Consider the following 144,179-nt stretch of genomic DNA (forward strand, 5'->3'; position numbering starts at 1 on the left):
CTATCAGATCTAGTCTCTTCAGTCTATTACCTCCACTGTATAATCATAATTGATTTGAATTAAGTCATACTTAAATGGCCTAGTGGTTGTCCTTACTTTCTTCAACTTGAGCCTGAATTTTGCAATAAGGAGCACAATGGTTCATGATCTGAGCCACAGTCATCTCCAGGTCTTGTTATTGCTTACAGTATAGAGTTTCATATTCAGCTGCAAAGAACAGAATCACTCTGATTTAGGTGTTGAACATCTGGTGATGTTCATGTGAATAGTCATCTCTTGTGTTATCGGGAGAGGGTGTTTGCTATGATCACTGTGTTCTCTTGCCAGAACTCTGTTACACGTTGTCCTGCTCATTTTCAAGGCCAAACTTACCTGTTACTCCTGGCATCTCTTGACTTTCTACTTTTGCATTCTAGTCCCCTATGATGAAAAGGACATCTTGTTTTTTTTTTTTTTTTTTCATGTTAATTCTGGAAGTTCTTGTTTCTCTTTATAGAATTGTTCTTCAACTTCAGTTTTTTTTTTGCATTAGTGGTTGGGGCATAGACTTGGATTACTGTTATGTTGAATGGTTTGCCTTGGAAATGAGTTTAAATCATTCTTTCATTTTTGAGATTACATCTGAGAATTGCATTTGGTACTCTTTTATTGACTATGAGTGATACTCCATTTCTTCTAAGGGATTCTTGCCCACAATAGTATATATAATGATCATCTGAATTAAATTGGCCTAAACCCACCCATTTTTGTTCACTGATTCTTGAAAAGTTGATTTCACTCTTGTCATCTGCTTTTTGATCTTGTTCAATTTATCCCAATTCATGGACCTAACATTCCAGGTTCCTGTGCAGTATTGTTCTTTACAGCATTGGACTTTATTTTTACCACCGACATATCCACTACCGAGCAATATTTCCACATTAGTCCAGCCTCTTCATTATTTATGGAACTGTTTCCCCACTGTTACTCAGTAGCATACTGAACACCTACCAACCTTGGGGGCTCACCTTTTAGTGTCATATCTTGTTGCCTTTTCATTGTGTTCATGGGGTTCTCAAGGCAAGAATACTGAAGTTGCTTTCCTTTCCTTTACTTTCTTTTCTCCAGTGGACTACATTTTCTCAGGCCCTGCCTAGGAGGGACATAGACTTCAGCTGCTTCACTTAACCTGATGACATGCGTGGCATGCTAGTTGTCCCACTACTGGTCCTTCTTGAGTGTGAAAACCTTCAGTGGCTGCTTCAGGCCAGGGCAAAGGTTTTGCTGGGATCTCTAGGAAGGGAAACCAGGGAAGGTTAGAGCCAAGGTTGGAGGATATCCAGGAGTTGAAGGCTCTTCTTCTGGCCTTTCTGGGGCTGATCTTTTGCCCTTATGGCTTTTGCTGACTGAGCTCTGGCCCCTGCCTTTCCTCCCTTCCCTGCTCCTCAGTATTATTGTCCAGGCCTGTCCAGCCTGGCTGCCCCAATGGTGTAGCGTAGTGATTTGAGGCCTCCCAACTTGCCAGGGTGGGAACTTAGGGCAATATTCACTACCTTGTTTGCTCCTATGTCCTGCTTTCCACAAGGCCAATTCTTGTGCTACCACTGTCTCTTCAGGCTGCTGCTGCCATTCTATCCTGCCAGCATCTTTTGAATGATTAGGGAAATGCAAATTAGAATAATGTGATATCACTGCACACATACTAGAATGGCTAAAATCTAAATCTCTGACAAAACTAAGTGTGAGCAAGCATGTGGTGCAGAAGAAACTCTCATTGTTTGCAAAAGGGTATAGCCACTTAACAACATATGTTGGCAGTTTCTTAAAAAATAAACATACTCTTACCATATGGTTACACTATGCCACTCCATGAAACTTACTCCAGTGCCTTGAAAAGCTGGAGGCATCAAAAAATGTCCTTCCTTAGGTAAATGAGTAAATTAACTGAGCTTTCTCCAAACAATAAAACAGTTCTAAGTGATAAAAAGAAATAAGCCATCAAACTACCAAAACATATGAAGGAAACTTAGATGTATATTGTTAAGTGAAAAGAGTCAATTCTGAGAAGCCACTTACTGCACAATCTCAACTATACAAATGACATTTTGGGAAAAGCAAAACTACGGATGTAGTAAAAAGAGCAATAGCTGCCAGAGATTGAGGGTGGGAGTACAAAAGAAGAGATAGAACAGCAATATCTTTTACTGCAGTTAAACTCTCCTAAATCATACTTTACCAATGGATACATGCCATTATTCCTTTCTCACACTCATAGAATAGCAACCCATAGTAAACTATGGACTTCAGTTAATAGCGATGTTTCAGTGTTGTCTCATCAACTGTAACAAATGCTAGATATTACCAGACTAATGCAAGATGATAACAAAAAAAGAAATTGGGGTGGAGACAGTGGGGCCTATGAGTGCTTTCTGTACTTTCCATACAGTGCCTTTGTGTATGTAAGAATGCTTTTAAAAGGACTATTAACTTTTCTTGTATTTAAAATGTATTTTTTATGGATTAATTACAAATGAGAGTGACCGGGACTGGTTAAGAACTGTGTTGTCTCCACAGACACTGTGTGGTCCTTTGTGTGGATGACTGTCTCAGTGTAGGGGTCAACCTACAAATTTTCTGCCTCAGCCACACCTTCTTATTCACTTAACTTAAGAATAAGCACCACCCCAGTCCTGCTGTGGGACTTTCCAGGTGACTCAGTGGTAGAGAATCTGCCTGCTAGTTCAGGAGATGCAGGAGACATGGGTTCGATTCCTGGGTGGGAAGATTCTCTGGAGAAGGAAATGGCAACCAACTCTAGCGTTCTTGCCTGGAGAAACCCATGGACAGACGAGTCTGGCTAGCTATAGTTCACAGGGTTGCAAAGATTTGGACATGATTCAATGACGGAGCATGCAGGTCCTGATATCCAGGTCCTTCTGAACATAAATGTCAGGTGTTGATGTTCCCAGGTGAACACTAGCCAAATAAGTAGGTAACCGGAAATCAACATATACTAAATGAAGTAGGTAAGAGGAAATCAACATATGTTAAATGAAGCAGACTTTTAAATCAGAAGGATTAAAAATGTGGGCTCAGTTCAGTTCAGTCGCTCAGTCGTGTCCGACTCTTTGTGACCCCATGAATCACAGCACGCCAGGGCTCCCTGTCCATCACCAACTCCCGGAGTTCACTCAAACTCATGTCCATCGAGTCAGTGATGCCATCCAGCCATCGTTACGTAGCCTTACATATATAACGGAGAATATAAGTAATAAAAGGAAGAAATACGATCTCATTTAAAGTTGGTTTTCTGGCATATGAAAAATACAATAGTTGAAGAAAATAAGATGGTAAAAAGGATTTTTAAACACCAAAATTGTTATGAATGAAGAAAATTCATCCTGAGGAACGTGATGGTTCTATCTGTTCCCAAGATATATATATAAATATGTATTCGCTAGCATGACTGCTGCTCTGTGTGTGAGCAAGGAATTCTGTGTGTTTGTGTTCTGTTGCTTTATGTGAATGTATAAAAGTTGTTTAAATGCTATATAAATAATGTTAGTGATATTCATCTAAAAACATGATTATATTACTTCAAAAATCTTTTAGATATCAAGATCATACTGTATTGTATTATGTTACAAAATCATTTTTATGATGATAAAATAGGTTTGCATTTTTCAGGATATACAGTACAATTAGTAGTACAGCAAAATATGATGTTAGTACATAATACTAAATGCATAATAGTGAAATAAGCAATTATGTCTAAAGAAATTAGACTGGTAGAGAAGAGATAATTTATAAAATTTTTAGGAAGTAAATTTTGTTTACTTTCTTATCAAGATTCAAACATGTTATTTACGAAAGTGATGAATAATAAGGATTATTTACAGTTCATAAAATAATTTTACGGCTCATAAAATACTTTGAAAATTCTAAGTCTTGTTTGTTTGTTTTTTTGTAAATAAAGATTAGTTTCAATTCCCAGTCTTAGGTGTGAATTTATTTAATACATCATGCTTTCCAGAAAAAAAAAAGTATAAAAATCATTAAGAAAACTTTCCACTGCTGTTAAACAAATATATGGGTACAATAGTAATATAGCACTGGAAGAACTATTAGATCCTCCCACAGACCTTTTTGCTTCCTCCCAGTGTTCAGTCAGCAGATTCTGCTATCAAAAATAAGAGCTTCTTTTCAGTTCAGTTCAGTCGCTCAGTTGTGTCCTACTCTTTGTGACCCCATGGACTGTAACATGCCAGGATTTCCTGTCCATCACCAACTACCAGAGAGTCTTTTAATGCTTAATTAATTTCTTCATCTTTTTACTTTTAAACAAAATCAGAAAAACAGCAATGCACTATCTAGACCAGAATAATTTATAGTTTTTTCCCAACTAGCCACCTAAATTATAAATTATCAACAAATTAAAATAGATCATGTTTGACCTTTCCAATGCATTTTATTAACATTATTTTCCTCAGCTTGCCATTTATATTCACTGCCAACTCCTATTTTACAGAACAGGTTACATTAAACTATACTTTCAACTCAATATAATGCCTGGCAGGGGACCTATGATATTTAAGAGTTTCTCTGTCAGTAGCCATAGTAAAGATATTTAGCATTCACACCAACCAAATGATCTAGGCTAGAAATAGTATCTTTGCAAAGTTTCACTTTCCAGAAATTTTGCAGAAAGTGTGTCATGATTTGAAAACCAGATAATTTTCCATTTATTTTAAAAAATGAAAGTTAAATCTGATTTAAATCTTACCTGCATATATAGATCAACTTGTATTCCACATAAAGGGGAATTATTGGAGGATAATGGTTAGGACACATATAATTAATTAAATACTTTGCAGAAATTAATTTGGTTCAAATTAAAGTACAGTTGGGATTCTAAGGTGGCTGATTCATAAAGAACCAAAAATATGTATGTTCAATTCTTGGGTCAGTAAGATCCCCTAGAGGAAGAAATGGCACTGCACTCCAGTATTCTTGCCTAGAGAATCCCGTGGGCAGAAGAGCCTGGCAGACTACATTCCATTGGGTCAAAAAGAGACACAATTGAGCAACTGAGCACACATGTAAGTTACAGTTAGTTTTACTGCTCAGACTCACTCTAAGTAATTCTCAGTACTCTAGTTTAGGACTATAAGGTCAGGATAAATCTAGACCTTACTTTTTGCACCAGTTAAGATGCTAATTTAATGTAATATGTTATTATCAAAACAAACTAATAGTAAAAATCATGGTTCAGCAACTTATGACATTTATGCAAAAGACTGAGAGAAACTTCTGACTTTTGATCATTTTGACATGTCTCTTGATTGTCACACAATATCCCTTCTTTCATGTAGGTTCCAGGTTTCTTCTCTATACTACTTAGGCTAGAGGCTGGTCTTCAGTGATCAATATTTTTCTTCTAGAAGGTATCTCAGAGAAGTTTTCAGAGCATACAATGGTATTTTTTATGTTACTAAAGTCTAAATCACACAATATAATTATGGAATGAGAAATTAATGTGGTTCATACATGGGCACATGTGCGAACTTTTGAAACAATTCAGAAGTATGTACCTTTAGAGAGTTTTTTCTCATCCCTTCAATACCTTAACTGAGTATAAAGTCAATCAGTGGCAATAATATTTTATTCCAAACATATACTAAAACCAATACGGATTATCATTTTTTAAATTATTTTTCTTTTTTAAAAAATCTTAGCGACTAGAGGGTACATCATCAAGAAATATATAATTCAAATAAATGAAATGCAGATTTGGCTAAATAACATGATATGAATATGGTCAAAACAAACTGTTAAATCAGTTGACAAGAAGATTTCTTGTGACCTCCTTTCACATTTTAAATCAGATATTGCCAAATTTAAGTAGCTTGAAGAAAACCAACTCTTATACTCAGTTTCAAAATTTTTTTTTTAATTAATTGAATGTGGGTTTCAATTTAAAAACATTGCTATCATTATTAGATAAAAACAACCAATATAAATAATTAGTTATTATTAAGTAAAATTTTTAAGAGAATACATATTTGTCAGCAATAACTTTCCCCAGCTGATTTCCAAAAGCAGATTTGCCATTTCAAGAATTCTTACTTTCTATAGAGTTTATATTCTGAACAGGCTGACATAAATTTATAGAAATTTATTGATATATAGTTAACATTATAACAAATTTCTGAGGAATTCGCCACCATACAAGTATTCTTTTGAGACTGTTTCCATAGATTTCCATGTATTCTAGAAAGTGCACAATGGTTTTACTGAAGTCTTAACCCAATAATGGGGAAAGATACTCTATATAGCCATTTTAGGTATGGAACACTTTCAGTTTGAAGAAATTAACAGATTCTTGCTTGCTGCTTGCAATTTGGTCATAGAGAATTTAGAACTTCTATAGAACAATTGAGTACCCTGTTGGAACAGGGAGGGTAGCTGTTGGAATAGAGATATCTAGAATAATAAGGAAATTTGCCTTGTGTAAAAAATGAAGCAGGGCACAGGAAAACAGAGTTTTGCCAAGAGAATGCACTGGTCACAGCAAACGCCCTCTTACAACAACACAAGAGAAGACTCTACACATGGACACACCAAATGGTCAATACCAGAATCAGATTGATTTTACTCTTTGCAGCCAAAATAGAGAAGTTCTATACAATCAGAAAAAACAAGACTGGGAGTTGCATGTGGCTCAGATCATGAACTACTTATTGTTAAAATTCAGACACATATTAAAGAAATTAGGGAAAACCACTAGAACATTCAGGTATGGCATAAATCAAATCCCTTACAATTATACAGTGGAAGTGAGAAATAGATTTGATGGATTTTATCTGATAGAGTGCGTGAAGAATTATGGACGGAGGTTCATGACATTGTACAGGAGGCAGTGATCAAGACCATACCCAAGAAAAAGAAATGCAAAAATACAAAATGCTTGTTTGAAGATGTCTTACAAATAGCTGAGAAAAGAAGAGAAGTGAAAGGAAAGGGAGAAAAGGAGAAACATACCAATTTGAATTCAGAGATCCAAAAAATGGAACAGAGACATACAAAAGCCTTCCTCAGAGATCAATGCAAAGAACTAGAGAAAAACAATAGAATGGAAAAGACTAGAGATCTCTTAGAGAAAATTAGTGACACCAAGGGAATATTTCATGCAAAGAGGGGCACAATAAAGGTTAGAAATTGTATGGACCTAACAGAGAAGCAGGAAATATTAAGAAGAGGTGGCAAGAATACAAAGAAGAACTATACAAAAAAGATCTACACCACCAAGATAATCATGATGGTGTGATCACTCACCTTGAGCCAGACATCCTGGAATGCAAAATCAAGTGAAACTTAGGAATCATCACTATGAACAAAACTCGTGGAGGTGATGGAAGTCCAGTTGAGCTATTTCAAATCATAAAAGATGATGCTGTTAAAGTGTTGCACTGAGTATGCCAGTAATTTTGGAAAACGCAACAATGGCCATGGGCTGGAAAAGGTTAGTTTTCATTTCAATCCCAAATGAAGGAAATGCAAAAGAATGTTCAAACTACACAATGGCACTCATCTCACACTCTAACAAAATAATGCTCAAAATTCTCCAAACCAGGCTTCAACAGTACATAAATCATGAACTTCCATATGTTCAAGCAGAATTTAGAAAAGGCAGAGGAATCAGAGATCAAATTTTCAACATCTGTTGGATCATCTAAAAAGCAAGAGAATTCCAGAAAAGCATGTACTTCTGCTTTTTTGATGATGCCAAAGTCTTTTACTGTATTGATCACAAGAAACTGCGAAAACTTCTTAAAGCAATGGGAATACAAGACCACTTACCTGCCTCTTGAAAAATCTGTATGCAGGTCAAGAAGCAACAGTTAGACCTGTACATGGAACAACAGACTGGTTCCAAATAGGGAAAGGAGCCCTTCAAGGTTGTAAATTGTCACCCTGCTTTTTTAACTTATATGCAGAGTGCATCATGTAAAATGCCAGGATGAATGAAGCACAAGCTGGAATCAAGATTGCCAGGTGAATTATCAATAAACTCAGATATGCAGATGACACCACTCTTATGGCAGAAAGCTGAAGAACTAAAGAACCTCTTGATGCAAGTGAAAGAGGAAAGTGAAAAATCTAGCTTAAAAGTCAATATTCAGAAAATGAAGATGATGGCATCTGGTCCCATCACTTCATGGCAAATAGATAAGGATACAATGGAAAAAGTGACAGAATTTGCTTTAGTGGGTTTCAAAATCACTGCAGAGGGTGACTGCAGCAATGAAATTAAAAGACATTGCTCCTTGGAAGAAAAGCTATGACCAACCTCGGCAGCATATTAAAAATCAGAGACATTGCTTTTCCAGCAGAGGTCCATCTAGTCAAAGCTGTGGCTTTTCCAGTAGTCATGTATGGATGTGAGGGTTGGAGTATAAGAAAGCTTAGTACAAAAGAATTTATTCTTTTAAACTGTGGTGTTGACAAAGACTCTAGAGCTTTGGACTGAAAGGAGATCAAGCCAGTCAATCCTAAATGAATTTGTCCTGAATATTCATTGGAAGGACTGATGCTGATGCTGAAATTCCAATACTTGTGCCACCTTATGCAAAGTACTAGCTTACTGGAAAAAACCCTGATGCTGGGAAAGATTGAAGGCAGGAGGAGAAGGGGATGCCAGTGGATGAGATGGTTGGATGGCAACACTAACTCGATGGACATGAGTTTGAGCAAGTTTCAGGAGCTGGTGATAGACAGAGAAACCTGGCCTGCTGCAGTCCATGTGGTTGCAAAGAGTTGGACATGACTGAGAGACTGAACTGAGCTGAACTGAACTGAACCGAACTTCATGATACGGAAAGCTCATAATTCATTTTTTACAACTAACATGAAACTTAAAGCCAAATTTTATTTGGCTTTTCCTATTTTTTTTAACTGTAAATGTTAAAGGGATATCTGGAATTATAACGTTCAGATGAAGACTATGAAATATATTATAAAAAATTCTGATCAAAAATGCTCCTTTAAAACAAATTACAGAGGGGAATTAAAGTTTTTGTTCTTCTTTCACCAAAGTTCTGGAGTTACCCAAGGACGAATTTCTGGGCAAAGAAATAAGCATGTGTTTACTTCTCAAATAACAGTTTAATTTGAGAAATTAAGAAAGAAAGAAAACAAGGGAATAAAATATTTTTCACTTTGCATTTCTTTAAGCCATAGTTGATCTGTAAAATCAATATATGTTTCATTAATCTAACTTGTGGATTCTCAGATGAAAGTGGTACTAAAGTAGCAAGGTGTTGGAATGCTTGTAACATAATTACAATTTCTCACAAAGAAAGGATGGAAGTGCTTCAAAAGTACTAGATTTAACAAATAAAAGTACAAGATGTCAAGTTAAATTGGTATTTCAAATAAATAATTGATAAATTGTATAGGCCTGAGCTTTTCGTATTAATATTCCAGTCCTAATCTAAATCTGTTAAATCACAACTAATGAAGAAGGGGACTAAGGCCTCTGCTTGGTTTAAAATTTCCTCAGTGATTTAATATGAAGTCAAGTTTGAGAATCACTGTGATTATCAGTCATTTATTAGTGAAATCGTCTATGTGATACATTCAATGACAGCCACAGCCACACAGCAAATCCAGGAGTAGATTAACCTGAGCCCTTATGCATTCTGTGAGTCACGATGCTCTCTATTGGCTGAGGGTTAGCATCAAGTTTTCAACCTGAACTTGATCTCCACTCTGGCTCCTTTGTTCCTACGTTGGAGAACAAGCAGGAGTCCCACCACTCAGTTCATTTCCTCATGTTCAAGGTCACCAGGGAATACGTACAGAAATAAAAATAATGTCTATTATAAAACTGTCTAACCATTGTGTGAAGAATTTAATGACCAGTACAATGGATATTATGTTTCATCTCAAAACATATGAGATGATTGATGATGCTAAAAATGGTAGAGCGGATAGGAAATTGATTACATCAGAAAATCCAGTCATGTGCTTCCTGAGTATGACATTAACTTCTTTAAGCCACAGTTACCTCATTGATAAAATAGACGGTATGACTTGATGACTGTCAAATTATAAAAATATGTCTTGTAGAAAAACTAATATTGGCACATGAAAGTTACTAGATGATTAATATCGCCAGACTACTGTTATAAGAGGCATGTATTTTAAGTAAAATGATGAGGTGATAAAATACAGTAAAAATGATATTTATGCTCCATACTTGTTATCTGGGAGAGGTATTAGATATTAAATGTAGATGACAGATTTGAAGTCTACCTTGATAGTAATCCTATGAACCTTTCAGAAAATTGAAATTCAGTTTTACAGGAAATAAATGTGTCTTGCTTTCACCTCACCTGCAAAATAACCAACGGCCTATTTAGAATTATGAAGTAGGAAAAACAATGCTTTCATGAATTTTAATTAAAATTTATCTTGCCCAATGAACACAGAAGTGGCTTTCAAGTACTATACATCTGTTAGGGACTAACACTGCTTTCTTAAGTGGCAAAAAAAAAAATGGTATTTCTTCTAAATTTAATAGACTAATAAGCATTAATTTTTCCTCTATCCCCAGCCTGGGATATGTCCATTTATTTTATTTTTTCCTTTATAATATTACTACGAAAAATAGGGATGGATGATTATTATCCTCAATTTTAAAGTTTTTGGTTTGTCTCATAGTTTAAGAATGCAAAACCAGAGAAAATGGCAGAGGAATAGGATAGGACACCACTTTCTACCCCACAAATTCATCAAAAGAACATTTGAACGCTGAGTAAATTCCACAAAACAACTTCTGGATGGTGGCAGAGGACATCAGGCACCCAGAAAAACAGTTAATTGTCTTCAAAAGGAGGTAAAAAAAAACATAAAAGACAAAAAGAGAGGCAAAAGAGGTAGGGACGGAGCTCCATCCCGGGAAGGGAGGCTTCAAAAAGAGAGAAGTTTCCAAACACCAGGAAACACTCACTGGCAAGTCTGTGGCGAGCCTTGGAACATCAGAGGGCCACATAGCCGGGAGGAAAAAGAAAGAAATAATTAAAACCCACAGATTACACACCCAACGGTAACCCCCAGTAGAGAAGCAGCTCTGACGCCCACATCTGCCATTAGTAAGTGGGGGCTGGGCAGGGAGAAGCCGACTGCACTGCTCAGAGTGAGGACCGGGCCTGAATGCCACAAGGGCAATCTGAGAGAGCTAATTGGAGATAGCAAAGCAGACTGTGGGATAGCTACCCCTCGAAAAGGTGAAAAGCCCTAACCTAAGATTCCACCAGACTCACTCACAGAACAAAGGACTGAGCAGATCTAGCCGGCTCCGGACAGCCCAACCCTGACAAGACAGGCAGGGGAGGGAAGCCAAAGCTGGAAGGGGGCAATCACAGCCCCAGAGAGGCATCTGATACCAAAATGCAAGCAGGCTTCATTGCTAATCAAGACTTCTTGGGTTTCTGGCCGGTCGACATTTGTCTGAGAAGATGCGTCGGTTGTACACCCAGAAAACCAAGCAGCAGGGACTGGGGATGCAAAAAGTTGCAACAACCGTGCTCACCAAACACCTGGTAACTGAGCTGCTTAGACCGGGGAAGGGCACAAAACGCAGGCTCAACCAAGTCTGCACCTTTGTGGAGTACCTGAGTACCTGAACCTGAGCGTCTTAGACCTGGGATGTGCATGCAACCAAGCACCAGCCTCAGACAGTTCCCGGCAGAGCAACCTAGTGCCTGTGCAGTGTAGAATGGGACCCACACACGCCATGAACGGGGGCAAACCGAGTGTGGCAGAGACACTGCGAGCACTCGCCACAGACACCAGTGGTATTTGTCTGCAGAGTTCCTCCCTCCCCACAGCATGACGGAACAAGAGAGTCTTAAAAAGTGTCCACCACAGCCCCCTAGTGTAAGGGTGGAAATTAGACACTGAAGAGACCAGCAAACTGAAGAAGCTAAAACAGAGGGAACCACCTTGGAAGTGACAGATGGAGAAATCTTGAGGCTACTGCAAGAATAAGACTGAAAATCAGAGGCAGGAAGCTTAAGTCCAAATCCAGAGAACTCCTGACTCCAGGGAACATTAATTGATAGTAGCTCATCAAATGCCTCCATACCTACACTAAAACCAAGCATCATCCAAGTGTCAACAAGTTCCAGAGCAAGACATACCATGCAAATTCTCCAGCAACACAGCAAAATAGCCCTGAGTTTCAATATACAGGCTGCCCAAAGTCACTCCAAACCCATTGACATCTCATAACTCATTAGTGGACACTATATTGCACTCCAGAGAGAAGAAATCCAGTTCCACCCACCAGAACACCGACACAAGCTTCCCTAACCAGGGAACCTTGACAAGCCACCCGTCCAACCCCACACACAGTGAGGAAACACCACAATAAAGAGAACTCCACAAACTGCCAGAAGACAGAAAGGCCACCCCAAACATAGCAATATAAGAAGAGGCAGATAATACCCAGCTAATAAAGGAAGAGGATAAATGCCAAACAACCCAAACAAAAGGGGAAGAGATAGGGAACCTACCTGATAAAGAATTCCGAATAATGATAGTGAAAATGACCCAAAATCTTGAAAACAAATTGGAGTTACAGATAAATAACTTGGAGACAACAATTGAGAAAATGAAAGAAAGGTTTAACAAGGATCTAGAAGAAATAAAAAAGACTCACTATACAATGAATAATGCAATCAGTTCACTCAGTTCAGTTCAGCCGCTCAGTCGTGTCCGACTCTTTTCAACCCCATGAATCACAGCACTCCAGGCCTCCCTGTCCATCACCAACTCCCGGAGTTAACTCAAACTCATGTCCATTGAGTCGGTGATGACATCCAGCCATCTCTTTCTCTGTCGTCCCCTTCTCCTCCCGCCCCCAATCCTTCCCAGCATCAGAGTATTTTCCAAGGAGTCAACTCGTCGCATGAGGTGGCCAAAGTATCGTATAGATGAGATAAAAAACACTCTGGAGGGAACCAACAGTAGAATAACGGAGGCAGAAGATAGAATCACTGAGTTAGAAGATAGAATGGTAGAAATAAATGAAGCAGAGAGGAAAAAAGGAAAAGTAAAAGAAATGAGGACAATCTCAGAGACCTTTGGGACAATGTTAAACGCCCCAACATCCGAATCATATGAGTCCCAGAAGAAGAAGACAAGAAGAAAGACCATGAGAAAATACTTGAGGAGATAATAGTTGAAAAATTCCCTAAAATGGGGAAAGAAATAATTAACCAAGTCCAAGAATCCCAGAGAGCCCCAAACAGGATAAACCCAAGGCGAAATACCCCAAGACACATAATAATCAAATTAAAAAAGATCAAACACAAAGAACAAATATTAAAAGCAGCAAGGGAAAAGTAACAAATAACACACAAGGGGATCCCCATAAGGATAACACCTGATCTTTCAATAGAAACTCTTCAGACCAGGAGGGAATGACAGAGCGTACTTAAAGTGTTGAAAGAAAACAACCTACAGCCCAGATTATTGTACCCAGCAAGGATCTCATTCAGATATGAAAGAGAAATCAAAAGGTTTACAGACAAGCAAAGGCTGAGAGAATTCAGCATCACCAAATGGGCTATACAACAAATGCTAAAAGACATTCTCTAGACAGGAAACACAGAAAGATTGTATAAACTCGAACTCAAAACAATAAATTAAATTTCAACGGGATCATCAGTTCAGTTCAGTTCAGTTCAGTCGGTCAGTGGTGTCCGAGTCAGCACGACCCCATGAATTACAGCACGCCAGGCCTCCCTGTCCATCACCAACTCCCAGACTTCACTCAAACTCATGTCCACAGAGTCGGTGATGCCATCCAGCCATCTCATTCTCCGTCGTCCCCTTCTCCTCCCGCCCCCAACCTTTCCCAGCATCACAGTTTTTCCAGTGAGTCAACTCGTCACATGAGGTGGCCAAAGTATTGCAGCTTCACCTTTAGCATCAGTCCCTCCAATGAACATCCAGGATTGATCTCCTTTAGAATGGAATGGTTGGATCTCCTTGCAATATAAGGGACTCTCAAGAGTCTTCTCCAACACCACAGTTCAAAAGCATCGATTCTTCGGCGATCAACTTTCTTCAGAGTCCAACTCTCACATCCATACATGACCACGGGAAAAACCATTGCCTTGACTAGACGGACCTTTGTTGACAAAGTAATATCTCTGCTTTTTAATATACTATCAAGTTGGTCATAACTTTCCTTCCAAGGAGCAAGCGTCTTTTAATTTCATGGCTGAATCAGAATCTGCAGTGATTTTGTAACCCCAAAAAATAAAGTCTGAAACTGTTTCCACTGTTTTGCCATCTATTTCCCATGAAGTGATGGGACCAGATGCTATGATCTTCGTTTTCTGAATGTTGAGCTTCAAGCCAACCTTTTCACTCACCTCTTTCACTTTCATCAAGAGGCTTTTGAGTTCCTCTTCACTTTTTGCCATAAGGATAGTGTCATCTGCATATCTGAGGTTATTGATATTTCTCCTGGCAATCTTGATTTCAGCTTGTGATTTTTTCCAGCCCAGCGTTCCTCATGATGTATTCTGCATATAAGTTAAATAAGCAAGGTGACAATATACAACCTTAACGTACACGTTTTCCTATTTGGAACCAGTCTGTTGTTCCATGTAAAGTTCTGACTGTTGCTTCCTGACCTGCATACAGGTTTCTCAAGAGGCAGGTCAGGTGGTCTGGGATTCCCATCTCTTTCAGAATGTTCCACAGTGTATTGTGATCTACACAGTCAAAGGCTTTGGCAAAGTCAATGAAGCAGAAATAGATGTTTTTCTGGAACTCTCTTGCTTTCTCCATGATCCAGCGGATGTTGGCAATTTGATATCTGGTGCCTCTGCCTTTTCTAAAACCTGCTTGAACATCTGGGAGTTCACGGTTTACATACTGCTGAAGCCTGGCTTGGAGACTTTTGAGCATGACTTTACTAGCGTGTGAGATGAGTACAATTGTGCGGTAGTTTGAGCATTCTTTGGCATTGCCTTTCTTTGGGAATGGAATGAAGACTGACTTCTTCTAGTCTTGTGGCCACTGCTGAGTTTTCCAAATCTGCTGGCATATTGAGTGCAGCACTTTCATAGCATCATCTTTCAAGGCTTGAAATAGCTCAATTGGAATTCCATCACCTCCACTAGCTTTGTTTGTAGTGATGCTTTCTAAGGCCCACTTGACTTCACATTACAAGATGTCTGGCTCTAGGTCAGTGATCACTTTATCGTGACTATCTTGGTCGTGAAGATCTTTTTTGTACAGTTCTTCTGTGTATTCTTGCCACCTCTTCTTAATATCTTCTGCTTCTGTTAGGTCCATACCATTTCTGTCCTTTATCGAGCCCATCTTTGCATGAAATGTTCCCTTGGAATCTCTAATTTTCTTGAAGAGATCTCTTGTTTTTCCTATTCTGTTGTTTTCCTCTATTTCTTTGCATTGATCACTGAGGAAGGCTTTCTTATCTCTCCTTGCTATTGTTTGGAACTCTGCATTCAGATGCTTATATCTTTCCTTTTCTCCTTTGCCTTTCACCTCTCTTCTTTTTCACAGCTATTTGTAAGGCCTCCTCAGACAGCCATTTCGCTGTTTTGCACTTCTTTTCCATGGGGATGGTCTTGGTCCCTGTCTCCTGTACAATGTCACGAACCTCCGTCCAGAGTTCATCAGGCACTCTATCTATCAGATCTAGTCCCTTAAATCTATTTCTCACTTCCACTGCATAATCATAAGGGATTTGATTGAGGTCATATCTGAATGGTCTAGTGGTTTTCCCTACTTTCTTCAATTTAAGTCTGAATTTCGCAATAAGGACTTCATGATCTGAGCCACAGTCAGCTCCTGGTCTTGTTTTCGCTAACTGTATACAGCTTCTCCATCTTTGGCTGCAAAGAATATAATCAATCTGATTTCGGTGTTGACCATCTGGTGATGTCCATTTGTAGAGTCTTCTCTTGTGTTGTTGGAAGAGGGTGTTTGCTATGACCAGTGCATTCCCTTGACAAAACTCTATTAGTCTTTGCCGTGTTTCATTCCGTGCTCCAAGGCCAAATTTGCCTGTTACTCCAGGTGTTTCTTGACTTCCTACAATTGCATTCCAGTCCCATATAATGAAAAGGACATCTTTTTGGGTGTTAGTTCTAAAAGGTCTTGTAGGTCTTCATAGCACCGTTCAACTTCGGCTTCTTCAGCGTTATTGGTGGGGCATAGGCCTGGATTACTCTAATATTGAATGGTTTGCCTTGGAAAAGAACAGAAATCATTCTGTCGTTTTTAAGATTGCATCCAAGTACTGCATTTCGGACTCTTTTGTTGGCCATGATGGCTACTTCATTTCTTCTAAGGGATTCCTGCCCACAGTAGTAGATATAATGGTCATCCGAGTTAAATTCACCCTTTCCAGACCATTTTAATTCACTGATTCCTAGAATGTCTATGTTCACTCCTGCCATCTCCTGTTTGACCCCTTCCAATTTGCCTTGATTCATGGACCTAACATCCAGGTTCCTATGCAATATTGCTCTTTACAGCACCGGACCTTGCTTCTATCACCGGTCACATCCACAACTGGATACTGGTTTTGCTTTTGCTCCATCCCTTTATTCCTTCTATAGTTATTTCTCCACTGAGCTCCAGTAGCATACTGGGCACCTATCGACCTGGGGAATTCCTCATTCAGTATCCTATCATTTTGCCCTTTGTTACTGTTCATGGGGTTCTCAAGGCAAGTATACTGAAGTGGTTTGCCATTCCCTTCTCCAGTGGACCACATTCGGCTGTGGTCCATGTGATCAGATCAGCTAGTTTCCTGTGATTATAATTTCAGTTTTTCTGCCCTCTGATGCCCCCTCGCAATACCTACCGTCTTATTTGGGTTTCTCTTACCTTGGTCGTGGAAAATCTCTTCACAGCCGCTCCAGCAAAGTGCAGTCACTGTACCTTACCTTGGACTAGGGGTATCTCCTCAAGGCCCTCCTGACCTTGAACGTGGAGTAGCTCCTCTCAGCCCTCCTGTGCCCACACAGCCACCGCCTGTTGGACGTGGGGTAGCTCCTCTTGGACGCCGGCCCTGACCTCAGGAGTGGGGTAGCTCCTCACAGCCGCACCTCTTTGCATGGTTCGTTGCGCCAGGGCCGGAGGGTCTCGCATATGCGCCCCTGGGGCTGGCGTCTCTCCTGTCTGCGCCGCTGGGGCCAGCATCTCTCCCGTCTGCGCCACCGGGGTCGGAGTCTCTCGCGTCTACTTATCAATAAGTACCTTAAGTGTAAATGGGTTGAATGCACCAACCAAAAGACAAAGACTGGCTGAACGGATACTAAAACAAGACCCCTATATATGTCGTCTACAAGAAACCCACCTCGAAATGAGGGATACATACAGACTGAAAGTGAAGGGCTGGAAAAAGATATTCCACCCAAATAGAGACCAAAAGAAAACAGGAGTAGCAATATAGATAAAATATCATATCAGATAAAATAGACTTTAAAATAAAGGCTGTGAAAAGAGACAAAGAAAGACACTACATAATGATCAAAGGATCAATCCAAGAAGCAGACATAATAATTATAAATATATATGCACCTAACATAGGAGCACCACAATATGTAAGACAAATGCTAACAAGTATGAAAGGAGAAATTAACAATAACACAATAATAATGGGAGACTTTAACTCTCCACTCACAACTATGGATGGATCAACTAAATGGAAAATTAACAATGAAACACAAATGTTAAATGATACAATAGACCAATCATAACTAATTAATATCTACAGGACATTTCACCCCCAAACAATGAATTTCACCTTCTTCTCAAGCACACACGGAACCTTCTCCAGGAGAGATCACATCCTGGGCCATAAATCTAGCCTTGGTAAATTCAAAAAAATTGAAATCATTCCAAACATCTTTTCTGACCACAATGCAGTAAGACTAGATCTCAATTACAGGGGAAAAACTATTAAAAATTCCAACATATGGAGGTTGAGCAACACGCTGCTGAATAACCAACAAACCATAGAAGAAATAAAAAAAGAAATCAAAATATGCATAGAAACGAATGAAAATGAAAACACAACAAGCCAAAACCTGTGGGACACTGTAAAAGCAGTGCTAAGGGGAAGGTTCATAACAATGCAGGCACACCTGAAGAAACAAGAAAAAAGTCAACTAAATAGCATAACTTTACACCTAAAGCAATTAGAAAAGGAAGAAATGAAAAACCTCAGGGTTAGTAGAAAGAAAGAAATCTTAAAACTTAGGGCAGAAATAAATGCAAAAGAAACAAAAGACACCATAGCAAAAATCAACAAAGCCAAAAGCTGGTTCTTTGAGAGGGTAAATAAAATTGACAAACCACTATCCAGACTCATCAAGTAACAAAGGGAGAAAAACCAAATCAATAAAATCAGAAAAAAAAAAAAAATGGAGAGATCACAACAGACAACAGAAATACAAAGGATCAGAAGAGACTACTATCAGCAATTATATGACAATAAAATGGACAGCTTGGAACAAATGGGCAAATTCTTAGAAAAGCACAACTTTCCAAAACTGAACCATAAAGAAATAGAAAATCGTAACAGACCCATCACAAGCATGGAAATTGAAACTGTAATCAGAAATCTTTCAGCAAACAATAGCCCAGGTCCAGTCGGCTTCACAGCTGAATTCTACCAAAAATTTAGAGAAGAGCTAACACCTATCCTACTCAAACTCTTCCAGGAAATTGCAGAGGAAGGTAAACTTCCAAACTCATTCTATGAGGCCACCATCACCCTAACACCAAAACCTGACAAAGATGCCACAAAAAAAGAGAACTACAGGCCAATATCACTGATGAACATAGATGCAAAAATCCTTAACAAAATTCTAGCAATCAGAATCCAACAACACATCAAAAAGATCATACATCATGACCAAGGGGACTTTATCCCAGGGATGCAAGGATTCTTCAATATCTGCAAATCAATCAATGTAATACACCACATTAACAAAATGAAAAATAAAAACCATATGATTATCTCAATAGATACAGAGAAAGCCTTTGATGAAATTCAACATCCATTTGTGGTAAAAACCGTCCAGAAGGTGCGAATAGAAGGAACATTCCTCAACATAATAAAAGCTCTATATGACAAACTCACAGCAAACTTTATCCCCAATGGTAAAAAAATGAAAGCGTTTCCCCTAAAGTCAGAAACAAGGCAAGGGTGCCCACTCTCACCACTACTATTCAACATAGTTCAGGAAGTTTTGGCCACAGCATTTAGAGCAGAAAAAGACATAAAAGGAATCCAAATTGGAAAAGAAGAAGTAAAACTCTCACTGTTTGCAGATGACATACTCCTCTGCACAGAAAACCCTAAAGACTATTCAATGAATATAGTAAATTTTCAGGTTATAAAATCAACACTCAGAAATCCCTTGAATTTCTATACACTAATAAGGAGAAAATAGAAAGAGAAATTAAGGAAACAATTCCATTCACCATTGCAATGAAAAGAACAAAATAGGAATATATCTACCTAAAACAAAAGGTCTATATATAGAAACAAAAGGCCTATATATAGAAAACTATAAAACACTGGTGAAACAAATCAGAGAGGACACTAATATATGTAGAAGTATACCGTGTTTGTGGATTGGAAGAATAAATATTGTGAAAATGAATATATTACCAAAGAAATTTGTAGGTTCGAAGAAATCCCTATCAAGTTATCAACGGTATTTTCCACAGAGCTAGAACAAATAATCCCACAATTTGTATCAGTTCAGTCACTCAGTCGTGTCCGACTCTCTGCGATCCCAGGAATCACAACAGGCCAGGCCTCACTCTCCATCACCAACACCCGGAGTTCGCTCAAACTCATGTCCGGAGAGTTGGTGATGCCATCCAGCCATCTCATTCTCCGTTGTCCCCTTCTCCTCCCGCCCCCAAACTTTCCAAGGATCAGAGTCTTTTCCAGTGAGTCAACTCTTCGCATGAGGTGGCCAAAGTATTGGAGTTTCAGCTTTAGCATCAGTCCTTCCAATGAACACCCAGGATTGATCTCGTTTAGAATGGACTGGTTGGATCTCCTTGCAGTCAAAGGGACTCTCAAGAGTCTTCCCCAACACCACATTCCAAAAGCATCAATTCTTCGGCGGTCAGCTTTCTTCAGAGTACAAATCTCACATCCATACATGAGCACGGGAAAAACCATAGCCTTGACTAGATGGACATTGGATGGCAAAGTAGTGTCTTGCTTTTTAATATACTATCAAGTTTGGTCATAACTTTCCTTCCAAGGAGTAAGCGTCTTTAAATTTCATGGCTGTAATCAGTATCTGCAGTGATTTTGGAGCCCACAAAAATAAAGTCTGACACTGTTTCCACTGTTTTTCCATCTATTTCCCATGAAGTGATGGGACCAGATGCCATGATATTTGTTTTCTGAATGTTGAGCTTCAAGCCAAAATTTCACTCTCCTCTTTCACTTTCATCAAGAGGCTTTTTGGTTCCTCTTCACTTTCTGCCATAAGGGTAGTGTCATCTGCATATCTGAGATTACTGATATTTCTCCTGGCAATCTTCATTCCAGCTTGTGCTTCTTCCACCCCAGCGTTCCTCATGATGTATTCTCCATATAAGTTAAATAAGCAAGGTGACAATATACAGCCTTGACGTACTCCTTTTTCTATTTGGAACCAGTCTATTGGTCCATGTACAGTTCTGACTGTTGCTTCCTGACCTGTATACAGGTTTCTCAAGAGGCAGGTCAGGTGGTCTGGGATTCCCATCTCTTTCAGAATTTTCCACAGTGTATTGAGATCTACACAGTCAAAGGCTTTGGCATAGTCAATGAAGCAGAAATTGATATTTTTCTGGAACTCTCTTGCTTTCTCCATGATCCAGCGGATATTGGCAATTTGATATCTGGTGCCTCTGCCTTTTCTAAAACCTGCTTGAACATCTGGGAGTTCACGGTTCACATATTGCTGAAGCCTGGCTTGGAAAATTTTGAGCATGACTTTACTAGAGTGGGAGATGAGTACAATTGTGCAGTAGTTTGAGCATTCTTTGGCATTGCCTTTCTATGGGAATGGAATGAAGACTGACCTTTTTCAGTCCTGTGGCCAGTGCTGAGTTTTCCAAATTTGCTGGCATATTGAGTGCAGCACTTTCACAGCATCATCTTTCAAGGCTTGAAATAGCTCAATTGGAATTCCATCACCTCCACTAGCTTTATTCGTAGTGTTGCTTTCTAAGGCCCACTTGACTTCACATTCCAAGATGTCTGGCTCTAGGTCAGTGATCACGTTAACGTGACTATCCTGGTCGTGAATATGTTTTTTGTGCAGTTCTTCTGTGTATTCTTGCCACCTCTTCTTAATATCTTCTGCTTCTGCTAGGTCCATACGATTTCTGTCCTTTATCGAGCCCATCTTTGCATGAAATGTTCCCTTGGAATCTCTAATTTTCTTGAAGAGATCTCTTGTTTGTCCTATTCTGTTGTTTTCCTCTATTTCTTTGAATTGATGGCTAAGGAAGGCTTTCTTATCTCTCCTTGCTATTCTTTGGACCTCTGCATCCAGATGCTTATATCTTTTCTTTTCTCCTTTGCTTTTGCTTCTCTTCTTTTCACGCTATTTTTAAGGCCTCCTCAAACAGCCATTTTGCTTTTTTGCATTTCTTTTCCATTGGGATGGTCTTGGTCACTGTCTCCTGTACAATGTCACAAACCTCCGTCGAGAGTTCATCAGGCACTCTATATATCAGATATAGTCCCTTAAATCTATTTCTCACTTCCACTGTATAATCATAAAGGATTTGATTTAGGTCATATCTGAATGGTCTAGTGGTTTTGCCTACTTTCTTCAATTTAAGTTTGAATTTGGCAATAAGCAGTTCATGATCTGAGCCATAGTCAGCTCCTGGTTTTGTTTTTGCTAACTGTATACAGCTTTTGCATCTTTGGCTGCAAAGAATATAATCAATCTAGTTTTGGTGTTGACCATCTGGTGCTGTCCATGTGTAAAGTCTTCTCTTCTGTTGTTGGAAGAGGGTGTTTGCTATGACCAGTGCGTTCTTTTGGCAAAACTCTATTTGCCTTTGCCCTGCTTCATTCCATGTTCCAAGGCCAAGTTTGCCTGTTACTCCAGGTGTTTCTTGACTTCCTACTTTTGCTTTCCAGTCCCCTATAATGAAAAGGACATCTTTTTGGGGTATTAGTTCTAAAAGGTCTTGTAGGTCTTCATAGCACCGTTCAACTTCGGCTTCTTCAGTGTTACTGGTTGGTGCATAGGCCTGGATTACTCTAATATTGAGTGGTTTGCCTTGGAAACGAACAGAGATCTTTCTGTCATTTTTAAGATTGCATCCAAGTACTGCATTTTGGACTCTTTTGTTGACCATGATGGCTACTCCATTTCTTCTAAGGGATTCCTGTCCACAGTAGTAGATATAATGGTCATCTGAGTTAAATTCACCCATTCTAGTTCATTTTAATTCACTGATTCCTAGAATGTCTATGTTCACTCTTGCCATCTCCTGTTTGACCACTTCCAATTTGCCTTGATTCATGGACCTAACATTCCAGGTTCTTATGCAATATTGCTCTTTACAGCACTGGACCTTGCTTCTATCACCGGTCACATCCACAACTGGGTATTGGTTTTGCTTTTGCTCCACCCCTTCATTCCTTCTATAGTTATTTCTCCACTGAGCTCCAGTAGCATACTGGGCACCTACCGACCTAAGGAATTCCTCATTCAGTATCCTATCATTTTGCCCTTTGTTACTGTTCATGGGGTTCTCAAGGCAAGTATACTGAGGTGGTTTGCCATTCCCTTCTCCAGTGGACCACATTCGGCTGTGGTCCGTGTGATCAGATCGACTAGTTTCCTGTGGTTATGATTTCAGTGTGTCCGACCTCTGATGCCCCCTCGCAATACCTACCATCTTATTTGGGTTTCTCTTACCTTTGGCGTGGGATATCTCTTCACAGCTGCTCGAAGAAAGCACAGCCGCTGCACCTTACCTTTGATGAGGGGTATCTCCTCAAGGCTGCCCCTCCTGACCTTGAAAGTGGAGTAGCTCCTCTCGGCCCTCCTGCGCCTGCAACCACCGCCTATTGAACATGGGGTAGCTCCTCTCAGCCTCCGGCTCTGGTCTCAGGCGTGGGGTAGCTCCTCACGGCTGCACTTCTTTGCATGGTCGGTTGAGCCGGAGCAGGCGTCTCTCGCGTCTGCATCACCGGGGCCGGCGTCTCTTGCGTCTGCGCAGCTTTGGCAACCTTTAATAGCCAAAGCAATCTTGAGAAAGAAGAACGAAACTCGGGGATTCAACCTGCCGGACTTCAGGCTCTACTACAAAGCCACAGTCATCAAGACAGTATGGTACTGGCAGAAAGACAGAAATATAGATCAACGGAACAAAATAGAAAGCCCAGAGATAAATCTATGCACCTATTAACACTTTATCTTTGACAAAGGAGGCAAGAATATTCAATGGCGAAAAGACAATCTCTTTAACAAGTCGTGCTGGGAAAACTGGTCAACCACTTGTAAAAGAAAGAAACTAGAACACTCCCTAACACCATACACAAAAATAAACTCAAAATGGATTAAAGATCTAAATGTAAGACAAGAAACTATAAAACTCCTAGAGGAGAACATAGGCAAAACTCTCTCCGACATAAATCACTGCAGGATCCTCCAAGACCCACCTCCCAGAATATTGGAAATAAAAGTAAAAATAAACAACTGGGATCTAATTAAAATCAAAAGCTTCTGAACAGCAAAGGAAACTCTAAGCAAGGTGAAAAGACAGCCTTCAGAATGGGAGAAAATATTAGCAAATGAAGCAACTGACAAAGGATTAATCTCAAATATATACAAGCAACTCCTGCAGCTCAATTCCAGAAAATTAAATGACCCAATCAAAAAATGGGCCAAAGAACTTAACAGACATTTCTCCAAAGAAGACATACAGATGGCTAACAAACACATGAAAAGATCCTCAACATCATTCATAATCAGAGAAATGCAAATCAAAACCACAATGAGGTACCATTTCATGCCAGTCAGAATGGCTGTTATTCAAAAATCTCCAAGCAATACATGCTGGAGAGGGTGTGGAGAAAAGGGAACCCTCTTACGCTGTTGATGGGAATGCAATCTAGTACAACCACTATGGAGAACAGTGTGGAGATTCCTTAAAAACCTGGAAAAAGAGCTGCCATATAATCCAGCAATCGCACTCCTGGTCATACACACCGAGGAAACCAGAATTGAAAGAGACACATGTACTCCGATGTTCATCTTAGCACTGTTTATAATAGCCAGGACATGGAATCAACCTATATGTCCATCTGCAGACGAATGGATAAGAAAGCTTTGGTACATACACACAATGGAATATTACTTAGCAATTAAAACGCATACATTTGAATCAGTTCTAATGAGGTGGATGAAACTGGAGCCTATTATACAGAGTGAAGAAAGCCAGAAAGAAAGACACCAATACAGTATACTAACACATATATATGGAATTTAGAAAGATGATAATGATAACCCTGTATACGAGACAGCAATTGAGACACAGATGTAGAGAACATTCTTTTGGACTCTGGGAGAAGGCGAGTGTGGGATGATTTGGGATAATGGCATTGAAACATGTATATTATCATATGTGAAACAAATATGTCCACGTCCGATGTATATGTGGGATGTATATCTGTGGGAGAGGGTGAGTGTGGGATGATTTGTGAGAATGGCATTGAAACATATATAGTATCATATGTGAAACGAATATGTCCACGTCCGTTGTATGATACAGGATGCTTGGGGCTGGTGTACTGGGATGAACCAGAGGGATGGGATATGGAGGGATGTGGAAGGGGGGTTCAAGATGGGGAACACATGTACACCTTGGGCAGATTCATTTCAATGTATGGTAAAACCAATACAATAATGTAAAGTAAAAAGCCTCCAATTAAAATAAATATATTAAAAATAAAAAACAATATATTTTATCAAATGAATCTAAATTTATAAGTTCTCAAGATAAAATAAATATGTCATTAAACATTATATATAAGAGAGTAATTGAGAAGAGTAAAGTATAAGAATGAGACAGTTGTCAATTTTAAGTTATATGTTCATCATTCAAAAACATAAGAAACTAATAAGTTCATTGCAGTTCACTAGTATCTTTAGTATTTATGACTCAAGTACATTATTCAGTTTATCTCTTCACTATGCACTAAAAAATCAGTATTAAAAAGTTATACAAAGCTATCTTCATATACTCTTGTGTGTACATTGTTTATCTAAAGTTGTTAAACACATTTTGCTGTTACACAAACATAGATTGTGAAATGTGTCCTATGTTGATGAAGGAGGTCAGAATTCAGCCTCATTTTAAGCCTCTGCCACTTAGAACATGTGTGTAATCAAGGTCTGTAGCAGAACCATAAATGAAATAATTTGCCATCTACCAAGGTCTTTATGTTACATTAGGGCCATCAAAGGCTGCCAGGAATTTTTAAATCTTTAAGAATTAATTCCAGTCTCTTAAATGTTCCAACGATAGGTTTGAACTTTCTATATCTTCTCCATTTTAAGAACCCAAGTTCAGCCAGTATTTCCCCAAATGACAACTCTGTTAAAAACAAAATACAAACAACAACAACAACAAAAACTATTATTTGAATAAACAGATTTTTTGTGTGTGTCAGAAATTTAAATACATCATTAAAAAAAATATTCCCTGCAGGATAATAGGTTTATTAGATTATTGAATTCAGGTGCATATTTTTATCATTACATGAAGTTTGGTTTAATTTGTTTATTTTCAAATGTGTGCGTGCATGTTCAGTCACTTCAGTCGTGTCCAACTTTTTGTGACCCCATGGACCATAGCCCACCAGGCTCCTCTGTCCATGGGATTCTCTAGGCAAGAATACTGGAGTGGGTTGTTATGCCCCTCTCCAGGCGATCTTCCCAGACTGGGGATTCAAGCCTTGCCTCTTATGTCTCCTGCATAGGCCAGCGGGTTCTATACCACTAGTGACACCTGGGAAGAACTTTTAAATTTGTCTTTAATATTAATTGCAATACTAAGGTGGCTCTTAACATTTTAAAAATTATTTGTGATAGCTTCTTAATCAGTTTCCAACTTTGTCCTATTGCATTTTCTTTCAGTTCTTTGCTTTATTTATGATTAATTTCCCCTCTAATGTTTATTATTTGTATTTCCTTCCTTACAGTCTCTTTAAAGTTATTTTTCCCCTTCGTTTTTGAGTTAATCCTTAGTTTTCTAGTTGCATATACTTTGTGTTTTCCAATGTGTACATTAAAGAATAAAAATTACATTTTATCTCTATATAATTATTAATGTATGTATAATCTATATATTGCATATATGTTAGCTTCCTTTTTAAGTCACAGGCTCTAATGTTGTTCTGCAGTGAAAAACTGTGGTCTGCTTCACCTACTTGTCATGCTGATTGTCTTTCTGTGTCACTAGAACCTAAGTCCCTTATAACAAGACAGTTTGTCTGCTCTGTTCATTTTCATAGTCCCTGAGTCAGAAGAGAGTTTGGCATGCAATAAACCTCACTAATTACTTGTTGAATAAATGATTTGAGTTCTAAAGGTTTCAGCTGCCTTAGGTCAATTTTTGCATTATCCATTTCTCTTCTTGTGTTTCTATAAATATGTAATTATATAGTCTTTTCATACAGACTTGGTGTTTCAATTTATGAGGTTTTTTTTTTTTTTTTTGGTTTGTTTGCTTTGTTTTTAGTTTTTCCTATCTCTTGTGTTGAAAAGGAAATTTCTTAATAATCATATTGTTCTAATTTTTAAAAATTCAAAAGGGTCTTATGTTGAAGTTAATTTCTCCAGGTCCTTGTTCAGTTTAGTTGAATTCAATTGCTCAGTCGTGTCCTACTGTTTGCGACCCCATGGACTGCAGCACGCCACCCCTCCCTGTCCATCACCAACTGCCAGAGTTACTCAAACTCATGTCCATTGAGTCGGTGATGCCATCCAACTATCTCATTCTCCTTCTACCGTTATCTTTCCCACCATCAGGGTCTTTTCCAATGAGTCAGCTCTTCACATCAGGTAGCCAAAGTATTGGAGTTTCAGCTTCAGCGTCAGTCTTTCCAATGAATATTCAGGACTGATTTCCTTTTAGGATAGACTGGTTGGATGTCCTAACTATCCAACGTACTGTCAAGAGTCTTATTCAACACCACAATTTAAAAACATCAATTCTTCAGTGCTCAGCTTTCTTTATATTCCAACTCTCACATCCATACAAGACTACTGGAAAAACCATATCTTTGACTAGGCGGACCTTTATTGGCAAAGTAATGTCTCTGCTTTGTAATATGTTGTCTAGATTAATCATAACTTTTCTTCGAAGTAAAAGGTGTCTTTTAATTTCATGGCTGCAGTTACCATCTGCAGTGATTTAGGAGCCCCTCAAAATAGTCTGCCACTGTTTCCCCATCTGTTTGCCATGAAGTGATGGTACCAGATGTCATGATCTTACTTTTCTAAATGTTGAGTTTTAAGCCAACTTTTTCACTCTCCTCTTTCACTTTCATCAAGAGGCTCTTTAGTTCTTCACTTTCTGCCATGAGGATGGTGTCATATCCATATCTGAGGTTATTGATATTTCTTCCAGGAATCTTGATTCCAGCTTGTGCTTTATCCAGTCCATCATGTCTCATGATGTATTCTGCATATAAGTTAAGTAAGCAGGGTGATGATGTACAATCTTGACATAATCCTTTCCCAATTTGGAAGCAGTCTGTTGTTCCAAGTCCTGTTCTAACTGTTGCTTCTTGACCTGCATACAGATTTCTAATCTATAAACATATGAACTTCAGTACTAAGAAAACATATTGAAATTTTTTCTTTGTTAATTTCTTCTTCCCATTTATCTCTTTATAGGAATACTAAGAATCATCTGAGTTGGATCATCTGGTTTTATATTTTTGTTTGTTTGTTTGTTTTATTTTCTCTTCTTATGCTTTCATTTTTTATCTGTAGCTATCTATCCATATATAAATATATATGCTTTTTGCAGCGGGTCTGTTTTCTTGAAACTTCTTTTATCTTTTCTTTCAAAATTTGTCATTTTTTAAATTTCTTCTCTCATTCTTTATTTTCCAAAAGCTCTAATTATGTTCTTTGCATTTATTCTTTATATCACGCTATTTTGGTGTGGTTATTTAAATATTTTAAAGATATGTATTCTCTCTGAGGGTATTAATTATATTCTTGAAGCATTTTATCCCTGCTTCCACACTGACTCCTATCCCCTTGTGTTCCTCCTCAAAGTCTCTTTGTCTGATCCCTTTTATGTTAGATTTTTCTAGATGTCTAGTGTCTCTATCTATCTGGTGCTATTTAAGTATAAGGTCCTAAATATCAGACTGAAAAACTGTTGTGCACTTGCAGAACTTTAAGTGTCAAATATAGGTGAAGATGACCAAGGAGAAATTTAGTATCCCCAGAAGTCACCATCTACTTCCCCAGGAAGGACAATGGATGCTCTCTGTAGCCCAAGTGTCTGTTACCTGAAAGTTCAGTGGGGTTCAGACTCTTAACATTTAGTGTGTAGAATTCCACAACCAGTTTAAACATGATGCTCTGAGCTTTAATAGAGCTTATTGTTTACAGTTCCAAATTCTTCAATTTTAAACTCTCTAGAGAATAAATTTTCAATATTTTTCTTGGTGTTCATATGTATACATATAGTGTAGACAGGGTTCCAAGGAATGACAGAGGATTGGAAAGGGAGTGTATCCAAGTGACGGGATGCTTTCAATGGTGATGTTCTAGAACCTTCATTCTTCAGTCATATTCAAACATGACTTTCGCAGGAAGAAAGGCCTCCAACTCTTCATCTTTTTAAGCATTTCACTGCTTCTTAGTTTCTCCCCCTATAGTATTTTCTGCTAAGTTAACAATGAATTGGCAGTTTTCATTTTTCAATTAACATATTTTCTCTTGTGATGTCCTGTCCTCATCTCTCAGCTTTATGAGATCATATATTTTAAAAAAAAACATTCATATAACTATTTTAGTAGTGTTTGTGAAATTTACAGAGGTAAAGTTCATAAATCATCTCAAAAAATCTCTGCAGTTTTCAATCTCACATTCAATTCTCAATCAGTTATTCGACAACTTCAATTAAAGCACAGGAATGTATCTTCCATAAGTCCACTCATTTCCAGTCCCTGTGTTACTATATAATTTCAAGACATAATATTTGACCAGAGATACATTTCCAGTCTTGCCCTAAACAATTCCATTTTTCAACTGCAACAGATATATTTTTCTTTCTAAAGTATAAGCATGACTATGTCATACTGCTCCTGAAAAGCTTTTCAACAGTTTAATTCCTAAGAATAACCCCTAAAGTTCTTAGTTATTTACAAAAAACATGTAATAACTGAATCAGCTGTCTATCTCTTTCCCATCTTGAAGATTATGAAAATAGGGGTGCATACAACCCCCCCCCCCACACACACATGCCGTCCATATGTATGGAGCTATTTTAAGTTCTCTAAATGTTCCAAAATTTCTTTCACATTGGACTAACTACTTACAATTCCTCTATCAAAATTGCATCCTTTTTATATTATTTATATTGTGGCTTAGATATATTTCTTGACTCTGTATTACAGATATGCCCTCATGAGAAGGCATATGTCCCTGATTAGAACAGTGTCATTTACCACATTGATATGATTTCTCTATTTTCTGATTTCCCTTCAGACCACTGACTGAGCTTTACTCCCAAGAGGATGAACTCGCCAGTTCAGGGTCAATGCATGTTACAGGATGTTCGGGGCTAATATGCGGGAATGACCCAGAGGGAGGATAAAGGGAGGAGGGAGGTGGGAGGGGGGTTCGGGAGGGGGAACTCACGTACATCCCGGGCGGATTCATATCAATGTATGGCAAAACCAACCAATATAATATTGTAAAATAATTAGTCTCTAGTCTCTAATAAAAATAAAAAATTTAAAAAAAAATTAAAAAGAAAAATAAAAAGCAGAGACATTACTTTGCCAACCAAGGTCCATCTAGTCAAGGCTATGGTTTTTCCAGTGGTCATGTATGGATGTGAGAGTTGGACTGTCAAGAAAGCTGATCGCCAAAGAATTGAAGGCTGGAGAAGATTCTTGAAAGTCCCTTGGACTGCAAGGAGATCCAACCAGTCCATTGTAAAGGAGATCAATCCTGGGTGTTTATTGGAAGGCCTGATGCTGAAGCTGAAACCCCAATACTTTGGCCACCTCATGTGACGAGTTGACTCACTGGAAAAGACTCTGATGCTTTGAGGGATTGGGGGCGGAAGGAGAAGGGGATGACAGAGAATGAGATGGCTGAATGGCATCACCGACTGGATGGACGTGAGTTTGAGTGAACTCCGGTTGTTGGTGATGGACAGGAAGGCCTGGCGTGCTGTGATTCATGGGGTCGTGGAGAGTCGGACACGACTGAGCGACTGAGCTGAACTGACTGAAAATGTATGGAAAGCTTAAGAAAAATAAAAAGTGAAATTGAAAGTGAAGTCACACAGTCATGTTTGACATTTTGAGACCCTATGAATTGCAGACCGTCAGACTCCCCCCATCCTTGGGACTTTACAGGTAAGAATATTGAAGTGAATTGCCATTTCTTTCTCCAGGGGAGCTTTCCAATCCAAGGATTAAGTCTGGGTCTCCCACATTGCAGGGAGACTCTTTACAGTCTGAGCCACCAGAGAATCCCTTATCATCTAAAAGGTGATCTCAACTAAATATGAATTATAAATTCACAATAAGTTTGATCAAAAGACACGAATAGGAAATATATGGGTACACCTAATTAGCAATCTCCTGATAAGTTACTAGAAAGAATACATATTTCTCATGACTATTTTTCACGTCAAATAAGTGTGCTAGAAAAGAATATATTTAGAGAAATTTTCTAATGAAGGTTTATGGCACTGAAATCAAGGTAAATTGCAATATATCCTTCATTAAGAGTTTTAATAATAAAGTAAATATTTCCTACTTCAGTATCACTATAGCAAAATGTTGGTAAAAGAAATAACGTGACTGCATTATTTCTCAACTGCTTCTTACCACAGTGTAAGAACTTGAAATAAAAAGGCATTATTTCAGATACAACTGCTGGTGTTTTGGTGAAATGCAAGTGAATTTCTATGATTACAGTCTCCCTTCATCATAGTTTGTTTCTGCATAAGGTGCACAAAAGAAATATAATGTATACCTATTCATGTCAAACTAAAGAAATCCGCTTCATACTATAAGAAGTATATAAACTATATATGCCCTGTATAAACCACCTGAAAGTTCTCTCTGGGAGAAAAATAACCTGTTCTATGGTTTTTAAGTTGATAAATAAATGCTAATGAGATAATAATAATAAAATCCCCACATTAGGCATTCATTTACTAGGACCTAAACTTTTCTGTTCATGTACTTCGTGACTCCTATGAATGAATGAATGAATGCCAAGCACTATATAACATATAAAAGCTGAAAAGTAAAAGGGCTGGCTTAAAACTCAACATTTGAAAAACAAAGATCATGGCATCCAATCCCATCACATCATAGAAAATAGATATGGAAAAAGTGGAAACAGTGCAAACTGTATTTTCTTGGGGTCCAAAACCACTATCAATAGTGATTGCAGCCATGGAATTAAAAGATTCTTTCCTTCTTGGAAAGAAAACTATGACAAACTAGACAGTGTATTAGAAAACAGAGATATCACTTTGCCAATAATTGGCCATATACTCAAAGCTATGGTCTCTCCAGTAGTCATATATGGATGTGAGAGTTGATCCATAAAGAAGGCTGATCACTGAAGAATTGAAAATTTTGAAATTATAATGCTAAAAAACTCTTGAGAATCTCTTGGGCAGCAAGGAGATCAAATCAGGCAATCCTAAAGGAAATCACCTCTGAATATTCACTGGAAGGACTGATACTGAAGTTCCAATATTCTGGCCATCTGATGCAAAGCAACGACTTTGGAAAAGAACTTGATGCTGGCAATGATTGAGGGCAGGAGGATAAGGGGGAGACAGAGAATGAGTTGGTTGAATGGTATCATCTACACAATGCACATGAGTTTGAACAAACTCTAGGAGATGGTGAAGGACAGGGAAGCCTGGTGTTTTGCAGTTCACAGAGTCACAAAGAATCACACATAGAGATTGAAAAAACAGCAATAGTCCACTATAAAGTTTTCCTGCTTCTTGTTAATTGAAGAAAGTAAATTTAAAAACTTTATGACAGAATAGGAATGGTAGAAATGAAGCAATATTTTCATGAATGATTTAAAATTAGCAGTTAGTTGGATGTGTAAGCAAATAAAAATCTTCAAAAAAGAAAATCTGCAACTTTGAAATAGTGATGGATTCATTGTTACCTGCAACTATAACACTCTTTCATCTTATTTTGTGTTAATTCTCTTAAATCTGTATACTAGTATAAATTAGCAACTACATTAGTTGACTAAAACACTAAAGTCAAAGGCTGCCAAGCTTAGGACCTATTTTAAAGAAAACGCTATTATTTCATTCCCCCATGTTGCATTAAATTTCTTTTATACATCATTTTAAAATGAAACATAAAACATAAGCTTACACAAAACAAATTAAAAAATTATGCTTACATAGTGTTTTATAGTTTTTATATGACTATATGATTAGAGCAAAAAATAATACAGTATTCTCAGGATCATACAAGTAATAAAGTTTCAGTTAAATTCAGTTCAGCCACTCAGTCTTGTCCAACTCTTTTCGACCCCATGGACTGCAGCATGCCAGACTTCCCTGCCCATCATCAACTCCCAGGGTTTACTCAAACTCAGGTCCGTCGAGTCACTGATGCTATCCAACCATCTCATCCTCTGTCGTCCCCTTCTGCCCTCAATCTTTCCCATCATTAGGGTCTTTTCCAATGAGTCAGTTCTTTGCATCAGGTGGCCAATGAATATATCCAGGGTTGCTTTCTTTAGGATTTTCTGGATCAATCTCTTGCTGCCCAAGGGACTCCCAAGAACCCTCTCTAGCACTAGTTTGAAAGTGTCAACCCCATGAATAACATGGCTTTTGGTAGGGGGACACATTAAGTGTTCTTTCATGGATACCCTGTCCTACTGTGCTAGAGTTTTGGAGCTGAGTTGAGTTTTTTTTTTTTTTAAGAATCTTTCTTTTCTTGCTGTGGATCATTTTAATCTCCACTGAGTTTATTATTGGTTCTGCTTTATGCTTTTATTGTTTGCTTGTTTTGACAATGAAGCATATGAGATATTATCTCCCTGAAAGTGAAAGTTGCTCAGTCCTGTCTGTCTCTTTGGGACCCCATGGACTATAAAGTCCATGGAATTCTCCAGGCTAGAATACTGGAAGGGGTAAACGTTCCCTTCTGCAGGGATCTTCCCAACACAGTGATCAAATCCAGGTCTCCCACATTGCAGGAGAATTCTTTACCAGTGGAGCCACAAGGGAAGCCCTTTTCTCCCTGACCAAGGTTCAAACCCATATCCCCTGCTTTCGAAGGCAGTCTTAACCACTGGACCACCAGCAAAGTCCCTGGAGTACAGTTGATTTGATTAAAAGAAAAATAGAGGTTGTGGCATTTTTCACAAAGACACACACATCTAGATGTGCTATATGTGCACATTTCCTCCAGGACTGCTAAGAAACTTCAATCTTTGCACAACAAAATGATAGCAATTTATAGAAATGAAGCAAATTATTTTCAGACAAGAGTTAGCCCCAAGTGCAGAACTGGCACATAGGGCTGAGTCTTCATTCTTGGGAATAATTGATAATTCTGAATATATCCCTAGTAAATGGATTTTCTGGTAGCTCAGACAGTAAAGAATCTGCCTGTAATGCAGGATACCTGGGTTTGATCCCTGGGTCAGGAAGATACCGTTGAGAAGGGAGTGGCTACCCACTCCAGTATTCTTACCTGGAAAATTCCATGGACCGAGGAGTCTGGTGGGTGAGTCTATTGGGTCGCAAAGGGTTGGACACCACTGAAACACTTTAGAACTTATGCACAGTTTCAGCACACTATGCTGAAGGTTGATTTGAAAACTGATTACATAATAAACAAAATAAAACAAAAAGCAAACACGCACAAATCTAGATGGTAGACAATCAGTACTAAATAAAGGAGACTAAAATATGCTTCTGAAAATTCATTCTGTATCCACGTCATATAATCGGTTATTAATATTTGACCTCATAATGGAAGATAGTGCTTTTTATGTGGAAGCAATTATCCCAGGGATCCACTTAATGCCTCAAATTTATGTAAGGGTACAGGTATGGAACTTTCATTAAGGACACATAGGCTTACTGGTGGGAGGGATTATAGAATAAATAGTGAGGAAAGAACCATCTGATGGGTTACTTGCCCACCATTACTCTCAGGAAGGACAAACAAGCATCCTGTTTCTAAAACACCATTGAAGGCAGATAGTCTGAAACAGTCCAGTAGAGGTAGAAGTTAGAGCTATTATAGGACAATCAACCACTTAAAAAGAGATTTAGTGTGACCCTCAAATTATTGGGGCCTCCCAGGTACCTCAGTGGGTAACAAATCTTCCTGCAATGAGGGAGATGCAGGACAATTGCATTCTATCCCTGAGTCAGGAAGATCCCCTGGAGGATGAAATGCAACCCACTCCAGTATTCTTGGCTGGAGAATCTGATGGACAGAGGATCCTGGTGTCCAAGGAGCTGCAAAGAATCGAACATGACTGAAGTGACTGAGCACACTCTAGCTATTGTGTACAAAACTGAGTTTAGGTTCTGAAAATAATAAGGACCAACTCACACCTCCAAGTTCCCTCAAGAAGTGGCAGTCTATGGAGGCAAATATACTGCCACGTAGAGAGGCTGTGTTCCAAAATATACAAGCTTCCAGGTCTGGCCAAGTTCTCCACAGTCCAGTTGAGTCAGAAAGAGAATTGTCTCTTTTCAACTTAATGATGTAGACTTGACTTTGAGTATTTGTACTGAAAAGAAGACTCCTTCATCTGCATATCTTAGATAGCATTTAATTCCAAGATATATTTTTTTGTGTGTGTGTGTGACCCATGGTTATTCTAGAGATGACAAAATGTATAAATGAAATTCAATCTTACACCATTCTTGTAACTCAGAGCTTGGTGGTCATTGGTTTTGATATAGAGATTAAGTAGTTAGCATTTATTGTCCTGGGGTACCATTCACAGTTGTATTGTCAATGCTTTTCATGAGAGTCTCAAACATAACTGCTTCTCCAAAGCATTGTAGAATTTCAAATAAGGAGACAAATCTGATGGACTTCCCTTCCTACCCAGCAAATTATTATTAGTTCAGTCAATATCAACCAGTTGTAGCATCCAAATAGCAAATGTTGTAATATATATTGTAAAAGTTCTGGAAGCAAAGAATTGGTTAAAAAAGCAGAACACAAGGATTAGATGCAAGAATAGAATGCAAAGTGAACATGATGATAAGAACAGCCTTATTCTTTAAAGGTTCAGGGTAGTAGGAGATGGAACACTGAAGTTATAGTCAGAATAGACCAAATAAATTACATAAATGGCTTCTAGTTCAAAGATCTTAATGTTGAAAGATGCTTCATGCTCCCACAGTTTATGTAAATATATGTTCATGATCTTATAGGTTTGAAATTAAATAGGTGATTTTTCAGAAAAATTTATGACTGGAAAAGGAAAATACCATTGTCAGTGACATATAGTGGTATTGCTGTTTTACCAAAGTAAACTAATATTACGCCCCAATAGTAAAAAAAAAAAAAAAAGTGATGAAAATGGTATATTTAACATTTATATGTTAATATTGACATCTTACCTGGTTGATCAGTTGTAAGACATAGTTACTTACATTTTTTTTTTCTGATCATAAACTTATGCTAAAAAATAATATGAATCTTCAGTTCAGCTCAGTTCAGTTCAGTTCAGTCACTCAGTCGTATCTGACTCTTTGCGACCCCATGAATCACAGCATGCCAGGCCACCCTGTCCATCACCAAGTCCCAGAGTTCACTCAAACTCATGTCCACAGACTCGGTGATGCCATCCAGCCATCTCATTCTCTGTCGTCCCCTTCTCCACCTGCCCCCAATCCCTCCCAGCATCAGAGTCTTTTCCAGTGAGTCAATTCTTTGCATGAGGTGGCCAAAGTATAGGAGTTTCAGCTTCAGCATTAATTCTTCCAGTGAACACCCAGGACTGATCTCCTTTAGAGTGGATCTTACAAATCATAAAATGTAAATTATGAAATATGTATTTACTTTCTATCAACTATTCTGAAAGCATTGTTTTGAATGAGCTTTGAGGACAGTGATTGGATGTAAGTGATTGTCCTTCTTAATACTCCCTGTAAAATTTAAACAAGCAATAGACCCATGAGATCTCTAAACTTACACAAACTGTTTATTAATGTTGCCAACAAGCCAGATGGCACTCAAACAAAAAGAAAGAGATAACTTTTCCAGTACTTATATAACGTTTGCCTATCTCGATTATTATACACCCAAAAGAGAGACTAAATAAAGGGTGGGCTTAATATCTTATACATTATAGAATAATTATTAATAAATCAATGATATATATGCATATAATTAAGATTTTTCTTTCATTCTTTATAATTCTAATATTTTGTAACATGCAATAAACATCAGAAAATTCCCAAATTAAAAAGTAGATCACTTCTTGTATATTAATTTCCTAAATGGGACAAAGAAATCTTGCCACAGTACATATACCTACCTGATGATGAACAGTGAGTATTTAACTTCAAGTAGGATATGGGGTCACAAAGAGTTGGACTCAACTGAGTGACTGAACTGAACTGAAATGAGGACAAAGTGCTTTAGCTCATCCACTGCTTCATCGGTTTTAAGAATTCTGAAGTTATGAACTTAGATATCTCTAGGGATTTGTAAGCATCCTTATGTTTTTGTTCACAGAGATGTTAAGACATAATAAATGGCACGATGACAACTTTCAATCCATAGAGATTTTAGAAAGTCTTGAGAAACCAAAGAAAAAGTAAATTATTTACAGCCTGAGTCCTTTCCATATGTTTTTGTTACATTAATTTTTATTTTTCTTGAATAATGATTAGATTATTCTAATTAAATAGAAGAAGAAAGCATATGTAAGAGAAACTATCCATCTATATAATTCAGTGCATCCCAACTCTAAAATTAATTATGTCCCTGGGACATCAGGACTGGAAGGAAGATTCACTCTGACTGGCTCTTCAGCACCTTTTAAGTTAAAAGACTTTGGGCTTAACAGTTCATTCCAACTGAATCATAGATTTGCATAAAGGTTGGAGACCGGCAACCGGTTCCTCCTTGGACAGGAGACAGTGATCATTGAATACACTTTCAGGATATTTTTTACATTTGAGTCCATCCTCACCAAAGCCTAAAACGGAGCACCATTCTGTCTCTCACTCTGCTCCCACATTCGGTCAGCGTTGAAATCTGCAAGGTTTACCTTCCAAATCTTCCTCAACTCTACCCATCATCTCTCTTTTCACTGTTTCTTCTGGATTCACCTTCCCATTTCCCCATGAAGGTCGTCTCAGTATTTCATATAATGTTTCCTTTACCAGAAAAATTGCCCCAGTAATTATTGTTTAATGTAAATTCATTTATTTGACTCTTCTTCTTACAAGCCCTAAGAGAACTGCTCTCGTAATTTACAGGATTAAGTACAAAATCCAGGAAACATTTTTTACAAGTCTCTTGAAGGACTGGTTCCTTAGTCTCACGTTTCCTGCCTTCACTTTTTTCTTTTGCTTTTGCTATCAAATATATCAGGGTCATGAGTTCATCCTTTAAAACTGAAGTCAAAGGACATTTCTTTTTGAAGCCTCATAGGAACCTTCACAACAGAGTAGGTTACTTTCTATATTATTCCTCCACTGAAACTTTGTATATTTGCAGCATGTAGCTGTTACACACTATGTTACATTTTGTTGATGATAATATTAATCAGTCCATTGAAGAAAGAAATAGAAAATGTTATTCCAGTTAAACTGAACTTTGTAAACCAGGGACAGCTACTTGGAAAATTCTGAGGACTGTTCAGACCATTAGAGGTCAAAGTACAGTTATGTAAGTTTTTTGAAATAAAATACTATACATTAAATGACTTATTGATAGTTTATACATTTCAATTCTACACATGGAAAATGAGTAATAACTAGGTCAAAAGTCATCATAGTCCCTTACAAAATTAACAAGGGAAGTTATCTCCTAAGGAGTTTTGACTCTTGATGTGGTTTAGAATGGATGTTATCTCCGAAGGAGGTCTGGTTTACACGGATGCACGACACACACTAAGGGGAGAAAAGAGGTCCAAATAGGAAAAGAACAATTTATGTATGAAATATAAATTGTATTTCATCAATATCCTACAGATTTCCTTAATAAATAGCAAGTTTATTCATTTAAGATATGTATTTATTTTATTTGTCTGACTTTATTATATGCCAGATAGTCAATGAATGCTTGCAGTATAGACAAGTTAATCAGTTTTAAAAACATGTTTATGTAGCATGAGTAGGTCATGTATAATGCAATGCATATCTGTTGCATTATGAATATATGTGCTCTCTTAAGTATGTGTGTATACACACACACATATATACATATAAACAACATGAATGTCTTTTATTTCTAAAGAAGTGGGAGATACTATTATCCTTCTCATTGTCATCCTATCTGTCTCAAACACACACATACACACACAAAAACATACACACACACTGATACTACAGTCTAAACTACTTTCAAGATTATCTTAAAATTTTTCATTTCGAGTTTATATTTATGGAGATAACACATTTGGAAGAATTTTGGAAAAATTTAAGTACAAAGAAAAATCAAGATCATGTTTTTAAAATTGGAATGCAAGAAGAATATTCAGCTGTATAAACGGATCTACAAAAGGTATTGCTAAAGAACTAAAGTAAGCTCTAAGTTGCTGGTGCCCTGACCTGTGCAGATGCAGTGGTTCCACTGACAGTAAGAAGTATGATTGCTTCCTTCTCTTCTCACTGCCCAGTGTCTGCGATGGAAAAGTACTATCGACCTGGACTGCAGAGTATAACATTAACTATCCAACCAGGTGGGCAGAGATAGAAATTATGACCTTTAATTTTTTTTTTTTTTTGATAAAAGAATTGGAACTTTCCGAAAATTCTTATAAACCATTGTAGGAAGTCAAAATGTTATCAGAGCTAAAAGGAAACTTCCCAGCTTTAATTTTATTTTATTAATCAAATATATGTATAACTATACTATAAAGTATAATTGAACAGCTTATTCTGCATTTGCAGAGCAAGCATTTTATTTAGCTTAAAGTTTACTCTTTCCCCCTTTTTAATCCTTTAGGTTCCTGGCCAATTATCATTTTTTGAATTAGTACTGTTATATAGTCCCTGATAGCTCAGTTGGTAAAGAATCTGCCTGTGAAGCAGGAGACCCTGGTTAGATTCCTGGGTCAGGAAGATCTGCTGAAGAAGGGATAGGCTACCCACTCCAGTGTCCTTGGGCTTCCCTTGTGGTTCAACTGGTTAAAGAATCTGCCTGCAATGCAGGAGACCTGGGTTCAGTCTCTGGATTGGAAAGATCCTCTGGAGAAGGGAAAGGCTACCCAATCCAGTATTCTGGCCTGGAGAATTCCATGGGCTGTATAGTCCATGAGGTCACAAAGTGTCAGACAACTGAGCAACTTTCAGTTCACTGTTATATAACTGGGTTAAAAACGTGTATATTAATTGATAAAAAAGTAATATCAAATAATTGGTATTAGAACATTAGAATTTTATCTTTTTCACTTAAATAATGTTGACAGAATTATTTTCTTTTCAATTCAAGAGAATCCAACAATGAAGTAGAGCTCAAATTTGAGAACCTAACTGCAAAAATGTGTTATACTTTTAAAAATAATAAAGAAAAAGATATAGCATTAAAACAGCTAATTTCAGCAACTGCAAAAGTCAGATTAATCTGCTTTAACAGAGGTGAACAGCAAGGTTAGCACTGTTCAAAATCACTATTTCTATGATTCTCTGTAAAATTGACTAAACTATTAAACACATTTAATGTGACCGTTATAACTTTAAAGCTCTGGAAAATGAATCCTTACTTTTTGAAGGGTATTACTTGCAGAAAACATTAAAATATATATAAACATAACGATTTTAGGACCAGCAATTAACAGAAAGGATTGTATAATTGCATATTTCACACAGTTATATTTTACACAAGCAAAGCATTGAGAATTACAAGCAATTTAGCAAAATTATACTGTTGAAGAAAAATAAGCATTAAACTGTTATTCTCTCTGCTGATAACCCAAACAAATTAAAACCATGAGGAATTGCTAAATTACATACACTAAAAATGCATTTCTTATTCAAAGATATTCTTTCCCAATCATGAGAGGAATGAACTGCCTCAAGTCTAAGTGACTTTCACGCATTTAAATATTTTTTGTATGTATTAAACTTTAAAAAGAAAGAGCTGCTGAAATGGCTGTATTTCTGGGTTACAATTGACTTCAAATTTCCTTTTTTTTTAACACTAAAGATTTTTGTTTGTTTATTTAGAATAATATTAATAACCCCTTAATTTAACATGAATGACTGTTTACCAAAATAAACAGGGTAGTGGGAAGTATAGAGCTTTTTACATTTTTTCTAAGTATCTTTCTTGTCTCTTTCACTAGAAGACCACTGGATTTTCAGGTTTGCATGTGCATTGAATCTGTTATTTTGATTGTAGTCTGTGAAAGTGAAAAAGCCCTCACATACATATGAGTAGTATTTTTTAATAATCTTTTCAGATAATTGTGGATGTTCATCTTGGATACAAAGTTAAAACTATACAAATTGTAGTTTCTCAAGGGTTATTTCTGCAGTGGACCTGAAACAATATCATTGACTATTTTCTATTCTGTTACATTAAAATCCATAAGCCTGTTTTGCTCTTTGCAGATCTCTTGTACTAATACAATATTTTTGCAAATTAATACATTGTTTCACTAAATTATACAGATATTTCTGCTAACTCATTCTTTCAAGAACAGTTGTTTTCCATGAAAAAGAGGGTAGTTCAGATCACACAGTTTTTCCTTCCTTTGTGGATTAATTAAATATATTTTTTTAGCAATTTAGCCATAGTCATTGTTTCAATTCCATATATATATATATATAAATTATTTTTGTTTAAAATGCCGTGACTAATAGCTAACACCAAAGTTTGAAATGGATATATGTAAAGGTGAGTGTGATGCATTAATTTTTATTCTAATTATTTTACTACACATTTTCTAATTATTTTACAACACATATTGGAAAAGGGAGTTGTATGAAGTAGTAGGAGTAGAAAGAAACATATCCTACTTCCTTTAACTAATCATTGAATAGAAATTTCCAGTATAAATTTTGTTTATCCCATGAAGTCCTTGCCACAGTCTGATTAGGTTTAATTTTCTAGCTATTTAATAAATGAAGAAGCTAAGTTTCAGTGAGGTTTACTGACTTGTTCTAAGTTATGTAAGCATTCATTGACTATGGGCTCCTAGAATAACACTTTGACCTCATAGGCCTTGCTCTTGCCTTAGGTAATGCTTTCTTATCAGATGAAGCTGCTGCTGCTGCTGCTAAGTCGCTTCAGTCGTGTCTGACTCTGTGCAACACTATAGATGTCAGCCCACCAGGCTCCCCTGTCCCTGGGATTCTCCAGGCAAAAACACTGTAGTGGGTTGCCATTTCCTTCTCCAATGCATGAACCAGGTCCTTCTAAGTCCTGGAAGATGGCTCACTACTTGCCATGATGACAAAAACAAGACAAGAAACTTGATTTTATATTATCTCAATTTATAAAATTCATATTAATTCTTACTTATTCATTCACATTTAATCATTTTCAATTACTGAGTTATCTTAACTACTGAAACATGCAGCTAAATTACTTTTTAACATCATTTATGTGCCAGTTTTCTACACTTCTGTATGTGTATACCTAGCTAGCTGTGGAAAAATGCTGAGACTAGACAGACTCACCAAGATTATTTGGCTGAATTTCTGAGGTATATATCATTTGTTATTTATGAAAGCCATTGAAAAATTGTGGTAATTTTCATGGAAACAGCCATTTGATATCTGTCAATTAAATTATTTTAAATTCTTCCTCTAGAAAAAATTATTCTACTTGGAATAACTTGTTCAGTATTATGGGTAAGGGAGATCCCATGGAGGAGAGGATGGCAACCCACTCCAGTATTCTTGCCTGGAGAATCCAATGGGCAGAGATGCCTGGCAGGCTACAGTCCATAGGGTCGCAAATAGTTGGATCCAACTGAAGAGACTTACCATGCACACATATTATTAAAGACTAACTTATATAAGAATTAATTCCACTTGATCAAGATGGTGGTACAAGAGAATGCTGAACTCACCCCCTTCTACAAACATATAAAAATACTACATATGGAACAATTCTCATTGAAAACTAATTAGAAACTGGGAGAAGAACTCTTGTACAATCAAGGTTCAAAAAAAAAAAGAAAAAAAAAGCCCATAAATCTGCTAGTAAGGAAAGCTTAGGAATCATGTTGGGATCTACACCCCTGGGCCAGACTCAGAGGGAAAAGGAAATTACACGGGTAGAAACCCTCCTTGGGGAGGGAGTGATTCAAACCACATATTGTGTGTCCCAGCTCTGTGGTCTGACACAAGGAAGACAAGCTCCCTTAACTAGTTGCGGAACCCCTGAGACTAACAAGAGACCTGTGGAAAGCCTGGACTCCTTTCATAAGGAGCACAAACACTTGCTCCTGAAGCAGATAGAAAGCACATGCTGGCTGACTCATTTCACTGACCACCTTATGAGCCCCATCCTGAGCCAAATAAATGTTTCAGTACCCCGGCACCATTTGCCTCTAGTCACAGCTCCATACCAGAGTGAGGGCAGCTATGACAGAGGAAAACTCCTGCTCATGAGGCGCTGCGGTGGCTTAAACCTGAAATACCGTCTGAGCAAGGTGGGGCAGCATGGCCAACAGTTTGCACACGTGGAGCTTCAGATGCGGACCAGACTGGATGTCTCACGGTGGCCACATGGTCACAGCATGTGCCTGACACTTATAGAATACCCACGCCAGTCTGGATTGCTCCAGCACTGCTCCTCTCTAAGGCCGAAGTTGCTGTGCCCTCAATTAAAGGGAACTGAGCCAACCGGAACCCAAATCTCTAGGGTCTGCTTCAACACCTTGGGGCCTGACTCCATCACTAAAAGACAGAGCAGTGAAGGCTGCTGAGCTTTGAAGAAGCTGGTTCACCTTGTCTCTGGCTCTAGCCCCTCAGACTCCAGTCCCACACCCTACCTAGCTGATATCAACCAGCACAGTTTGGAGAAAGACGTGACTTTTGCTCAGGTCAAATTTAGCTCTCTCAACAACCCAGCTGGTCATGTACAGTTTGTATAGGGTTGCTCCCTATAAGACAATTTTTTAAATGAAAACAAAGCAATAACAACAACAAAAAATGTCTTTCTTGCAATTCAGTTAAAAAAATAGTTCTTCGTTGATGAAGGAAATTGAAGATGACACGAAAGAAATGAAAAGATATCCCATGCTCTTTGATTTGAAGGATTAATATTGTTAAAATGGCCTTTCTACCCCAAGCAGTCCACAAATTTAATGAAATCACTATCAAAATATCTATGACATTTTTCACAGAACTACAATAAACAACCTTAAAGACCACAAATTGCCAAAGCAATCTTCAGAAAAAAAGAGTAAGGCTGGAGGATTACACTCAAAGACTACAGACTTAACTCAAAGCTAGTAGAAGTGATTGTTAATATTTACTTACTTTCATGATTTATTTGTTAAGTAAATTGAGTTATAACAATTCCTTTTTACTTGTGTCAAATTTTTAATAGTGAACTTTTCTTTACACTATTTCTCGCATCTTGCTGCTTCTGCTAAGTCACTTCAGTCGTGTCCGACTCTGTGTGACCCCATAGATGGCAGCCTACCAGGCTCCCCCATCCCTGGGATTCTCCAGGTAAGAACACTGGAGTGGGTTGCCATTTCCTTCTCCAATGTGTGAAAGTGAAAAGTGAAAGTGAAGTTGCTCAGTCATGTCCGACTCATAGCGATCCCATGGACTGCAGCCTACCAGGCTCCTCCATCCATGGGATTTTCTAGGCAACAGTACTGGAGTGGCTTGCCATTGCCTTCTCCAACATAGCTCCTGCAAAAAATCACCAAACTCATTCAATGTGTAGGCATAATGACCAACTGACCATTATTAATGCAGAATTATTACTGTCACAAATCTGTTTGATGCAATTAAATTGTCTAATTTCTCCTTCCTTTATTCCTCTGGTGCCAAGAAATAATGAATTTCACTATGTTCAGATTAGATATACTCCTCTCCAATTCTTTTGAACTTGATAGTCATGCCAAAGATATATATGTGTTTGTATGTATGTGCTTCATCACTCAGTCATTTCCAACACTTTGCAACCCCATGGCCCACCAGGATCCTGTGTTCATGGAATTCTCCCTGCAAGAATACTGGATTGGGTTGCCATTTCCTTCTTCACATATATGTATACCTACATGTATTAACCAATTTAGGACTATCTCTACTTCAACTTAAGGAGATTTGCTTATATTCTGTGTTTATCAATTCTGTTGTACATCCTCAAAGATATTTCAAGATGAGCAAAGAAGTCAAACATATGTGAAATGAGATTAAAACTAATTTTCAGTTTTGAAATGGCACAGTAATCCTCCAAAATTTTATCACACAGACATTAGCTTCTGCTAAAATCTTTATCATTTACACTAATTTCTGTAAGGAAATATAAATTAGGCTTTGTTTTAAACTTGAATATACTAACCTGAATGATATTTTTTACACACAATGGTTTTCAAAGAAATATTTGTTGAATTAAATTATATAATTAGATTTTATAATGCAATTCATGTTTTTGCTAATTCTAATATTATTTTAATTAACTGAATATTTGCCTGAAAAATGAAGCAATCACTAAATTTCATAATTCTGAGAATAGCATATAAATGTTATTTAATAATTAGTAGATTAAATAAGAGTGACCTTATTTCATTTTCTACATGTGTTAACAAAGTGGCAATAATTGTGTCCCCAAGTGGAATCAGTTCCGTTCAGTTCCGTTCAGTTGCTCAGTCGTGTCTGACTCTTTCGACCCCATGAATCACAGCACACCAGGTCTCCCTGTCCATTACCAACTCATGGAGTTCACTCAAACTCATGTCCATCAAGTCAGTGATGCCATCCAACCATCTCATTCTCTGTCGTTCCCTTCTCCTCCTGCTGCCAATCCCTCCTAGCATCAGAGTCTTTTCCAGTGAGTCAACTCTTCACATGAGGTGGCCAAAGTATTGGAGTTTCAGCTTTAGCATCAGTCCAAGTGGAACACAAATTCATGTATTTAAATTTTAAGTTGGTGAAACAGGACAAACTCTCCGTGTATTTTTTAGAATCATATATATCATATTGAATAAATAGGTTTTCTCCATCACTAATTTAAATTGTCTGTTTAAGGAATAAATCTCACTTTTCTTTGGATTTTTACCATCACATTTGATTAATTTGACATTGTTTTGTGTTTAAAATAATCTATGTCCATTTTTTAAAAGTAATGATTTGGTCATGAATTATTGCCACAGGTTGTGAAAGGTAAACTACAATACATACGCTCACTGTTGATAATAGAGTTTTAATTATTTGCCTATTTACTTATTTGGTTGTGGATTGACAAAGAAAAATATATATTATAACAACTCTAAACTGAGTTGCACTAAAATGCAACATACTATGTTTAAATTCAATTACAGAGGTTATGCATATTATAATGTAATTTTGCTTTAATATTTTGTCATGGTTGTTTTTAGTAATTTTTTTTTTTATTTTAGAGCTACTTATTAATACTGTTTTGAAAAATCTATAATCAGTTGTTAAAGAATAGTGGCTCATTTCATTTGGAGAAAATTGTGAAATGTACAATTTACCAATCATCCCAAAAAATTCGAAAGGTCAAATGCAAATCAAAACCACAATGAGGTACCATATCACGCCAGTCAGAGAATAAATTGGAAGAAATGGACAAATTCCTAGAAAAGTAAACCTTGCCAAAACTAAACCAGGAAGAAATAGAAAATCTGAACAGACCCATCACAAGCACGGAACTAGAGGAAGAAATCAGAAATATTCCAGCAAACAAAAGCCCAGGTCCAGATGGCTTCACAACTGAATTCTACCAAAATTTGAAAGAAGAGCTAACACCTATTCTACTCAAACTCTTCCAGAAAATTGCTGAGGAAGGGGAACTTTCAAACTCATTCTATGAGACCACCATCACCCTAATCCCAAAACCTGGTAAAGATCCAACAAAACAAGAAAACTACAGGACAATATCACTGATGAACATAGATGCAAAAATCCTTAACAAAATTCTAGTGTGGAGATTCCTCAAAAAACTGGAAATAGAACTGCCATACGATCCAGCAATTGCACTCCTAGGCATACACACCAAGGAAACCGGAATTGAAAGAGACACATGTACTCCAATGTTCATTGCAGCACTGTTTATAATAGCCAGGACATGGAAGTAACCTAGATGTCCATCTGCAGATGAATGGATAAGAAAGCTTTGGTACATATACACAATGAAGTATTTTTCAGCCATCAGAAAGAATGCATTTGAATCAATTTTAATGAGGTGGACGAAATTGGAGCCTATTATACAGAGTGAAGTAAGCCAGAAAGAAAAACATCAATACTGTATACTAACGCATATATATGGAATTTAGAAAGATGGTAATCTTAACCCTGTATACCAGACTTCAAAAGAGACATAGGTATATAGAACAGTTTTGGGGATTCTGTGGGAGAGGGTTATGGTGGGATGATTGGGGGGAACGACATTGTAGCATGTATATTATCATATGGGAAATGAATCACCAGTCCAGGTTCAACGCATGATACAGGATGCTTGGGGCTGGTGAACGGGGATGACCTGGAGGGAGGATATGGGGAAGAGGGAGGTGGGAGGGGGGTTCAAGAAAGGGAACACATGTACACCCGGGTTGGATTCGTGTCAATGTATGGCAAAACCAACCAATATATTAATGTAAGGTTATTTGCCTCCAATAGAATAAATTTTTAAAAAATGGCTGCTATCCCAAAGTCTACAAGCAATAATGCTGGAGAAGGTGTGGAAAGAAGGGAACCCTCTTACACTGTTGGTGGGAATGCAAACTAGTACAGCCACTATGGAGAACAGTTTGGAGATTCCTTAAAAAACTGGAAATAGAAGTGCCATACCACCCAGAAATCACACTCCTGGGCATACACACCGAGGAAACCAGAATTGAAAGAGACACATGTACCCCAATGTTCACTGTAGCACTGTTTATAATAGCGAGGACATGGATGCAACCTAGATGTCCATCAGCAGACGAATGGACAAGAAAGCTGTGGTACATATACACAATGGAGTATTACTCAGCAATTAAAAAGAATACATTTGAATCAGTTCTAATGAGGTGGATGATTAGAGTGAAGCAAGCCAGAAAGAAAAACACCAATACAGTGTACTAATGCATATATATGGAATTTATAAAGATGGTAATGATAACCTTGTATACGAGACAGTAAAAGAAACAGAGATGTATAGAACAGTCTTTTGCACTCTGTGGGAGAGTGCGAGGGTAGGAAGATTTGGGAGAATGGCATTGAAACATGTATATTATCATATGTGAAATGAATCTCCAGTCCAGGTTTGATGCATGATACAGGATGCTCGGGGTTGGTGTACTGGGATGAACCAGAGGGGTAGAATGGGGAGGGAGGTGGGAGGGGGGTTCAAGATGGGGAACACATGTACACCCGGGCATATTCATGTCAATGTATGGCAAAACCAATGCAATAATGTAAAGTAATTAGCCTCCAATTAAAATAAATAAATTAAAAATAATTAGAAAAGCCAGTGACTGTCATCAAAGCATGGGCATAGAAAAATATTTTGTGATTGCTGTAAGTGTTGTGTGATGGTTTACAGGGTCATCAAAAGGAATCAGATTTATTTCATCAAATAAAATTGAATATAAATGTTGAAAAATTATAGCTTAAATTTCAATACAACAAAAGATTTACTAATTTTATAAATCAACTATATATTTTAAAGTAAAATTGAATTGTAATGATTAAAACACCTCATCTATAACAATCAATGGAATCAAATTTTTAAAATTGTTTCTTCATGTTCTGAAGTTGTGTGCTAAAATAGGAAATGTAATATCCATTATGGAATGTGTGTCCTATTATAGAATATAAAGTCCTATTAATATTAATATATGTGGATTCAGCTTATTATACTATCCCTTGCAACATTTTGTAAAATGCTAAACATGCAATTTATTTTTCTTATAAATGGATTTTTCCTGTTTTTAATTCAGTTTTTGATTCTACAGTGAAAGCTTATTATTTTTTTTGAGTTTGAGACTAAAATACGTTTAAATTTAAAGTATTACATGGCTCAGATGGTAAAAAAATTGCCGACAATGCAAGAAACTTGGATTCAATCACTGGATTGGGAAGATTCAGTGAAGAAGGGTGTGGCGTGGCTAACCACGGCAGTATTTTTGCCTGGAGAATTCCAGGGAAGAGGAGAATGGCGATCATCTGTCCATGTGGTCACAAAGAGTCACATACAGCTAAGCGATTAGCACTTTCATTTTTTTCCCTTTCATGGACCATTTAATATTTTTGAAAACATAATAGCTATATAATGGAAAGTCACCAAACTTTAACTGTTAAAATACAGATATTTTATCCCAAGTTATAAATTTAATTAGCTTGCAACAAAAAAGTGATTGATGATTGTTAACAATGGGCTATTGTGTATCAGTTATACCTGGTATATATAATATATATATATATATACTGATCAATACCCTTACCCAGTAAATTTCATAAGTTACCTACCATCTCTGAGCCTACATTTCTTAATTTTCTATCCCAGCATATAAAGACATAGCATCCATTCTTCCTTAAGAATGATACAAGGTCATTCAAGAGGGCCTGCTTATCTCAGATGCTTCATTTAACAGTATGTTATGGTTGCTGAAATCTTATAATAAAAATTTCGTTAGCTTTTACTGATTTTATTGATTTTTTTTTTTTTGTAAAAGGAGAGATTCTAATGTGAAAAATGAAACTTAACAATGCTTGCCTTTAATGTTACTACACCCAGTAGTATGAATTGAATATGCTCATTTCATGGCAGAAAATGAAATGAAGTTTAGGTAAATGAGAAAGGCCAGAATGTGAAACACTTCAAGAATGTGGAGGTAGTGATCAGGGAGAGCTGGATTTGGAAGAAAGCATCAGAGTTAGGAACACTTGCAGCTGGAGTGTGGGAAGTCAAGGGGGAAGTAGTTCAGTTCAGTTCAGTTGCTCAGACATGTCTGAATTTTTGTGACCCCATGGACTTCAGCGCGCCAGGCTTCCCTGTCCATCACCAACTACTGGAGCTTACTCAAACTCATGTCGATCAAGTCAAAATTGCTATCCAACCATTTCATTCTTTGTCATCCCCTTCTCCTCCTGTCTTCAATCCTTCCCAGCCTCAGGGTCTTTTAAAATGAATCAACTCTTTGCATCATGTGGCCAAAGTATTGGAGTTTCAGCTTCAGCATCAGTCCTTCCAATGAATATTCAGGACAAATTTCCTTAAAGATTGACTGGTTTGATCTCTTTGCACTACAAGGGACTCTCAAGCGTCTTCTCCAACCCCACAGTTCAAAAGCATCAGTTCTTCAGTGCTCAGCCTTTTTTATGGTTCAACTCTCATATCCATACATGATACTGAAAAACAATAGTTTTGACTAGATGGACATTAATCGGCAAAGTAATGTCTCTGCTATTTAATATGCTGTCTAGGTTTGGTCATATCTTTTCTTCAAAGGAGCAAGCATCTTTTAATTTTATGACTGCACCATTAGCAGTGATTTTGGAGACAAAGAAAATAAAGTCTGTCACAGTTTCCATTGATTCTGAATCTGTTTGCCATGAAGTGATGGTACTGGATGCCATGATCTTCATTTTTTGAATGTTGAGTTTTAAGCCATCATTTTCACTCCCTTCTTTCAGAATCATCAGAGGCTCTTCAGTTCTTTGCTTTCTGCCATAAGGTTTGTGTCATCTGCATATCTGAGGTTATTGCTATTTCTCCCAGAAATCTTGATTCCAGCTTGTGCTTCATCCAGCCTGGAATTTTACATGAGGCATTCTGCATATAAGCTAATTAAGCAGGGTGACAATATGCAGCTTGTTGTACTCCTTCCTTAATTTGGGGGATGAAGGGAACTCTGCAAAACCAGAGGCAGAAAACTCAAAGGAAAAAGCTGTCTGCAATAGGATTTAACATATTAAAAATAAAACCAAGTATTGTTGTGTCTCAGTGCTTTGTTTTATAAATTATTTGTGATGTTATTTATAATACACATGGTGCCAGAGGAAAAAAGGTATGTGTGACGTTTTCACTTCTTTCTCTAGTCCTCTGCTATGTGATTCTAATTTGGATTTTAGTGTAATTTCAACATACTTTTTATATTTTAATAAAACTTGAACGCATTAAAATGCTATTAAACTGTTACACATGGTTAATAATATTTAAGGACTTCTGAAACCTGCTATTATTAAACTGAACAAAGTCATTAATGTTTTAAATTTTGCACCAGGGTATAGAATATAAAACAGATGTCTAACCGCATTTAGATAATAGTCATGATATGTGATTATATATATTTTTTTCTTTTTTTAACCATGTATTTTTACTATGTCTTTTATATTTTGCATTTTAAATAAAACATACTCTAATAAAAAGAAAGGAGCAATGCATTAGATTCTAATATTGACTTTCTCAGTGATCCTGAATTTGTAGGCAGTGGACAAAGTATAAACCTCCTCAGAACTTTGCACATTTATCTATGCAATAACTAGATTACCAGAAGTAATTATAATCTTCAGCCCTAAAAATCATTGAGCCAATAAGAAACATCCATTTGCATTTAAGGCTAGAAATGTAATAATTAGATATTGTATTCTCTGAGCAAAAGATATTTTATTTACTTTAGATAATAAATATAGTTTGTGAATGGAAAAATTTTTAAAAACCTTATCAGTTGTCAATCATGTTTTTTGTTCTGCATTTTAAACATTCATGTTGTTAATTTGATTTCTTCTTTTAACAGTATAAATTGTCTTACTTAGGAGTCTATTTGCAGGGCAGGAATAGAGAGAAGCATAAAGAAGGGGCATGTGGACATGGGGTGGGGGAGAAGGGGGAGTGAGATGAATTGGGAGATTGTGAATGACATATATACTGTGTCATGTGTAAAAAACAGAAGTAATGGGAACCTGTTTTATAGTGTAAGGAGTTCAGCTCAGTGCTCTGAAGTGACCTAAAGGGTAGAATTGTGGGTAATGTGGGAGAGAGAACAAAGAGCTAGTGAATATGTGTAAACATATAGCAGACTTACTTCCTTGTACAGCAGAAACTAACATGACATTGTAAAGCAATTCTACTTCAATACAAATAAATTTTTTATAAAAAATAAAACTACGAGTCTGAAATTCCTAACATGTAGATTAGTAAAAATAAGTTTAGGTGTTTGAAGCCCCTTGACTTCCCCAGAATTTTGCTGGCTATTGAATTCGAGGTTGAGGTTGAAGGTTTTTATTTGTTTTCCTACAGCATTTTAAGGATACTGAACCACTGATGTCTTCTGGCCTCCACAGATTTTTATGATTTCACCAATCATTAAAATTGCTTTTATCACATAAATATATGTGTTGCTGCTGCTAAGTCACTTCAGTCGTGTCCGACTCTGTGCGACCCCATAGACGGCAGCCCACCAGGCTCCCCCGTCCCTGGGATTCTCCAGGCAAGAACACTGGAGTGGGTTGCCATTTCCTTCTCCAATGTGTGAAAGTAAAAAGTGAAAGTGAAGTCACTCAGTCGTGTCCGACTAATAGTGACCCCATGGACTGCAGCCTACCAGGCTCCTCCGTCCATGTGATTTTCTAGGCAAGAGTACTAGAGTGGCTTGCCATTGCCTTCTCCGAAATATATGTGTGTGTGTGTGTGTATATATATATATATATATATATATATATATATATATATATATAGCGAGAGAGAGAGAGAGAACGTTTTTTCTTACTGTGTATTCAACAACCCAGTAACTGTTTATCTAAAACTGATATTAACTTATTTTGCTTGAAATGGTTACCTTATAATGTATTCAAAGCACTATTACCTATGCTCTTTGTTCATAGTGGTGAGAAAACTAGCTATGTATCACTGGCTTATTCATTTTCATATCCTCAGGTCTAAGTAATCTTTTCTACGTTTTTTCTAATTAAGGCTATCTATGCTTTTCAAAATATAATTACTACTTCAGGAAAAATAAAAGGCTAAACTTGCTACTTATTATATATCACTGTTGCAATCATAAAATAATCTAAAGTAACCAAATGTCTTTTTTATTTATTTATTTATTTATTTGTGACTTTCTCAAAATTTATTTATTTATTTTTTATAATTTTTTTTTCTTTACAGTTAAAAGTATTTTTATTAAAAAAGCACAAATGCAAAGAAATGAACAGAGGAAAAATTATGCGTCGAACCTGGACTGGTCACTTATGATAATATACATGCTACAATTCCATTCTCCCCAATCATTCCACCTTCACCCTCTCCCACAGAGTCCCAAAGACTGTTCTAAATGCCTATGTCTCTTTTGCAGTCTCTTATACAGGGTTCAGGTTACCATTTTTCTAAATTCCATATATATGCGTTAATATACAGTATTGATGTTCTTCTTTCTGGCTTACTTCACTCTGTATAATTGGCTCCAATTTCATCCACCTCATTAAAACTGATTCAAATGCATTCTTTTTGATGGCTGAGAAATACTCCATTGTGTATATGTACCAAAGCTTTCTTATCCATTCATCTGCAGATGGACATCTAGGTTGCTTCCATGTCCTGGCTATTATAAACAGTGCTGCAATGAACATTGGAGTACATGTGTCTCTTTCAATTCTGGTTTCCTCGGTGTGTATGCCCAGGAGTGCGATCGCTGGATCATATGGCAGTTCTAGTTCCAGTTTTCTGAGCTCCACCTACCAGAACACTGACACATGCTTCCCTAACCAGGGAACCCGGACAAGTCACCTGTCCAACCCCACACACAGCGAAGAAACTACATAATAAAGAGAACTCCACAAACTGCAAGAAGAGGGAAAGGACACCCCAAGCAAAGCAATATAAGCAAGATGAAGAGGCAGAGAAATACCCAGCAAGTAAAGGAACAAGATAATTGCCCACCAACACAAACAAAAGAAGAAGATATAGGGAATCTACCTGATAAAGAATTTCAAATTTTGATGGTGAAAATGATTCAAAATCTTGAAAGTAAAATGGAGTTACAGATAAATAACCTGGAGAAAAGGATTGAGAAGATGGAAGAAAGATTTAATAAGGACTTAGAGGAAATAAAAAAGAGTCAATATACAATGAATAATGCAATAGATGAGATCAGAAACACTCTGGAGGGAACAAACAGTAGAATAACAGAGGCAGAAGACAGGATAAGCGAACTAGAAGATAGAATTGTAGAAATAAATGAAACAGAGAGGAAAAAAGAAAAACGAATTAAAAGAAATGAGGACAAAATTAGAGACCTCTGGGACAATGTTAAACGCTCCAACATTCGAATCATAGGAGTCCCAGAATAAGAAGACAGAAAGAAAGACCATGAGAGAATACTTGAGGAGATAATAGTTGAAAACTTCCCTAAAATAGGGAAAGAAATAATCACCCAAGTCCAAGAAATCCAGAGAGTCCCCAACAGGATAAACCCAAGGCGAAATACTCCAAGACACATATTAATCAAATTAACAAAGATCAAACACAAAGAACAAATATTAAAAGCAGCAAGGGAAAAGCAGCAAATAACACTCAAGGGGATTCCCATATGGATAACAGCTGATCTTTCAACAGAAACTCTTCAGGCCAGAAGGGAGTGGCAAGACATACTTAAAGTGATGAAAGAAAATACCCTACAGCCTAGATTACTATACCCAGCAAGGATCTCATTCAAATATGAAGGAGAAATCAAAAGCTTTACAGACAAGCAAAAGCTGAGGGAATTCAGCATCACCAAACCAGCTCTCCAACAAATGCTAAAGGATCTTCTATAGACAGGAATCACAGAAAGAGTGAATAAACTTGAACCCAAAGCAATAAAGAAAATGGCTACGGGATCGTACTTTTCAATAATAACCTTAAACGTAAATGGGTTGAATGCCCCAACCAAAAGACAAAGGCTGGCTGAATGGATACAAAAACAAGACCCCCATATATGTTGTCTGCAAGAGACCCACCTCAAAACGTGGGATGCATACAGACTGAAAGTGAAGGGCTGGAAAAAGATAGTCCATGCAAATAGAGACCAAAAGAAAGCAGGAGTAGCAATACTCATATCAGATAAAATAGACTTTAAAACAAAGGCTGTGAAACGAGACAAAGAAGGAAACTACATAATGATCAAAGGATCAATCCAAGAAAAAGATATAACAATTATAAATATTTATGCACCTAACTTAGGAGCACCGCAATATGTAAGACAATTACTAACAAGTATGAAAGGGGAAATTAACAATAACACAATAATAGTGGGAGATTTTAACACCCCACTTACATCTATGGATAGATCAACTAAACAGAAAATTAACAAGGAAACACAATCTTTAAATGATATAATAGAACAGTTAGACCTAATAGATATCTATAGGACATTTCACCCCAAAACAATGAATTTCACCTTTTTCTCAAGCGCACACGGAACCTTTTCCAGGATAGATCACATCCTGGGACATAAATCTAGCCTAGGTAAATCCAAATGTCTTGAGAAAAAAGACATCTGACATACCACAAGCCTAAATAAACCAATAATTTAAATCGGAATGTAAAGTGGAGATGTTTAAGGGGATCCTCACATGATCAGCAATTTCACCCCAGAATAGGATTCCTCAGGTGTGCCTCTGCTCAATGCTTGCTTGCCAGGCCTTAAACGGTTAGACCTCTCACTTATAACTGTGACACAGGAGTAATTCAATATAAAGAATCTGGCCATTACAGTTGGGATATAAAAGTAGTATCACAAGACATCTGGATGACACCAATAAAGCAGGCATAAAAATATTAGTAACTGAGACTGTGAGTCAATTTAAAAAATTTTGTAACAGTGACTGAGAAATTGAACACTTAAAAGAAGTTACCTTATAAATGGGCATTATATTTACAATGGAATAAAATATCAATTTAGGAATTAATGTGTGTTGAAAATTAAAAAAAATAATATTATCATAAGAAAAAAGTTCAGAAAAACATATATAAACTTGAAAAGACCATAGAGAATTAAGAAGAAAAAAAAAATTGAAGGATATAAATAGAGTGAAATGCATGAGAATTGGAGTTTTAAATTTGTGCTATAAAATACGTAAGCAATGTTAGTACTCAAAGAAGCATTAGTGAACCAATATTTATTTACAAAAGAATGATAAAAGAATAATACAAGAAAACTTTCAAGACAAGAAGAAATAAATAAGATAAATATATAACATCAGGTACCCTGATTGAATGCTTGGACTTCGAAGATGAAAGGGAAAGGAATTAAATTAAGTTCTCAACATGACAGTCATTGCAATAAATATTCCATACAGCTTTTTTAATTAAAGAAATAAAAAAATTATGTCAAATTCTATGAAGGAAGTGAATCAATTCATGAAGCATAATGTTCATGAAAGCAGGGAATTCATTCTCTGATGTATTTTCTGCAATGATAGAGATGAAAGCCAAATTAGAGCATCAACTGTGTAATCCTCAGTGAACATAAAATCTAAGAAATGTGAACTTTGCTAAGTTCTGATTCATATGAAGTCAAAAAAACCAACATATTTTAGGTTGACATTTCCAGATTTTCCAGGAAATTTGAAGCAGTACTGTACTCTATCTCTATTTCTTTTTTTTTTCAATTGTGATTGCGGCATAAGTTTTCTTTTTCTTTTTTTTTGAGAATTGTCACTGATGCTTAATGTTAATGATAAATTACAACATCTTTCTTTTTTTATTTTAAACTTTTTCCAGATGCGAGAGACGCCCGGCTCCGGCGCAACCGACCACATGCAGAATCGTGGCTGAGAGGAGCTACCCCGCGCCTAGGGTGAGGGCGGTGGCCAAGAGGAGCGGTACCACGTCCAGGAGGCGGTGGCTGCTTGGGCACTGGAGGGCCGAGAGGAGCTGCTCCACATTCAAAGCAGGAGGGGCGGTCTTGAGGAGATACCCCTCATCCAAGGTAAGGTACAGCAGCTGCACCTTGCTGGAGCAGCTGGGAAGAGATACTCCACGACCAAGTGGAATATAAGAATCCAGTGTTCTGGGGAGGAAGGAACAAGATGGCGGAGGGATAAGATGACGAGACCACTTTCTCCCCCACAAATTCATCAAAAGAACATTTGAACCTGGAGTAAAGTCCACAAAACAACTTCTGAATACTGGCAGAGGACATCAGGCCAGAAAAGTAGCCCATTGTCTTCTAAAGGAGAGAGAAGAAATCCAGCTCCACCCACCAGAACACCGACACATGCTTCCCTAACCAGGGAACCCGGACAAGTCACCCGTCCATCCCCACACACAGCGAAGAAACGACATAATAAAGAGAACTCCACAAACTGCAAGAAGAGGGAAAGGACACCCCAAGCAAAGCAATATAAGCAAGATGAAGAGGCAGAGAAATACCCAGCAAGTAAAGGAACAAGATAATTGCCCACCAACACAAACAAAAGAAGAAGATATAGGGAATTTACCTGATAAAGAATTTCAAATTTTGATGGTGAAAATGATTCAAAATCTTGAAAGCAAAATGGAGTTACAGATAAATAACCTGGAGAAAAGGATTGAGAAGATGGAAGAAAGATTTAATAAGGACTTAGAAGAAATAAAAAAGAGTCAATATACAATGAATAATGCAATAGATGAGATCAGAAACACTCTGGAGGGAACAAACAGTAGAATAACAGAGGCAGAAGACAGGATAAGCGAACTAGAAGATAGAATTGTAGAAATAAATGAAACAGAGAGGAAAAAAGAAAAACGAATTAAAAGAAATGAGGACAAAATTAGAGACCTCTGGGACAATGTTAAACGCTCCAACATTCGAATCATAGGAGTCCCAGAAGAAGAAGACAAAAAGAAAGACCATGAGAGAATACTTGAGGAGATAATAGTTGAAAACTTCCCTAAAATAGGGAAAGAAATAATCACCCAAGTCCAAGAAACCCAGAGAGTCCCCAACAGGATAAACCCAAGGCGAAATACTCCAAGACACATATTAATCAAATTAACAAAGAACAAACACAAAGAACAAATATTAAAAGCAGCAAGGGAAAAGCAGCAAATAACACTCAAGGGGATTCCCATAAGGATAACAGCTGATCTTTCAACAGAAACTCTTCAGGCCAGAAGGGAGTGGCAAGACATACTTAAAGTGATGAAAGAAAATACCCTACAGCCCAGATTACTATACCCAGCAAGGATCTCATTCAAATATGAAGGAGAAATCAAAAGCTTTACAGACAAGCAAAAGCTGAGGGAATTCAGCATCACCAAACCAGCTCTCCAACAAATGCTAAAGGATCTTCTATAGACAGGAAACACAGAAAGAGTGTATAAACTTGAACCCAAAGCAATAAAGAAAATGGCTACGGGATCGTACTTATCAATAATTACCTTAAACGTAAATGGGTTGAAATTTTCAAAAAGGTTAGGAAACAATTCTCATAGCCATCAATAGTTCAGTGTTGAGTTCATGAATAGTTTTTAAAGTTTGGGACAAACTGTAGTATTTGCTATTTGAAGTACTATTTGTAATTGGCATATTAGAATGTAACATTGGTCTTCATTTCCAACTTAAAACTCCTAAAAATGCCTAACAGGTTTTTAGATTTGTGAATTTTAGTTGAAATGTATTTTATGATGTTACTAAACCTACAGAAATATTGAAATATTTCAGAGAACTTATTCACTGTACATTTAATTTATTTTATTTATAAAAGTTATGAACTGTAGAAAGTTTTACTTGTTGGGTCAAATGCTTGTTGCTTCAAATGCTTGTTGCATTTGAAGTGCTAGTTACAAGAAAATCAAATACCTTCAGTGTATAAATGCTATTAAGTTTTTAAAGGACTCTGGAGTATAAGTAAGTTTGTTTAAAGAAATTTATTCTGTTCAACTTGAATCAGCTCTGTCAAACATTAATTAAAAGCCTCATTTAAAAAATAAATAAATAAATAATAAACTTTTTCCTGTCAATAAAAAATATCAAACTAAAACTTTAAAGTTATAGCCACCTTTAAAATCTATACATAATAAAATTTTTGACATATATTACATTTATGCACATGTTGTAGATGAATGAAGATGGGGTTCACATATCAATTTGAATATATGAAAGAAACTTAACAAGAAAGCGAAAATTGTTCATGATAATACTGCCCAGAGGTGAAAGATGGCTGAATTATTTTTTCCCAGTTCAATATCTCAGAGATTGACATGGAAGAAGCACAATGATAAAGCCTTACTCTTCAGAGCTATGAAGAATAAGAAGCTCAGAATAGTCAAGTGTTCTGGTTAATATGTTTACCATGATATCATATATAGAATGCTAGTTTTAAAAGAATTAAGATATGATAGAAGCTAATTTTCATTTGAATAATGTAAAATAATTTTATATTTCTTTGATGATTCAGAAAGCACTTGAGGATCTCACAGAATCCACATAATACACACTGGTCATTATTCTGAAGATTTAAATAAATACTCGTTGACAGATCAACTCTTATTAACAAAAGGTATTGATTTGCAAGTAATATAGGCTATAGTGCTCATGAAAATCCTGTCTTTCATTCAGCCTGTATTCTTTTATTTTTTCTTTACGTGATCATTTCTACATTTATTTTTTTTCTCTCTTTTTTTTTCTTTTTTTAATTGGAGGCTAATTGTTTTACAATATTATATTGGTTGGTTTTGCCATACATTGACATGAATCCACCCCAGGTGTACATGAGTTCCCCTTCATGAACTCCCCCTCCCACCTCCCTCCTCCCTTTAGCCACCCTCTGGGTCATCCCTGCACACCAGCCCTGAGCATCCTGTAACATGCATCGACCCTGAACTGGTGATTCGTTTCATATATGACAACATACACGTTTCAATGACATTCTCCCAAATCATCCCACCCTCACCCTCTCCCATAGAGTCCCAAAGACTATTCTATACATCTGTGTCTCTTTTGCTGCCTCGTATACAGGGTTATCATTTGCATCTTCTTAAATTCCATATATATGCGTTAGTATACTGTATTGGCATTTTTCTTTCTGGCTTACTACACACTCTATAATAGGCTCTTGTTTCATCCACCTCATTAGAACTGGTTCAAATGCATTCTTTTTAATGGCTGAGTAATACTCCATTGTGTATATGTACCAAAGCTTTCTTATCCATTCGTCTGCAGATGGACATCTAGGTTGCTTCCATGTCCTGGCTATTATAAACAGTGCTGCAATGAACATTGGAGTACATGTGTCTCTTTCAATTCTGGTTTAATCTGTGTGTATGCCCAGGAGTGCGATTGCTGGATCGTATGGCAGTTCTATTTCCAGTTTTTGAGGAATCTCCACACACCATAGTGGCTCTACTAGTTTGCATTCTCGCCAACAGTGTAAGAGGGTTCCCTTCTCTCCACACCCTCACCAGCACTTATTGCATGTAGACTTTTGGATAGCAGCCATTCTGACTGGTGTGAAATGGTATCTCATTATGGTTTTGATTTGCATTTCTCTGATTATGAGGGATGTTGAGCATTTTTTCATGTGTTTGTTAGCCATCTTTATGTCTTCTTTGGAGAAATGTCTGTTTAGTTCTTTGGCCCATTTTTTGATTGGGTCGCTTATTTTTCTGGAATCGAGCTGCACGAGCTGCTTGTATATTTTGGAGATTAATCCTTTATCAGTTGCTTCATTTGCTATTATTTTCTCCGATTCTGAAGGCTGTCTTTTCACCTTGCTTAGAGTTTCCTTTGCTGTGCAGAAGCTTTTGATTTTAATTAGGTCCCATTTGCTTATTTTTGCTTTTATTTCCAATATTCTGGGAGGTGGGTCTTGGAGGATCCTGCTGTGATTTATGTTACAGAGTGTTTTGCCTACGTTCTCCTCTAGGAGTTTTATAGAATCTGGTCTTATATTGAGCTCTCTAATCCATTTTGAGTTTATTTTGGTGTATGGTGTTAGGAAGTGTTCTAGTTTCATTCTTTTACAAGTGGCTGACCAGTTTTCCCAGCTCCATTTGTTAAAGAGACTGTTTTTTCTCCATTTTATATTCTTGCCTTCTTTGTCAAAAATAAGGTGTCCATAGGTGCGTGGATTTATCTCTGGGCTTTTTATTTTGTTCCATTGATCTATATTTCTGCCTTTCTGCCAGTACCATACTGTCTTGATGACTGTGGCTTTGTAGTAGAGCCTGAAGTCTGGCAGATTAATTCCTCCAGTTCCATTCTTCTTCACGATTGCTTTGGCTATTCGAGGTTTTTTGTATTTCCATACAAATTGTGAGATTATTTGTTCTAGTTCTGTGAAAAATCTAGTTGGTAGCTTGATAGGGATTGCATTGAATGTATAAATTACTTTGGGTAGCATACTCATTTTTACAATATTTTTTCTTCCAATCCACGAACATGGTATTTTCTCCATCTATTAGTGTCCTCTTTGATTACTTTCACTAGTGTTTTATAGTTTTCTATGTACAAGTCTTTTGTTTCCTTAGGTAGATATATTCCTAAGTATTTAATTATTTTCGTTGCAACTGTGAATGAAATAGTTTCCTTATTTTCTCTTTCTATTTTCTCCTTATTAGTGTATAGGAATGCAAGGGATTTCTGTGTGTTTATTTTATATCCTGCAACTTTACTGTATTCATTGATTAGCTCTAATAGTTTTCTGGTAGAGTCTTTAGGGTTTTCTGTGTAGAGGATCAATAAAAGGAATACAAATTAGAAAAGAAGAAGTAAAACTTTCACTGTTCGCTGATGACATAAGTGTTCAATTGTAAGAAAATTACTTCTCTAAAATCATTAGGGAACCAATAGTATAGAATATTCTGCAAATCATTGAGAGTTAAAATATTTTAATATTGAAGCTTACATTCAAAATAAAACTTCAGGATATTCTTAAGGCAGAAATGTATAGTTTGGGATAATTATTTTCCCAGTTAAAGTCAAATGCAATTTTGAAGCTGATTAACAAACCAGCAATGAAAAGCAAAACTTTAACTGATTTATAGAAATGTTGAAGGAAAATGAGCATAAAGAAGAGAAGAAAAAAGTTATTCATTCTTTTAAGAATAGGATTTTCAAATTATATTTGAAGAATGTCAAATAAGAATCAAGCAATAAACAATTTATTTTTGATTAAAATAATTATTTTATAATCTTTTTGAAGTTTTTTATTGGAGTATGAATTTTGTAATTAATTTGTTTTAATTGGAGGATACTTACTTTACAATATTGTGATGGTTTTGCCGTACATCAACATGAATTGGCCACAGGTATAAATGTGTCCTCCCCATTCTTGAAACCCTCTTTCACCTCCTTCCCCTCCCTATTCCTCTGGGTTGTCCCAGTGCACCGGCTTTCTGTGCCCTTCTTCTGCATTGAATTTGTTCTGGTCATCTATTTTACGTGTGGTAATGTACATGTTTCAGTGCTATTCTTTCAAATCATCCTATATTCGCTTTTTCCCACTGAGTCTGAAAGTCTGTTCTTTATATATCTGTCTTCTTGCTGCCCTCATGTAGAATTGTCAGTATAGTCTTTCTAAATTCCACACATATGTGTTAATACACAGTATTTATCTTTCTCTTTCTGACTTACTGAACTATGTATAATAAGCTCAGGTTCATCGACCTCATTAGAACTGACTCAAACGTGTTCCTTTTTATAGTTGAGTATTTTTCTACTGTGTTTATATACCACAACTTCCTTATCCATTCATCTGTCAATGGACATCTGGTTGCATCCATGTTCTAGCTATTTTAAATAGTGCTGAAATGAATATTAGGGTACATGTGCTCTTTCAGTACTGGTTTCCTCGGGTGTATGCCCAGGAGTGGGATATCTTGGTCATATGACAGTTCTTTCTCAGTTTTTTAAAAGAAATAGCCACACTCTTCTCCATAGTGGTGATATCAGCTTTCATTCCCATGATGAATATGAGAGGGCTCCCTTTTATACACGCCCTCTCCAGCATTTATTGCTTGTAGACATTTTGATAATGGTCATTCTGACCAGTGTGATTTGCTTTACTCTAATAATAAGTGATATATAACATTTAATTATTATGATTTAATTAAATATGTAATAGGCTAATCTGTAACCAACATACAAATCTGATGAGTTAACATGCAAAACTCCCCCTCCCATAATATGAGTTTCAATAGACAGTCTAAAGACTGGTATAACCTGGAAACAACTCTGATTGTTTTTCTGAGCCACTGAGCAAGTCTCTTAGAATCTGCACCTCCACAGGTTTTTACCATTCAGACTTTCAGGGGCTTTGGGGAAGCATGAATCAGCAATGAAAAATTTGAACACAATAACTCAAATTAAATGTACCATGTAACCATGCAACAACATTGAATGTCTACACTTGCTTTACTAACTACGCCAAATCATTGAATGTGTAGATCATAGCAAACTGTGGAAAATTCTTTAAGAGATGGGAATACCATACAACCTGATCTGCCTCCTGAGAAATCTGTGTGCTGGTCAAGAAGCAACAGTTAGAACTGGACATGGAAAAACAGACTAGTTTCAAATCAGTAAAGAATTTAAGGCTGTATATTGTCATCCTGCTTATTTAACTTATATGCAGAGTCCACCATGTGAAATGCCTGGCTGGATGAAGAAAAAGCTGGAATGAAGATTGTTGGGAGAAATATTAATAATTTCAGATATGTAGATGACACCACCCTTATGGTAGAAAGTGAAGAACTAAAAAGTCTCCTGATGAAAGTGGCAGAGGAGAGTGAAAAAGTTTGCTTAAAGCTCAACATTCAGAAAACTAAGATCATGGCATCTGTTCCAATCCATTTGATGGCAAGTAGATTCGGAGACCATGAAACAGTGAGAGATTTTATGTGGGGGTGAGGGCTCCAAAATCACTGCAGATTGTGACTGCAGCCATGAAATTAAAAGACACTTGCTCCTGGGAAGAAAAGCTATGACCAAACCTAGAAAGCATATTAAAAAGCAGAGACATTACTTTGTCAACAAAGGTCAGTCTACTCAAATCTATGGTTTTTCCAGTAGTCATGTAGGGATGTGACCGGGGATGAAGACAAGGTCCGGTGCTGTAAAGAGCAATATTGCATAAGAACCTGGAATGTTAGGTCCTTGAATCAAGGGAAATTGGAAGTGGTCAAACAGGAGATGGAAAGAGTGAACATAGACATTTTAGGAAGCAGTGAATTAAAATAGACTGGAATGGGTGAATTTAACTCAGATGACCATTATATCTACTACTGTGGGCAGGAAACCCTTAGAAGAAATGGAGTAGCCATCATGGTCAACAAAAGAGTCTGAAATACAGTACTTGGATGCAATCTTAAAAACGACAGAATGATTTCTGTTCGTTTCCAAGGCAAACCATTCAATATTAGAGTAATACAGGCCTATGCCCCAACCAGTAATGCTGAAGAAGCTGAAGTTGAACGGTGCTATGAAGACCGACAAGACCTTTTAAAACTAACACCCAAAAAAGATGTCCTTTTCATTATAGGGGACTGGAATGCAAAAGTAGGAAGTCAAGAAACACCTGGAGTAACAGGCGAATTTGGCCTTGAAGCAGGGAATGAAGCACGGCAAAGGCTAATAGAGTTTTACCAAGAGAACGCACTGGTCATAGCAAACACCCTCTTCCAACAACACAAGAGAAGAATTTACACATGGACATCACCAGATGGTCAACACCAAAATCAGATTGATTATATTCCTTGCAGCCAAAGAGGGAGAAGTTGTATACAGATAGCAAAAAGAAGACCAGGAGCTGAATGTGGCTCAGATAATGAACAGCTTATTGCCAAATTCAGACTTAAATTGAAGAAAGTAGGGAAAACCACTAGACCATTCAGATATGACCTAAATCAAATCCCTTATGATTATACAGTGGAAGTGAGAAATAGATTTAAGGGACTAGATCTGATAGAGTGCCTGATGAACTCTGGACGGAGGTTCGTGACATTGTACAGGAGACAGGGACCAAGACCATCCCCATGGAAAAGAAATGCAAAAAAGCAAAATGGCTGTCTGAGGAGGCCTTATAAATAGCTGTGAAAAGAAGAGAAGCAAAGAGCAAAGGAGAAAAGGAAAGATATAAGCATCTGGATGCAGAGTTCCAAAGAATAGCAAGGAGAGATAAGAAAGCCTTCCTTAGCCATCAATTCAAAGAAATAGAGGAAAACAACAGAATAGGAAAAACAGGAGATCTCTTCAAGAAAATTAGAGATTCCAAGGGAATATTTCATGCAAAGATGGGCTCGATAAAGGACAGAAATGATATGGACCTAGCAGAAGCAGAAGATATTAAGAAGAGGTGGCAAGAATACACAGAAGAACTGTACAAAAAAGATGTTCATGATCAAGATAGTCACGGTCACGATAACGTGATCACTGACCTAGAGCCAGATATCTTGGAATGTGAAGTCAAGTGGACCTTAGAAAACATCACTACGAACAAAGCTATTGGTGGTGATGGAATTCCAGTTGAGCTATTTAAAATCTTGAAAGATGATGCTGTGAAAGTGCTGCACTCAATATGCCAGTAAATTTGGAAAACTCAGCAGTAGCCACAGAACTGGAAGAGGGCAGTCTTCATTTCAATCCCAAAGAAAGGGAATGCCAAAGAATGCTCAAACTACCGCACAATTGAACTCATCTCACACGCTAGTAAAGTTATGCTCAAAATTCTCCAAGCCAGGCTTCAGCAATATGTGAATCGTGAACTCCCAGATGTTCAAGCAGGTTTTAGAAAAGGCAGAGGCACCAGATATCAAATTGCCAACATCCGCTGGATCATGGAGAAAGCAAGAGAGTTCCAGAAAAATATCAATTTCTGCTTCCTTGACTATGCCAAAGCCTTTGACTGTGTGGATCACAAGAAACTGTGGAACATTCTGAAAGAGATAGGAATACCAGACCACCTGGCCTGCCTCTTGAAAAACCTGTGTGCAGGTCAGGAAGCAACAGTCAGCACTGTACATGGAACAACAGACTGGTTCCAAATAGGAAAAGGAGTAGGTCAAGGCTGTATATTTTCACCTTGCTTATTTAACTTATATACAGAGTACATCATGAGGAACGCTGGGCTGGAAGAAGCACAAGCTGGAATGAAGATTGCCGGGAGAAATATCAATAACAACAGATACGCAGATGACACTAACCTTATGGCAGAAAGTGAAGAGGAACTCAAAAGCCTGTGATGAAAGTGAAAGAGGAGAGTGAAAAGTTTGGCTTGAAACTCAACATTCAGAAAACAAAGATCATGGCATCTGGTCCCATCACTTCATGGGAAATAGATGGAAAAACAGTGGAAACAGTGTCAGACTTTATTTTTTTGGGCTCCAAAATCACTGCAGATGCTGATTGCAGCCATGAAATTAAAAGACGCTTACTCCTTGGAAGGAAAGTTATGACCAACCTAGATAGTATATTAAAAAGCAGACACATTACTTTGCCAACCAAGGTCCGTCTAGTCAAGGCTCTGGTTTTTCCCCTGATCATGTATGGATGTGAGAGTTGGACTGTGAAGAAAGCTGATTGCCGAAGAATTGATGCTTTTGAACTGTGGTGTTGGAGAAGACTCATGAAAGTCCCTTGTACTGCAAGGAGATCCAACCAGTCCATTCTAAAGGAGATCAATCCTGGGTGTTCATTGGAAGGACTGATGCTAAAGCTGAAACTGCAATACTCTGGCCGCCTCATGTGACGAGTTGACTTACTGGAAAAGACTGTGATGCTAGGAAAGGTTGGGGGCGGGAGGAGACGGAGACGACCGAGAATGAGATGGCTGGATGGCATCACCGACTCAGTGGACATGAGTTTGAGTGAACTCAGGGAGTTGGTGATGGACAGGGAGTTCTGGAGCGCTGTGATTCATGGGGTCGCGGAGATTCGGTCACGACTGAGCGACTGAACTGAAGTAGGGATGTGACAGTTGGATTCTAAAGAAAACTGAGCACCAAAGAATTGATGCTTTTGAACTGTGGTTTTGGACAAGACTCTTGGGAGTCCCTTGGACTGCAAGAAGTTTTAACACATCAATCCTAAGGGAACTCAATCTTGAGTATTCATTGGAAGGACTGATTCTAAAGCTGAACCTCCAATACTTTGGCCACCTGATGCGAAGAGTTGACTCATTGGGAAAGAACCTGATGCTCTGAAAGACTGAAGGTAGGAGAAGAAGGGGACTGCAGAGGATGAGATGGTTGGATGACATCATTGGCTTGATGGACATGAGTTTGAGTGAACTCTGGGAGTTGGTGATTGACAAGGAAGCCTAGTGTCCAGGGGATCACAAAAGAGTCAGACATGACTGAACAACTGAACTGAACTAAACTGAACTGAATCCTTGCCCTTGGGAGATACACAGGAGAAGAAGCAAGTGTTTTCATTCTGAATTCTGTCAACTTTACACTTTAAGAAAGTTCAGCCTAACCAGCCACATACAACATCCCCCCAAAGGAACAATGATAGCACAGCATTTATAGAACTTTATTTAACAAATAATATGCAAATGTAGGTTGTACAAGCATATGTTTTAGTTTCAGGTTCACGTATTTCTAGTTTTTTGATTTAACATAAAGAGTTTTCCTGAAAGGAACTTTGATTTGTAACATCATATCCATTGAGAATAAGCATTCAACCTATTGTTACTAACTTAATCCAGCTACGTATTAGATTATAACCTGTAATTTACTCCTGTGACCAAGTGATCATTTATATAATTTCATTATATAAAATTAGTATTGATATAGAAATATATTTACTGTCTGTATTTATAAACATCTAGAGTGAAATAAGCAAAATCCATGTTCAAAAATACAAAATGTGAGGCAACACACACATATACAAAATTACTAATGAAAATCACCGATTTGGAAATGTGTAACAAAAACAATCTGTATCATAGAAATAAATACTACCTACATACGTCAAATGAAAGATAATAATCTTAGGCTTATGTGATTTCACATAAACATCTTGTTAACCATGATAGTGCGATCAGTCACCTAGAGCCAGACATCCTGGAATGTGATGTTAAGTGGGCCTTGGAAAGCATCACTACGAACAAAGCTAGTGATGGAATTCCACCTGAGCTATTTCAAATTCTAAAAGATGATACTGTTAAAATGCTGCACTTGATATGCCCAGAAACTTGGAAATTAACATATATGTATGCCTTATTAGAAAAATGGCCCAGGACCTCCCTGGTGGTCCAGTGGTTAAAACACTGTGCTTTCACTTTCATATGCATATATGTTATTGTTTAGTAACCAAGTCATATCCAACTCTTTTGCAGCTCCATGGACTGAAACCCATTAGTTTCCTCTGTCCATAGAATTTCCCAGGCAAGAATACTGGAGTGGATTGCCAATTTCTTCATATATATGGCCAATAAATTTATATATTATATCATCATAAATAACAAAAAATAATGAGAATTAATATCCTAAGAATTTTAAAGTGAAGTCACTCTGTCATGTCCGACTCTTTGAGACCCCATGGACTGTAGCCACCAGGCTTCTCTGCCCATTGGATTTTCCAGGCAAGAATTTTAAAAAGATATCTTAAATAATAATTAGTTTAAAAATACAGCATATGTTCTGCGAGTGTATAACTAGTGAGATTTTTATAAACCTTCATAATTTCATATGTAATTATTTGTGTATAACATATTCTGACCTGCAGCAAATAGTGTGCCCAGGTGCTTCAGCACAAATAGTTCCATTAAGGCAGAAGGCCACACTCAGTTCAGGCTCAGCACAACTGCTAATATTTACTCCACAATATGTACTATTTAGAAAGATGAAAGTAAAGCCATGTGCTACCTTCCTGCAGAAACCTTCATTCATACAAAGGTTGGATATTCAGACCTAAATCACAAAACAGAGAATCAAATTGATTATTAGGGTTAAGACTAGAAATTGTATTAAAGTTATAGTTTATTTAAACATGCTTAAGAAACCAATATTCAAACTTATCTGATAGTCACTTGCTCTAAAATACAAATTTCTAGTAATAAGTGATTTTTAACTTTTATCACTAGAAATAATTGTCAAATGTTTCATTGTTGATTGTTCAGAAAAAAGAAACTTTATTAGATTTTATTAAATTATGTACTATGTATACAATGTCAGGAATTCACTGACCCTTACTATCTACCATGCATCTCCACTTGCCTGGGCAGTCTCAGGTTAACTCTGCTGTCTTAAGGTAATGATTAGTTGTGTTTGTTAAGTTTCAAAGGACTCTTTGGTTTGATCACACACATAGAATAGGTAATTGATTTAAATTCTTCTAGATCCTGGGTGTTCATTGGAAGGACTGATGCTAAAGCTGAAACTCCAATACTTTGGCCACCTCATGCGACGAGTTGACTCACTGGAAAAGACTCTGATACTGGGAAAGGTTGGGGGCAGGAGGAGAAGGGGACGACTGAGAATGAGATGGCTGGATGGCATCACCGACTCTGTGGACGTGAGTTTGAGTGAACTCCGGGAGTTGGTGATGGACAGGGAGGCCTGGCGTGCTGTGATTCATGGGGTCACGGAGAGTCGGACACGACTGAGCGACTGAACTGAACTGAACTGAAAAATCATCTATTGACATAATATTTGAGTTTTTATTCCACTCAGTCTTTTTTATCAGAATTAATGTGCATATATATTTTTTCAGCTTTCAGTTCAGTTCAGTTCAGTTCAGTCGCTCAGTCGTGTCTGACTTTTTGCCACACCATGAATCACAGCACGCCAGGCCTCCCTGTCCATCACCAGCTCCCAGAGTTCACTTACACTCATGTCCATCGAGTCAGTGATGCCATCCAGCCATCTCATTTTCTGTCGTCCCAGTCTCCTCCCACCCCCAATCCCTCCCAGCATCAGAGTCTTTTCCAGTGAGTCAACTCGTCGCATGAGGTGGCCAAAATATTGAAGTTTCAGCTTTAGCATCAGTCCTTCCAATGAACACCCAGGACTGATCTCCTTTAGAATGGACTGGTTGGATATCCTTGCAGTCTAAGGGACTCTCAAGAGTCTTCTCCAGCCTTTCCTGAGGTATGATTGACAAAACACCTGTAATATATTTAGAGTGTAAATGGATGAATTGATATACGTTTTAAAAAGATTCCCACTATGTCACTGATCCTGTTCACAATGCCAACTACCTTGCTGTGCACACTGCTGAACCCAGGGTAGGCAAGGCGTGAACTAAGAGTCTGTAAGGAGACTCCAGGAGCTGTATGAACTGCAGACAGGATTATTCTCTTTTGGCTGTCAGGGCAGCCATAACAGTAGACAAGCTGTATTCTCTCCTCTCCTCTACTCTGTCTCCTCACAAACTCAGTGGACACAGTCATGATGCCGCAGTAATGCCGCCACTTTCTAGGTGGAGCTCACATATCCCTATAGAACAAAGTAGCTCGTGAGCAAGCGGTACCCCATGATGTGCATGCACAGTGCTATAAACATTCTCCGTTGTTACATAGTCATTATTTACAAAACGTGGCTAGAGAGAACCTGAACACACCATCTGGCTAATTTGCTCTCTCCCCACACTCCACCCCTCTAGGGTCTCTGTTCTAACAATGTACAAACAAGCCATCTTCTGTGATAGTCGAGTAACACTTGGCGAGTAACACTGACCCTTGGATTTACATCTTGCAGCAGCAGTAACTATAACAACAGTTACATACCCAATGCATAGCAAAACCCTAAGCTAGGTATCACCTGGAAATCATATTGCAGTCCTTGCCCTTATGGGATACAACAGACAACAAATGCATGTGGAGTGCCTTTATCTTCCATGTGAAAATGAAAGTCAATCAGTCCTGTCCAACTCTTCACGACCCCATGTACTATACAGTTCATAGAATTCTCCAGGCCAGAATAATGGATTTGGTAGCCTTTCCCTTCACCAGGGGATCTGTCCTACCCAGGAATCCAACCAGGGTCTTCTGCATTGCAGGTGGATTATTTACCAACTGATCTATCAGGTAAGCCTTATCTTCCATGGCCAAGTCTAGTTATTACATCTTCAGAGAAAATTGCGTATATAAGCATGAGATGGCTTTTTAACATTTTATCTTGAAAAGTAATATTTTTCTAGAGCTGTCATTAGTTGCCACTCACACTTTCAAACATTTCCTGCCTTTTATCAAGTGTTAATATAACGATAAATACTCAAACTGACAAGGCTAAAGTGGGAACTGTTTTTTTCACGTTATGTGCCAAATGGAAAAATTAAAAGTTTGTCAAAATTATCAGAGAGTTTAATTGGTGTCATTTTCAATAAGAAATTGACTGTGCACTTGAATATAAAACTCAGGTCATATTTGGAATCCACATGGTGATTTTTTACATTTACTCAAGTGATAGAGTTAAATAAATGTTTTTATAAATGAGTACCATTCTGATATTTGTTATACTTCTGTTGAAAATGTGAACTCCTTAGGGATAACCAAGAGCTCTTAGATTTGGGCAGATACTCTAGCTATTTTTATGGAATGTAAATGCAGGATTCCAAGGGGAATGATATGGAAATGGCATATATCCCACTTAGCCCAACAGCAAGGTATATTTAGAATGACTTATTAGAAAGCATTACATAAACTAATTGAGTTATATCTAAAATGGTAAGAAAGAGAAAGGTTTTAGACTGACAAAAGTTTTGCCTCTAGGGATTCTATGAATTTTGTACTAAATTAATTAGAAGACTTAATGGGAAATGAAAACTATTTCTTTTCAGAAAAAAATCATCATTTAAAGTTCTCGATCTTTCCTCATTCAAAATTAAGACAGCCTTTTCTTTTGTTCACCATTATTTGCATTACTTTCTATACTCTATTTAATATAATAAAGTGATTCCCAAGAAGAGTCCATTACATTTAATTTAGAAAATGACAGGAACAAAGGTTGGTAAGTTTACAAAAAGGGGAGTAAATTGGGAGAAATGTTGCAGATCAGGGCAACCTAGGCATTTGAGCTAGTCTCCAATGTTCACTCAACTGTATTCAAACCCCTAAGCCAGTCCATATACAGGAGTGTAAGAGCAACAGAGTAGTGACATGTTCATTGTGGACAGCTAATGCTAGTAAGCATGAAGTTAACTCTCGGACAGTTCTGATGTATCCTGAGGGAAAGATGGCTTAGGTCCAAAACTCTGTTCTGTGATCTCTGAACTTCCCTGAAGGATATAAAATTATTGTCCAAGATCATATTCACCATAATATTTCCCTCATCAAATCATGTTTTCTTTTCAGATCTGATGCTTTTTAAAAATTGGGGTACTTTCTTCAGATAAGATCATAGAGAAACAAAGCATGTTAAACAAGAAATCATGCAATTATCTATCTGAAGATTGGAAAAAGAACATGGTAGCCATTAGAGCCCTACCTCATCCACTGCAAAGACTTATTTTTATTTTATTTTTTATTTATTTTTTACTTTTTATCGGAGGCTAATTATTTTACAATATTATATTGGTTGGTTTTGCAATACATTGACATGAATCCGCCCCGGGTGTACATGAGTTCCCCCTCCTGAAGCTCCTCCCACCTCCCTCCTCCTCTTATCCTCCCTCTGGGTCATCCCCGCATACCAGCCCTGAGCATCCTGTAACATGCATCGACCCTGAAGTAGCGATTCGTTTCACATATGATAATATACATGTTTCAATGCCATTCTCCCAAACCATCCCACCCTCACCCTCTCCCACAGAGTCCCAAAGACTATTTTATACATCTGTGTCTTTTTTGCTGTCTCGTATATAGGGTTATAATTTGCATTATTCTAAATTTCACATATATGTATTAATATATTGTATTCGTGTTTTTGTTTCTGGCTTAATTCACTCTGTATAATAGGCTCTAGTTTCATCCACCTCATTAGAACTGATTCAAATGCATTCTTTTTAATGGCTGAGTAATACTCCATTGTGTATATGTACCAAAGCTTTCTTATCCATTTGTCTGCATATGGACATCTAGGTGGCTTCCATATCCTAGCTATTATAAACAATGCTGCAATAAACATTGGAGTACATGTGTCTCTTTCAATTCTGGTTTCCTCATTGTGTATGCCCAATAGTACGACTGCTGGATCATATGGCAGTTCTATTTCCAGTTTTTTGAGGAATCTCCACACTGTTCTCCATAGTGGCTGTACTAGTTTGCATTCCCACCAACAGTGTAAGAGGGTTCCCTTCTCTCCACACCCTCTCCAGCATTTATTGCATGTAGACTTTTGGATAGCAGCTATTCTGACTGGTGTGAAATGGTATCTCATGTGGTTTTGATTTGTATTTCTCTGATTATGAGGGATGTTGAGCATTTTCTCATGTGTTTGTTAGCCATCTTTATGTCTTCTTTGGAGACATGTGTGTTTAGTACTTTGGCCCATTTTTGGATTCGGTTTATTTTTCTGGAATTGAGCTGCAGGAGCTGCTTCTATATTTTTGAGATTAGTTCTTTGTCAGTTGCTTCATTTGCTATTATTTTCTCCCATTCTGAAGGCTGCCTTTTCACATTGTTAATAGTTTCCTCTGCTGTGCAGAAGCTTTTGATTTTAATTATGTCCCATTTGTTTATTTTTGCTTTTATTTCCAATATTCTGGGAGGTGGGTCTTGGAGGATCCTGCTGTGATTTATGTCGGAGAGTGTTTTGCCTACGTTCTCCTCTAGGAGTTTTATACTTTCAGGTCTTACATTTAGCTCTCTAATCCATTTTGAGTTTATTTTGGTGTATGGTGTTAGGAAGTGTTCTAATTTCATTGTTTTACAAGTGGCTGACCAGTTTTCACAGCACCACTTGTTAAAGAGACTGTCTTTTCTCCGTTTTATATTCTTACCTCCTTTGTCAAAGATAAGGTGTCCATAGGTGCATGGATTTATCTCTGGGCTTTCTATCTTGTTACATTGATCTATATTTCTGTCTTTATGCCACTACCATACTGTCTTGATGACTGTAGCTTTGTAGTAGAGCCTGAAGTCCGGCAGGATAATTCCACCAGTTCCATTCTTCTTCCTCAAGATTGCTTTGACTATTAGAGGTTTTTTGTATTTCCATAGAAAGTGTGAGATTATTTGTTCTAGTTCTGTGAAAAATATCATTGGTAGCTTGATAGGGATTGCATTGAATGTATAAATTATTTTGGGTAGTATACTCATTTTTACAATAGTTATTCTTCCAATCCATGAACACGGTATATTTCCCATCTATTAGTGTCCCCTTTGATTACTTTCACCAGTGTTTTATAGTTTTCTATGTACAAGTCTTTTGTTTCCTTAGGTAGATATTCTCCTAAGTATTTAATTCTTTTCGTTGCATCAGTGAATGTAGTAGTTTCTTTAATTTCTCTTTCTATTTTCTCTTTATTAGCATATAGGAATGCAAGGGATTTCTGTGTGTTGATTTTATTTCCTGCAACTTTACTGTACTTATTGATTACCTCTAGTAGTTTACTGGTAGAGTCTTTAGGGTTTTTTGTGTAGAGGATCATGTCAGCAGTGAACAGTGAAAATTTTACTTCTTCTTTTCCTATTTGTATTCCTTTTATGTATTTTTCTGCTCTTATTGCTGTAGTCAAATCTTCCAGAGCTATGTTGAATAGTAGTGGTGAGAGTGGGCACCCTTGTCTTGTTCCTGACTTTATGGAAAATGCTTTCAGTTTTTCACCATTGAGGATAATGTTTGCTGTGGTTTTGTCATATATAGCTTTTATCATGTTGAGATATGTCCCTTCTATTCCCACTTTCTGGAGGGTTTTTATCATAAATTGATGTTGAATTTTGTCGAAGGCTTTCTCTGCATCTATTGAGATAATCATATGATTTTTATTTTTCAGTTTGTTAATGTGGTGTATTATTTTGATTGATTTGAGGATATTGAAGACTCCTTGCATTCCTAGGATAAAGCCCACTTGGTCATGATGTATGATCTTCTTAATGTGTTGTTGGATTCTGATTACTAGAATTTTGTTAAGGATTTTTGCATCTATGTTCATCAGTGATATTGGCCTGTAGTTTTCTTTTTTTGTGGGATCTTTACCAGGTTTTGGGATTAGGGTGATGGTGGCCTCATAGAATGAGTTTGGAAGTTTCCCTTCCTCAGCAATTTTCTGGAAGAGTTTGAGTAGAGTAGGTGTTAGCTCTTCTCTCAATCTTTAGTAGAATTCAACTGTGAAGCTGTCTGGACCTGGGCTTTTGTTTGCTGGAAGATCTCTGATTACATCCTCTAGTTCTGTGCTTGTGATGGGTCTGTTCAGATTTTCTATTTCTTCCTGGTTCAGTTTTGGAAAGGTGTACTTTTCTAGGAATTTGTCCATTTCTTCCAGGTTATTCATTTTATTGCCATATAATTACTGATAGTATTCTCTAATAATCCTTTGTATTTCTGTGCTGTTGGTTGTGATCTCTCCATTTTCATTTCTAATTTTATTGATTTGGTTCTTCTCCCTTTGTTTCTTGATGAGTCTGGCTAGTGGTTTGTCAATTTTATTTACCTTCTTAAAGAACCAGCTTTTGGCTTTCTTGATTTTGCTATGGTCTCTTTTGTTTCTTTTGCATTTACTTCTGCCCTAATATTTACTATTTCTGTCCTTCTACTAACCCTGAGGTTCTTCATTTCTTTCTTTTCTAGTTTCTTTAGATGTATGGTTAGGTTATTTAGTTGACTTTTTTTCTTTTTTCTTGAGGTGTGCCTGTATTGCTATGAACTTCTCCCTTAGCACTGCTTTTACAGTGTCCCAGAGGTTTTGGGTTGTTGTGTTTTCATTTTCATTCATTTCTATGCATATTTTGATTTCTCCTATGATTTATTCGTTATTTAGCAGCGTGTTGTTCAGCCTCCATATGTTGGCATTTTTAATAGATTTTCTCCTTTAATTGAGATCTAACCTTACTGCATTGTGGTCAGAAAAGATGCTTGGAATTATTTCAATTGAATTTACCAAGGGTAGATTTATGGCCCAGGATGTGATCTATCCTGGAAAACGTTCCGTGTGCACTTCAGAAAAAGGTGAAATTTATTGTTTGGGTGAAATGTCCTATAGATATCTATTAGGTCTAACTGGTCTATTTTATCATTTAAAGTTTGTGTATCCTTGTTAATTTTCTGTTTAGTTGATCTATCCATAGATGTAGGTGGGGTATTAAAATCTCCCATTATTATTGCATTGTTTTTAATTTCCCCTTTCATACTTGTTAGTAATTTTCTTACATATTGCTGTGCTCCTATGTTGGGTGCATAAATATTTGTAATTGTTATATCTTCTTCTTGGATTGATCCTTTGATCATTATGTAGTTTCCTTCATTGTCTCTTTTCACAGCCTTTGTTTTAAAGTCTATTTTATCTGATATGAGTATTGCTACTCCTGTTTTCTTTTGGTCTCTATTTGCGTGGAATACCTTTTTCCAGCCCTTTACTTTCAGTCTTTATGTGTCCCTCGTTTTGAGATGGGTCTCTTGTAGACCACATATATGGGGTTCTTGTTTTTGTATTCGTGCAGCCAGCCTTTGTCTTTTGGTTGGGGCATTCAACCCACTTATGTTTAAGGTAATTATTGATAAGTATGATCCCGTAGCCATTTTCTTTATTGCTTTGGGTTCAAGTTTATACACCTTTTCTGTGTTTCCTGTCTAAAGAAGATCCTTTAGCATTTGTTGAAGAGCTCGTTTTGTGATGCTGAATTCTCTCAGCTTTTGCTTGTCTATAAAGCTTTTGATTTCTCCTTCATATTTGAATGAGATCCTTGCTGGGTACAGTAACCTGGGCTGTATGTTATTTTCTTTCATCACTTTTAGTATGTCTTGCTATTCCCTCCTGGCCTGAAGAGTTTCTGTTGAAAGATCAGCTGTTATCCTTATGGGAATCCCCTTGTGTGTTATTTGCTGCTTTTCCCTTGCTGCTTTTAATATTTGTTCTTTGTGTTTGTTCTTTGTTAATTTGATTAATATGTGTCTTGGAGTATTTTGCCTTTGGTTTATCCTGTTGGGGACTCCCTGGGTTTCTTGGAATTAGGTGATTATTTCTTTCCCCATTTTAGGGAAGTTTTCAACTATTATCTCCTCAAGTATTCTCTCATGGCCTTTCTTTTTGTCTTCTTATTCTGGGACTCCTATGGTTCAAATGTTGGAGCGTTTAACATTGTCCCAGAGGTCTCTAATATTGTCCTCATTTCTTCTAATTCTTTTTAATTTTTTCCTCTCTGTTTCATTTATTTCTACAATTCTATCTTCTAGCTCGCTTATCCTGTCTTCTGCCTCTGTTATTATACTGTTTGTTCCCTACAGAGTGTTTCTGATCTCATCTATTGAATTATTCATATTATACTGACTCTTTCTTATTTCCTCTAAGTCCTTATTAAACCTTTCTTCCATCGTCTCAATCTTTTTCAACAGGTTATTTATCTGTAACTTCATTTTGCTTTCAAGACTTTGAATCATTTTCACCATCAAAATTCGAAATTGTTTATCAGGTAGATTCCCTATATCTTCCTCTTTTGTTTGTGTTGGTGGGCATTTATCTTGTTCCTTTACTTGCTGGGTATTTCTCTGCCTCTTCATCTTGCTTATATTGCTTTGTTTGGGGGTGGTTTTTCCCTCTTCTGGCCGTTTGTGGAGTTCTCTTTATTATGTAGTTTCCTCGCTTTGTGTGGGGTTGGACGGGTGATTTGTCAAGGTTCCCTGGTTAGGGAAGCTTGTGTCGGGTGTTCTGGTGGATGGAGCTGGATTTCTTCTCTCTGGAGTGCAATGTTGTCCAGTAATAAGTTATGAGATATCAGTGGGTTTGGAGTGACTTTGGGCAGCCTGTATATTGAAATTCAGGACTATTTTCCTCTGTTGCTGGAGAATTTGTGTGGTATGTCTTGCTCTGGAACTTGTTGACCCTTGGGTGGTGCTTGGTTTTAGTGTAAGCATGGAGGCGTTTGATGAGCTCCTATCGATTAATGTTCCCTGGAGTCAGGAGTTCTCTGGTGTTCTCAGGATTCGGGCTTAAGCCTCTTGCCTCTGGCTTTTGATCTTATTCATGGAGTAGTCTTTAGACTTCTCTATCTGTCATTCCCAAGGTGGTTCCCTCTGTTTTAGCTTTTGTTTGCTGGTCTCTTCAGTGTCTAATTTCCGCCCTGATACTAGGGGGCGGGTGGAAACATTTTAAGGCTCAGTTGTTCAGTCCTGTTCTGGGAAGGGAGGAACACTTCAGACAAATATCTCTGGCGTTTGTGGGGAGTGCTCACAGCGTCTTGGCCACACTGTGTTTGCCCCCGCTCTCAGCGCATGTGTTGTCCCAGTCTACACTGCACAGGCTCTAGGTTGCTCTGCCGGGAACTGTCCGAGGCTGGTGCTGGGTTGTATGCACTTCCCAGGTCTGAGTGTCTCAAGTTCAGTTTCTCGGGTACTCCACAAAGGCGCAGACTTGTCTGGGTCTGCGTTTTGTGCCTTCTCTGTTCTAAGCAGCTCAGGTGACCAGGTGGTTGGCAAGCGCGGAAGCTGCGACTTATCGCCTCCCCAGTCCCTGCCACTCGGTTTTCTGGGTGTTCAACCGGCGCACCTTCTCAGGTTGATATAGACTGGCCCAAGCCCAAGAAGTCTTGATTAGCAGCAAGCCTGCCTGCAGTTTGGTATCGGATGCCTTTCTGGGGCCGCGGTTGCCCCCTCCAGCTCTGGCTGACCTCCCTGCCTGTCTTGGCAGGGGATGGGGAATGGGCCAACCGCAGCCAGCTCACTCTGCTCAGCCCTTTTTTCTGTGAGCAGGGCTGGTGAACTCTTAGGTTAGAACTTTCCACCTTTTCGTGGGGAAGCTATCCCAGTCTGCTTTGCTATTCCCTGTTAGATCTCTCAGATTCTATTCACAGCATTCAAGCCCAGTCCTCTCTCTAAGCAGTTCAGCTGGCTCCTCCCTACCCAGCCCCTACTTGCTAATGGCTTATGCAGGCATCTGTGCTGTTTCTCCGCTGGGAGTTACCGTTTGGCGGGTAATCTGTGGGCTTTCTTTCTTTTTTTCCTCCCAGTTATGTGGCCCTCTGAGGATCCAAGGCTCACCACAGACTAGCCAGTGAGAGTGTTTCCTAGAGTTTGGAAACGTCTCTTTTTTTAAAGCCTCCCTTCCCGGGACAGAGCTCCGTCCTTACCACTTTTGTCTCTATTTTTTTTATCTTTTATGTTTTTCCTTCCTCCTTTCCAAGACAATGGGCTGCTTTTCTGGGTGCCTGATATCCTCTGCCAACATTCAGAAGTTGTCTTCTGGACTTTACTCCGTGTTCAAATGTCCTTTTCATGAATTTGTGGGGGAGAGTGGTCTCGCCACCCTATTCCTCCGCTATCTTGTACCTTCTCCTATTTTATTTTTTAAAAGAATTTATTTTTACTTGAAAAAGTAAATAAAATAAAGTAAAAATAAATACTTTAAAAAATAAAATAAAAATAAGTATTTGAATGTGGTCCACTGGAGAAGGGAATGGCAAACAACTTCCGTATACTTGGCTTGAGAACCCCATGAACATTATTAAAAAGCACAATGATAGAATACTGAATGAGGAATTCCCCAGGTTGGTAGGTGCCCACTATGCTACTGGAGATCGGTAGAGAAATAACTAAAGAAATAATGAAGGGATGGAGCTGAAGCAAAACCAGTACCCAGTTGTAGATGTGATTGGTGATAGAAGCAACGTCTGATGCTGTAAAGAGCAATACTGCATAAGAACCTGGAATATTAGGTCCATGAATCAAGGCAAATTGGAAGTGGTCAAACAGGAGATGGCAAGAGTGAAGGTAGACATTCTAGGAATCAGTGAACTAAAACAGACTGGAATGGGTGAATTTAACTCAGACAGCCATTATATCAACTACTGTGGGCAGGAAGCCCTTAGAAGATATGGAGTAGCCATCAGGGTTAACAAAAGAGTCCGAAATGCAGTACTTGGTTGCAATCTTAAAAATGACAGAATGATCTCTGTTCGTTTCCAAGGCAAACCATTCAATATTACAGTAATCCAAGCCTATGTCCCAACCAGCAACACGGAAGAAGCCGAAGTTGAAAGGTTCTATGAAGACCTACAAGACCTTTTAGAACTAACACCCAAAAAAGATGTCCTTTTCATTATAGGAGACTGGAATGCAAAAGTAGGAAGTCAAGAAACACTTGGAGTAACAGGCAAATTTGGTCTTGGAGTAAGAAATGAAGCAGGGCAAAGGCTAATAGAGTTTTGCCAAGAGAACGCACTGTTTATAGCAAACACCCTTTCCAACAACACAAGAGATGACTCTAAACATGGACATCACCAGATGGTCAACACCAAAATCAGATTGATTATATTCTTTGCAGCCACAGATGGAGAAACTCTATACAGCTAGCAAAAACAAGACCAGGAGCTGACTGTGGCTCAGATCATGAACTCCCTATTGCCAAATTCAGACTTACATAGAAGAAAGTAAGGAAAACCACTAGACCATTCAGATATGACCTGAATCAAATCCCTTATGATTATACAGTGCAAGTGAGAAATAGATTTAAGGGACTAGATCTGATAGATAGTGTTCCTCACGAACTCTGGATGGAGGTTCATGACAATGTACAGGAGACAGGAACCAAGAACATCCCAATGGAAAAGAAATGCAAAAAAGCAAAACGGCTGTCTGAGGAGGCATTACAAATAGCTGTGAAAAGAAGAGAAGTGAAAAGTAAAGGAGAAAAGGAAAGATATAAGCAATTGAATGCAAAGTTCCAAAGAATAGCAAGGAGAGATAAGAAAGCCTTCCTCAGTCTTCAATGCAAAGAAATAGAGGAAAACAACAGAATAGGAAAGACAAGAGATCTCTTTAAGAAAATTAGAGATACCAAGGGAATATTTCATTCAAAGATGGGCTCGATAAAGGACAGAAATGGTATGGACCTAACAGAAGAGGAAGATATTAAGAGGTGGCAATAATACACAGAAGAACTGTACAAAAAAGATCCTCACGACCAAGATAATCACTATGGTGTGATCACTCCCCTAGAGCCAGACAGCTTGGAATGTGAATTCAAGTGGGCCGTAGAAAGCATCACTACCAACAAAGCTAGTGGTGGTGATGGAATTCCAGTTGAGCTATTTCAAATCCTGAAAGGTGATGCTGTGAAAGTGCTGCACTCAATATGCCAACAAATTTGGAAAACTCAGCAGTGGCCACAGGACTGGAAAAGGTCAGTTTTCGTCTCAATCCCAAAGAAAGCCAATGCCAAAGAATGCTCAAACTACTGCACATTGCAGTCATCTCACACGCTTGTAAAGTCATGCTCAAAATTCTCCAAACCAGGCTTCAGCAATATGTGTACCGTGAACTTCCAGATGTTCAAGCAGGTGTTAGAAAAGGCAGAGGAACCAGAGATCAAATTGCCAACATCTGCTGGATCATGGAGAAATCAAGAGAGTTCCAGAAAAACATCTATTTCTGCTTCATTGACTATGCCAAAACCTTTGACTGTGTGGATCACAAGAAACTGGGAAATTCTGAAAGAGATGGAATACCAGACCACCTGACCTGCCTCTTGAGAAACCTGTATGCAGGTCAGGAAGCAACAGTTAGAACTGGACATGGAACAACGGACTGTTTCCAAATAGGAAAAGGAGTGCGTCAAGGTTGTATATTGTCACCCTGCTTATTTAACTTCTATGCAGAGTATATCATGAGGAATGTTGGGCTGGAAGAAGCACAAGCTGGAATGAAGATTGCCAGGAGAAATATTAATAACCTCAGATATGCAGATGACACCACCCTTATGGCAGAAAGTGAAGAGGAACTAAAAAGCCTCTTGATGAAAGTGAAAGAGGAGAGTGAAAAAGTTGGCTTGAAGCTCAACATTCCGAAAACTAAGATCATGGCATCTGGTCCCATTGCTTCAAGGTAAATAGATAGGGAAACAGTGGCAACAGTGTCAGACTTTATTTTTTTGGGCTCCAAAATCACTTCAGATGGTGATTGCAGCCATGAAATTAAAAAAATGCTTACTCTTTGGAAGGAAAGTTATGACCAATGTAGATAGTATATTAAAAAGCAGAGACATTACTTTGTCAACAAATTCTGTCTTGTCAAGGGTTTGTTTTTTCCAGTGGTCATGTATGGTTGTGAGAAGTGGACTGTCAAGAAAGCTGATTGCTGAAGAATTGATGCTTTTGAACTGTGGTGCTGGAGAGTACTCTTGATAATCCCTTAGACTGCAAGGAGATCCAACCTGTCCATTCTAAAGGAGGTAGATCTTGGGTTTTCATTGGAACGACTAATGCTAAAGCTGAAAGTCCAATACTTTGGCTACCTCATGTGAAGAGTTGACTCACTGGAAAAGACTCTGATGCTGGGAGGTATTGGGGGTGGGAGGAAAAGGGGACAACAGAGAATGAGATGGCTGGATGGCATCACTAACTCGATGGACATGAGTTTGAGTGAACTGCGGGAGTTGGTGATAGACAGGGAGGCCTGGCCTGCTGTGAGTCATGGGGTCACAAACAGTCGGACACTACTGAGTGACTTAACTGATTTTTACTTGAAGGATAATTGCTTTCCAGAACTTTGTTGTTTTCTGTCAAATCTCAAGATGAATCAGCCATATGTAGATATCCTCTCCATTTTGAACCTCCCTCCCATGTCCTTCCCCATGACCCCTCTAGGTTGATACAGAGCCCCCGTTTGCGTTTCCTGAGTCATACAGCAACTTCCTATTGTCTCTCTATTTTACATATGGTAATGTAAGTTTCTGTGTTACACTTTTCATACATCTCACCCTCTCCTCCCCTCTCCCCATGTCCATTAGCCTATTCTCTATGTCTGTTTGTCTGTTTCTCATTACTGCCCTGTAAATAAATTCTTCATTACCAATTTTCTAGGTTTCATATATATATGTTGCTGCTGCTGCTGCTAAGTCACTTCAGTCGTGTCCGACTCTGTGTGACCCCATAGACGGAAGCCCACCAGGCTCCCCTGTCCCTGGGATTCTCCAGGCAAGAACACTGGAGTGGGTTGCCATTTCCTTCTCCATATATGTTAGTATACGATATTTATGTTTATCTTTCTGACTTACTTCACTCAGTATAATAGGCTCTAGGATCATCCACCTAGTTAGAACTGACTCAAATGTGTTCTTTCTTATGGCTGAGTAAGTACCACTACTTCTTTATCCATTCATCTGTCTGTGGACAACTAGGTTGCTTCCATATTCTAGCTATTGTAAATAGTGCTGTAATGAACATTGGGGTACATGTGACTTTTTCAGCACTGGTTTACTTGGGGTATATGCCTAGGAGTGGGGTTGCTATGTCATATGGTGCTTTTATTCCTGATTTCTTAAGGAATCTCCATATCATCTTCCATAGTGGCTGTATCAATTTACAGTCCCACCAACAGTGCAAGAGCATTCCCTTTTCTCGACACCCTCTCCAGCATTTATTGTTTGTAGACTTTTTGATGATGGCCATTCTGACCAGTGTGAGGTGTTATCTTATTACAGCTTTGATTTGCATTTCTTTAATAATGAGCAATACTGAGCATCTTTTCATGTGTTTGTTAGCCATCTGTCTGTCTTCTTTGGAGAAATGTCTATTTAGGTTTTTTTATCACTTTTTGATTGGGTGGGTTGCTTGTTTCTCTGGTACTGAGTTGTATGAGCTGCTTGTATATTATGGAATTTAATCCTTTGTCAGTTGTTTCACTTGCTAGTATTTTCTCCCATTCTGAGGGTTGTCTATTCACCTTTCTTATAGTTTCCTTTGCTGTGCAAAAGCTTTTAAGTTTAATCAGGTCCCACTTGTTTACTTTTGTACCTCCATTACTCTAGGAGGTGGGTTGCAGAGGATCTTACTTTGATTTATGTCATCGAGTGTTTTGCCTATGTTTACCTCTAACAGTTTTTAAGTTTCTGGTCTTATATATAGGTCTTTAATCCATTTTGATATCTTTGTGTATGGTGTTAGGAGGTGTTTTAATTTCATTCTTTTATATGCAGCTGTCCAGTTTTCCCGACATCATTTATGGAAGAGGCTGTCTTTGCCGCATTGTAAATTCTTGCCTCTTTTGTCAAAAATAACGTACCCATAGGTGCATGGAATTATTTCTGGACTTTCTATCTTGTTCCATTGATCTGTATTTCAGTTTTTATGCCAGTACCATACTGTCTTGATGACTGTAGCTTTGTAGTATAATCTGAAGTCAGGAAAGTTGATTCTTCCAGCTCCATTCTTCTTTCTCAAAACTGCTTTGGCTATTCAGGGTCTTTTGTGTTTCCATATGAATTGTGAATTTTTTTGTTCTAGTTCGGAGAAAAATTCCATTTGTAATTTGATAGGGATCACATTGTGGTGCTGGAAAAGACTCTTGAGAGTCCCTTGGACTGCAAGGAGATCCAACCAGTCCATTCTAAAGGAGATCAATCCTGGGTGCTCATTGGAAGGACTGTTTTTGAAGCTGAAACTCCAATACTTTGGCCACCTCATGCGATGAGTTGACTCACTGGAAAAGACTGATGCTGGGAAGGATTGGGGGCGGGAGGAGACGGGGACGACAGAGAATGAGATGGTTGGATGGCATCACCGACTCTATGGACATGAGTTTGAGTGAACTCAGGGAGTTGGTGATGGACAGGGAGGCCTGGCGTGCTGTGATTCATGGGGTCACAAAGAATCAGACACGACTGAGGGACTGAACTGAGCTGAACTGATCTGAACATTGAACCTGTAGATTGTGTTTGGAATGATAGTCATTTTCACAATATTTATTCTACCTACTCGGGAACACGGTATATCTCTCCGTCTGTTTATATCATCTTTGATTTATTTCATCAGTGTCTTATATTTTTCTCTCTACAGTTCTTTTGTCTCCTTAGGTAAGTTTATTCTTAGATTTTTTATTCTTTATGTTGCAATGGTGAATGGAATTGATTCCTTAATCTCTCTGATTTTTCATTGTTAGTGTATAGAAATGCAAGTGATTCCTTTGTATTGATTTTATATGCCCCAACTTTGTTAAATATAGTGATTAGCTGTAGTGATTTTCTGATAGTATCTTTAGGGTTTTCTATGTACAGTGTCATGTCATCTGTAAACAGTGACAGCTTTACTTCTTTTCTGATTTGGATTCCTTTTATTTCTCATCTTCTCTGATTGCTGTAGCTAGCATTTCCAAAACTATGTTGAATAATAGTGGTGAAAGTGGCCACCCTTGTCTTGTTACTGATCTCAGGAGAAATGCTTTCAATTTTTCACCATTAAGAATAATGTTTGCTGTTACAATTATCATATATGGCCTTTACTATGCTGAGGTAGATAACTTATACACCCGTTTTCTGAAGAGTTTTAATCATAAATGGGTGGTTAATTTTGTCAAAGGTTGTTGCTGCATCTATTGATATTTTCATATGTTTTTTTATATTTTGATTTGTTAATATGGTGTATCACATTATTGATTTGAGTATATTGAAGAATCCTTGCATTCTTGGAATGAACTCAACTTGATTATGGTGTGTGAGATTTTAATGTGTTTTTGAATTCTGTATGCTAAAATTTTGTTGAGGATTTTGGCATCTATGTTCATAAGTGACATTGGCCTCTAGTTTTCTTTTTGTGTGTTGTCTTCATCTGACTTTGGTATCAGGGTGGTGGTAGCCTTGTAGAATGAGTTTGAAAGTGTTCCTTCTTCTGCAATTCTTTGAAAAGGTTTTAGAAGGATAGGCATTAGAGGTTTTCTGAATATTTGATGAAAATCTCATGTGAAGCTATCTGGTCCTGGGCTTTTATTTTTGGGAGATGTTTGATCACAGCTTCAATTTCAGTGCTTGTATTTCGGTTGTTCATAATTTCTATTTTTTCCCAGTTAAGTCTTGGAAGATTGAACTTTAATAAGAATCTGTACATTTCTTCCAGGTTATCCACTTTATTGGCACATATTTGCTCATAATAGTCTTATAATCCTTTTTATTTCTGCATTGTCTGTTGTAACCTCTCCTTTTTCATTTCTAATTTTGTTGATTTGATTCGTCTCTCTCTTCTTTCTTGATGAGTCTGGCTAAAGGTTTGCCAATTTTTTCTTCTCAAAGAACCAGCTTTTAGTTTTATTAATCTTTACTATTTTTTCTTTCATTTATTTTTCACTTATTTCTGCTGTGATTTTCATGATGTCTTTCCATCTGCTAACTTTTTTCTTTTGTTTGCTTTTTCTTCTTGTTGTTGTTTTACTTCTTTTTCCAGTAGTTTTAGGTATAAATTTAGGTTGTCTATTTGATGTTTTTCTTTTTTCTTGAGGTAGGATTATATTGCTATAAACTTCCCTCTTAGAACTGCTTTTGCTGCATCCCACAGGTTTTGAGTTGCTGTGTTTTCATTATCATTTGTTTCTCGAAATTGATTTCCCTTTTGATTTCTTCAGTAACCTGTTGGTTATTTATAAAAGTATTGCTTAATTTCCATGTGTTTGTGGTTTTTTACAGCTTTTTTTTTCTTGTAATTGATATTTAGTCTCATAGTGTTGTTTTCAGAAAAGGTGCTGAATATGATTTCAATTTTATTAAATTTATGAGGTTTGATTTGTTACCCAAGATGTGGTCTATCCTGAAGAATATTCCATGCGCACTTGAGAAGAAAGTGTATTCTTCTGCATTTGGATGGAATGTCCTGAAGATATCAGTGAGATCCATCTCATCCAATGTATCACTAAAGACTTGTGTTTCTTTATTAATTTTCTGTTTTGATGATCTGTCAATTGGCATGAGTGGGGTGTTAAAGTCTCCTACTATTATTGTGTTACTGTAAATTTCTCCTTTTATGTCTGTTGGTGTCCATCTTATGTATTGAAGTGCTCCAATGTTGGGTGCATAGATATTTATAGTTGTTATGTCTTCCTCTTGGATTGATCCCTTGATCATTATGTAATGTCCTTCCTTATCTCTTGCAATATTCTTTATTTTAAGGTCTATTTTGTTTGATTTGAGGATGGCTACTCTAGCTTTCTTTTGCTTTCCATTTGCATGGAGTATATTTTTCCATCCTCTCACTTTCAGTCTATATGTGTCTTTGGGTCTGACATGGGTTTCTTGTAGACAGCATTTGTATGTTGCTTGTTGCTTTTAATATCCTTTCTTTCTGTTTAATCTTTGTTAGTTTGATTAATATGTGTCTTGGTGTGTTTCTTCTTGAGCTTATCCTGTATGGAGTCTTTGTGTCTCTTGGACTTAATGGACTATTTCCTTTTCTATGTTGGGGAAATTTTCAACTGTAATCTCTTTGAAAATATTCTCATACCATTTATTTTTCTCTTCTTCTTCTGAGAACCCCATAATTTGAATGTTGGTGCATTTGTTATTATCCCAGATGTCTCTGAGACTATTCTCAATTATTTTCACTCTTTTCACTTTATTCTGCTCTTCAGAATTATTTCCACCATTTGATTTTCCAGCTCACTGATTCATTCTTCTGCTTAAGATATTCTGCTATTGATTTTTCCTAGAATATTTTTAATTTCAGTAGTTGTGTTGTTTGTCTCTGTATGTTTACTCTAATTTTTATAGGTCTTTTTAATTGATTCTTGCATTTTCTCCATTCTGTTTTCAAGGTTTTAGATCATCTTTACTATCATTATTCTGAATTCTTTTTGGGTAGTTTGCCTATTAGCTCTTCACTTATTTGGCCTTCTCTGTTTCTAGCTTGTTCTTTCATTTGTGCAGTATTTCTCTGCCTTTTCACTATTTTTTAAAAACTTATTGTGTTTGAGGTCTCCTTTCCCCAGGTTTTCAGGTTGAATCCTTTCTTCTTTTTGGCTTCTGACCGCCTACGTTGGTGCAGTGGTTTTTGTAAGCTTTGTTTAGTATGAGATTTATGCTAAGTTGTTGTTTTGCTTCTCCTCTGATGGGCAAGGCTGAGTGATATTGTAATCTTGTCTGCTGATGATTGGGTTTGCATTTTGTTTGTTTGTTGTTTGGAAGAGGTGTCCTGAACAGGGTATTACTGGTGTTTGGGTGATGCAGTGTCTTATAGTCAAGTGTTTTCCTTTGTGGGTGTTCTCACTATTTGATACTCCATAGGGTTCTGGCTCCAGCAGCGCAGACCTGAGACGCCGGCTCTGGTGCAACCGACCAGGTGCAGAAGCGTGGTTGAGAAGAGCCACCCCATGCCCGAGGTCAGGGCCAGTGGCCGAGAGGAGCTACCCCATGTCCAAGAGGCGGTGGCTGCGTGGGCGCAGGAGAGCTGAGAGGATCTACTCCACCTTCAAGGTCAGGAGGGGCGGCCTTGAGGAGATACCTGTTGCCCAAGGTAAGGTGCAGTGACTGCGCTTTGCTGGAGCAGCTGTGAAGAGATATCCCACAACCAAGGTAAGAGAAACCCAAATAAGATGGTAGGTATTGCGAGAGGGCATCAGTGGACAGACACACTGAAATCATAATCACAGAAAACTAGTTGATCTGTTCACATGGACCACAGACCTGTCTAATTAAATACTATACCTTTGTTTTTCATAATTTATATATATTTAGTACATACAGAATGAATGGCCTAAATTATATGTGGAATAAAATTACTGTGTTCATAAAAAGACCATTACAAACTTGGATGCCTCACTTTTTAGGCACTAAATTCCCATATATGGGTCAATTTCAGGACTATTTACTCTGTTTCTCTTCTTGTTATCTTATTCTGCCATCCATGTAGAATAAGATATCAAAAAGAAGAGAAACAGAGTAGTCCTGAAACTGACCCATATATGGGAATTTAATGCATAAAAAGTGAGGCATCGCAAAACAGTATAGAAATGACAGATATTTTGGTAAAAAGTTTTAGGAAAATTGGTTATATTTTTGAAAAAAAAAAAAAAGATTCATTTTATCAGTCATGACAATAATCACTATGGGTTAAAGTACCAAAAGTGTTGTAAATCTTAAAATTATACTAGATGAAAATATAAGAAAATGACTTATATATTGCTGTGTGAGAAGACCTAAAAAGAGGCAAAGCTTAGTGTCACAGAGAAAAAAAGGTAAAGAAAAGTGAAAATCTCATTACTTGAAAGTTTTATTTAAAAAAAGGCCAAATTCTAATTTAGATCTGTAATTTTGCAGAATCTAGAGGATTTTATGCATGATTTTAAGTAATATATAAAACCTGAAAAGACAGGGCAGACACTTCAAAAGAAAAGTACTATCAGTCAAAAACTGTGAATATGAAGGTCCAAACAAAGAAATGCATATAGCATATAATCGCTTGGAAATGTGTTCAATTTCCATAATAATCCAAAATATATATAAATGAAAATAAGGAAATGCTACATTTTTCTCATCAAATTAATCAGCACTTAAAAAAAGTTTTCATTTGATAGAATCTAGGGAAGCTGACATGCCCATTTGTGTGTTGTTCAGTTGCCCAGCCATGTCTGACTCTTTGCAACCCCATCAACTGCAGTGGCCCAGGCCCCCTGTCCCTCATCATCTCCTGGATTTCACCTAAATCCATGTTCATTGTATTGGACATGCCCATAGTCTCATTATATATATGTGGTTTCTCAAAACACTGATTCAGAACACTTTATAGTTATTCCACAGAATGAACCAGGACTCTGTATTACAATGGAGTGGTCCTTAAGACATACTCAATGAAACACAAAGTTACTGAAAAAGAAAAATAATGAGTTTATGTTAATATAAAAACATTAAGAAAAATAATCTAGAAGCAAATAAGTAGCATTTTAACAATTGTTCACATTGTTTATATATTTAATTCAGAAGAAGAATGCTACATTTATACTCTCAAGAGATAGGGATTTAAAGATTATTGAAGCAATATATGCAACAATGCAGGCAAGGTATATGCCACCTCCATCCTTTACCAGGGAATTTATTAATTACAATATGTATTTTTCCACATCAAGTATGGCTTACACTATCTAGAATCAAAGCAATATAATATCAATAAATCATTGATGGTTTGGTTTAGTCACTAAGTCATGTCTGACTCTTGGATATTCCTGGCAAGAAAACTGGAGTATTTCCTTCTCCAGGGGATCTTCCAGACTCGGGGATTGAACTCGAGTCTCCTGCATTACAGATGAACTCCTGTATTGCAAGTGGATGCTTTATTAACTGAGTCTCCAGGGAAGTCAAGTAAATAATTAGACTTTTTAAAAATGTCATATAATGTATGACTTGTATCTAATTTAATTCTCACAACAACTTAAGGAGTAGTTACTATGATTGCATTCATTGAATAGCTAAACCATGATTTCACATTATAAGTAATCTGTCCTAGAGCACACAGAGGCTCAGATGGTAAACTATCTGCCTGCAATGTGGGAGGCCCGTGTACAATCCCTGGGTGGGGAAGATCCCCTAGAGAAGGAAATGGCAACCGACTGCAGCATTCTTGCCTGGAGAATCCCATGGACAGAGGAACCTGGCAGGCTACAGTGCATAGGGTCGCAAAGAGTCTGACACAACCAAGCGACACACTCACTTTTCACACAGCATGTAACTAACAAAATAGCTGATCAATTCTGTTTCTCCCTCCAGAAGAATCATTTCCTGAGTAGCTCCCACATTTCTGGGTATCATCATAGAATGACTCTGTGAAATAGAAACTATATTTTACTAATAAAGGAAAGAGACACAAAAGCTTTAAATAAAATATCCATAGCTTCACAAAATAGAATGCTGTTTTACTGCCTGTGCTTGGTTCTTTCACCATGTCACTATCAGCCAAGAAGAATTTGGAAGAACTTCCCATCATCCAAGAAAACTCATGAGATTCTCATCCACCAAAAATGGTATTATACGAACAAAGCTAGTGGAGGTGATGGAATTCCAGATGAGCTTTTTCAAATCCTGAAAGATGATGCTGTGAAAGTGCTGCACTCAATATGCCAACAAATTTGGGCATAGGACTGGAAAAGGTCGGTCTTCATTCCAATCCCAAAGAAAGGCAATACCAAAGAATGCCCAAACTACCGCACAATTGCACTCATCTCACACTCTAGTAAAGTCATGCTCAAAATTCTCCAAGCTGGGCTTCAGCAATACATGAACCATGAACTTCCAGATGTTCAAGCAGGTTTTAGAAAAGGCAGAGGAACCAGAGATCAAATTGCCAACATCCGCTGGATCATGGAAAAATCAAGAGAGTTCCAGAAAAACATCTATTTCTGCTTCATTGACTATGCCAAAGCCTTTGACTGTATGGATCACACTAAAATGTGGAAAATTCTGAAAGAGATGGAAATACCAAAACACCTGACCTGCCTCTTGAGAAACCTGTATGCAGGTCAGGAAGCTGCAGTTAGAACTGGACATGGAACAACAGACTGGTTCCAAATAGGAAATGGAGTACGTCAAAGTTGTATATTGTCACCCTGCTTATTTAACTTATATGTAGAGTACATCATGAGGAACGCTGGGCTGGAAGAAACACAAGGTGGAATCAAGATTGCCGGGAGAAATATCAATAACCTCAGATATGCAGATGACACCACCCTTATGGCAGAAAGTGAAGAGGAACTCAAAGGCCTCTTGATGAAAGTGAAAGAGGAGAGTGAAAAAGTTGGCTTGAAGCTCAACATTCAGAAAACAAAGATCATGGCATCTGGTCCCATCACTTCATGGGAAATAGATGGAAAAACAGTGGAAACAGTGTCAGACTTTATTTTTTTTTTTAGCTCCAAAATCACTGCGGATGCTGATTGCAGCCATGAGATTAAAAAAACGCTTACTCCTTGGAAGGAATGTTACGATCAACCTGGATAGTATATTAAAAAGCAGAGACATTACTTTGCCAACAAAGGTCCCTCTAGTCAAGGCTATGGTTTTTCCATGGTCATGTATGGATGTGAGAGTTGGGCTGTGAAGAAAGCTGATCGCCGAAGAATTGATGCTTTTGAACTGTGGTGTTGGAGAAGACTCTTGAGAGTCCCTTGCACTGCAAGGAGATCCAACCAGTCCATTCTAAAGGAGATCAGTCCTGGGTGTTCATTGGAAGGACTGATGCTGAAGATGAAACTCCAATACTTTGGCCACCTCATGCAATGAGTTGACTCACTGGAAAAGACTCTGATGCTGGGAGTGTTTGGGGGCAGGAGGGGAAGGGGACAACAGAGAATGGATGGCAGGATTGCATCACTGACTCGATGGACATGAGTTTGAGTGAACTCGATGGACATGAGTTTGAGTGATGGAGAGGGAGGCCTGGCATGCTGTGATTCATGGAGTAGCAATGAGTTGGACACAACTGAGTGACTGAAATGAACTGAACTGAAACAAAACTTCTCAGCAGATGAGGCATTGCACAGAAAACAGTGTGTGTCTATCATATCAAGTTGTTCTCCTGATGATTTGAAGAAGGGTTCTAAGAACAGTTACAGGTATTAAGGTTCTCTACATGGACCCATCCCTTGGCATATTCATCCAGTACTTATTTTCTCCTTGTGGTATATGGGTCGACTTAATCTCTTCCCATCCCTACACATCCAAAGACACCCGTGTATCCTGATATTAGAAAGGGGGAGGCAGATGGCATATCATAAACCTCCTAAGCTCTTCAGACAGTGATCATTTCCAAGATTTAGTTGAATGAGGACTCCAGATTGCAGAAGTTTATGGTAACAAGAGATGGGGTGTGGGAGATGAAAGAAGCTGTGATCTTTGGTTTTATTTGGAGCCAGTGAATATTCCAGAAGAAAAAATCCAAGGGAAAGGTGAGAGAACACTTAAATCATCAGTATCTCCTGAAATAATGGCTCTCAAACCAAGAGAAAAAGTAAATAGCTTGATTCCTGCAGAACATTTGGTCCTATCCAAAAGGTCTAAGTGTGTATTGTGCACATTATTCAGTGTTTTGGGCAGTTCCAAATGTCAAGGACTTTTGGAAAGGACCAGGCATCCAGTAACTGTTTTGTATTTCTTTTAAATTACTTTAAATTTAATAAAAATTATAAAGCTTTACATTAATCTTGATTTCATATCTTGAGTTAGTCCACTCTGTGTCACATTAACATTGATACTTATCAATGAAATCTATGCATCTGAAACATTGAATTACATATTTAAATAAGTAAAACAATTAAAGTATAATTTCAATAGAGTTCACCATTTAATATTTTTTTCTTTTCCTGTTCAGGTAAAATATAAACACACACATTCTCATGAACAAAAGAAGGCAGGGTCTGTTTCTGCTTTCTATCCTTCAAGGTGACTGGACTGAAAGAATAAATCAATTTCCATTTTTACCATCTTCCCCATGGTGATTGAAATAAAAAAAAAAAACAGATTTAAAAGATAAAAAATATGTTTAGAGCTTATGTAGGAAAGTGAAGTCAGCTAGGGCCAAATTATACTTCAAAGAACTATTCATCTTCATCCTCCTTCACAGGCTTACACAGTCTGTAGAAAGACTGGGAAACAAAAATAATGCTGCAAAGGCAGCTGGGTGTCCCCTGAGTCATTCTCCCTTGCCACCTGCATTACCTAGAAATACCACCACTCTAGATTTTAATAAACTAATATTCTATCCTTGAATAGAACACTTATAACACAATTCCATAAAGAGAGTAAAAATATGCCTTATATGCATATAGGGCTGAAAGAACTAGTCTACTCAAGAACATTCCAAGTACTAAGTGTGGAGCATTATTCCTTTACAGCAAGTAATAGACTCTCTCATTATCCTACCTGCTACTTCCATTACTGTGAGTGCTACCTTTAAGATGACTAAAGCCTAATTGATCCATATTTATGGAAAATTACTTTATGCTAATAAGTAGAAATAAGGGCAGAGAAAATGTATCAGCACATTGCATTAAGTTAAACAGGCACCATCTGTCATTTTAACTGTACTTAGCTCTTGTTTTATGAAAAAGCATAATTAAAATTACCTTCATCAACTTTTCCTTGACAATCTGTTTTAAATATTTTGAGTCAAATTTGCTTTCTTATATTTAATAACAGAAATATAAAAATAACTACCTGCCATGTAGACAAGGATGTAAGAGGCAATCATTTGCCTTCTCTTCACAGTGTGTTCCGGAAAACACTCTTGCAGTCACAGGTGTAATGATTGATGCCATCAACACAAGTTCCAACATGAAGACAGGGCTTTGACAGGCATTCATCTATATTTACCTCACAATCGATGCCTACATTAGAAGAGACAAGATAAAATGCTAGACTATTTAAATGCAAAACTCCAAAGTTTGTTCATTACACAAAATGTCACCAAGAAATAAAGATCCCCTCCATTAAAGATAATTTGACATCTTGCAGCGAAAGAAAACAGTTTTTCAAGGTTAAACATTTTTAAGTCGATGAACTCTCAGACTAATTTAAAGTTCATGAGGAAAGAAAAACATAAATTTAATCTTCTTAAATGATTTGTTTCTGGAGAACATATAAAGGATATGGATAAAGTAATGAATTTCACCAAGTTGTCACTGTGAATACTAATTCATACCTTTTTTTTTGGATAATGATCCTTATTTGCAGATACTAAAAGTTTGAATCTTGCTATATTGGTCTTAGCAGATCATTTAAAGATTAACTAAGATTTCTAAATGCAATCTAACGTTGACTAAATACTTAGTGTTTTTGAAGACCAAATTTCTTCATAAAAGATTCAACTAAATAGTTTCAAATAAACAGTTTGAAAGACTATCAGTATTTGGATATTGGATAAAAGTTTGGGGACAGTTCTCTTGGCAGAATGACAGCCATTTCACAAGGTGATGTTTTAACTATTAATTTATACGCCGTATTAGAAGTTTGATTTAAGTGACCATTATTTAGAGTAGTCACACCAGGAGTCTGTGATTTATTGCAAATGAAACTTCCAATGGGGGAAAAAAAAAAACCTTTCTGGAAATTCTCTCTATAGATAGCTTTTCAGTCAAAATCCTATTATGTAATGGTTACATCTTTTATTTAAAAATATAACTGCCACTATCTATACAGAACTTTGGATAGTAAAGATACCATAAAATTAATATATGTACACTGGTCAAGTATACATCAATATCTAAAAGCACCACCAAGATTTAGATTTACTATTTGGATAAAAAAGGCATGACAGACTACATTAGGCTGCAGTAATAAATTTTAAAATGACTGTGCTTCTCTAAGTTTCAATGACACATGACACACAAGTTTATTTGTCATATTTCATGATAAAGGGGAGCTACAGATCCAGTCTACGTTATCTTCATGATGGGACTCAGGTTAATGGAGCATCCTCTATCTGGGAAATCATCACCACTGTTGAAGAAGGAAAAGGGTACAGCACTGCCTCTTAAATCCACAGTGCATGTGTGTGTGTCCGTGTGCACGTGTGTGTGTTATTCAGTGACTGTGTGACTCTTTCAAACCTATGGTCTGTATCCTGCAAGACTTCTCTGGCCATAGAATTCTCCAGGAAAGGATACTGGAGAGGGCAGCCATTCCTTTCTCCAGGGCATCTTCCATACTAACGTCTCCTGAGTTGCAGGAGGATTCTTCACCACCTGAGGCACCAGGAAAGACTCTTAAACCCACTGTTTATTTTTAATTTGCCAATCCAAGTCACATGGCCAAAGCCAACATAAATGGGATATAAATTAATGGTATGCCATTAGGAAATGGCAGACCTTTGTGAAAATAGTTAAGTTTAGTGCAGACACAACCGTTGAAAATTCTCGCCTATGAGGATAATCTATTAGTGCATCATAAGTTTATTGGGATAATAAAGTAAAGCAAAGCTTCCTAGTTGGAGTGAGTGACTGAGAATCACTTAGTACTTTCTGACACTTTGCCATTCCATGGACTGTAGCATGTCAGGTTCCTTTGTCCGTGGAATTCTCCAGGCAAGAATACTGGAGTGGGTGGTCATTTCCTTCTCCAGTGGGCACTAGTGGTAAATAATCTGCTTGCTAATGCAGGAGATGCCAGAGATTTGGATTAAATCTCTGGGTAGTGAAGATCCCCTGGAGGAGGACATTGCAACCCATCCCAGGTTTTTTGCCTGGAGAATCCTGTGAGGAGCCTGGCAGGTTACAGTCCATAGGGTCACAAAGAGTTGGACGTACTGAAGCCACTTAACACACACACACACAAAAAGTAAAACCACGTACTTAAAACAACTAGCCCAGGGCCTTGATTATACAAATATGCTATATTTAATAACTTATGTAGGTATTTGTAGAAGCATATTATTCCAATTAAGAAGGTAAATGAACTGTTCCTCTGCAGGACTGTGTACCTTGCTGGCAAAATCAATGATGAAATTTTCAGTTAAGAGGAGATGATGTATTTTGTTCAGGAGTGGGGGTGAGGGACAGAATTGTGCAGGTGCATCCAGTACTTTTAGAAGACAGAAGACTCCTCTCTGTAGAAGGCAATTGTCTCAGTCTAGCTGGCAGACATTACCTTAGGAACTTTTTCACCAGATGTTTATTCATTAATTAAACCGTGGTTATGCTTTGACTTCCCAAATAGCCTCCAGAGAGGATAAGAATGTTGATTTATTGACCTGAACATTTTGGACCTTTAAAGGCTTACCTTTTTCATTTTTAAGAGCATGGTCGTTCAGTATCATACAAATCAGGTCCTTTTTTCACCTTTAACTTCATCTTGCTCTACCCTCACCGTTGGCTACTCTGCTATAGTTACACTGACTTCCTTGTGTTTCCTCACACACCTTGTTGCTCTTTCTAGAACTCTCTTTCCACAGATATTTATGAGTCACTGCTTTATTTATTCAGATCTGTATTCAAATGTCATTTTCTCAAGGAGACCACACTATTTAAAATTGTATCCCCTTCACCCATAATCACCATTATCCTGTTTTGTATTCATTTTTTCACCATAGCAAGAAATTTCCTTCTAGCATTCTATAAGATTCACTCATTTTTTTCTTTTCTTTTCTTCCCCATTTTAAGCCCTCCTTGAGGGCATGGATTTTATATCTGGTTCAGTATGGCATTCATTGAAATCCATGTTAGATAAACACATTGCTGTTGCGTATGTGTGTGTGTGTATTTATGTCTTGTATTTCATGTCAGTTTTGTTTCTTCACAGAAATTCCCTGGCAGTCCAGTGGTTAGGTTTCCGTGCTTTCATGATGAGTGTTGCTTTGTGGCCATAGTAATTTATGTTTGGAATAATTTTCAATTTTATGTCCTACAATGATAGTTCTCAATTTTTTCTTTTAGCTTATTTATTTTAATTGGAGGCTAATTTCTTTACATTATTGTATTGGTTTTGCTATACATTGACATGAATCCACCCCGGGTGTACATGTGTTCCCCATCTTGAACCCCCCCTCCCACCTCCCTCCACATACCATCCCTCTGGTTCTTCCCAGTGAACCATCCATGAGCATCCTGTATCATGCATCGAACCTGAACTGGCAGTTCTCAATTTTATTAATAGCATAGGCAACTCCATTCCTAAGCAGAGTAGATGGTTACCTATGGAATTCAGAGACTTTCCATGTCCCTGACTGGGTCAAAATCTTCTTTACTAGACTCTCTATTGAAGATTTTCACATCAGAAATTAAATAATCCTTTCCAGAAATAAGCCATTAAATCATATAAATTGAGCTGCCTGCTTAGTAAGATATGCACTTGTATGCACACTGTTATGCCACAAACAATACAATCAAATAAATATTCTATGTCTCTCTGTGCATCATCACTCTCTCTCTCTAAATCTTCTCCATCATCTATTCCTTCCCTTACTTTCTTTCTAAGACTTCTTCACTCAGCTTCTCCCCACTGGTTAGTTCTATATATTCAGAAGCTTTCCAAAATCAATATTCTGATTCCTAATCATTTTACATTTTACATGTATTATCCTAACAAAATATTTCATGGAGTCTTTACTGCCTCCTGAAATAAATATTTTCCTCTTAAGCTATGAGTCAATCTTGCCTTTCTTACCATTCCTCTGACATTTTCACTACGCTAGTCCCCTAGTTTACAGACCTGGCTGAATAATAGAGTCACCTGTGGTGTTTTTGAGACTACAGCTTCCTAATTCTGAGTCTCTGAGAAGTAGGCCTAAGAAAATACATTAAAAAAGGGAACTATTTCAGATGGTTCTAAAACACAGGTAGATGTGAGGACCACCTGCTTTTATAAAACTAGTTTAGAATTAAACACTGTATTTTCCTATATTCTTGTTTATTTTCTTTTTCCTGATAGTTCTGCCTGGAATGTTGTGTCTATATTTCAGCTTTTTAAAACCTGTTTTTAATTCAGATCTTATAAAAATTCTAGCCTATTTAATTAATTTCCACTGATATCAGCTAAGGAAAAAATGAACAACATTTAACAGTTTATACCTAATTTATACTTGAATCATTATTTTTTGATTATTAGTTATTTGAGAACAGAGATTATGCATATTTATTTTTACTTTATGCAAAATGTCAAATACTTATGACAACTTACATAACAAAATAATGTTTATGACTAACCTAATAAAATTAATACAGTCACACAATAATCACACAATTAATGAATTTAGGAGTCAATAAGTGAAAATTAAAATTTCCACTTGTAACCATTTTAAATTAAAAAGTAAAATAGTTAAATAAGAGTTTCTTTAAATCAAGATGAGAATTTTATAACAAGCTACTTTATTATTGATGATACTTAAAATAATTCAACTGATATATACAATGTTTCCATTTTGGTCGTCAGGCAAATGCCATTCTTTAAGGAATAATCCAGGGAAACATACAGAATTGTTCTTTCAAGGTATATCAACAAAAGATTATGAGGCATTCATCAATAGCAGGAAAAACTGTCATCAGTGGAATGAGACCTAAACATTACACAGAAGTTGAAATTATTGGAGAAATAACTGAAAATATGACAGATATGCAAAAATAGTGAAACAGTTGGACATATGAATACCAATATGACAAGTAAGTAATTTTCACAACTTTTAAATGGAAATGTTAGATAAAACAAAGATAAAATGAGAAAAAAGTTTGCATTTATATTCCAAATATCATAAAGCAAGTGTAATTAGATTATATACTGATCTCAAGAGATACCCTACATAACTAAATGTTGGATTAGCAGTTGATAAGAATGTAATATACCACATACTGGGTTAAATAAGCATGGATTAAGCATTTAATAGCTGTTTTGCTAATATTCTCATTGTTTGGAAAGATTTTATGGGGATATCATATAGTACATGTGTATTTTCAACAGCTCTCCAAGGAATCTTATGTGAGGCTTTATTTTTCTGCCTATTCATATTCCAAGATTGGACAGGGGCTTTTAAAATCATTACAATAGTCCTTATTGCTTTGCGTAAAGGACAAGTATCAATAAATATTTGATGATAAAAATAATAAGGGTGATAATGATACTCATTTGAATCTTGTCTCTCCTCATCTTTTCATACCTTTTGAATAAAAAGAATGGGAGCAACACTTCAATATCAGCTCTGGATTAAATGAGGGAATCCCTCATAAGACTGGGCCCTGAAAAGAGAGTACTTCATTGTTCACTGGAAAATTCATGAAAACAATTACTATGTCATTAGAAGGAACACTTGAAGGGGAGATTCAAAATACCCTTGACAAAGTTGCTAGGAGAAGCAAAACAATATTCCAATCCATGTATGTCCCTTTCTTATTATTTGTAAGTGACACAAAATGACTAACTCTAGAAAGGCATATGGAATAAGACTTGTGTTTAATTAGGCAACTATGTTGAGAACTTTGGAAAAGTAAGAACATGTTCAAGGTACAGGTAAGCAGTATATAAGTGCAAGCAGATATATGAGGAAAGATTAAAAGTGGAGGATATCAAACAAAGGGTATTATCATCTGTAATAGAGCTTCTAAATGAGTCAGAACCTATTCTAATGTATAAGTACTTATCATTTCAGGGATCTTTGTGTTGACTGAAACTAACATGATAAAATATTTTCAGAATTAATGAAATTCACTCATACATAAAAATGCAATATATCAATTTTACTCTAAATAAATGCAGGAAATTTTATTGGAAACAAATTATTCAATCCTTTGCTCATGTCATGAAATAAATAGCTAGTTCTCTGAAGAATCACTCACCTAACAGGTTGTACTATAGTTAAAACAAACAAAATTTTATTAATAATGTTCAGTACAGTTCAGTTCAGTACACTCAGTTGGTTCCAACTCTTTGCGACCCTATGCACACTAGGATTCTGCATCCATTGCCAACTCCTGGAGCTTGCTCAAACTCATGCCCATCGAGTCAGTGACGTCATCCAACCATCTCATCCTCTGTCGTCCCCTTCTCTTCCCACCTTCAATCTTTCCCAGCATCAGGGTCTTTTCAAATGAGTCAGCTCTCCGCATCAGGTGGCCAAAGTATTGGAGCTTCAGCTTCAACATCGGTTCTTCCAAAGAACACCCAGGACTGATCTCCTTTAGGATGAAGTCCAAGGGACTCTCAAGAGTCTTCTCCAACACCACACTTCAAAAGCATCAATTCTTCGGCACTCAGCTTTCTTTATAGTCCTACTCTCACATCCACACATGAGTACTGGAAAAACCGTATCTTTGACTAGTTGGACCTTTGCTGGCCAAGTAATGTCTCTGCTTTTTAATATGCTGTCTAGGTTGCTCATAGCTTTTCTTCAGAGGAGCAAGCATCTTTTAATTTCATGGCTGAAGTCACCATCTGTAGTGATTTCTGAGCCCAAGAAAATAAAGCCTGTCACTGTTTCCATTGTTTTTGCATCTATTTGCCAAGAAGTATTTGACCTGGATGCCATGATCTTAGTTTTTTGAATGTTGAGTTTTAAGTCAACTTTTCCATTCTCCTCTTTCACTTTCACCAAGAGGCTAAGTTTTTTGTTTTTGCTTTCTGCCATAAGGGTGGTGTCTTTTGAATATCTGAGGTTATTGATATTTCTCCCAGCAATCCCGATTCCACCTTGTGCTTCATCCGGCCCAGCATTTCACATGGTGTACTCTGGATATAAGATAAATATGCTAATACATTGTTCCATGTCTGGTTATAACTGTTGCTTCTTGACCTGAATACAGATTTCTCAGGAGGCAGGTAAGCTTGTCTGGTTTTCCCATCTCTTGAAGTATTTTCCACAGATTTTTGTGATCCACACAATCAGAGTTTTTAGCTTAGTCAATGAAGCAGACATAGAAGTTTGTTCTGGAATTCTCTTGCTTTTTCTATGATCCAATGGATGCTGGCAATTTGATCTCTGGTTCCTCTTAGTTTTATAAACCCAGCTTGAAGTTCATGGTTCACGTACCGGTGAACCTAGTTTGGAAAATTGTGAGCATTAATTTGCTAGCGTGTGAGATGAGTGCAATCATGCAGTAGTTTGAACATTCTTTAGCATTAACTTTCTCCGGGATTAGAATGAAAACTGAATCTAATCATGCACAAAATTATGATTTCTACTTTATACCTCACAGGGCTACTTGAGGGTCACAAAGAGCCATGGAATCTTGAAGAATCAGATACAACTGAGTGACTGAACAACAACAGGGCTACTTGAGAGTTGTGTGGCTACACAGTTACTATTCTGTAAACACCTTAAAGGAAACATTTCAGGAATGATAAGTCTAAGCTCATCTGAATGAGTGCCTCAAACACGACTACAGTTCCAGAATTCAGACTTCTATACACCACTTTTAAACTCAAAGTATGGTAATTGAGACTATTTATTAGGTTTGATTTCATAGTTTATAACTTATAAACACATACAATTCTCTGTTTCTGATTGTACATAACTTATTAATTCTGCTTCAAAATTATGATTTTACTTCATCTTATATGCACATCATTTATTTTTTGCTCTATATGAATTAAAGAATAGGTGTAATTTTCATTCACTGTTACAATTAGCCGTAACATTGTTTTATATATCACTAGTTATTTATAGCAATATTTTCAACTCAACTTGCAAGTAGCACTATTTTATTAGAAGTGTTCTCAGTTTATCCATTAAAATATGGGTGCAATTTCTACTCAATGGCATGTCACTCATCTCAAATCTTACAAATAATATTCTTCAGTTCAGTTCGGTTCAGTTGCTGAGTCGTGTCCGAATATTTGTGATCCCAGGAATCACAGCACGCCAGGCCTCCCTGTCTATCACCAACTCCCGGAGTTCACTCAGACTCATGTCCATCAAATTGGTGATGCCATCCAGCCATCTCATTCTCTGTCGTCCCCTTCTCCTTAGAAATATCTTTAAGAAGAATTTTGTTTTAAGCTACTTGCATTTACATTTAATAAATACTTTGATATGCTTAAATTCTGAATATAGAATAATTAAATTTAGTACTGTTAATAGGGAAGCATGACTAGTGTAGAAATAGTGAAATATTCATATAGCTAGCCACTGAGTGTAGTTAGCTTTCCTGGCTGCCCCAGCCTCTCTGTGGTGGCTGTCCAGATTTCACCCTCAGCAAGTAATAGGTGACATGTACACAGGACCATTAAGGTTTGCTTATGTCAACCAATTATTACATAATTGCATTATCAATTCTGAAAATAAATGTAGCAAATAATGTTTTAAAGTATCTCATATCACTGAAGCCAGATTTAGTTAGTTTTTATTGTTACTAGATTTTAACAATCAAAAAATAACATTTTCATACTGTTCATGGGGTGCTTAAGGCAAGAATACTGAAATGGTTTGCCATTCCCTTATCCAGTTGGCCTCATTTAGTCAGAACCTAACTAGCAGGGGCATGCCCTTCAGCCACTCAACCTGGCTGGATGATTGTCTGGTGCCTTGGTTATCCCACTGCTGGTCCTTGTTGAGTGTTCAAAACGTCACTGGCAGTCCAGTGTCCATCAACATGTGGCCAGGAGTTGAGACAAAGGCCCTGCTGGAGGATTCTGGGGGAAGTTGGAGCTGATGCTGGATTATGCCTAGGAGCAGAGGGCACCCTGGCCTCTCTGCTGCCATTGGCCATCCTGGAGCTGACAGAAAGTGATGCATATGAGATAATGACAAAACCATCCCCAAGAAAGGTTGTAAGAAGCAAAGTGGTTGTCTGAGGAGGACTTAAAATTGCCTGAGAAAAGAAGAGAAGTGAAAGGTAAAGAGAAAAGGAAAGATATACCCAATTTAATAAAGAGTTCCAGAGAATAGCAAGGAGAGATAAGAAAGTCTTCTTAAGTGACTGACAAAGAAATAAAGGAAAACAAAAGAATGGGAACAATTAGAGATCTCTTTAAGAAAATTTGAGATACCAAGGGACGATTTCATACAAGGGTAGGCACATTAAAGGACAAAAATGACAAGAACTTATCTGAAGTAGAGGAGATTAAGAAAAGGTGGCAAGGGCAAGAATACACAGAAGAACTACAAAAAAGCTCTTAGTGACCCAGTTAGCCATGATGATATGGTCACTCACCTAGAGCCAGACATCCTGGAGAGTGAAGTCAAGTGGGATTTAGGAAAGAGGAGAGTGAAAAGTTTAGCTTGAAGCTCAACATGCAGAAAACAAAGATCATGGCATCTGGTCCCATCACTTCATGGGAAATAGATGGAAAAACAGTGGAAACAGTGTCAGACTTTATTTTTTTGGGCTCCAAAATCACTGCAGATGCTGATTGCAGCCATGAAATTAAAAGACGCTTACTCCTTGGAAGGAAAGTTATGACCAACCTTGATAGTATATTAAAAAGCAGAGACATTACTTTGCCAACAAAGGTCCGTCTAGTCAAGGCTATGAATTTTCCCGTGGTCATTTATTGATGCTTTTGAAGTGTGGTGTTGGAGAAAACTCTTGAGACTCCCTTGTACTGCAAGGAGATCCAACCAGTCCATTCTAAAGGAGATCAATCCTGGGTGTTCATTGGAAAGACTGATGCTAAAGCTGAAGCTACAATACTTTGGCCACCTCATGCGACGAGTTGACTCACTGGAAAAGACTCTGATGCTGGGAAAGTTTGGGGGCAGGAGGAGAAGGTGATGACAGAGAATGAGATGGCTGGATGGCATCACCGACTCTGTGGACATGAGTCTGAGTGAACTCCGGGAGATGGTGATGGACAGGGAGGCCTGGCGTGCTGTGATTCATGGGGTCGTGTATAGTCGGACACGACTGAGCAACTGAACTGAACTATGAACAAACCTAGTGGGGGTGATAGAACTCCAGCTGAGCTATTTCAAAAATTAGATGAAGCTGTTAAAATGATGCATTCATTATGCCAGCAAATTTGGAAAATTCAGCAGTGGCCACAGGACTGGAAAAGGAAGTTTTCATTCCAATACCAAAAGAGGGAAATGCCAAAGAATGCTCAAATTACTGTACAATTGCAATGATTTCACATGCTAGCAACATTATGCTTAAAATCCTTCAAGCTAGGCTTTAGCAGTATGTAAACCAAGAATTTCCAGATGTGCAAGAATGATTTAGAGAAGTCAGAAGAATCAGAGAGAAAATTGCCAACATCTGTTGGATCACAGAAAAACTAGAGAATTCCAGACAACTATCTACTTTTGCTTCATTGAATATGCTAAAGCCTTTGACTCTGTGGATCACAGCGAACTGGAAAATTCTTAGAGATGGGAATACCAGACCAACTAACTTACCTCCTGCAAAACTTGCATGTAGGTCAGGAAGCAACAGTTAGAAAAAGACATGGAACAATAGACTGGTTCCAAATTGGGAAAGGAGTGTGTCAAGGCTGTATATTGTCATCCTGCTTGTTTAACTTCTAGGCAGAGAACATTATTGAAAATGCTGTGCTGGATGAAGCACAAGTTGGGATCAAGATTGCTGAGAGAAATATCAACAACCTCAGACAAGCAGATGGCAGAAAATAAAGAGGAACTGAAGAGCTTCTTGATGAAAGTGAAAGAGGATAGTGAAAAAGCTGGCTTAAAGCTCAATATTCAAAAAGCTAATATCATGACATCCAGTCACTTTATGGCAAATAAATGGGGAAAACATATAACCAGTGTAATATTTCATTTTCTTTGGCTCCAAAATCAATGCTGATGTTAACTGCAGCTATGAAATTAAAAGCCACTTGATCCTTAGACTATTAGCTATTACAAACCTAAACAGTATATTACAAAGCAGAGACATCACTTTGCCAGCAAAGGACTATATAATCATAGCTATGTTTTTTCCATTAGTCATGTATGGATATGAGTGTTATATCATATAGTAGGTTGAGTGCCAAAGAACTGACACTTCTGAACTGTGGTACTAGAAAATACTCTTGAGAGTCCCTTGGAAATCAAACCAGTCAGTTCTAAAGGAAATCAATTGGAAGGACTGATGGTGAAGATGACGCTTCAATATTTTGGCCACCTGATATGAAGAACTGACTCATTGGAAAAGACCCTGATGCTGGGACTGATTGAGGGCAAGAGCATAAGGGGTTGACAGAGATGAGATGGATGGCTGGCATCAGTGACTCAATGGACATAAGTTTGAGCAAACTCAGGGAGATAGTGATGGACAAAGAAGACCGGAGTGCTGCAAGAGAGTCAGACATGACTTGGATACTGAACAACAACAACATGGCAAAAAGAACCAGTCAGTCTATTGTCATTAGTAGTTCAAATTTTACTGCTACATAGGGGAAATACATCTTAATCACTTGAAATCTTTAATAATTCAAAACAAGAAAAGGCAAGATTAAATGGTCTACAATTTTTGGATTGAAAGTTTACAAACAGAAACCCTTTACAGAGTCCTGGGCTCCAAACGAAATGTGTGGCACTTTGCAAACTATGTTTTCCTCATTTCTGACAAGTTCATCAAGAACCTGGAAATCAATGAAATGCTCTTTTCTTTTTTTCTTCTTTTCCTTTGAATGGGCCCTGAATCCAGAATCTTGATTAAATGCAAAGATTTTGTGTACCTTCCAGCCTCTGGACTGTGGTAGACACTTTGTGACATGAAGACTGATTTAGACCCAGTGAATCAGTGGAACACATCAGAGAGACCATCTGGGGAAACAAGGCACAGAGACCAGCCACTCAGCCTGAGCTCTGAATAGTGACACTTAAGGTAGAAAATCAATGATCCTGTCAGAACTGAAGAAGGACCTGTACTTTTATGACTTGGGGATCTGCTTTAATGAAAAGAACACTAGATTACAAACACAAACTTGGACACAAGACCTTAAAAAAAGCAAAGGTGGGATGATTTGAGAGAATAGCATTGAAACATGTATATTACCATATGTGAAATGGATCATCAGTCCAGGTTTGATGCATGAGACAGGGTGCTCAGGGCTGGTGCACTGGGATGACCCAGAGGGATGAGATGAGGAGGGAGGTGGGATGGGGGTTCAGGATGGGGGACAGATGTACACCAATGGCTGATTCACGTCAAGATATGGCAAAAACGACTGCAATATTGTAATTCAGTTCAGCTCAGTTCAGTCACTCTGTCGTGTCCGACTCTCTGCGACCCCATGAATCACAGCACACCAGGCCTCCCTGTCCATCACCAACTCCTGGAGTTCACTGAAACTCATGTCCATCGAGTCGGTGATGCCATCCAGCCAGCTCATTCTCTGTCGTCCCTGTCTCCTCCCACCCCCAATCCCTCCTAGCATCATCACACTCTTTTTCAGTGAGTCAACTCATCTCATGTGGTGGCCAAAGTATTGTAGTTTCAGCTTTAGCATCAGTGCTTCCAATGAACACCCAGGATTGATCACCTTTAGAATGGACTGGTTGGATCTCCTTGCAGTCCAAGGGACTCTCAATTAGCCTATAATTAAAATTTTATTTAAAAAATTAAAAAGCTTCTGTTAATAAGTGCCCTAAAGTTTAACCTCATTAGGTTGACAGTAAATCCATTCCAGTTTTATTGTTCTTAATATTAAGATGTATGGGGAAAAATTAGAAGTAACTAATTAATACAATTTCTATTGCTCTTTATATGCCTAATTCTACAATTTACATAAGTAGGAACCACACATTAAAAGTAAGTCATTTTCATCATAGAACTTAAGATCCATGGTTAAAAATATCCAGTTACTTTTTTGTTTTCAGATTTAACATTCCAATGTTGAGAACTTTATTCTAAATGCTTGTTTTAATGCTTAAATCAATAGCAAAGAATTTTCTTTGTGTAAAAGGCATAGACTATGACTTATAAGCTGTGTGTTCGTTCATAGTTTGGCAAAACATTCTTGTTTCTAGAGCAGCATTGTAAAAACAATAATGTCTCTAAAATATTTAATTTTAAAATCAAGTTAAAATGAAATTTTAAGTGGTAATTACAGCACTTCCCTTTATATTGCAATAAATGATTTGCAAATGAATTTGCTGTGGGTTCATTTGATTTACTCTTTAACCAAGATGTCAAGTCAATGTTATCCACAGAAGACATATGGTGCATACTGAGAGGTGTCCTGCAGACAGACTGCATTCTACTTCAACATGTCATGAAAGCAAGCTTCAAAAAGATGCGTTCTGATTTAAAATGAGTGGCCTAATGTGTTCTGTAAGAATCAAGAGAGCTTAAAAATGCAAAGGTATAGTAGTTTGCTAATAAGTGTATAACAAGTGCCTGTTGAGAGGAAAAAAATATATAGGAAGAGAGGGCTTGATTATAATATTATCTAATTTCCCTGACGTAGATAGTCTCATCTTTTTTTTTTTTTTTTAAATCTCAGTGTGCCAGAATTTTGTCAACCACTGCTCACAAAGTTACAGAAAATTAATATTCAGCACTCCTTGAGCCGATAGAAGCCAGCTCCATTACAATCCTAGGAAGGTACTTTATTGACTCTTACTTTAAGGTTGATCACTGACTCAATGGACATGAGTTTGAGTAAACTCCTGGGGTTGTTGATGAACAAGGAGGCCTGGCGTGCTGCAGTCCATGGGGACGCAAGGAGTTGGACATAACTGAGAGACTGAACTGAACTGACTTAAGGTTGGCCAGGATTTTAGAGAACTCGAAATATATACACAATGGAGATGGGAAAGGGCCAGTTGTGGATATCTATGGCTTTTTGCATAATGTGTGTGCATGGCAAAGACTCTTCCGAACAGTCACCAACATAGTCAGTAGTCAACACTGTAATGGGTAGGAGAAATAAAAGGCAACTTGGGGCAGGATTTTATAGTACCATAAGTGTGAAGATGACAAAAGTCATGCATGTTACTGTGTGCGAAGTCGCTTTAGTCATGTCCAACTCTTTGCAGCCCTATGGACTCTAGCATGCCAGGCTCCTCTGACCATGAGATTCTCCATCCAAGAATACTGAAGTGGTTTGTGTGCCCTCCTCCAAGGGATCTACTCAATCCAGGGATCATATCCATGTCTCTTATGTCTCCTACATTGGCAGCTGGATTCTTTACCACTAGGGCCACCTGGGAAGCCCACAAGTCATGCATAAACTAGCTCAAATGTTCAAATAATATTATAGCACTATATAACTGTTACTTTCTCATGGTAGGTATTCTGTTATCTTCCCTTTATGAGATTTTATTTTCCTATATCAATCTTTCACATTTATCACTGTTTTATAACAAAAATATATTTTATAGATTAGACTCTAACTAAAAGATAGAATGAATATATTCATGTCCTTTCTATTTAACCAATTACTTTCCAAAATGCCACACCAATTTCCAATGACCATTACTGCTACTTGTTCTTGCTTTAATTCAAAATTATTCATGCATTGCTGCTTAGTCTTTTCTTTGTGTGTGTTTGAGTGTGTATGTGTGTGTCCCCGTGTCACTTAGATTTATATGCGTTTTGTAAAAATAGCATAGTTTGGGATTTTGTTTTGAATCTGCTTCAACTGACTTCTTTTAAGAGGACAAATAAAGACATTTATGCCTGTTTAAGATTTAATGCGTTTGGTCTTTTATGACAGTCTTTCTTTAATTTTTGCTCTCTCCTTTTCCCTTATCTCTCTCTCTCTCACTTTTGCTGTCCATATCTTTCACTAATCTATGTGGCCCTTGAAAAGCAAGGACTTTTTCTTTTATCTTTGCACCAGACAGAAGTATATAACACTTTATGATTTCTGAATGAGTGAATGATCTAAGAATTAAAATAATTAATTGTCAATTCTGTCACACAGTGAGAATTATTAGAATTAAAATTTATTCACATTCATGTTTAACAAATTGAATATTGACATAATTTTAAATTTTTAGTTATTCCTTAATTTATCTTCTTAACTTAATTGATTTATTTTAATTGGAAGATAATTACTTTACAATATTGTGATGATTTTTGCCATACATTGACATGGATATATATTTTTTATTGAAGAATAGATGATGTAAAATATTATAGTAATTTCAGCTACACAAGCATTGCTGTTCAGTGTTTTTACAGATTATGCTCCATTTAAAGTTATTACAAGATAATGGCTACATCTGTCCGTGGAGTACACTATCCTTATTGCTGATACATTTTATACATAATAGTTTGTATCTCTTAATCCTATGCCCCTATGTTGCCCCCCCACCTCCCCCATTCTGGTAACCACTAGTTTGTTTTCTGTATCTGTGAATCTGTTTCTGTTTTGTTATATACATTTGTTTGTATTATTCTTTAAATTCTACATATAAGTGATATAATACAGTGCTTGTGCTTTTCTGTCTGACATTTCATAAAGCATAATATGTTCTATGTCCATCAGTGATGCTCCAAATGGAAGAATCTTATTCTTTTTTATGGTTGAGTAGTATGCTGGTATAACTTTATCATTTTAGAAATAAGAATACCAAATGTAGAGATTTTAAATGAGCAGCATTCTTTCAATAACTCCATTCATCTGTCAGCATAAAAGTATGATCTTAAACTCCATTTTATGCTCTAAATTATTACTTTGTCTTAAACTATTTTGGAAAAAATTAAATAATTAAATCTATCAATTATATCATCATTTTTGTTTTGTTTTTTTTAGTGATGAATTTCCTTGTATCAATGACTGTCCAAGCCTTATTCTAAGAGTTCTTTTTACCACTACATTCAAATTCAAGAATTCTCTTTCTTACCTGATAGTAGTTTTCTATGTTTCTATTAAATCTGCAGAACTTCTTTACAGAAAAGAAAGTCACGTAGCTAGCATGTTTTTGGAGACTATAAATGTGAAAATACCTTTATATGGTCTTTGAGGTAAATAGAAGTTTGGATCCTATCTATCTGACACCTCATGTTATGTGATCCCATATTACTATTTTCAAGGAGGAAGAAAAAACATAACATGATGATATAGCTCTTGTTAAATAGCCCTAGTAAAAAGAAATTCTGGACAAACTGGTGATAAAAGAACAAGTTCTCATTTTTTCATCCAGTTTCTCATCATAATAAACATCAAGTTGATGTAAAGATTGAGAACCGACTTATCAGAACAAGAAAGCAGGACAAATTCCTGCCAAATTTAATGCTGATGTGCTATAACTTTCACATAAAATCCTTATGTTTGAAGACCCAAATCCAGAAGCCCCTGCTGCTGCTGCTGCTGCTGCTAAGTCACTTCAGTCATGTCCGACTCTGTGCGACCCCATAGACAGCAGCCCACCAGTCTCCCCCGTCCTTGGGATTCTCCATGCAAGAACACTGGAGTCGGTTGCCATTTCCTTCTCCAATGTGTGAAAGTGAAAAGTGAAAGTGAACACGACTGAGTGACCTCATGGACTGCAGCCTATCAGGCTCCTCCATCCATGGGATTTTCTAGGCAAGAGTACTGGAGTGGCTTGACATTGCCTTCTCCGAGAAGCCCCTAAGGGCAGCATTTCATTTGGTGGCTACTTCTGCATATATTCCTTTTGCTTATGGGTGGCTGGTGCTGTTTAAATGGAGATAAAGCAATTATATATATTATTTTCAGGCTAGCAGATACAGTAAAATTTCTGTTATTGTTTTCCATTTTCCTTTGGAAAATGAATTTGAGTGTTTTGTAAAAATAAAAGGAATGTAAGAATGTGAACTATTATGTAGTAAGTCTCTTTCTTTGAATATAGATAGATATATAGACAGATATTATATGTAGTAGCAACTCATGTTGAAGAAGACTCTTGAGAGTCCCTTGGACTGCAAGGAGATCAAACCAGTTCATCCTTAAGGAGATCAGTCCTGAGTGTGCATTGGAAGGAATAATGTTGAAGCTGCAATTCCAAAACTTTGACCCCCTGTTGTGAAGAGCTGACTCATTTGAAAAGACCTTGATGCTGGGAAAGATTGAAGGCAGGATGGGAAGTGGATGACAGAGGATAAGATGGTTGGATGGCATCACTGACTCAGTGAATATGAGTTTGGGTAAACTCCAGGAGTTGGTGATGAACAGGGAGGCCTGTTGTGTTGCAGTCTGTGGGGTCGCAAAGAGTTGGACATGATTGAGTGACTGAACTAAGCAGCTTATATGTCTTTAATTCATTAAATATATGTTATAATAATTGGTATATTTCATTTTTCTGTAGAATATCCATCTTTTAATGGATACATATGGGACAACAGAGCTGAAATTCTCTGCTTTTGTTTCCTTATAGACCACTTTACGATTTTTCTTAAATCCTTGACTCTTTTCTTGTAATACACATGATTGCATTTTATGTGTAAACCATAAGCAACTGGAAGGGGCTACAGTTCTATGGTAAACTGTAATCTGTATTTCAATATTAAGAATCAGAGGGAGGATACAGGGAGGAGGGAGGTGGGAGGGGGGTTCAGGAGGGGGAACTTATGTAAACCTGGGGCAAATTCATATCAATGTATGGCAAAACCAACCAATATAATATTGTAAAATAATTTGCCTCCAATAAAAAATAAATTAATTACCTAATAAAAAAAATTAAAAAAAAATAAAGTATTTGCCCCCCCCCAAAAAAAAAAAAGAAAAATACCAATGACATGACCTTAGACATAGACTTGGTGAAGGTGACCTAAATACAAAAAGCCGTATCAAGAACAGTTATTCTGCTTATTTTATCATCTTGGCAAACAACAGAAAGATTTTTTTACTTTGGTGCACATTAAATTTTTTATCAGAAAATAAAAAAAAAAAAAAAAGAAACAGATACGCAAACGTACATATCAAAATAAGGTACCAGGGTTTATCGCCTTTTGAGATCTTACCAATTCTATATCCCATTCACAACAAAAATTCAGTCATTATTTTTGATGATTAACATCTTGCAATTAAAAATATTTTGCTATGCTTTCTAGATCTGCCCTTGTTTCTGCTGCATTGATTCGACATTGAATTAATTTTGCTTGAATAGCTCACTATAAATATAATGAAAATCCATTATTTCATTTTGCAAAGTTAGATTGGATGCATACATTTAATTAGTCATTAGATAATTGCCAATTCCAAATATGTTTTTATAGACACAATTGATTACACAATGATTTTTTGTGTAATTTCAGTACGAGAAAAATATAAAAAGGAATTGCCTTACTTTTTCTTTTAAATTTTGTGCACCGTGGCTATATTATACTGCATATAACAGTATTCATTTCTAGTAAAAAATTATAGTGCAAATAAGCTTGTCATGAAAAAATATTGTTAATAATACACTCCTTCAAAATCATTCTTCTCTTCAAGAACGGGATTCACCATCCTAGGAGTTTAGAATATGTGGCTAGTTCTTTTTGTGTTCAAAATGCACATATAGACATAAGTTCACACATCAGGATCATTCTAAATACTGTATTTTAATCTTTCTTGCATGATTAATAACTCTACATAATTATGATTATGAACACAAATATTGTATCAAGTGGTACTCACTCAGAATTCTTCTTCTGCCATTTTATTAACTACTATATGTGACCTTCAATGGCACCCCACTCCAGTACTCTTGCCTCGAAAATCCGATGGATGGAGGAGCCTGGAAGGCTGCAGTCCTTTGGGTCGCTGAGGGTTGGACATGACTGAGTGACTTCACTTTCACTTTTCACTTTCATGCATTGGAGAAGGAAATGACAACCCATTCCAGTGTTCTTGCCTGGAGAATCCCAGGGATGGGGGAGCCTGGTGGGCTGCCCTCTATGGGGTTGCACAGGGTCGGACACGACTGAAGTGACTTAGCAGCCACATACGTAACCTTAATTTTGCTCTAATGTATAAACATATCATGACATCTACTTACACCGTTTTGCTGTAATATTAACTAGCATGGTGCTGAAAAATACTCATACTTACTGTTATTTTTATAGAATGCTATTAGATAATATTATCTAGGAATTGAGTAAGAAAATATTATTCATCTCCTATCTTGGAACAAGTTCAGATGAGCCATTACAAATTGAAGTAATGAAAGTCAATCTCACAACTTTTTATTTTTTTGGCTATTCTGAGAAAGTCGCAAAAATAATAATGAATGAATGATGGACATTGAGAATTCTCCTTGTTTACATTTGACTTAGTGGATTTTTTCCTAGATGGGAACCACTTGATTGAAGGGCATCATTTTGGACTCTTTAATATATTTTATTTTCTCTGTACATTTTATTTATTCCTTCAAAATATGTTTGTTTGGTTATTTGTTTATTTTTCAAGGGAAAGATGGCAAGAACCTTCCCACCTTAAGACCAGCTTTAACATTTGCGATTCATTTGTTGTGAATGATACAGGATTCTACTGTCTTTTGAAAACTAAGATACATCTACAGGGTATAAAACCATAAATCAACTGATATCAGATGTTCTAGTGTAATGAAAAAATATGAGTTTATTCAGTAAAATCTATTAGATAACTGCTTAAAAAAATCTTTTTTTTTTTTTTTTTTTTGGTAACTGACATCGATATATGTCCTTAAATCCTTTTTTTTTTTTTTTTTTTCCCTACTAGAATCTAGAACTGTGCTATCCAAAACTGCAGTAACAGTTACAGGCAGCTATTAGTATTTAAATTTAATTTAAATTAAATGTAATTTAAGCTCATTTCCTCATTCACACTAGTCACAGTTTCTCAATAGTCACATGCAACTAGTGGCTACTGCGATTGATGCATAACAGAAGCTAGAACACCTCTTTTAACACAGAATCTTCTCTTAGTACTGATAAAAACCAGTGTGCTTCAACTTACAAAAAAAAAAAAAAAATGAAAAGTCTTTGTGGACATTTTTTTTTTTTTCTTAATAACATCTCACCATTAAATTTAAATGCCACAGATATTTGCGCTTAGTTCAAAGAAAGAGTAAGTTCATCCACCTCCATAGTTCATGATGTAGATCTTGGGAAGGAGAGAGACTTGATACACATGCCAACTCCTGGAGGAACAGAGCAACTTTTACCACGTGCTCACATTTATAAATTATATGAAAAACATATTTAAAGCTACTTTCCTGGTTGTGCAAATAATTGTAATTAAAATGAAAGAGTCAAGGTAGAGGTAATTTTAAAGGTTAGTCTCTATTATTATATTTCTCAAATCTAATTTACCTTGAATGTCTTTCAACTTCTTGTGACAAATGGAAATAATAACAATAGTAGCTACTCTGCCATCTTTCTACCATCCTTCTAATGAATAACTAGCATGAAGTAAAGAATGACATCCTTCTAATGAATAACTAGCAGGAAGTGAAGAATGGCATTCAATAGGAAATGGATGATTCCTGTTCACCAGAACTTAAAAGATTAGTGGAAAGTCAAGAGAGGACCAAAGTCTATATCTTTCACTACAAATCCCAAGATTCTTTCTTCTAAATAATATTTCCTTGATATATCAGTATGAAGTGATGTGTTTAGGGCACTTCCAAGAGTCAATTGTAATTTTCACATCTGTGGGCCATGGATGCCAGTACGTTGGTGGTTTGAAATTAGTCATGATGCTGGGCTTATGTTCACCACAGACGTCAGAAAACATTATGTATCAGGAGTTTGAGTTGTGTTTTTTTTTTTTTTTTTCTCCCCTTCCTTCCATCGTTGGCTCAGACAGTAAAGAATCTGCCTGTAATGCAGGAGAATCTGAGTAAGGAGGATTCCCTGGAGATGGGAATAGTATCCAATACCGTGTTCTTGCCTAGAAAATCCCATGGATAGAGGAGCCTGATGGGATACAGTCCATGGGGTCACAAAGAGTCGGACTTGACCGAGTGATTAGCATTTTCACTTTTTCAGAGTAACCTCTTCAACCCAAGTATTCTAATTCCAGAGCCCTCTATTAGACCTATAGTACTTGAGAAACTGGCTGTAATGGGAAAAAAAAAAACAACTTCTCCATAAACCATAGGGATTGACGAGACCACTTTCAGTAACTCAGTATTCACACTCCAGGGACCAGGAATCACTAGTGTTGGCATCCACTACTCCACCAGTAGAACTATCATTTGGTGCATTAATGCTAAGGGTGTTTGCCTTATTGTTAACACTGAGACAACTTTCATTAAGACAAAATTATTTGCTAGAAGGACATTATTTAACTAAGGAATAGGATGAATTTTCCTACTATAAGTCAATAAGAGACAGGGAAAATAGATGTAAGAGGTTTATCTGGTATGCTATTACGTTCCCTTTTCTGTTAAACTGAAGCTCCCTAACAAGGTCTTTGTTGATTTTACTATACATCTGGGTCTCCACATATCATGAAAAAACCATAGATTGAGGTATAGCAATTTTGTGCATTTTATGATTTTCTTTTCTCAAAATAGTGTCAGTAATTAAGTATTCACTCTATGATAAAAAATCCACCTTCCAATGCAAGAGACCCAAGAAACATAGACTCCATCACTAGTCAGGGAAATCCCTTGAAGCTGGAAATGGCAACTATCTCCAGTGTTTTTGCCAGAAAAATTATATGGACAGAGGTGGACTACAGTCCATCAGAATCACAAAGAGCCAGACATAACTGAGTATGCACAAGTGCACACACACACAATTGAGTACTATGATAAATAAATAGGAATAAAGCAATGTAATTTAGAGTTCTCACATTGATTGATTTTTATTTATTTATTTTTTGAGTAATGGTATAGATTCAGTCCTTGATGTCCACTAGTGAATCATCTCAAACTACTTTCCAAATAAGACCAATTATGGGAGATAAGTCCCAGAAAAGTTTTCTAATAGCATTAGATTTTTGAGCCAGTTTTTAGCAAGTAAACCTGTTTCCTGTCCATGTGTATCATCTTTTTTCTATATTTAGAATTTTTCCTGGACCCTCATTTCACTTTCTAATTCTAACTGAAACCTCTCACAAGTCCACACATCTTTCTCCTGATGACACCAAGTTTTTGAAATTTGCTCCAGAAGAAACTATTCTTTCTTTCTTTTGGTCAGTCTCAAACAGGAGAAAGGGGCTACGAGTTTCTGTTTTATGTTCAAACCTTTATTCTACTATCATCATGAAAATACTTTCCTTTGCAAATTAACATAGATAGGTATAACACCTTCTCCCAACTTTCTTGCATGGTTCTTCCAACAACAATGATTTGGGGTGGGTTACACATCAAAGTTTCAGACTTCCACTTCAAATGATTTTTTTATTATAGATATGTACTCACCTACAAATAGCTGTGAAAAGAAAAGAAGCGAAAAGCAAAGGAGAAAAGGAAAGATATAAGCATCTGAATGCAGAATTCCAAAGAATAGCAAGGAGAGATAAGAAAGCCTTCCTCAGTGGTCAATGCAAAGAAATAGAGGAAAACAACAGAATATGAAAAGCAAGAGATCTCTTCAAGAACATTATAGATTCCAAGGGAATATTTCATGCAAAGATGGGCTCGATAAAGGACAGAAATGGTATAGACCTAACAGAAGCAGAAGATATTAAGAAGAGGTGGCAACAATACACAGAAGAACTGTACAAAAAAGATCTTCACGACCAAGATAGTCACGATAACGTGATCACTGACCTAGAGCCAGACATCTTGGAATGTGAAGTCAAGTGGGCCTTAGAAAGCATCAGTACGAACAAAGCTAGGGGAGGTGATGGAATTCCAGTTGAGCTATTTCAAATCTTGAAAGATGATGCTGTGAAAGTGCTGCACTCAATATGCCAGCAAATTTGGAAAACTCAGGAGTGGCCACAGGACAGAAAAAGGTCAGTCTTCATTCCAATCCCAAAGAAAGGCAATGCCAAAGAATGCTCAAACTACCACACAATTGCACTCATCTCACACGCTAGAAAAGTCATGCTCAAAATTCTCCAAGCCAGGATTCAGCAATATGTGAACCGTTAACTCCCAGATGTTCAAGCAGGTTTTAGAAAAGGCAGAGGCACCAGAGATCAAATTGCCAACATCCGCTGGATCTTGGAGAAAGCAAGAGAGTTTCAGAAAAACATCTATTTCTGCTTCATTAACTATGCCAAAGCCTTTGACTGTGTGGATCACAATAAACTGTGGAACATTCTGAAAGAGATGGGAATCCCAGACCACCTGACCTGCCTCTTGAGAAACCTGTATTCAGGTCAGGAAGCAACAGTTAGAACTGTACATGGAACAACAGACTGGTTCCAAATAGGAAAAGGAGTGCGTCAAGGCTGTATATTGTCACCTTGCTTATTTAACTTATATGCAGAGTACATCATGAGGAACGCTGGGCTGGAAGAAGCACCAGCGGGAGTCAATATTGCTGGGAGAAATATCAATAATCTCAGATATGCTGATGACACTACCCTTATGGAAGAAATTGAAGAGGAACTCAAAAGCCTCTTGATGAAAGTGAAAGAGGAGAGTGAAAATGTTGGCTTGAAGCTCAACATTCAGAAAACAAAGATCATGGCATCTGGTCCCATCACTTCATGGGAAATAGATGGGGAAACAGTGGAAACAGTGTCAGACTTTATTTTTGGGGGCTCCAAAATCATGCAGATGCTGATTGCAGCCATGAAATTAAAAAACGCTTACTCCTTGGAAGGAAAGTTATGACCAACCTTGATATTATATTAAAAAGCAGAGACATTACTTTGCCAACAAAAGTTTGTCTAGTCAAGGCTATGTTTTTTCCCGTGGTCATGTATGGATGTGAGAGTTGGACTGTGAAGAAAGCTGATCGCCAAAGAATTGATGCTTTTGAACTGTGGTGTTGGAGAAGGCTTTTGAGAGTCCCTTGTACCACAAGGAGATCCAATCAGTCCATTCTGAGGGAGATCGATCCTGGGTGTTCATTGGAAGGACGGATGCTAAAGCTGAAGCTACAATACTTTGGCCACCACATACGACGAGTTGACTCACTAGAAAAGACTCTGACGTTGGGAAAGTTTGGGGGCAGGAGGAGAAGGGGACGACGGAGAATGAGATGGCTCGATGGCATCACCGACTCTGTGGACATGAATTTGTGCGAACTCCGGGAGTTGGTGATGGACAGGGAGGCCTGGCGTGCTGTGATTCATGGGGTCGCAAAGAGTCGGACATGACTGAGCGACTCAACTGAACTGAACTGAACTCACCAGCTATAAACAGATACCAGATATACACAGATTTTCACCTTAGGGAACTAAGCATTGTAAGCAATGTTTTACAGAATTGTTGATCATTTATTTATAATTATGATAGACTCTTAGCCATTCCCCTGCTTTATCCTAAACATGCTATATTTCTTTGATTCTGTGATGTACATACTTGGTACACATTTCCCCCTCTATATGGTTCATAAAGCAATGGTGAATTTCACAAAAAAGGGCACTTAGATGTGGTGAGACACAGTGGATTTTATTCAAGTTTCTTCCAATAGAGGAATCTCTCTTTTTTTATTTATTAATTTATTTTAATTGAAGACTAATTACTTTACATTATTGTATTGGTTTTGCCATACATTAACAAGAATCCGCCCCGGGTGTACATGTGTTCCCCATCTTGAACCCCCCTCCCACCTCCCTCCCCATCCCATCCCAATGGTTCATCCCAGTACACCAGACTCAAGCATCCTGTATCATGCATCGAACCTGGACTGGAGATTCGTTTCACATATGATAATACACATGTTTCAATGCCATTCTCCAAAATCATCCCACTCTCACCCTCTCCCAAAGAGTTCAAAAGACAGTTCTATTCATCTTTGTCTCTTTTGCTGGTTGTATACAGGGTTATCGTTATCATCTTTCTAAATTCCATATATATATGGAATCTCTCTATTTCTCTCATTTCTGCCCTCTTTTTGTACTGCCCTCTCTCTCATTCTTTCTCTCGTTCCTCCTAATCCCTTCAGGGATATTTTTATTCCACATCCTTTTTATGCAGGTAATTCACGAGTACTCATCTGTCACCATTATCTACTTTTTAAGCCTCATGCCCTCAGTTTTGATGACTTACTTGAAATCTCCTACATAATTTTACTTTTAAGTTTAAAACAGAGCTTTCCTCCATCATTCCTTCCTTATCAACATCCTACTCTCACCATTCCACAAAGGGAAACTTCTCTTTTCCTTTTCGGAATTTCCTTTTTTTACTGTAAATTGTTTGATGCTCAAACTGTGTAGAGGTAAATTCTATTTCTAATCCCTTTATAAGACTGCTGCATGAAACATTATATAACTGCCCCTCTCTTTCCATTCCACTGTCATAAGTCCAAATCAAACCCCTATTTACTTTATTATCTAGAAGACTTCTGGATCCTCTTCAATGTAACTTGTGCTTCACAGAGTCAATTGTCTTTTAGAAACAGTTTCTGCATTGCCATTCCCTGGCTCAAAGCCTTTCAATGACTATCCATTACCAAGGGTAAAGAGCAGGGTCCACATTTCTTTTTCTGTCTAGCACTGCAAAAATGTAAATCAAAAGTTATCCTACCAATAATGAACTTTGTGAAAGGAAATTTTAAAAAAATAACAAACCATAATCTAAAGCCTTTTATTAAAACTTAGTGACATGGGAGCATGAAGATTATTTAGAGTTCATGCTGTTCCTAAACTTGAACACTGTTCACACTCTCAGAAGGTGTTTGGAGTCTGAGGGCATGTAAGTCACAGGGCAGGGAGCAGGGCAGCCAGGGCAGTGTAATAGCTTTCCTTCTGTTGTTTAGACAATTTGAGTTTAGCAGGAGGGAGGGATGGGAAAGAAGAATTTGGGGAGAGTTTCTTGCAAATGTAATTGGAAAAACTTTAGTCTTATAAGATCTTTCACAGTTTGAATTCATATTTGATATATAAAAGATGACACAATCTTATCCTTAATAGAAATATAGAAATATTCTTAGCTTTACTGTTATATATTATCAAAGGAATAGTTAACTAATATGTTAGAGATAAGAACCCTTTTTAATTTAAATTGAGATGTCACCATTGATTTTCATATTAATGCAATTACGTTGTACTTAAGGATTGTTTAACATGGTAATGCAGTGCATTTGAGGGAAGTATTAGATTTTCTATATGCAATTAATGTGAAATAGATTACAGTTTTCTATTATTTTATTCAAAATAAGATACAGTTAAATATTGTTATGAATCAAAAATTAATTTATTCTGGAAAACAGTATGGGAATTTCTCAAAAAAAATGAAAATAGAACAACTACATGATCCAGCTATTTAATGCCTGGGTAAAAGCTGGCTTAAAACTCAACATTCAAAAAACAAAGATCCTGGAAACTGATATCATTACTTAATGACAAATAGATAGGGAAAAAAATGGAAACAGTGGCAGACTTTATTTTCTTGGGCTCCAAAATCACTGCAGACAGTGACTACAGACATGAAACAAAAAGACAGTTGCTTCTTGGAGGAAAAGCTATGGCAAACCTAGACAGAATATTAAAAAGCAGAGATATCACTTCATCAAACAAGGTCCATATAGTCAAAGCTATGTTTTGTTTTGTTTTTCCCCAGTAGTCATGTATGGATGTGAGAGTTGGAACCATAAAGAAGGCTGAGAGCTGAAGCATTAATACTTTTGAACTATGTTGTTCTAAAGACTCTTGAGAATACCTTGAACAGCAAGGAGATCAAACCAGTCAGCCCTAAAAGAAATCAGTCCTGAATATTCATTGAAAACACTGTTGCTGAAGCTCCAATATTTTGGCCAAATGATTCAAAGAGTCAGCTCACTGGAAAAGTCCCTGATGCTGGGAAAGAGTGAGGGCAGGAGAAGAGAGTATCAGAAGGTGAGATGGTTGGATGATGTAATCAGTTCAAAGGACGTGAGTTTGAGCAAATTCCAGGAGATAGTGTAAAGAAGCCTGGCATGCTACAGTCTCAGTTCAATTCCGTTCAGTCGCTCAGTCGTGACCGACTCTTTGCAAGCCCATGAATCACAGCAGGCCAGTCCTCCCTGTCCATCACCAACTCCCGAAGTTCACTTAAACTCATATCCATCGGGTTAGTTATGCCATACAGCAATCTCATTCGCTGTCATCACCTTTTCCTCCCGCTCCCAACATTTCCCAGCATCAGAGTCTTTTCCAGTGAGTCAACTCATCACATGAGGTAGCCAAAGTATTGGAGCTTCAGCTTTAGCATCAGTCCTTCCAAGGAACACCCAGGATTGACCTCCTTTGGAATGGACTGCTTGGATCTCCTTGCAGTCCAAAACACTCTCAAGAGTCTGCTCCAACACCACTTCAAAAGAATCAGTTCTTCAGCTATCAACTTTCTTCACAGTCCAACACTCAAATCCATACATGACCACTAGAAAAACCATAACCTTGACTAGAGGGACCTTTGTTGGCAAAGTAATGTCTCTGCTTTTCAATATACAATATAGGTTGGTCATAACTTTCCTTCCAAGGAGTAAGTGTCTTTTAATTTCATGGCTGAAATCAGCATTCACAGTGATTTTGGAGCCCCCCAAAAATAAAGTCTGACACTGTTTCCACTGTTTCCCCAACTATTTCCCATGAAGTGATGGGACCAGATGCCCTGGTCTTTGTTTTCTGAATGTTGAGCTTCAAGCCAACTTTTTCACTCTCCTTTTTCACTTTCATCAAGAGGCTTTTGAGTTCATCTTCACTTTCTGCCATAAGGGTGGTGCCATCTGAATATCTGAGGTTATTGATATTTCTCCTGGCAATCTTGATTCCAGCTTGTGCTTCTTCCAGCCCAGCGTTCCTCATGATGTGCTCTGCATAGAAGTTAAATAAGCAGGGTGACAATATACCACCTGACATACTCCTTTTCCTATTTGGAACCAGTCTGTTGTTCCATGTACAGTTCTAACTGTAGCTTCCCGACCTGCGTACAGGATTCTCAGGAAGCAGGTCAGGTGTTCTGGTATTCCTATCCCTTTCAGAATTTTCCACAGTTTATTGTGGTCCACACAGTCAAGGCTTTGGCATAGTCAATGAAGCAGAAATAGATGTTTTTCTGGAACTCTTGATTTCTCCATGATCCAGCGAATGTTGGCAATTTGATCTCTGGTGCCTCTGCCTTTTCTAAAACCTGCTTGAACATCTGGAAGTTCACGGTTCACATATTGCTGAAGCCTGGCTTGGAGAATTTTGAGCATGACTTTTCTAGCGTGTGAGATGAGTGCAATTGTGCGGTAGTTTGAGCATTCTTTGGCATTGCCTTTCTGTGGGATTGCAATGAAAACGGACCTTTTCCAGTCCTGTGGCCACTGATGAGTTTTCCAAAATTATTGGCATATTGAGTTCAGCAATTTCAAAGCATCATCTTTCAGGATTTGAAATAGCTCATCTGGAATTCCATCACCTCAACTAGCTTTGTTCATAGTGATGCTTTGTAAGGCCCACTTGACTTTACATTCCAAGATGTCTGGCTCTAGGTGAGTGATTACACCATCGTGATTATCTTGGTCATGAAGATCTTTTTTGTACAGTTCTGTTTATTCTTGCCATCTCTTCTTAATATCTTCTGCTTCTGTTAGTTCCACACTATTTCTGTCCTTTATTGAGCCCATCTTTGCATGAAATGTTCCCTTGGTATCTCTAATTTTCTTGAAGAGATCTCTTGTTTTTCCTATTCTGTTGTTTTCCTCTATTTCTTTTCATTAATCACTGAGGAAGGCTTTCTTATCTCTCCTTGCTCTTCTGTGGAACTCTGCATTCAGAGTTTTCCTTTTCTCCTTTGCTTTTCACTTCTCTTCTTTTCACAGCTATTTGTGAGGCCTCCTCAGGCAGCCATTTTACCTTTTTATATTTGTTTCTCTTGGGGATGGTTTTGATCCTTGTCTCCTATACAGTGTCATGAACCTCTGTCCATAGTTCATCAGGCACTCTATCTATGAGATCTAGTCACGTAAATCTATTTCTCACTTCCACTGTATAATCATAAGGGATTTGATTTAGGTCATGTCTGAATGGTCTATGGTTTTCCCTACTTTCTTCAATTTAAGTCTGAATTTGGCAAATAAGGAGTTCATGATCTGAGCCACAGTCATCTCCTGGTCTTGTTTCGGCTCACTGTATAGAGCTTCTCCATCTTTGACTGCAAAGAATATAATCAATCTGTTTTCGGTGTTGACCATCTGGTGATGTCCATGTGCAGAGTCTTCTCTTGTGTTATTGGAAGAGGGTGTTTGCTATGACCAGTGCGTTCTCTTGACAAAACTCTATTAGCCCTTGCCCTGCTTCATTCCGTGCTCCAAGGCCAAATTTGCCTGTTACTCCAGGTGTTTCTTGACTTCCTACTTTTGCATTCCAGTCCCCTATAATGAAAAGGACATCTTTTTTGGGTGTTAGTTCTAAAAGGTCTTGTAGGTCTTCATAGAACCTTTCAACTTCAGCTTCTTCAGCATTACTAGTTGGGACATAAGCTTGGATTACTGTAATATTGTATGGTTTGCCTTGGAAACAAACAGAAATCATTTTGTCATTTTTAAGATTGCATCCAAGTACTGCATTTCAGACTCTTTTGTTGACCATCATGGCTACTCTATTTCTTCTAAGAGATTTCTGCTGACAGTAGTTGATATAATGGTCATCTGAGTTAAATTCACCCATTCCAGTTCATTTTAGTTCACTGATTCCTAGAATGTCTACGTTCAGTCTTGTCATCTCCTGTTTGACCACTTCCAATTTGCCTTGATTCATGGACCTAACATTCCAGGTTCCTATGCAATATTGTTTTTTACAGCACTGTACCTTGCTTCTATCACTGGTCACATCCACAACTGGGTATTGGTTTTGCTTTGGCTCCATCCCTTCATTCTTTCTGGAGTTATTTCTCCACTGTTTTCCAGCAGAATACTGGGCACCTACAGACCTGAGGAATTCCTCATTCAGTATCCTATCATTTTGCCTTTTGATACTGTTCATGGGGTTCTCAAGGCAAATATACTGAAGTGGTTTGCCATTCCTTTCTCCAGTGGACCACATTCTCTCAGACCTCTCCACTATGACCCACCCATCTTGGGTGGCCCCACACAGCATGGCTTAGTTTCATTGAATTAGACAGGGCTGTGGTCCGTGTGATCAGATCGACTAGTTTTCTGTCATTATGATTTCAGTGTGTCTGCCCTTTGATGCCCCCTCGCAATACCTACCATCTTATTTGGGTTTCTCTTACCTTGGTCATGCGGTATCTCTTCAGGGTTGCTCTAGCAGAGCGCAGCCACTACATTTTACCTTGGAGGAGGGGTGTATCCTCAAGCCTGCCCCTCTTGACCTTGAACATGGAATAGCTCCTCTTGGCCCTCATTTGCCCGCGCAGCCACCTCCTCTTGGACGTGGCATAGTTCCTCGTGGCTGCTGCCCCTCACCTCCGGCATGGAGCAGCTCCTCTCCGCCACGTTTCTGTGCGTGGTCAGTTGTGTGGGCGGCATCTCTCGCGTCTGCTTTGCCAAGGCCGGCGTCTTTTGCATCTGCACCGCCTGGGCCGGTGTCTCTCGTGTACAGTCTATGGGATCACAAAGAATTGGACATGATTGAGTGACTGAACAATATATTCAAAGGGAAGAATCTACTATGTCAAGGAGCTATCTTCAACCCTATGTTCATAGCATTATCATATACAGCAATAAGACATGAAAACAATCTAAGAGTACATCGTTGGATGAAAGTTGAGGTACACACACACACACACTAACACTGGATAATTACTCAGTCATTTAAGGTAATGAAGGAATGAAATCTTGCCACTCACAACAACTTGGATAGACCTAGATAGTATTATGCTAACTGAAATAGGACAGGAAAAGGTAAGAGCAATGTGATTTCACTTAATATGTGAAATCTAAAAATCAAATGAGCAAACACAACAAAACAAAATAGAGTTATAGATACAGAGAACAAAATGGTGGTTTTTGGGGAAGATGGGGTGGTACGATCGGGAAAATGGGTGAAGGAGATTAAGATGCACAGTCTTCGTGTACAGTCTATGGGATCACAAAGAATTGGACATGATTGAGTGACTGAACAATATATTCAAAGGGAAGAATCTACTATGTCAAGGAGCTATCTTCAACCCTATGTTCATAACATTATCATATACAGCAATAAGACATGAAAACAATCTAAGAGTACATCATTGGATGAAAGTTGAGGTACACACACACACACACTAACACTGGATAATTACTCAGTCATTTAAGGTAATGAAGGAATGAAATCTTGCCACTCACAACAACTTGGATAGACCTAGATAGTATTATGCTAACTGAAATAGGACAGGAAAAGGTAAGAGCAATGTGATTTCACTTAATATGTGAAATCTAAAAATCAAATGAGCAAACACAACAAAACAAAATAGAGTTATAGATACAGAGAACAAAATGGTGGTTTTTGGAGAAGATGGGGTGGTACGATCGGGAAAATGGGTGAAGGAGATTAAGATGCACAGTCTTCCAGTTATAAAATAAATATTTCATGGTAATGCAATGAACATAGTAAGCTATATAGTCAGTAGTGATGTAATAACTTTAAATGTCAAAATAACTTTAAAATAACTTTAACTTTACAGTTAGCAACTATACTTAATTGTGATAATCATCTCATAATTCATCTAAGTGTCAAATCACTATGTTGTACACCTGAAACTGATATAACATTGTATGTCAGTTATATTCCAATGAGAAAAATAAGAAGGAAATCTTGCCATATGCAACAACATGGATGGACCTAACTGTGTATTAGGCTGGAAATGTCAGACAGAATATTGTATAATGAGAAATCTTTGTTTAGTTGTCAAGTCATGTCTGGCTCTTGTGACACCATGGACTGTAACCTGTCAGACTCCTTTGCCCATGGGACTTTCCAGGCAAGAACACTGGAGTTGATTGCCATCTCCAATACCAGGGGATCTTCCTGACCCAGGAATTGAACACATATCTCCTACTTGGCAGGTGGATTCTTTACCACTGAGCCACCAGAGAAAACCTGTGTGGAATCTAAGCAGAACAAAATCGAATTTAAGGTAAAAGAGATTGGATTTGCGGGTTCCTCAGGGACACACACAGAGTAGGAGGAGGGGAAATTGAAGATAGTGGAAAAGTACGCAGTTCTAGTTTTAAGATAAATAAGTATCAGAATGTAATATACAACATGCTGACTAACAGAACTGTAGGCTATATATGGAAGTTACTAAGTAAGTAAATTCTAAGCATTATCACCACAAGGACAACTTGTTTTTTCTTCTTTTTTTTTTTAAATAACTACTTGAGAAAATGTTTAAAAATATTATAATCATTTCACAATATATGTTAATCAAGTCATTATGTTGTGCATGGAGAAGGCAATGGCAACCCAATCTTGTACTCTTGCCTGGAAATTCCCATGGATGGAGAATTCTGGTAGGCTGTAATCCATGGGGTCGCGGAGAGTTGGAGACAGCTGAGCGACTTTACTTTCACTTTTCACTTTCATGCATTGGAGAAGGAAATGGCAACCCACTCCAGTGTTCTTGCCTGGAGAATCCCAGGGGCGGGGGAGCCTGGTGGGCTGCCATCTATGGGGTCGCACAGAGGCAGACACGACTGACGAAACTTAGCAGCAGCAACAACAGCATGTTGTGCACTTATATATTGCTATATGTTAATTACATTTCAATTAACCTAGAGAAAAAAAAAAATTCATCTCATAAAAATAATTACTTTTCAGTCATTCCTTGGTATCCACAGGGAATTGGTTCCAGAACCATCCTCCTAATTCCTTGTAGGTACCAAAATCTGCAGATACTCAAGTCCCTTATATAAGTGGAGTAATTATTTGAATTCCATCCATTGTTTGTTGAATCCTGAATCCACAGATACAGAATGCTAGCAGTATTACAAACATTATAACAAATATTGCCATACTTAAATGACTACAGTGATTTAAAAAAAAAAAAGTTTCCCTTAAATAGCTGCTATTGATTATTTTGCGTCACATGTCTTTAACTTCACGTTCAGGAGCACAAGTTAGAAAAGTCTGAATTAACCACAAATGCTTCCATTCCTTATCTAACTTTTCTATGATAATATTTTGTTGGTCTACCTTTTCTATTTCCCTGAAGACTGTCTTAGCTCAAAAGTTCACTATATCTCAGCTGTGATTTTTAAAAAATTTTACTTCAGCAACATTTCTTTTTGTATTTACACTGAACTCCACAATATTAACTCACTTTATAAAACTCTACCTCCTTTATTTAAATTTAATTTTAATTGAAGAACAGTTGCTTTACAATATCACGTTGGTTTCTGTCATACTTCAGCATGAATCAGCCATAGGTATAGATCTATCTCCTCCTTTTGAATCTCCCTCCTCCCTCCCTCCCTCTATTACCCCTCTAAGTTGTTACAGAGCCCTGGTTTGCATTCCTTGAGTCTATGACAAATCCCCAGCCATTATTTATTTTGAATATGGTACATATGTTTCCATGATACTGTCTCCTTTCTTTCCACCTTCTTCTTCCTCCCCATACCCCGCGGATATCCATAGGTCTGTTCTCTGCATCTGCATTTCCATTGTTGCCCTGTAAATAGATTCATTGGTGCCATCTTTCTAGATTCCACTTATATGCAAAAAACACAAGTAATACCTTTACTCTTTTCTGCAAGACAGCTTTTAAATATTTCTTCTTCTGTTTAGGAAAAAAAACAAATATCATAACATGAGTGTAATTTAGTTACTGAGTCATGTGGGACTGCAACTCCATGGACTTATGCCACCAGGCTCCTCTGTCCATAGGATTTCCCAGGAAAGAATATTGGAGTGAGTAGCCATTTCTTTCTCCAGGGGATCTTCCTGACCAAGTGATTGAACCCAGGTCTCCTGTATTGTAGGTGGATTCTTTACCATGTGAGCCACCAGGGAAGCATCACTCAGTCAGTTCCATCGCTCAGTCGTGTCCGACTCTTTGCGACCCCATGAATCACAGCACGCAAGGCTCCCTGTCCATCACCAACTTCTGGAGTTCACTCAAACACACCTCCATCTAGTTGAAGGAGCCATACAGGCATCTCATTCTCTGTCGTCACCTTCTCCTCCTGCCCCTAATCCCTCCCAGCATCAGAGTTTTTTCCAGTGAGTCTACACTTCACATGAGGTGGCCAAAGTATTGGCGCTTCAGTTTTAGCATCAGTCCTTCCAATGAACACACAGGAATGATCTCATTTAGAATGGAGTGGTTGGATTTCCTTGCAGTTCAAGGGACTCTCAAGAGTCTTCTCCAACACCACAGTTCAAAAGCATCAATTCTTCGGCGATCAGCTTTCTTCACAGTCCAATTCTCACATTCATACACCACCACTGGAAAAACCATAGCCTTGATTAGACGGACCTTTTTTGGCAAAATAATGTCTCTGCTTTTTAATATACTATCTAGGTTGGTCATAACTTTCCTTCCAAGGAGTAAGTGTCTTTTAATTCCATGGCTGCAATCAGCATTCGCAGTGATTTTGGAGCCCCCCAAAATAAAGTCTGACACTGTTTCCACTGTTTTCCCATCTATTTCCCATGAAATGATGGGACTAGTTTTCGGAATGTTGAGCTTCAAGCCAACATTTTTACTCTCCTTTTTCACTTTCATCAAGAGGCTCTTTAGTTCCTCTTCACTTTCTGCCATAAGGGTGGTGTCATCTGCATATCTGAGGTTATTAATATTTCTCCCGGAAATTCCAGCCGACAATATCTGCATATCTGAGGTTATTGATATTTCTCCTGGTAAATCCAGCCAATCTTGTGCTTCTTCCAGCCCAGCCTTCCTCATGATGTACTCTGTATAGAAGTTAAATAAGCAGGGTGACAATATACAACCTTGACGTACTCCTTTTCCTATTTGGAACCAGTGTGTGGTTCCATGTCCAGTTCTAACTGTTGCTTCCTGACCTGCATACAGGTTTCTCAAGAGTCAGGTCAGGTGGTCTGCTTTTCCCATCTCTTTCAGAATTTTCCACAGTTTCTTGTGATCCACACAGTCAAAGGCTTTGGCATAGTCAATAAAGAAGAAATAGATGCTTTCTGGATCTCTGTTGCTTTTTCGATGATCCAGCAGATGTTGGCAATTTGATCTCTTGTTCCTCTGCCTTTTCTAAAACCTGCTTGAACATCTGGAAGTTCACGATTCACGTATTGCTGAAGCCTGGCTTGGAGAAGCATACTTCTTTTCAAATCGTCTCTACCTCTTAACTTCACAGTGATTCACTTACAGAATGTAACTGTATTCATTCTACTTATCACTCATTGGAAATGCCTAAAGTGACATAGCTTTAACACCCATTTGCTAGCTTTTTGAAGTTGTGGAAGTATCTTTTCCTTTGAACTCATATGCCATGTTGTTATTGTTTAATTCTAAGACACATTAGTATAGTAGTTCCTTTCTTTGTATAGCTGAACATTTAACACCAGGCTAATGATTCATTTGCTCGTCTCTGATCTCATTGAAACTTGCTTTCAGCATGTCTGGCACCTGGTACAAATGCCTGTTGCTTTCTCTTTAATGTGTATGGAAATAATGATTTCGAATATGAACATTTTTATTAGATAACTTGGTGATTTCTCAGACAATTTTCCCTAAAATTTCACTTTATTGCTACATAGATTTTAAAATGTCAAAAATTTTAAATAAATTTCAGGGACTATGGCCATAGTTTGATTTTTCAAAATCAGGAATTTATATACATTTCAGCAGTTGCTCTTTAATTGTAAACAACACTGATCTACAGGTTTGAAAATTGTTTATGAGGAGTTGAAACTGCTTTTACAGTAAAGATTATAAAAGAAAGAAACACTTCAGGGGAAATCTTTTCAGTTCACTGAATTTCTGGGAGATTGAAGATAGATATTTATAATGATGGGTTGATGTTTTCAAACAATCAACAGACATAGGAGACAGAATTATAACAAATAATTTGTTTCCAAAGGAAATTGAGAGGGGAGGGAGTGTAGATCAGGTGTATGAGCTGGAGGATAAATGTCTTAGTCACTCTGATCAAGAGAATTCAGCTGGTGTAAATAGTAAGACCTGGGTAACTGTATACAGAAAAAGAGAAGGAAGAATGATAAATTCAGAAACTGCTGCTGTGGAGTATAGTACAAGTCCATCTAGTGTAAAATCCTTCCTATGTCAGTAGCCAACATTTAATGTTCCAAAGGAAGATGAAATCTAGCAGACTCTACCTAGGTAATATATTCAACTCTATTTATCAGGTTAAACATTTCTGTTTTAGTTTTGCATTCAATCATTGAATATCTTGAATCATGCTGTTTGAATATTCTTACAGTTCTTTTCCCTGGCAGATTTACAAATTGTTCAGTTCAGTTCAGTCGCTCAGTCATGCCCCACCATTTGCGACCCTATGGACTGCAGCACGCCAGGCCTCCCTGTCCATCACCATCTCCCAGAGCTTGCTCAAACTCATGTCCATTGACTCACTGATGCCATCCAACCATCTCATCCTCTGTTGTCCCCTTCTCCTCCTGCCTTCAATCTTTCCCAGGATCAGGGTCTTTTCAAATGAGTCAGTTCTCTGCATCAGGTGGCCAAAGTATTGGAGCTTCAGCTTCAGCATCAGTCCTTCCAATGAATACTCAGGACTGATTTCCTTTATGATTGACTGGTTGGATCTCCTTGCAGTCAAAGGGACCTTCAAGGCTCCTCTCCAACACCACAGTTCAAAAGCATCAACTCTTCGGCGCTCAGCTTTCTTTATAGTCCAACTCTTACATCCATACATGACTACAGGAAAAACCATAGTTTTGACTAGACTGAACTTTGTTGGAAAATTAATGTCTCTGGTTTCTAATATGCTTCATGGGTTTAATTTGCTGCCTAGGTAACAAATGATATTGTCAGACATAAAGGAAGTAGGGTTTTAAAATAATCCATCTACATTACTTGTTACCATTAAAATATAGCTCTTAGCCACAACAAGTGGAACATACACAAACGTTGAATGCCATTTTGATGACAAACGTGGGTCACAATAAATTTTATTGAGCACTCTAGGATCTCGTCTGGAGGCTTTGGGGAAAAATTGGTTTCTAAGCTCATTCAGATTGTTGTTAGAATTCAGTTCTGTACACATTTACATTTTCTTCTGGGTGTCAGCCATGGCCACTCTTTGGAAGGAAAATTGAATGACTTCAAATGTCACCCTTTCCATCCTTCTGCAAGCAGTTCAGTTCAGTTCAGTCGCTCAGTCGTGTCCGACTCTCCGTGACCCAATGAATCACAGCACGAAAGGCTTCCCTGTCCATCACCAACTCCTGGAGTACACTCAAATTCATGTCCACAGAGTCGGTAATGACATCCAGCCATCTCATTCTCCGTTGTCCCCTTCTCCTCTCGCCCCCAACCTTTCCCAGCATCAGAGTCTTTTCCAGTGAGTCAACTCGTCGCATGAGGTGGCCAAAGAATTGCAGTTTCAGCTTTAGCATCAGTCCCTCCAATGAACATCCAGGATTAATCTCCTTTAGAATAGACTGGTTGGATCTCCTTGCAGTATAAGGGACTCTCAAGAGTCTTCTCCAACACCACAGTTCAAAAGCATCAATTCTTCGGCGATCAGCTTTCTTCACAGTCCAACTCTCACATCCATACATGACCACGGGAAAAACCATTGCCTTGACTAGATGGACCTTGGTTGGCAAAGTAATGTCTCTGCTTTTTAATATACTATCAAGGTTGGTCATAACTTTCCTTCCAAGGAGTAAGCGTCTTTTAATTTCATGGCTGCAATCAGCATCCGCAGTGATTTTGGAGCCCCAAAAAATAAAGTCTGACACTGTTTCCACTGTTTTTCCATCTATTTGCCATGAAGTGATGGGACCAGATGCCATGATCTTTGTTTTCTGAATGTTGAGCTTCAAGCCAACCTTTTCACTCTCCTCTTTCACTTTCATCAAGAGGCTTTTGAGTTCCTCTTCACTTTCTGCCATAAGGGTAGTGTCATCTGCATATCTGAGGTTATTGATCTTTCTCCCAGCAATCTTGATTCCAGCTTGTGCTTCTTCCAGCCCAGCGTTCCTCATGATGTACTCTGCATATAAGTTAAATAAGCAAGGTGACAATATACAACCTTGACGTACACCTTTTCCTATTTGGAACCAGTCTGTTGTTCCATGTCCAGTTCTAACTCTTGCTTCCTGACCTGCATACAGGTTTCTCAAGGGGCAGGTCAGATGGTCTGGGATTCCCATCTCTTTCAGAATGTTTCACAGTTTATTGTGATCGACACAGTCAAAGGCTTTGGCATAGTCAATGAAGCAGAAATAGATGTTTTTCTGAAACTCTCTTGCTTTCTCCATGATCCAGCGGATGTTGGCAATTTGATCTCTGGTGCCTCTGCCTTTTCTAAAACCTGCTTGAACATCTGGGAGTTCACGGTTTACATACTGCTGAAGCCTGGCTTGGAGAATTTTGAGCATGACTTTACTAGCGTGTGAGATGAGTGCAATTGTGCGATAGTTTGAGCATTCTTTGGCATTGCCTTTCTTTGGGAATGGAATGAAGACTGACCTCTTCCAGTCCTGTGGCCACTGCTGAGTTTTCCAAATCTGCTGGCAAATTGAGTGCAGCAGTTTCAAAGCATCATCTTTCAAGATTTGAAATAGCTCAACTGGAATTCCATCACCTCCACTAGCTTTGTTCGTAGTAATGCTTTCTAAGGCCCACTTGACTTCACATTCCAAGATGTCTTGCTCTAGGTCAGTGATTACGTTATCGTGACTATCTTGGTCGTGAAGATCTTTTTTGTACAGTTCTTCTGTGTATTCCTGCCACCTCTTCTTAATATCTTCTGCTTTTGTTAGGTCCATACCATTTCTGTCCTTTATCGAGCCCATCTTTTCATGAAATGTTCCCTTGGAATCTCTAATTTTCTTGAAGAGGTCTCTTGTTTTTCCTATTCTGTTGTTTTTCTCTATTTCTTTGCATTGATCACTGAGGAAGTCTTTCTTATCTCTCCTTGCTATTCTTTGGAACTCTGCATTCAGATGCTTATATCTTTCCCTTTCTCCTTTGCTATTCGCCTCTCTTCTTTTCCCAGCTATTTGTAAGGCCTCCTCAGACAACCATTTCGCTCTTTTACATTTCTTTTCCATGGGGATGGTCTTGGTCCCTGTCTCCTGTACAATGTCACGAACCTCCGTCCAGAGTTCATCAGGCACTCTATCAATCAGATGTAGTTCCTTAAATCTATTTCTCACTTCCACTGTATAATCTGCAAGCAAGAACAGATCAAATCCTTTAGATCTGTTTTCCTATTTTTCTCATCATCTGGGGGAAACTTTCTGTACCTAAAGTGCTCATATAATTAAATTACATTTGCCCAGATAATCTTTATTTCTTCATATAATTTAACATAATGACTGGAGTACATTTCATCATATTTACAGGTTTCAGTGACATTCAAAGGGAAGAAGACCTTAGTAAGACAATATTTATTGAGAGTCATTCCCAAAATTTTGTTTATCATAAGAGCTTAATTTTTATCTACAAAAATTGAGTTTAATCATGATTTTCATGAATGTTTATTGGCTGTAATAAAAGAACTGATGGTTAAAATCAACTGTCACATAATAAATAATAAAAATGACTAATTATTCTTATAAACAAGGATGCATATTTTATGTATAAGCAAAAGACCATTATTTCTATATCAATCAAATATTGTTTGCCTATAGTTTACCACTACTTTTGAAGTGAAAAATATTAGGTGAAAATTACTAAGCATATTCACTCATTCTGTGGCACTGAATCAACATTAATAGTAGGCCTATTCAATGACAATCTTATTCAGCAAACAGAAACAAATATCTTTGTCTTCTTTGAGATTACATCTTAGTACTGGGTTACATGTTAAGTAATGAATTCGATAAATACGTGTAAAATTAAAACAGTTAAAAATGCCATGAAGGGAATGTGATTAACATTGTAAAAGCATCCAGTAGAATAATTCTTAAATGTTAAGAGAGGGCCTTCCCTGAAGAAGTAATTATAAATGGAATCCAGTAAGCATTGTCTAAATGAGTAGAGAAGGGAAGAGATTTTCAGAAATCTATTTAGGCCTGTTAGACACAGAAATAAGATCAAAATAGCTAGAGAACACAGAATCAGGGGAAATGTGTAGAATATTTGATGAAAGAGTATGCACAACTATTTTAGAACTTGTGATAGAGCAATTAAAAGTTATTAAAATTTTTCTGAGCATAGAGATAATATGTTAGACACTAGCAGTAAAAGCAAAATTTCATGAGTTACAATGGAGATAAAGGTAAATGAGGTAAAAGGTGATCAAAAAGATGAAGCACAAATAATAGAATGCCAGACTAGGTTAATGATCGTAGAGATACAGAGACATGGCTTGTTCTGAGATATCTAGTTTATCAAAGATCATTACTGTGTCATGAACTGGATATACTAGAAGAGATGAAGAGGCTATTGTGAAAATTTTAGAGATTCATGGTTTACACATCTGATTAATTTCTGTGTTTTTCATTGATTTGAGTTAAAAACTCAGTCATTTTTAACTTGTTGATATTGAGGTGTTTTGCTAACATGTAAAATAAGATGTCGATTTACAAGGGTCTGATATTCAGGTAAGAGGCAAGGCATTAAGACAATAACATACAAATAATGGCTTATAAATGGAAATTGTGAAGTGATATAAGATGACTAAAGCGATGGGCATATGGTATTCTTAAACTTCAGGAGATAATAACAAACAAGAGATGGTTGAGCCAGCAAAGGAGGAGACAGGTCCCCAAAGTGCCAGTAGAATGGAGGAAAAGTGTAGTAACACATAGGGTAAGAGGAAAAAAGATCCAGAAAAAGAAGTGAAAAAATGACCAAGTTAGATGTATATTGAAAAATATGCATAGATTTTTGTATTTGGAAGTAATAGTGAAATATGAAAGAACAGCTTCATTGTAGAAGTGATAGTTGAAAGCAAGGACTTCCGGCAATCACCAGAAAGCAGATGAGAGGCATGGGATACACACTTCCCTAGAACTTTCAGAAGGAACATGGCCCACCTGAAGACTCATTTTCAAACTTCTAGATACAAGAACTATAAGAGAAAAAAATTGTATATTATTTTATGTTGCCTGGTATGTTCTGCATTGTTACAGTAGCTCTAGGACACTGAAACAGAAGATACGGGGAAAATAGAGCAGACCACGAGAGGGAAATGAGAGCATTTTTGTTTCTTGTTTGTTTGTTAACATTATTTGAGGTGCTAAGTCATACCTGACTCTTTGTGACCCTAGGAAATATAGCCTGCCAGGTTCCTCATGGAATTCTCCAGGCAAGAATACTGAAATAGTTTGCCATTCCCTCCTTCAGGAGATCTTCCTGACCCAGGGATCCAACCCATGTCTCATATCTCCAGCATTGGCAAGCAGGTTATTTACCACTAGAATCACCTTGGAAGTCCTTTTTGAGATGAGAGAGACACAAAAAGACTTATACCAAAAATTTGTACAGTTCAGCTGTGTAATTATTTCCCTCCTAAATCTCCTAAGTGTTAGTTGCTCAGTCATCTCTGATTTTTTGAGAGCACATGGACAGGAGTCCACCAGGCTCCTCTGTCCATGGAATTCTTCAGGCAAGAATATTGGAATGAGTAGCCATTCTTTTCTCCAGGGGGTCTTTCCAACCCAGGGATCAAATCCTGGTATCCTACATTGCAGGCAGATTACATACCATTTGAGTCACTAGGGAAGCCCTCCTAAATCTCCTAAAGAACTTCTTTAGAAATGTTTCAGATACTCACTTTATTACCACAGGCTCACCACAGGCTTCCCAGGTGGTGTAGTGGTAAAGAATCTGTCTACCAATACTGCAGACACAAAAGACACAAGTTCAATCTCTGGGTCAGGAAGATCTCTTGGAGTTGGAAATGGCAACCTGTTCCAATATTCTTACCTAGAAAATTCCACGGACAGAGGAACCTTGTGGTCTACAGTTCTTGCGGTTGCAAAGAGTTGGACATGACTGAACAGGTGTACATTCACACATGCACTCACTTTATCTGGGCTTTTAAACTCTGGATTTATCTGGGCACTTGACTCTGTCACTGAGCCTCTTTGTTTAGCAATCAATATCTGTTTCCTTCTGAAACAGTTTCCTCTATAAATAAAGGCTTTATTGGGAAACCTTATAATTCTATGTCTTTGTCTATTCAGACTACCAAAACAAAATACCAGAAACAGGGTGGCTTAAAAAGCAGAAATTTATTTTCCCATATTTCTGGAGTGAAAGTGTGAAATTAGGATCCCAACAGGGTCAGGTCTGATAAGATCTGTCCTCCTGGCTTGCAGATCACTGCCTTTTTGCTGTGTCTCAACAAGGCAGAGAGATAGAAAGAGAGATCAAGCTCTTTTGTGGCTTCTATACGTGTTCTAATCCTTTATGAGGGTGAAACAAATGGCCTCATCTAAACCTAATTATTTCCCAAAGGCTTCTTCTCCAAATACTTTGATATTTGGAATTAAGGCTTCAAAATATTAAACGTGAGGAAATATAAAGCATTTTATAGCATGCTATTGTACCATGCTTAAATTCCAAATTCTCCTTTATGTGTGCTTTTAATATAAGACAAATATATTCAATATAAAAGTGGATGCAATAATAAGATAAATTATTTTAAAATTATTTTTTATTAATTTTAATTGGAGTATAGTTGTTTTACAGTGTGGTGTTAGTTTATGCTATACGGCAAAGTGAATCAGCTATTCAGTTCAGTTCAGTTCAGTCGCTCAGTCGTGTCCGACTCTCCGCGACCCCATGAATCACAGAACACCAGGTTTCCCTGTCCATCACCAACTCCCGAAGTTCACTCAAACTCATGTCCACTGAGTCAGTGATGCCATCCAGCTATCTCATTCTCTGTCGTCCCCTTCTCCTCCCGCCCCCAACCTTTCCCAGCATCAGAGTCTTTTCCAGTGAGTCAACTCGTAGCATGAGGTGGCCAATGTTTTGGAGTTTCAGCTTTAGCATCAGTCCTTCCAATGAACACCCAGGATTGATCTCCTTTAGAATGGACTGGTTAGATCTCCTTGCAGTCCAGGGGACTCTCAAGAGTCTTCTCCAGCACCACAGTTCAAAAGCATCCACACCCCGGGGCTGGGATGTGACTGAAACCTGTACTAGACATCAGAACTTTTAGGGCTGTACCACGGTCCACCGCTGCAGTATCACAGCAGGCTGTGCCCCTCTTCCTCAGACCCAGGCCCCCAAGTCCCTCCTGCTCCCCACTTGGCATAACCCCCCAGACTGAGGCGGTCCAGTCGTGGCCAGCTTCGGTGAGCACAGTCCCGAGACGCTGGGGCCCCCAGCAGGAGCTCTCTGAGGCCCAGATCCAAAGACTTGGAATGTTCCATGCAGGAGCCAGAGGGCTGCACGGTGATGAACACATGGCCGGCCTGGGGCGGCCGACCCCAGGGTGGGTGCAGTCCTGAGCCCTTCAGCGGGTAGCTGTTAAGCAGGGCAGGTAACCCCAAGCGAAGATTAGCTGGCTCTGAACGCAGACTCCTCACTGACGGGACGGGTGAGGTACCCCGACGCGAGGACAGGTCCCAGCTTTCTGGTTCCATGCAGCGTGCGGCTCGGGGAGTCCTGGGGCCGGGGCTGGGGAGGAGCGCGCAGTCCCACCCTTTGCCGTCCGGGGGCCGCAGCGCCTGAGCCCGCAGCAGCCCCTGGCGAAGCCGTCGCGTCTCCAGGTCGCGGTTCTGGTAGAGCAGCGTGTTGGCGCAGATGAACAAGAACAGGCCGACGCCCATGATCCCTGGCCCAAGGAGTCTCAGCCGCTCGTGAGGGCCTTGAGCTTGGCCGGCGCCGCGACCCTCGCACCGCAGCTCGCTCAGAGGAGGCGCGCTGGCATTCGCAGCCCGGGGTCCCGGGACTCCGGCGCAGTGAGGCCAGTAGCTGGCCACCGCGATGCCCGTGCCCACCAGGACCACGAGCGCCCCCAGCGTCACAAACGCCCCCGACGGCGAGCGCAGCTGCAGCCGCGCCCGCATTCCCAGCGGCTCAGGAGGGGAGGAGCGCGCGCGCCGGCGGCGGCCCAGGCGGCGGCTCAGGCGCGAGACGCGGCCCTCGGGACTCCTCCGCACCTCCCGGCGGTCTCCGGGGCTCCCGGCCGTCATCTCGCCGCCGTCTGGGCGCTCTGGTGCTCAGCTCAGGAATCAGCTATGCATACACATATATCCACTTTTTCTGGATTTCCTTCCCATTTAGGTCACCATAGAGCGTTGAGTAGAGTTCTCTGTACTATGTAATAGATTCGCTTTAGTTATCTATGCTATGCACAGTAGTGTATATGTGTCAGTGGCAAACTTCCAATTCATCTCAACCCCCTTCCCCCCGTATCCATATGTCCATTCTCTATATCTTTGTTTCTATTTCTGCTTTGCAAGTAAGTTCATCTGTATGATTTTTCTAGATTGCATATATAAGCAATATTATGTGATATATATTTTTTCTCTTTCTGACTTAATTCTTTGTGACAGTCTCTAGGTTCATCCATGTCTCTGTAAATTGCACAATTTAACTCTCTATGGCTGAATAATATTCCATTATTCAACATCTTATTTATCCATTCATCTATTGATGGAAATTTAGGTATCTACAGGCTATGTATATAATGTTGCAAGTAACATTGGGGAGTGTGTATCTTTTTGAATTACGGTTTTCTCTAACTATATACCCAGGAGTGGGGCTTACAGGTAGTTCTTTTTTTTTTTTTTTCTTTCATTTTTTAAGGAGCTTCCTCATTGTTTTCTGTAGTGGTTGATGATTTACATTCCCACCAACAGTGTAAGAGGATTCTGTTTTCTCCACATGCTGTCCAACATTTATTGTTTATAGATTTTTTGATGATGTCCACTCAGACTGATGTGATATTTGGTCACAGATAATACCTGGTCACAGATGATACCTAACTGTAGTTTTGATTTGCATTTTTCTCAAAATTAGTGATGTTGAGTATGCTTTCATGTGTTTGTTGGTCACCTGTGTGTCTTTGGAGAAATGTCTATTTAGCTCTGCTGCCCATTTGATTGGGTTATTTGTTTTTTGATGTTGAGCAACATCAGCTCTTTGTATATTTTGGAGCTTACTCACTTATCAGTTGCTCCATTTGCAAATATTTTTGCCCATTCTGAAGGGTAGATTTTTGTCTTGTTTATGGTTTCCCTGGCTGTGCAAAGATTTTAAGTTTAATTAGATCTCATTTTTTAATTTTTGTTTTATTTTCATTACTCTAGGAGGTGGGTCAAAAATATCTTGCTGCAATTAATGTCAAAGAGCATTCTGCCTATGATTTCTTCTAAGAGTTTTATAGTGTCAGACCTTGTATTTAGATCTCTTATCTATTTTGAATTTATTTTTGCTTATGGTATTAAAGAGTGTTCAGTTTCATTCATTTACATGTAGTTGTCCAGCTTTACCAGCACTACTTATTGAAGAGACTGAAATAAATAAATAAATATATATATATACACCCACACATATCAATGCTTACATCTACCTATATGTGATATATATTAGAACAAACACATAAATAATGAAATATATTTAGCATACAAAATGCATGAATCAAAAGTTAATACATAGAACTAAAATTTTAAAAGTGGCACATACATTTACAGCGGGACATTTTAAAAATCCTTTTTCAAATTGAAGGAAAAGTATATGATGAAATCAATAAAGATTTAGAAGATTTGAACAGTCTATTAACCAAATCATCCTAACTGGTATTTATAGAGCAGTATAACCAAAAACTACATAGGATATATTGCTTTCAGTTGAACATATAACATACATAAAGGTAGACACTAAAGTTGAAGATATAGCAAAAAAAAAAAATACCCTGCAGTTACAATGGGAGGGGTGCTATGAGTACAGAAAAGGAAAAATACAAAAATGAGAACAGAGTATTGTGGACTCATGGGAAGACTGTTGTATTTGTTGTTCAATCATGAAGTCACGCCTGACTCTTTGTGATCCCACTGACTGTAGCACGCCAGGCTTCCCTGTCCCTCACTCTCTCCTGAAATTTTCCATAACTCCTATCCATTGAGTCAATGATGCCATCCGACCATCTCATCCTCTATTTCCCCCTTCTCCTCCTGCCTTCAATGTTTTCCAGCATCAGGGTCTATTCCAATGAGTCATCTCTTCACATCAGGTGGTGAAAATATTGGAGCTTCAGCTTCAGCATCAGTCCTTCCAATGAACATTCAGTGCTGATTTGCTCCAGGATTGGCTGGTTTGATCTCCTTGTAGACCTAGGGGCTCTCAAGAGTCTTCTCCTAAACCACAGTTCAAAAGCATCGATTCTTCAGCACTCAGCCTTCTCACATCTGTACAAGACTACTGGAAAAACCATAGTTTTGACATTATCGACCTTTGTCAGCAAAGTGATGTCTTTGCCTTTTAATATACTAAGTTTGTCATAACTTTCCTTCCAAGGAGCAGGTGTCTTTTAATTTCATGACTGCAGTCGCTCTCCACAGAGATTTTGGAGCCTAAGAAAATAAAATCTGTCACAGCTTCCACTTTTTCCACTTCTATTTGCCATGGGACCAGATGCATGATCTTAGTTTTTGAATGTTGATTTTTAAATCAGCTTTTTCATTATCCTTTTTCATTCTCCCCATTCTCCTCCTTTATCAAGAAGCTCTTTATTTCCTCTTCATTTTCTGTCATTAGGGTTATATCATCTGTATATCTGAACTTTTGATACTTCTCCAGGCACTCTTGATTCCACCCTGATTCATCCAGCCTGGCATTTATCATGACACACTCTGTATATAAATTAAGTAAGCACTATAACAATATACAGCCCTGCTGTGCTACTTTCATAATTTTAAACCAGTCCATTGGTCTATGCCCATTATTACTGTTGCTTCTTGACCACATAAAGGTTTCTCGGGAAACATGTAAAGTTGTCTGATATTCCCTACTCTTAAATAATTGTCCAGTTTGTTGTGATCCACATAGTCAAAGGTTTTAGCATAGTCAGTGAGGCAAAAGTATATTTTTTTCCTGGAATTCTCTTACTTTCTCCATCATCCAGTGAATATTGGCAGTTTGATTTTTGGTTCCTCTGACTTTTATAAAACCAACTTGTACATCTGGAAGTTCTCAGTTTACATATTGCTGAAACCTAGCTTGAAGGATTTTAAGCATAACTTTTTTAGCATATGAAATCAGAATAGTTTTACAGAAGTTTGAACACTCTTCTACACTGTTCAAGAATTCATGCAACCTTGGAGTGTTAGAAAAAGTCAGGGAATAGAAACATGTTGTTAAAGAAATAATAGCCCATCAGGCAGCCATAACTGGCAACAGTGCCTCTCCACGGGCACCAAAGAGACTCTCATTCTGGTAGATCAGTCCTGCTCACTAGCACATGCACAGTAGTCATGGTAAAAACTCACAGCCAGCCACTGGTGTCAACATTACCCACCAGCTTGCTCTCAGCTATTGCAACTCCATCACACAGGAAGTTGGACACATAGGGATATAACCGGTATACCTATATCTGATGACCAGGGAGGGTTATGGCATTGGACTGCACAAGATAACTTCTATATAATGCTATTTTTTCAAGACTAGATGACATAACTGATATATATATACTACATAGAAACTAACGCAGAAAGTTAGGCAAAGTAAAGTGATTGAAATACCTCCTAAATGAAGGATGAATATATAACCCCTGGGGGTGTGGGGTGGGTAAAGTAAATGAAACAGAGAAGCAATGAAACAGTCCTAAAGGTACTCATTGAACTCAAGTGAAGATTGAATAATTTCAGTAAGAACTTCAACAAAGAATTAGAATTTTTTTTTTTTTTAAAAGCATTAACTAATACAATAATTGAAATTAGAAAGGCGCTAGAGAAAATCAACAGCATATTAGAGGATACAGAAGAATGGTTCAGCTATCTGGAGAATAATGTAGTGGAAATCATCCAATCACAACAGAAAATTCTATTTGAAGAAATAATGGCAGAAAACTTCCCTAACATGTTGAAGGAAAAAGGTATTCAAGTTCTGGAATTACAGGAATCTTAAACAAGAGAACACAGACTCAGATCAAGACACATTATAATTAAAAGGTCAAAAGTGAAAGATAAAAAGAAAATATTAAAACCAGTGAGAGGAAAGAACTACTTATATACTAAGTAATTGCCATAAATTATTTAGCTGATTTTTTGGCATAACTTTCAAATACCAGAAAGCACTGACATAGTATAATCAACTACAGAGAAAATACTGGGGGTGGGGGGTGGGGAAGCAAACAAACAAACAAAAAAAAACTTCGAATCAAAAATACTCTACATGGCAAAGTTATAATTCTAAACTGAGGAAGAAATAAAGATTTTCCCAGGTAAACTAAAAGAAAACAAGTCCATCACCATTAAACTGGCTTTACAAATATGTAAAAGAGACTTCTTTAAAAAGAAAAGTCCATAACAAGAAACAAGAAAATTATGAATATATATATATATATATATATATATATATATATATATACTAAAGGCTAACACACAGTGGATCATACACTTGTAAAGCTAATGTGAAGAAAGCTAGAATACAAAAGTGGTAAATTATCTATATCTGTTATAGAAAAGTGATACATAAAATAGAAAGATGTAAAATACAAGGTCAAAAGCATAAAACATGGGGGTGGAGTGCTTTATACTTTTTGCATTAAAAAAAAAATCAAATGCATTTTAAATGTGCTCAAACTAGAGTGCCCATCAACTTAAATTAGGCTACAGTATACAAGGATTATTACATATGAAGCACACAGTAACCACACACCAAAACTTTTACAGGTACACAAAAAATAAAGTGAAATGAATATAAACGTGACACTAAAGAAAGTCATCAAATCATAAGGGAAGAGAAATAGAGAAGAAATGTGTCAAAATGAAACTACTAAACAACCAGAAAACAGAAACATGTTAGTGAGTACTTACCTTTTAATAAGTACTTTACTTGCAAATGGACTAAATGCTCCAATCAAAAGACATGGATTTGCTGAATGGATAAAAAATGGCCACAGATATGCTGCAGATATGCACAGATATGCTGGCACACATAGACTGAAAATGAGGGATAGGAAAAGCATTCTATACAAATGGAAATAAAAAGAAGACTGGAGTAACAATATTTATATCAGGCAAAAAAGATTCTAAACCAAAGTCTGTGACAAGAGACAAAGAAGAATTCTACGTAATGGTTAAGGGATTCAGAGGATGTAACACTTTAAATACGTGCCAGACATAGAAGCACTTAAACTCATACAGCAAAGATTAGTAGATATAAAAGAGTTTTGCCAACAAAACATACTGGTCATAACAAACACCCTCCACCAACAACAGAAGCACTCATCAATAACAAGACTGGGAGCTGACTGTGGCTTAGATAATAAATTCAGATTTAAATTGAAAAAAGTATGGAAAACCACTAGAACATTCAGGTATGATCTAAATCAAATCCCTTATGATTATACAGTGGAAGGGACAAATAGATTCAAGGAATTAGATCTGCCAGACAGAGTGCCTGAAGAAGTATGGACAGAGATTCATGACACTGTACAAGAAACAGTGATTAAGACTATCCCCAAGAAAAAGAAGTGCAAAAAGGCAAAATGGTTGTTTGAGGAGGCCTTACAAATAACTCAGAAAAGAAGGGAAGCTAAAGGCAGAGAAGAAAAGGAAAGCTATACCCATTTAAATGCAAAGTTCTAAAGAATAGCAAGGAGAGATAAGAAAGTCGTCCTCAGTTATCAAAGCAAAAAAATACAGAAAAACAATAGAATAGAATGCAAAAGACTAGATATCCCTTCAAGAACATTAGAGATTCCAAAGGAACATTTCATAAAAAGATTGGCACAATAAAGGACAGAAATGGTATGAACCTCATAGAGGCAGAAGAGATTTAGAAGAAATGGCAAGAATACACAGAAAAACTATACAAAAAAGATCTTGACCAGATAGCCACAATGGTGTGATCACTCACCTAGAGCCAGAGATCCTGGAATGTGAAGTCAAGGTGGCCTTAGGAAGCATCACTAAGAACAAAGCTAGTGGAGGTGATGGAATTCCAGTTGAGCTATTTCAAATTCTAAAAGATGATAAAGTTAAAGTATTGCACTCAATATACCAGAAAATTTGGAAAATTCAGGAGTGGTCACAGGACTGGAAAAAGTCAGTTTTCGTTTTGATCCCAAAGAAGGGCAATGGCAAAAATCTTCAAACTACCTCACAAATGCACTCATCTCACATGCAAGCAAAGTAGTGCTCAAAATTCTCCAAGCCAGGCTTCAACAGTACATGAATTATGAACTTCCAGATCTTCAAGCTGGA

The 144,179-nt window shown here is 37.7% G+C and overlaps 1 protein-coding gene across 1 annotated transcript; it reads right to left on the reverse strand.

Moving 5' to 3' along the window:
• Positions 1-136,991: 136,991 nt before the first annotated feature.
• Positions 136,992-137,942, reverse strand: LOC129561269 (transmembrane protein 200B-like). Its single transcript, XM_055433809.2, has one exon. The coding sequence runs from the start codon at positions 137,940-137,942 to the stop codon at positions 136,992-136,994; it is 951 nt and encodes a 316-aa protein (XP_055289784.2).
• Positions 137,943-144,179: the final 6,237 nt, after the last annotated feature.

Source organism: Moschus berezovskii, chromosome 10, assembly GCF_049115385.1.
Source record: "Moschus berezovskii isolate FMDL1 chromosome 10, NW_MosBer_1.0, whole genome shotgun sequence".
Taxonomy (NCBI): Eukaryota; Metazoa; Chordata; class Mammalia; order Artiodactyla; family Moschidae; genus Moschus; species Moschus berezovskii.

Excerpts from the sequence above, each read along its gene's own strand:
- LOC129561269 (XM_055433809.2), bottom strand. The coding sequence starts at position 137,942 with ATGACGGCCGGGAGCCCCGGAGACCGCCGGGAGGTGCGGAGGAGTCCC.